This window comes from Schistocerca nitens, unplaced genomic scaffold (assembly GCF_023898315.1).
Source record: "Schistocerca nitens isolate TAMUIC-IGC-003100 unplaced genomic scaffold, iqSchNite1.1 HiC_scaffold_468, whole genome shotgun sequence".
Classification (NCBI taxonomy): domain Eukaryota; kingdom Metazoa; phylum Arthropoda; class Insecta; order Orthoptera; family Acrididae; genus Schistocerca; species Schistocerca nitens.
This window is the reverse complement of record NW_026046001.1, coordinates 2,050,686-2,194,864: the sequence shown is the minus strand read 5'-3', so window position 1 is coordinate 2,194,864 and position 144,179 is coordinate 2,050,686.

Here is a 144,179-nt window from a genome sequence, read left to right as displayed (position 1 = left end):
GTACACATATCCTTCCTCTCAGCAGGTAGATTCCGTTTCATGAGGGCTATGTTTGTTCTACCATCGAGTGTGATTTTGTTGGATGCGAAGCACCACTCCTATCATTCTGACTATTTGACTTATTAGGAAAAGGTTCTTTCTTTTGCTCGGTGCTTCTTTTGATTGACACCCTTATGCTTATATTCATCAATTTAACAGTGGAGTAATTTATTTGAATTGCGAAATGTGGTTAAGTATTTGTTGTGTACAGCAGGGTCATCTGGTTGAATGGCCACAAAGCAGATTCTCCATTCGATGGGTTTTTGGCGCAGATGGGATACCACATGCACTTTAATAAATAACGGTTGTTCGGAATTTGATAAATCTTCTTGTTTAGGTATCTCTTTCATTGGGTTTATATTTTTAAAACGCTTATTCCAATGGTCACTAAAAATAATCAATGTGCTCCACTAATTGTAGTACACATATCCTTCCTGTCAGCAGGTAGATTCCGTTTCATGAGGGCTATGTTTGTTCTACCATCGAGTGTGATTTTGTTGGATGCGAAGCACCACTCCTATCATTCTGACTATTTGACTTATTAGGAAACTGTTCTTTCTTTTGCTCGGTGCTTCTTTTGATTGACACCCTTATGCTTATATTCATCAATTTAACAGTGGAGTAATTTATTTGAATTGTGAAATGTGGTTAAGTATTTGTTGTGTACAGCAGGGTCGTCTGGTTGAATGGCCACAAAGCAGATTCTCCATTCGATGGGTTTTTGGCGCAGATGGGATACCTCATGCACTTTACTAAATAACGGTTGTTTGGAATTTGATAAATCTTCTTGTTTAGGTATCTCTTTCATTGGGTTTATATTTTTAAAACGCTTATTCCAATGGTCACTAAAAATAATCAATGTGCTCCACTAATTGTAGTACACATATCCTTCCTCTCAGCAGGTAGATTCCGTTTCATGAGGGCTATGTTTGTTCTACCATCGAGTGTGATTTTGTTGGATGCGAAGCACCACTCCTATCATTCTGACTATTTGACTTATTAGGAAACTGTTCTTTCTTTTGCTCGGTGCTTCTTTTGATTGACACCCTTATGCTTATATTCATCAATTTAACAGTGGAGTAATTTATTTGAATTGTGAAATGTGGTTAAGTATTTGTTGTGTACAGCAGGGTCGTCTGGTTGAATGGCCACAAAGCAGATTCTCCATTCGCTGGGTTTTTGGCGCAGATGGGATTCCACATGCACTTTAGTAAATAACGGTTGTTCGGAATTTGATAAATCTTCTTGTTTAGGTATCTCTTTCATTGGGTTTATATTTTTAAAACGCTTATTCCAATGGTCACTAAAAATAATCAATGTGCTCCACTAATTGTAGTACACATATCCTTCCTCTCAGCAGGTAGATTCCGTTTCATGAGGGCTATGTTTGTTCTACCATCGAATGTGATTTTGTTGGATGCGAAGAACCACTCCTATCATTCTGACTATTTGACTTATTAGGAAACTGTTCTTTGTTTTGCTCGGTGCTTCTTTTGATTGACACCCTTATGCTTATATTCATCAATTTAACAGTGGAGTAATTTATTTGAATTGCGAAATGTGGTTAAGTATTTGTTGTGTACAGCAGGGTCATCTGGTTGAATGGCCACAAAGCAGATTCTCCAGTCGATGGGTTTTTGGGCCAGATGGGATACCACATGCACTTTAGTAAATAACGGTTGTTCGGAATTTGATAAATCTTCTTGTTTAGGTATCTCTTTCATTGGGTTTATATTTTTAAAACGCATATTCCAATGGTCACTAAAAATAACCAATGTGCTCCACTAATTGTAGTACACATATCCTTCCTCTCAGCAGGTAGATTCCGTTTCATGAGGGCTATGTTTGTTCTACCATCGAGTGTGATTTTGTTGGATGCGAAGCACCACTCCTATCATTCTGACTATTTGACTTATTAGGAAAAGGTTCTTTCTTTTGCTCGGTGCTTCTTTTGATTGACACCCTTATGCTTATATTCATCAATTTAACAGTGGAGTAATTTATTTGAATTGCGAAATGTGGTTAAGTATTTGTTGTGTACAGCAGGGTCATCTGGTTGAATGGCCACAAAGCAGATTCTCCATTCGATGGGTTTTTGGCGCAGATGGGATACCACATGCACTTTAATAAATAACGGTTGTTCGGAATTTGATAAATCTTCTTGTTTAGGTATCTCTTTCATTGGGTTTATATTTTTAAAACGCTTATTCCAATGGTCACTAAAAATAATCAATGTGCTCCACTAATTGTAGTACACATATCCTTCCTCTCAGCAGGTAGATTCCGTTTCATGAGGGCTATGTTTGTTCTACCATCGAGTGTGATTTTGTTGGATGCGAAGCACCACTCCTATCATTCTGACTATTTGACTTATTAGGAAAGTGTTCTTTCTTTTGCTCGGTGCTTCTTTTGATTGACACCCTTATGCTTATATTCATCAATTTAACAGTGGAGTAATTTATTTGAATTGCGAAATGTGGTTAAGTATTTGTTGTGTACAGCAGGGTCATCTGGTTGAATGGCCACAAAGCAGATTCTCCATTCGATGGGTTTTTGGCGCAGATGGGATACCACATGCACTTTACTAAATAACAGTCGTTTGGAATTTGATAAATCTTCTTGTTTAGGTATCTCTTTCATTGGGTTTATATTTTTAAAACGCTTATTCCAATGGTCACTAAAAATAATCAATGTGCTCCACTAATTGTAGCACACATATCCTTCCTCTCAGCAGGTAGATTCCGTTTCATGAGGGCTATGTTTGTTCTACCATCGAGTGTGATTTTGTTGGATGCGAAGCACCACTCCTATCATTCTGACTATTTGACTTAACAGTGGAGTAATTTATTTGAATTGCGAAATGTGGTTAAGTATTTGTTGTGTACAGCAGGGTCATCTGGTTGAATGGCCACAAAGCAGATTCTCCATTCGATGGGTTTTTGGCGCAGATGGGATACCACATGCACTTTAGTAAATAACGGTTGTTCGGAATTTGATAAATCTTCTTGTTTAGGTATCTCTTTCATTGGGTTTATATTTTTAAAACGCTTATTCCAATGGTCACTAAAAATAATCAATGTGCTCCACTAATTGTAGTACACATATCCTTCCTCTCAGCAGGTAGATTCCGTTTCATGAGGGCTATGTTTGTTCTACCATCGAGTGTGATTTAGTTGGATGCGAAGCACCACTCCTATCATTCTGACTATTTGACTTATTAGGAAAGTGTTCTTTCTTTTGCTCGGTGCTTCTTTTGATTGACACCCTTATGCTTATATTCATCAATTTAACAGTGGAGTAATTTATTTGAATTGTGAAATGTGGTTAAGTATTTGTTGTGTACAGCAGGGTCGTCTGGTTGAATGGCCACAAAGCAGATTCTCCATTCGATGGGTTTTTGGCGCAGATGGGATACCACATGCACTTTAGTAAATAACGGTTGTTTGGAATTTGATAAACCTTCTTGTTTAGGTATCTCTTTCATTGGGTTTATATTTTTAAAACGCTTATTCCAATGGTCACTAAAAATAATCAATGTGCTCCACTAATTGTAGTACACATATCCTTCCTCTCAGCAGGTAGATTCCGTTTCATGAGGGCTATGTTTGTTCTACCATCGAGTGTGATTTTGTTGGATGCGAAGCACCACTCCTATCATTCTGACTATTTGACTTATTAGGAAAGTGTTCTTTCTTTTGCTCGGTGCTTCTTTTGATTGACACCCTTATGCTTATATTCATCAATTTAACAGTGGAGCTATTTATTTGAATTGCGAAATGTGGTTAAGTATTTGTTGTGTACAGCAGGGTCATCTGGTTGAATGGCCACAAAGCAGATTCTCCATTCGATGGGTTTTTGGCGCAGATGGGATACCACATGCACTTTACTAAATAAAGGTTGTTTGGAATTTGATAAATCTTCTTGTTTAGGTATCTCTTTCATTGGGTTTATATTTTTACAACGCTTATTCCAATGGTCACTAAAAATAATCAATGTGCTCCACTAATTGTAGTACACATATCCTTCCTCTCAGCAGGTAGATTCCGTTTCATGAGGGCTATGTTTGTTCTACCATCGAGTGTGATTTTGTTGGATGCGAAGCACCACTCCTATCATTCTGACTATTTGACTTATTAGGAAACTGTTCTTTCTTTTGCTCGGTGCTTCTTTTGATTGACACCGTTATGCTTATGTTCATCAATTTAACAGTGGAGTAATTTATTTGAATTGTGAAATGTGGTTAAGTATTTGTTGTGTACAGCAGGGTCGTCTGGTTGAATGGCCACAAAGCAGATTCTCCATTCGATGGGTATTTGGCGCAGATGGGATACCACATGCACTTTAGTAAATAACGGTTGTTCGGAATTTGATAAATCTTCTTGTTTAGGTATCTCTTTCATTGGGTTTATATTTTTAAAACGCTTATTCCAATGATCACTAAAAATAATCAATGTGCTCCACTAATTGTAGTACACATATCCTTCCTCTCAGCAGGTAGATTCCGTTTCATGAGGGCTATGTTTGTTCTACCATCGAGTGTGATTTTGTTGGATGCGAAGCACCACTCCTATCATTCTGACTATTTGACTTATTAGGAAACTGTTCTTTCTTTTGCTCGGTGCTTCTTTTGATTGACACCCTTATGCTTATATTCATCAATTTAACAGTGGAGTAATTTATTTGAATTTTGAAATGTGGTTAAGTATTTGTTGTGTACAGCAGGGTCGTCTGGTTGAATGGCCACAAAGCAGATTCTCCATTCGATGGGTTTTTGGCGCAGATGGGATACCACATGCACTTTAGTAAATAACGGTTGTTCGGAATTTGATAAATCTTCTTGTTTAGGTATCTCTTTCATTGGGTTTATATTTTTAAAACGCTTATTCCAATGGTCACTAAAAATAATCAATGTGCTCCACTAATTGTAGTACACATATCCTTCCTCTCAGCAGGTAGATTCCGTTTCATGAGGGCTATGTTTGTTCTACCATCGAGTGTGATTTTGTTGGATGCGAAGCACCACTCCTATCATTCTGACTATTTGACTTATTAGGAAAGTGTTCTTTCTTTTGCTCCATGCTTCTTTTGATTGACACCCTTATGCTTATATTCATCAATTTAACAGTGGAGTAATTTATTTGAATTCCGAAATGTGGTTAAGTATTTGTTGTGTACAGCAGGGTCATCTGGTTGAATGGCCACAAAGCAGATTCTCCATTCAATGGGTTTTTGGTGCAGATGGGATACCACATGCACTTTAGTAAATAACGGTTGTTCGGAATTTGATAAATCTTCTTGTTTAGGTATCTCTTTCATTGGGTTTATATTTTTAAAACGCTTATTCCAATGGTCACTAAAAATAATCAATGTGCTCCACTAATTGTAGCACACATATCCTTCCTCTCAGCAGGTAGATTCCGTTTCATGAGGGCTATGTTTGTTCTACCATCGAGTGTGATTTTGTTGGATGCGAAGCACCACTCCTATCATTCTGACTATTTGACTTATTAGGAAACTGTTCTTTCTTTTGCTCGGTGCTTCTTTTGATTGACACCCTTATGCTTATATTTATCAATTTAACAGTGGAGTAATTTATTTGAATTGCGAAATGTGGTTAAGTATTTGTTGTGTACAGCAGGGTCATCTGGTTGAATGGCCACAAAGCAGATTCTCCATTCGATGGGTTTTTGGCGCAGATGGGATACCACATGCACTTTAGTAAATAACGGTTGTTCGGAATTTGATAAATCTTCTTGTTTAGGTATCTCTTTCATTGGGTTTATATTTCTAAAACGCTTATTCCAATGGTCACTAAAAATAATCAATGTGCTCCACTAATTGTAGCACACATATCCTTCCTCTCAGCAGGTAGATTCCGTTTCATGAGGGCGATGTTTGTTCTACCATCGAGTGTGATTTTGTTGGATGCGAAGCACCACTCCTATCATTCTGACTATTTGACTTATTAGGAAACTGTTCTTTCTTTTGCTCGGTGCTTCTTGTGATTGACACCCTTATGCTTATATTCATCAATTTAACAGTGGAGTAATTTATTTGAATTGCGAAATGTGGTTAAGTATTTGTTGTGTACAGCAGGGTCATCTGGTTGAATGGCCACAAAGCAGATTCTCTATTCGATGGGTTTTTGGCGCAGATGGGATACCACATGCACTTTAGTAAATAACGGTTGTTCGGAATTTGATAAATCTTCTTGTTTAGGTATCTCTTTCATTGGGTTTATATTTTTAAAACGCTTATTCCAATGGTCACTAAAAATAATCAATGTGCTCCACTAATTGTAGTACACATATCCTTCCTCTCAGCAGGTAGATTCCGTTTCATGAGGGCTATGTTTGTTCTACCATCGAGTGTGATTTTGTTGGATGCGAAGCACCACTCCTATCATTCTGACTATTTGACTTATTAGGAAAGTGTTCTTTCTTTTGCTCGGTGCTTCTTTTGATTGACACCCTTATGCTTATATTCATCAATTTAACAGTGGAGTAATTTATTTGAATTGCGAAATGTGGTTAAGTATTTGTTGTGTACAGCAGGGTCATCTGGTTGAATGGCCACAAAGCAGATTCTCCATTCGATGGGTTTTTGGCGCAGATGGGATACCACATGCACTTTACTAAATAACGGTTGTTCGGAATTTGATAAATCTTCTTGTTTAGGTATCTCTTTCATTGGGTTTATATTTTTAAAACGCTTATTCCAATGGTCACTAAAAATAATCAATGTGCTCCACTAATTGTAGTACACATATCCTTCCTCTCAGCAGGTAGATTCCGTTTCATGAGGGCTATGTTTGTTCTACCATCGAGTGTGATTTTGTTGGATGCGAAGCACCACTCCTATCATTCTGACGATTTGACTTATTAGGAAACTGTTCTTTCTTTTGCTCGGTGCTTCTTGTGATTGACACCCTTATGCTTATATTCATCAATTTAACAGTGGAGTAATTTATTTGAATTGCGAAATGTGGTTAAGTATTTGTTGTGTACAGCAGGGTCATCTGGTTGAATGGCCACAAAGCAGATTCTCTATTCGATGGGTTTTTGGCGCAGATGGGATACCACATGCACTTTAGTAAATAACGGTTGTTCGGAATTTGATAAATCTTCTTGTTTAGGTATCTCTTTCATTGGGTTTATATTTTTAAAACGCTTATTCCAATGGTCACTAAAAATAATCAATGTGCTCCACTAATTGTAGTACACATATCCTTCCTCTCAGCAGGTAGATTCCGTTTCATGAGGGCTATGTTTGTTCTACCATCGAGTGTGATTTTGTTGGATGCGAAGCACCACTCCTATTATTCTGACTATTTGACTTATTAGGAAACTGTTCTTTCTTTTGCTCGGTGCTTCTTTTGATTGACACCCTTATGCTTATATTCATCAATTTAACAGTGGAATAATTTATTTGAATTGTGAAATGTGGTTAAGTATTTGTTGTGTACAGCAGGGTCGTCTGGTTGAATGGCCACAAAGCAGATTCTCCATTCGATGGGTTTTTGGCGCAGATGGGATACCTCATGCACTTTACTAAATAACGGTTGTTTGGAATTTGATAAATCTTCTTGTTTAGGTATCTCTTTCATTGGGTTTATATTTTTAAAACGCTTATTCCAATGGTCACTAAAAATAATCAATGGGCTCCACTAATTGTAGTACGCATATCCTTCCTCTCAGCAGGTAGATTCCGTTTCATGAGGGCTATGTTTGTTCTACCATCGAGTGTGATTTTGTTGGATGCGAAGCACCACTCCTATCATTCTGACTATTTGACTTATTAGGAAACTGTTCTTTCTTTTGCTCGGTGCTTCTTTTGATTGACACCCTTATGCTTATATTCATCAATTTAACAGTGGAGTAATTTATTTGAATTGTGAAATGTGGTTAAGTATTTGTTGTGTACAGCAGGGTCATCTGGTTGAATGGCCACAAAGCAGATTCTCTATTCGATGGGTTTTTGGCGCAGATGGGATACCACATGCACTTTAGTAAATAACGGTTGTTCGGAATTTGATAAATCTTCTTGTTTAGGTATCTCTTTCATTGGGTTTATATTTTTAAAACGCTTATTCCAATGGTCACTAAAAATAATCAATGTGCTCCACTAATTGTAGTACACATATCCTTCCTCTCAGCAGGTAGATTCCGTTTCATGAGGGCTATGTTTGTTCTACCATCGAGTGTGATTTTGTTGGATGCGAAGCACCACTCCTATCATTCTGACTATTTGACTTATTAGGAAACTGTTCTTTCTTTTGCTCGGTGCTTCTTTTGATTGACACCCTTATGCTTATATTCATCAATTTAACAGTGGAGTAATTTATTTGAATTGCGAAATGTGGTTAAGTATTTGTTGTGTACAGCAGGGTCATCTGGTTGAATGGCCACAAAGCAGATTCTCCATTCGATGGGTTTTTGGCGCAGATGGGATACCACATGCACTTTACTAAATAACGGTTGTTTGGAATTTGATAAATCTTCTTGTTTAGGTATCTCTTTCATTGGGTTTATATTTTTAAAACGCTTATTCCAATGGTCACTAAAAATAATCAATGTGCTCCACTAATTGTAGTACACATATCCTTCCTCTCAGCAGGTAGATTCCGTTTCATGTGGGCTATGTTTGTTCTACCATCGAGTGTGATTTTGTTGGATGCGAAGCACCACTCCTATCATTCTGACTATTTGACGTTTTAAGAAACTGTTCTTTCTTTTGCTCAGTGCTTCTTTTGATTGACACCCTTATGCTTATATTCATCAATTTAACAGTGGAGTAATTTATTTGAATTGCGAAATGTGGTTAAGTATTTGTTGTGTACAGCAGGGTCATCTGGTTGAATGGCCACAAAGCAGATTCTCCATTCGATGGGTTTTTGGCGCAGATGGGATACCACATGCACTTTAGTAAATAACGGTTGTTCGGAATTTGATAAATCTTCTTGTTTAGGTATCTCTTTCATTGGGTTTATATTTTTAAAACGCTTATTCCAATGGTCACTAAAAATAATCAATGTGCTCCACTAATTGTAGTACACATATCCTTCCTCTCAGCAGGTAGATTCTGTTTCATGAGGGCTATGTTCTTTCTACCATCGAGTGTGATTTTGTTGGATGCGAAGCACCACTCCTATCATTCTGACTATTTGACGTATTAGGAAGCTGTTCTTTCTTTTGCTCGGTTCGTCTTTTGATTGACACCCTTATGCTTATATTCATCAATTTAACAGTGGAGTAATTTATTTGAATTGTGAAATGTGGTTAAGTATTTGTTGTGTACAGCAGGTCGTCTGGTTGAATGGCCACAAAGCAGATTCTCCATTCGATGGGTTTTTGGCGCAGATGGGATACCACATGCACTTTAATAAATAACGGTTGTTCGGAATTTGATAAATCTTCTTGTTTAGGTATGTCTTTCATTGGGTTTATATTTTTAAAACGCTTATTCCAATGGTCACTAAAAATAATCAATGTGCTCCACTAATTGTAGTACACATATCCTTCCTCTCAGCAGGTAGATTCCGTTTCATGAGGGCTATGTTTGTTCTACCATTGAGTGTGATTTTGTTGGATGCAAAGCACCACTCCTATCATTCTGACTATTTGACTTATTAGGAAACTGTTCTTTCTTTTGCTCGGTGCTTCTTTTGATTGACACCCTTATGCTTATATTCATCAGTTTAACAGTGGAGTAATTTATTTGAATTGCGAAATGTGGTTAAGTATTTGTTGTGTACAGCAGGGTCATCTTGTTGAATGGCCACAAAGCAGATTCTCTATTCGATGGGTTTTTGGCGCAGATGGGATACCACATGCACTTTAGTAAATAACGGTTGTTCGGAATTTGATAAATCTTCTTGTTTAGGTATCTCTTTCATTGGGTTTATATTTTTAAAACGCTTCTTCCAATGGTCACTAAAAATAATCAATGTGCTCCACTAATTGTAGCATACATATCCTTCCTCTCAGCAGGTAGATTCTGTTTCATGAGGGCTATGTTTGTTCTACCAATGAGTGTGATTTTGTTGGATGCGAAGCACCACTCCTATCATTCTGACTATTTGACTTATTAGGAAAGTGTTCTTTCTTTTGCTCGGTGCTTCTTTTGATTGACACCCTTATGCTTATATTCATCAATTTAACAGTGGAGTAATTTATTTGAATTGCGAAATGTGGTTAAGTATTTGTTGTGTACAGCAGGGTCATCTGGTTGAATGGCCACAAAGCAGATTCTCCATTCGATGGGTTTTTGGCGCAGATGGGATACCACATGCACTTTACTAAATAACAGTCGTTTGGAATTTGATAAATCTTCTTGTTTAGGTATCTCTTTCATTGGGTTTATATTTTTAAAACGCTTATTCCAATGGTCACTAAAAATAATCAATGTGCTCCACTAATTGTAGCACACATATCGTTCCTCTCAGCAGGTAGATTCCGTTTCATGAGGGCTATGTTTGTTCTACCATCGAGTGTGATTTTGTTGGATGCGAAGCACCACTCCTATCATTCTGACTATTTGACTTAACAGTGGAGTAATTTATTTGAATTGCGAAATGTGGTTAAGTATTTGTTGTGTACAGCAGGGTCATCTGGTTGAATGGCCACAAAGCAGATTCTCCATTCGATGGGTTTTTGGCGCAGATGGGATACCACATGCACTTTAGTAAATAACGGTTGTTCGGAATTTGATAAATCTTCTTGTTTAGGTATCTCTTTCATTGGGTTTATATTTTTAAAACGCTTATTCCAATGGTCACTAAAAATAATCAATGTGCTCCACTAATTGTAGTACACATATCCTTCCTCTCAGCAGGTAGATTCCGTTTCATGAGGGCTATGTTTGTTCTACCATCGAGTGTGATTTAGTTGGATGCGAAGCACCACTCCTATCATTCTGACTATTTGACTTATTAGGAAAGTGTTCTTTCTTTTGCTCGGTGCTTCTTTTGATTGACACCCTTATGCTTATATTCATCAATTTAACAGTGGAGTAATTTATTTGAATTGTGAAATGTGGTTAAGTATTTGTTGTGTACAGCAGGGTCGTCTGGTTGAATGGCCACAAAGCAGATTCTCCATTCGATGGGTTTTTGGCGCAGATGGGATACCACATGCACTTTAGTAAATAACGGTTGTTTGGAATTTGATAAACCTTCTTGTTTAGGTATCTCTTTCATTGGGTTTATATTTTTAAAACGCTTATTCCAATGGTCACTAAAAATAATCAATGTGCTCCACTAATTGTAGTACACATATCCTTCCTCTCAGCAGGTAGATTCCGTTTCATGAGGGCTATGTTTGTTCTACCATCGAGTGTGATTTTGTTGGATGCGAAGCACCACTCCTATCATTCTGACTATTTGACTTATTAGGAAAGTGTTCTTTCTTTTGCTCGGTGCTTCTTTTGATTGACACCCTTATGCTTATATTCATCAATTTAACAGTGGAGCTATTTATTTGAATTGCGAAATGTGGTTAAGTATTTGTTGTGTACAGCAGGGTCATCTGGTTGAATGGCCACAAAGCAGATTCTCCATTCGATGGGTTTTTGGCGCAGATGGGATACCTCATGCACTTTACTAAATAACGGTTGTTTGGAATTTGATAAATCTTCTTGTTTAGGTATCTCTTTCATTGGGTTTATATTTTTAAAACGCTTATTCCAATGGTCACTAAAAATAATCAATGGGCTCCACTAATTGTAGTACGCATATCCTTCCTCTCAGCAGGTAGATTCCGTTTCATGAGGGCTATGTTTGTTCTACCATCGAGTGTGATTTTGTTGGATGCGAAGCACCACTCCTATCATTCTGACTATTTGACTTATTAGGAAACTGTTCTTTCTTTTGCTCGGTGCTTCTTTTGATTGACACCCTTATGCTTATATTCATCAATTTAACAGTGGAGTAATTTATTTGAATTGTGAAATGTGGTTAAGTATTTGTTGTGTACAGCAGGGTCATCTGGTTGAATGGCCACAAAGCAGATTCTCTATTCGATGGGTTTTTGGCGCAGATGGGATACCACATGCACTTTAGTAAATAACGGTTGTTCGGAATTTGATAAATCTTCTTGTTTAGGTATCTCTTTCATTGGGTTTATATTTTTAAAACGCTTATTCCAATGGTCACTAAAAATAATCAATGTGCTCCACTAATTGTAGTACACATATCCTTCCTCTCAGCAGGTAGATTCCGTTTCATGAGGGCTATGTTTGTTCTACCATCGAGTGTGATTTTGTTGGATGCGAAGCACCACTCCTATCATTCTGACTATTTGACTTATTAGGAAACTGTTCTTTCTTTTGCTCGGTGCTTCTTTTGATTGACACCCTTATGCTTATATTCATCAATTTAACAGTGGAGTAATTTATTTGAATTGCGAAATGTGGTTAAGTATTTGTTGTGTACAGCAGGGTCATCTGGTTGAATGGCCACAAAGCAGATTCTCCATTCGATGGGTTTTTGGCGCAGATGGGATACCACATGCACTTTACTAAATAACGGTTGTTTGGAATTTGATAAATCTTCTTGTTTAGGTATCTCTTTCATTGGGTTTATATTTTTAAAACGCTTATTCCAATGGTCACTAAAAATAATCAATGTGCTCCACTAATTGTAGTACACATATCCTTCCTCTCAGCAGGTAGATTCCGTTTCATGTGGGCTATGTTTGTTCTACCATCGAGTGTGATTTTGTTGGATGCGAAGCACCACTCCTATCATTCTGACTATTTGACGTTTTAAGAAACTGTTCTTTCTTTTGCTCAGTGCTTCTTTTGATTGACACCCTTATGCTTATATTCATCAATTTAACAGTGGAGTAATTTATTTGAATTGCGAAATGTGGTTAAGTATTTGTTGTGTACAGCAGGGTCATCTGGTTGAATGGCCACAAAGCAGATTCTCCATTCGATGGGTTTTTGGCGCAGATGGGATACCACATGCACTTTAGTAAATAACGGTTGTTCGGAATTTGATAAATCTTCTTGTTTAGGTATCTCTTTCATTGGGTTTATATTTTTAAAACGCTTATTCCAATGGTCACTAAAAATAATCAATGTGCTCCACTAATTGTAGTACACATATCCTTCCTCTCAGCAGGTAGATTCTGTTTCATGAGGGCTATGTTCTTTCTACCATCGAGTGTGATTTTGTTGGATGCGAAGCACCACTCCTATCATTCTGACTATTTGACGTATTAGGAAGCTGTTCTTTCTTTTGCTCGGTTCGTCTTTTGATTGACACCCTTATGCTTATATTCATCAATTTAACAGTGGAGTAATTTATTTGAATTGTGAAATGTGGTTAAGTATTTGTTGTGTACAGCAGGTCGTCTGGTTGAATGGCCACAAAGCAGATTCTCCATTCGATGGGTTTTTGGCGCAGATGGGATACCACATGCACTTTAATAAATAACGGTTGTTCGGAATTTGATAAATCTTCTTGTTTAGGTATGTCTTTCATTGGGTTTATATTTTTAAAACGCTTATTCCAATGGTCACTAAAAATAATCAATGTGCTCCACTAATTGTAGTACACATATCCTTCCTCTCAGCAGGTAGATTCCGTTTCATGAGGGCTATGTTTGTTCTACCATTGAGTGTGATTTTGTTGGATGCAAAGCACCACTCCTATCATTCTGACTATTTGACTTATTAGGAAACTGTTCTTTCTTTTGCTCGGTGCTTCTTTTGATTGACACCCTTATGCTTATATTCATCAGTTTAACAGTGGAGTAATTTATTTGAATTGCGAAATGTGGTTAAGTATTTGTTGTGTACAGCAGGGTCATCTTGTTGAATGGCCACAAAGCAGATTCTCTATTCGATGGGTTTTTGGCGCAGATGGGATACCACATGCACTTTAGTAAATAACGGTTGTTCGGAATTTGATAAATCTTCTTGTTTAGGTATCTCTTTCATTGGGTTTATATTTTTAAAACGCTTCTTCCAATGGTCACTAAAAATAATCAATGTGCTCCACTAATTGTAGCATACATATCCTTCCTCTCAGCAGGTAGATTCTGTTTCATGAGGGCTATGTTTGTTCTACCAATGAGTGTGATTTTGTTGGATGCGAAGCACCACTCCTATCATTCTGACTATTTGACTTATTAGGAAAGTGTTCTTTCTTTTGCTCGGTGCTTCTTTTGATTGACACCCTTATGCTTATATTCATCAATTTAACAGTGGAGTAATTTATTTGAATTGCGAAATGTGGTTAAGTATTTGTTGTGTACAGCAGGGTCATCTGGTTGAATGGCCACAAAGCAGATTCTCCATTCGATGGGTTTTTGGCGCAGATGGGATACCACATGCACTTTACTAAATAACAGTCGTTTGGAATTTGATAAATCTTCTTGTTTAGGTATCTCTTTCATTGGGTTTATATTTTTAAAACGCTTATTCCAATGGTCACTAAAAATAATCAATGTGCTCCACTAATTGTAGCACACATATCGTTCCTCTCAGCAGGTAGATTCCGTTTCATGAGGGCTATGTTTGTTCTACCATCGAGTGTGATTTTGTTGGATGCGAAGCACCACTCCTATCATTCTGACTATTTGACTTAACAGTGGAGTAATTTATTTGAATTGCGAAATGTGGTTAAGTATTTGTTGTGTACAGCAGGGTCATCTGGTTGAATGGCCACAAAGCAGATTCTCCATTCGATGGGTTTTTGGCGCAGATGGGATACCACATGCACTTTAGTAAATAACGGTTGTTCGGAATTTGATAAATCTTCTTGTTTAGGTATCTCTTTCATTGGGTTTATATTTTTAAAACGCTTATTCCAATGGTCACTAAAAATAATCAATGTGCTCCACTAATTGTAGTACACATATCCTTCCTCTCAGCAGGTAGATTCCGTTTCATGAGGGCTATGTTTGTTCTACCATCGAGTGTGATTTAGTTGGATGCGAAGCACCACTCCTATCATTCTGACTATTTGACTTATTAGGAAAGTGTTCTTTCTTTTGCTCGGTGCTTCTTTTGATTGACACCCTTATGCTTATATTCATCAATTTAACAGTGGAGTAATTTATTTGAATTGTGAAATGTGGTTAAGTATTTGTTGTGTACAGCAGGGTCGTCTGGTTGAATGGCCACAAAGCAGATTCTCCATTCGATGGGTTTTTGGCGCAGATGGGATACCACATGCACTTTAGTAAATAACGGTTGTTTGGAATTTGATAAACCTTCTTGTTTAGGTATCTCTTTCATTGGGTTTATATTTTTAAAACGCTTATTCCAATGGTCACTAAAAATAATCAATGTGCTCCACTAATTGTAGTACACATATCCTTCCTCTCAGCAGGTAGATTCCGTTTCATGAGGGCTATGTTTGTTCTACCATCGAGTGTGATTTTGTTGGATGCGAAGCACCACTCCTATCATTCTGACTATTTGACTTATTAGGAAAGTGTTCTTTCTTTTGCTCGGTGCTTCTTTTGATTGACACCCTTATGCTTATATTCATCAATTTAACAGTGGAGCTATTTATTTGAATTGCGAAATGTGGTTAAGTATTTGTTGTGTACAGCAGGGTCATCTGGTTGAATGGCCACAAAGCAGATTCTCCATTCGATGGGTTTTTGGCGCAGATGGGATACCACATGCACTTTAGTAAATAACGGTTGTTCGGAATTTGATAAATCTTCTTGTTTAGGTATCTCTTTCATTGGGTTTATATTTTTAAAACGCTTATTCCAATGATCACTAAAAATAATCAATGTGCTCCACTAATTGTAGTACACATATCCTTCCTCTCAGCAGGTAGATTCCGTTTCATGAGGGCTATGTTTGTTCTACCATCGAGTGTGATTTTGTTGGATGCGAAGCACCACTCCTATCATTCTGACTATTTGACTTATTAGGAAACTGTTCTTTCTTTTGCTCGGTGCTTCTTTTGATTGACACCCTTATGCTTATATTCATCAATTTAACAGTGGAGTAATTTATTTGAATTTTGAAATGTGGTTAAGTATTTGTTGTGTACAGCAGGGTCGTCTGGTTGAATGGCCACAAAGCAGATTCTCCATTCGATGGGTTTTTGGCGCAGATGGGATACCACATGCACTTTAGTAAATAACGGTTGTTCGGAATTTGATAAATCTTCTTGTTTAGGTATCTCTTTCATTGGGTTTATATTTTTAAAACGCTTATTCCAATGGTCACTAAAAATAATCAATGTGCTCCACTAATTGTAGTACACATATCCTTCCTCTCAGCAGGTAGATTCCGTTTCATGAGGGCTATGTTTGTTCTACCATCGAGTGTGATTTTGTTGGATGCGAAGCACCACTCCTATCATTCTGACTATTTGACTTATTAGGAAAGTGTTCTTTCTTTTGCTCCATGCTTCTTTTGATTGACACCCTTATGCTTATATTCATCAATTTAACAGTGGAGTAATTTATTTGAATTCCGAAATGTGGTTAAGTATTTGTTGTGTACAGCAGGGTCATCTGGTTGAATGGCCACAAAGCAGATTCTCCATTCAATGGGTTTTTGGTGCAGATGGGATACCACATGCACTTTAGTAAATAACGGTTGTTCGGAATTTGATAAATCTTCTTGTTTAGGTATCTCTTTCATTGGGTTTATATTTTTAAAACGCTTATTCCAATGGTCACTAAAAATAATCAATGTGCTCCACTAATTGTAGCACACATATCCTTCCTCTCAGCAGGTAGATTCCGTTTCATGAGGGCTATGTTTGTTCTACCATCGAGTGTGATTTTGTTGGATGCGAAGCACCACTCCTATCATTCTGACTATTTGACTTATTAGGAAACTGTTCTTTCTTTTGCTCGGTGCTTCTTTTGATTGACACCCTTATGCTTATATTTATCAATTTAACAGTGGAGTAATTTATTTGAATTGCGAAATGTGGTTAAGTATTTGTTGTGTACAGCAGGGTCATCTGGTTGAATGGCCACAAAGCAGATTCTCCATTCGATGGGTTTTTGGCGCAGATGGGATACCACATGCACTTTAGTAAATAACGGTTGTTCGGAATTTGATAAATCTTCTTGTTTAGGTATCTCTTTCATTGGGTTTATATTTCTAAAACGCTTATTCCAATGGTCACTAAAAATAATCAATGTGCTCCACTAATTGTAGCACACATATCCTTCCTCTCAGCAGGTAGATTCCGTTTCATGAGGGCGATGTTTGTTCTACCATCGAGTGTGATTTTGTTGGATGCGAAGCACCACTCCTATCATTCTGACTATTTGACTTATTAGGAAACTGTTCTTTCTTTTGCTCGGTGCTTCTTGTGATTGACACCCTTATGCTTATATTCATCAATTTAACAGTGGAGTAATTTATTTGAATTGCGAAATGTGGTTAAGTATTTGTTGTGTACAGCAGGGTCATCTGGTTGAATGGCCACAAAGCAGATTCTCTATTCGATGGGTTTTTGGCGCAGATGGGATACCACATGCACTTTAGTAAATAACGGTTGTTCGGAATTTGATAAATCTTCTTGTTTAGGTATCTCTTTCATTGGGTTTATATTTTTAAAACGCTTATTCCAATGGTCACTAAAAATAATCAATGTGCTCCACTAATTGTAGTACACATATCCTTCCTCTCAGCAGGTAGATTCCGTTTCATGAGGGCTATGTTTGTTCTACCATCGAGTGTGATTTTGTTGGATGCGAAGCACCACTCCTATCATTCTGACTATTTGACTTATTAGGAAAGTGTTCTTTCTTTTGCTCGGTGCTTCTTTTGATTGACACCCTTATGCTTATATTCATCAATTTAACAGTGGAGTAATTTATTTGAATTGCGAAATGTGGTTAAGTATTTGTTGTGTACAGCAGGGTCATCTGGTTGAATGGCCACAAAGCAGATTCTCCATTCGATGGGTTTTTGGCGCAGATGGGATACCACATGCACTTTACTAAATAACGGTTGTTCGGAATTTGATAAATCTTCTTGTTTAGGTATCTCTTTCATTGGGTTTATATTTTTAAAACGCTTATTCCAATGGTCACTAAAAATAATCAATGTGCTCCACTAATTGTAGTACACATATCCTTCCTCTCAGCAGGTAGATTCCGTTTCATGAGGGCTATGTTTGTTCTACCATCGAGTGTGATTTTGTTGGATGCGAAGCACCACTCCTATCATTCTGACGATTTGACTTATTAGGAAACTGTTCTTTCTTTTGCTCGGTGCTTCTTGTGATTGACACCCTTATGCTTATATTCATCAATTTAACAGTGGAGTAATTTATTTGAATTGCGAAATGTGGTTAAGTATTTGTTGTGTACAGCAGGGTCATCTGGTTGAATGGCCACAAAGCAGATTCTCTATTCGATGGGTTTTTGGCGCAGATGGGATACCACATGCACTTTAGTAAATAACGGTTGTTCGGAATTTGATAAATCTTCTTGTTTAGGTATCTCTTTCATTGGGTTTATATTTTTAAAACGCTTATTCCAATGGTCACTAAAAATAATCAATGTGCTCCACTAATTGTAGTACACATATCCTTCCTCTCAGCAGGTAGATTCCGTTTCATGAGGGCTATGTTTGTTCTACCATCGAGTGTGATTTTGTTGGATGCGAAGCACCACTCCTATTATTCTGACTATTTGACTTATTAGGAAACTGTTCTTTCTTTTGCTCGGTGCTTCTTTTGATTGACACCCTTATGCTTATATTCATCAATTTAACAGTGGAATAATTTATTTGAATTGTGAAATGTGGTTAAGTATTTGTTGTGTACAGCAGGGTCGTCTGGTTGAATGGCCACAAAGCAGATTCTCCATTCGATGGGTTTTTGGCGCAGATGGGATACCTCATGCACTTTACTAAATAACGGTTGTTTGGAATTTGATAAATCTTCTTGTTTAGGTATCTCTTTCATTGGGTTTATATTTTTAAAACGCTTATTCCAATGGTCACTAAAAATAATCAATGGGCTCCACTAATTGTAGTACGCATATCCTTCCTCTCAGCAGGTAGATTCCGTTTCATGAGGGCTATGTTTGTTCTACCATCGAGTGTGATTTTGTTGGATGCGAAGCACCACTCCTATCATTCTGACTATTTGACTTATTAGGAAACTGTTCTTTCTTTTGCTCGGTGCTTCTTTTGATTGACACCCTTATGCTTATATTCATCAATTTAACAGTGGAGTAATTTATTTGAATTGCGAAATGTGGTTAAGTATTTGTTGTGTACAGCAGGGTCATCTGGTTGAATGGCCACAAAGCAGATTCTCTATTCGATGGGTTTTTGGCGCAGATGGGATACCACATGCACTTTAGTAAATAACGGTTGTTCGGAATTTGATAAATCTTCTTGTTTAGGTATCTCTTTCATTGGGTTTATATTTTTAAAACGCTTATTCCAATGGTCACTAAAAATAATCAATGTGCTCCACTAATTGTAGTACACATATCCTTCCTCTCAGCAGGTAGATTCCGTTTCATGAGGGCTATGTTTGTTCTACCATCGAGTGTGATTTTGTTGGATGCGAAGCACCACTCCTATCATTCTGACTATTTGACTTATTAGGAAACTGTTCTTTCTTTTGCTCGGTGCTTCTTTTGATTGACACCCTTATGCTTATATTCATCAATTTAACAGTGGAGTAATTTATTTGAATTGCGAAATGTGGTTAAGTATTTGTTGTGTACAGCAGGGTCATCTGGTTGAATGGCCACAAAGCAGATTCTCCATTCGATGGGTTTTTGGCGCAGATGGGATACCACATGCACTTTACTAAATAACGGTTGTTTGGAATTTGATAAATCTTCTTGTTTAGGTATCTCTTTCATTGGGTTTATATTTTTAAAACGCTTATTCCAATGGTCACTAAAAATAATCAATGTGCTCCACTAATTGTAGTACACATATCCTTCCTCTCAGCAGGTAGATTCCGTTTCATGTGGGCTATGTTTGTTCTACCATCGAGTGTGATTTTGTTGGATGCGAAGCACCACTCCTATCATTCTGACTATTTGACGTTTTAAGAAACTGTTCTTTCTTTTGCTCAGTGCTTCTTTTGATTGACACCCTTATGCTTATATTCATCAATTTAACAGTGGAGTAATTTATTTGAATTGCGAAATGTGGTTAAGTATTTGTTGTGTACAGCAGGGTCATCTGGTTGAATGGCCACAAAGCAGATTCTCCATTCGATGGGTTTTTGGCGCAGATGGGATACCACATGCACTTTAGTAAATAACGGTTGTTCGGAATTTGATAAATCTTCTTGTTTAGGTATCTCTTTCATTGGGTTTATATTTTTAAAACGCTTATTCCAATGGTCACTAAAAATAATCAATGTGCTCCACTAATTGTAGTACACATATCCTTCCTCTCAGCAGGTAGATTCCGTTTCATGAGGGCTATGTTCTTTCTACCATCGAGTGTGATTTTGTTGGATGCGAAGCACCACTCCTATCATTCTGACTATTTGACGTATTAGGAAGCTGTTCTTTCTTTTGCTCGGTTCGTCTTTTGATTGACACCCTTATGCTTATATTCATCAATTTAACAGTGGAGTAATTTATTTGAATTGTGAAATGTGGTTAAGTATTTGTTGTGTACAGCAGGTCGTCTGGTTGAATGGCCACAAAGCAGATTCTCCATTCGATGGGTTTTTGGCGCAGATGGGATACCACATGCACTTTAATAAATAACGGTTGTTCGGAATTTGATAAATCTTCTTGTTTAGGTATGTCTTTCATTGGGTTTATATTTTTAAAACGCTTATTCCAATGGTCACTAAAAATAATCAATGTGCTCCACTAATTGTAGTACACATATCCTTCCTCTCAGCAGGTAGATTCCGTTTCATGAGGGCTATGTTTGTTCTACCATTGAGTGTGATTTTGTTGGATGCAAAGCACCACTCCTATCATTCTGACTATTTGACTTATTAGGAAACTGTTCTTTCTTTTGCTCGGTGCTTCTTTTGATTGACACCCTTATGCTTATATTCATCAGTTTAACAGTGGAGTAATTTATTTGAATTGCGAAATGTGGTTAAGTATTTGTTGTGTACAGCAGGGTCATCTTGTTGAATGGCCACAAAGCAGATTCTCTATTCGATGGGTTTTTGGCGCAGATGGGATACCACATGCACTTTAGTAAATAACGGTTGTTCGGAATTTGATAAATCTTCTTGTTTAGGTATCTCTTTCATTGGGTTTATATTTTTAAAACGCTTCTTCCAATGGTCACTAAAAATAATCAATGTGCTCCACTAATTGTAGCATACATATCCTTCCTCTCAGCAGGTAGATTCTGTTTCATGAGGGCTATGTTTGTTCTACCAATGAGTGTGATTTTGTTGGATGCGAAGCACCACTCCTATCATTCTGACTATTTGACTTATTAGGAAACTGTTCTTCCTTTTGCTCGGTGCTTCTTTTGATTGACACCCTTATGCTTATATTCATCAATTTAACAGTGGAGTAATTTATTTGAATTGCGAAATGTGGTTAAGTATTTGTTGTGTACAGCAGGGTCATCTGGTTGAATGGCCACAAAGCAGATTCTCCATTCGATGGGTTTTTGGCGCAGATGGGATACCACATGCACTTTAGTAAATAACGGTTGTTCGGAATTTGATAAATCTTCTTGTTTAGGTATCTCTTTCATTGGGTTTATATTTTTAAAACGCTTATTCCAATGGTCACTAAAAATAATCAATGTGCTCCACTAATTGTAGTACACATATCCTTCCTCTCAGCAGGTAGATTCCGTTTCATGAGGGCTATGTTTGTTCTACCATCGAGTGTGATTTTGTTGGATGCGAAGCACCACTCCTATCATTCTGACTATTTGACTTATTAGGAAAGTGTTCTTTCTTTTGCTCGGTGCTTCTTTTGATTGACACCCTTATGCTTATATTCATCAATTTAACAGTGGAGTAATTTATTTGAATTGTGAAATGTGGTTAAGTATTTGTTGTGTACAGCAGGGTCATCTGGTTGAATGGCCACAAAGCAGATTCTCCATTCGATGGGTTTTTGGCGCAGATGGGATACCACATGCACTTTAGTAAATAACGGTTGTTCGGAATTTGATAAATCTTCTTGTTTAGGTATCTCTTTCATTGGGTTTATATTTTTAAAACGCTTATTCCAATGGTCACTAAAAATAATCAAAGTGCTCCACTAATTGTAGTACACATATCCTTCCTCTCAGCAGGTAGATTCCGTTTCATGAGGGCTATGTTTGTTCTACCATCGAGTGTGATTTTGTTGGATGCGAAGCACCACTCCTATCATTCTGACTATTTGACTTATTAGGAAACTGTTCTATCTTTTGCTCGGTGCTTCTTTTGATTGACACCCTTATGCTTATATTCATCAATTTAACAGTGGAGTAATTTATTTGAATTGTGAAATGTGGTTAAGTATTTGTTGTGTACAGCAGGGTCGTCTGGTTGAATGGCCACAAAGCAGATTCTCCATTCGATGGGTTTTTGGCACAGATGGGATACCACATGCACTTTAGTAAATAACGGTTGTTCGGAATTTGATAAATCTTCTTGTTTAGGTATCTCTTTCATTGGGTTTATATTTTTAAAACGCTTATTCCAATGGTCACTAAAAATAATCAAAGTGCTCCACTAATTGTAGTACACATATCCTTCCTCTCAGCAGGTAGATTCCGTTTCATGAGGGCTATGTTTGTTCTACCATCGAGTGTGATTTTGTTGGATGCGAAGCACCACTCCTATCATTCTGACTATTTGACTTATTAGGAAACTGTTCTTTCTTTTGCTCGGTGCTTCTTTTGATTGACACCCTTATGCTTATATTCATCAATTTAACAGTGGAGTAATTTATTTTAATTGCGAAATGTGGTTAAGTATTTGTTGTGTACAGCAGGGTCATCCGGTTGAATGGCCACAAAGCAGATTCTCCATTCGATGGGTTTTTGGCGCAGATGGGATACCACATGCACTTTAGTAAATAACGGTTGTTCGGAATTTGATAAATCTTCTTGTTTAGGTATCTCTTTCATTGGGTTTATATTTTTAAAACGCTTATTCCAATGGTCACTAAAAATAATCAATGTGCTCCACTAATTGTAGTACACATATCCTTCCTCTCAGCAGGTAGATTCCGTTTCATGAGGGCTATGTTTGTTCTACCATCGAGTGTGATTTTGTTGGATGCGAAGCACCACTCCTATCATTCTGACTATTTGACTTATTAGGAAACTGTTCTTTCTTTTGCTCGGTGCTTCTTTTGATTGACACCCTTATGCTTATATTCATCAATTTAACAGTGGAGTAATTTATTTGAATTGCGAAATGTGGTTAAGTATTTGTTGTGTACAGCAGGGTCATCTGGTTGAATGGCCACAAAGCAGATTCTCTATTCGATGGGTTTTTGGCGCAGATGGGATACCACATGCACTTTAGTAAATAACGGTTGTTCGGAATTTGATAAATCTTCTTGTTTAGGTATCTCTTTCATTGGGTTTATATTTTTAAAACGCTTATTCCAATGGTCACTAAAAATAATCAATGTGCTCCACTAATTGTAGTACACATATCCTTCCTCTCAGCAGGTAGATTCCGTTTCATGAGGGCTATGTTTGTTCTACCATCGAGTGTGATTTTGTTGGATGCGAAGCACCACTCCTATCATTCTGACTATTTGACTTATTAGGAAAGTGTTCTTTCTTTTGCTCGGTGCTTCTTTTGATTGACACCCTTATGCTTATATTCATCAATTTAACAGTGGAGTAATTTATTTGAATTGCGAAATGTGGTTAAGTATTTGTTGTGTACAGCAGGGTCATCTGGTTGAATGGCCACAAAGCAGATTCTCCATTCGATGGGTTTTTGGCGCAGATGGGATACCACATGCACTTTACTAAATAACGGTTGTTTGGAATTTGATAAATCTTCTTGTTTAGGTATCTCTTTCATTGGGTTTATATTTTTAAAACGCTTATTCCAATGGTCACTAAAAATAATCAATGTGCTCCACTAATTGTAGTACACATATCCTTCCTCTCAGCAGGTAGATTCCGTTTCATGTGGGCTATGTTTGTTCTACCATCGAGTGTGATTTTGTTGGATGCGAAGCACCACTCCTATCATTCTGACTATTTGACGTTTTAAGAAACTGTTCTTTCTTTTGCTCAGTGCTTCTTTTGATTGACACCCTTATGCTTATATTCATCAATTTAACAGTGGAGTAATTTATTTGAATTGCGAAATGTGGTTAAGTATTTGTTGTGTACAGCAGGGTCATCTGGTTGAATGGCCACAAAGCAGATTCTCCATTCGATGGGTTTTTGGCGCAGATGGGATACCACATGCACTTTAGTAAATAACGGTTGTTCGGAATTTGATAAATCTTCTTGTTTAGGTATCTCTTTCATTGGGTTTATATTTTTAAAACGCTTATTCCAATGGTCACTAAAAATAATCAATGTGCTCCACTAATTGTAGTACACATATCCTTCCTCTCAGCAGGTAGATTCCGTTTCATGAGGGCTATGTTTGTTCTACCATCGAGTGTGATTTTGTTGGATGCGAAGCACCACTCCTATCATTCTGACTATTTGACGTATTAGGAAGCTGTTCTTTCTTTTGCTCGGTTCGTCTTTTGATTGACACCCTTATGCTTATATTCATCAATTTAACAGTGGAGTAATTTATTTGAATTGCGAAATGTGGTTAAGTATTTGTTGTGTACAGCAGGTCGTGTGGTTGAATGGCCACAAAGCAGATTCTCCATTCGATGGGTTTTTGGCGCAGATGGGATACCACATGCACTTTAGTAAATAACGGTTGTTCGGAATTTGATAAATCTTCTTGTTTAGGTATGTCTTTCATTGGGTTTATATTTTTAAAACGCTTATTCCAATGGTCACTAAAAATAATCAATGTGCTCCACTAATTGTAGTACACATATCCTTCCTCTCAGCAGGTAGATTCCGTTTCATGTGGGCTATGTTTGTTCTACCATCGAGTGTGATTTTGTTGGATGCGAAGCACCACTCCTATCATTCTGACTATTTGACGTTTTAAGAAACTGTTCTTTCTTTTGCTCAGTGCTTCTTTTGATTGACACCCTTATGCTTATATTCATCAATTTAACAGTGGAGTAATTTATTTGAATTGCGAAATGTGGTTAAGTATTTGTTGTGTACAGCAGGGTCATCTGGTTGAATGGCCACAAAGCAGATTCTCCATTCGATGGGTTTTTGGCGCAGATGGGATACCACATGCACTTTAGTAAATAACGGTTGTTCGGAATTTGATAAATCTTCTTGTTTAGGTATCTCTTTCATTGGGTTTATATTTTTAAAACGCTTATTCCAATGGTCACAAAAAATAATCAATGTGCTCCACTAATTGTAGTACACATATCCTTCCTCTCAGCAGGTAGATTCCGTTTCATGAGGGCTATGTTCTTTCTACCATCGAGTGTAATTTTGTTGGATGCGAAGCACCACTCCTATCATTCTGACTATTTGACGTATTAGGAAGCTGTTCTTTCTTTTGCTCGGTTCGTCTTTTGATTGACACCCTTATGCTTATATTCATCAATTTAACAGTGGAGTAATTTATTTGAATTGTGAAATGTGGTTAAGTATTTGTTGTGTACAGCAGGTCGTCTGGTTGAATGGCCACAAAGCAGATTCTCCATTCGATGGGTTTTTGGCGCAGATGGGATACCACATGCACTTTAGTAAATAACGGTTGTTCGGAATTTGATAAATCTTCTTGTTTAGGTATGTCTTTCATTGGGTTTATATTTTTAAAACGCTTATTCCAATGGTCACTAAAAATAATCAATGGGCTCCACTAATTGTAGCATACATATCCTTCCTCTCAGCAGGTAGATTCCGTTTCATGAGGGCTATGTTTGTTCTACCAATGAGTGTGATTTTGTTGGAATGCGAAGCACCACTCCTATCATTCTGACTATTTGACTTATTAGGAAACTGTTCTTCCTTTTGCTCGGTGCTTCTTTTGATTGACACCCTTATGCTTATATTCATCAATTTAACAGTGGAGTAATTTATTTGAATTGCGAAATGTGGTTAAGTATTTGTTGTGTACAGCAGGGTCGTCTGGTTGAATGGCCACAAAGCAGATTCTCCATTCGATGGGTTTTTGGCGCAGATGGGATACCACATGCACTTTAGTAAATAACGGTTGTTCGGAATTTGATAAATCTTCTTGTTTAGGTATCTCTTTCATTGGGTTTATATTTTTAAAACGCTTATTCCAATGGTCACTAAAAATAATCAAAGTGCTCCACTAATTGTAGTACACATATCCTTCCTCTCAGCAGGTAGATTCCGTTTCATGAGGGCTATGTTTGTTCTACCATCGAGTGTGATTTTGTTGGATGCGAAGCACCACTCCTATCATTCTGACTATTTGACTTATTAGGAAACTGTTCTTTCTTTTGCTCGGTGCTTCTTTTGATTGACACCCTTATGCTTATATTCATCAATTTAACAGTGGAGTAATTTATTTGAATTGTGAAATGTGGTTAAGTATTTGTTGTGTACAGCAGGGTCGTCTGGTTGAATGGCCACAAAGCAGATTCTCCATTCGATGGGTTTTTGGCACAGATGGGATACCACATGCACTTTAGTAAATAACGGTTGTTCGGAATTTGATAAATCTTCTTGTTTAGGTATCTCTTTCATTGGGTTTATATTTTTAAAACGCTTATTCCAATGGTCACTAAAAATAATCAAAGTGCTCCACTAATTGTAGTACACATATCCTTCCTCTCAGCAGGTAGATTCCGTTTCATGAGGGCTATGTTTGTTCTACCATCGAGTGTGATTTTGTTGGATGCGAAGCACCACTCCTATCATTCTGACTATTTGACTTATTAGGAAACTGTTCTTTCTTTTGCTCAGTGCTTCTTTTGATTGACACCCTTATGCTTATATTCATCAATTTAACAGTGGAGTAATTTATTTGAATTGCGAAATGTGGTTAAGTATTTGTTGTGTACAGCAGGGTCATCTGGTTGAATGGCCACAAAGCAGATTCTCCATTCGATGGGTTTTTGGCGCAGATGGGATACCACATGCACTTTAGTAAATAACGGTTGTTCGGAATTTGATAAACCTTCTTGTTTAGGTATCTCTTTCATTGGGTTTATATTTTTAAAACGCTAATTCCAATGGTCACTAAAAATAATCAATGTGCTCCACTAATTGTAGTACACATATCCTTCCTCTCAGCAGGTAGATTCCGTTTCATGAAGGCTATGTTTGTTCTACCATCGAGTGTGATTTTGTTGGATGCGAAGCACCACTCCTATCATTCTGACTATTTGACTTATTAGGAAACTGTTCTTTCTTTTGCTCGGTGCTTCTTTTGATTGACACCCTTATGCTTATATTCATCAATTTAACAGTGGAGTAATTTATTTGAATTGCGAAATGTGGTTAAGTATTTGTTGTGTACAGCAGGGTCATCTGGTTGAATGGCCACAAAGCAGATTCTCTATTCGATGGGTTTTTGGCGCAGATGGGATACCACATGCACTTTAGTAAATAACGGTTGTTCGGAATTTGATAAATCTTCTTGTTTAGGTATCTCTTTCATTGGGTTTATATTTTTAAAACGCTTATTCCAATGGTCACTAAAAATAATCAATGTGCTCCACTAATTGTAGTACACATATCCTTCCTCTCAGCAGGTAGATTCCGTTTCATGAGGGCTATGTTTGTTCTACCATCGAGTGTGATTTTGTTGGATGCGAAGCACCACTCCTATCATTCTGACTATTTGACTTATTAGGAAAGTGTTCTTTCTTTTGCTCCATGCTTCTTTTGATTGACACCCTTATGCTTATATTCATCAATTTAACAGTGGAGTAATTTATTTGAATTCCGAAATGTGGTTAAGTATTTGTTGTGTACAGCAGGGTCATCTGGTTGAATGGCCACAAAGCAGATTCTCCATTCAATGGGTTTTTGGCGCAGATGGGATACCACATGCACTTTAGTAAATAACGGTTGTTTGGAATTTGATAAATCTTCTTGTTTAGGTATCTCTTTCATTGGGTTTATATTTTTAAAACGCTTATTCCAATGGTCACTAAAAATAATCAATGTTGTCCACTAATTGTAGTACACATATCCTTCCTCTCAGCAGGTAGATTCCGTTTCATGTGGGCTATGTTTGTTCTACCATCGAGTGTGATTTTGTTGGATGCGAAGCACCACTCCTATCATTCTGACTATTTGACTTATTAGGAAACTGTTCTTTCTTTTGCTCGGTGCTTCTTTTGATTGACACCCTTATGCTTATGTTCATCAATTTAACAGTGGAGTAATTTTTTTGAATTGCGAAATGTGGTTAAGTATTTGTTGTGTACAGCAGGGTCATCTGGTTGAATGGCCACAAAGCAGATTCTCCATTCGATGGGTTTTTGGCGCAGATGGGATACCACATGCACTTTAGTAAATAACGGTTGTTCGGAATTTGATAAATCTTCTTGTTTAGGTATCTCTTTCATTGGGTTTATATTTTTAAAACGCTTATTCCAATGGTCACTAAAAATAATCAATGTGCTCCACTAATTGTAGTACACATATCCTTCCTCTCAGCAGGTAGATTCCGTTTCATGAGGGCGAGGTTTGTTCTACCATCGAGTGTGATTTTGTTGGATGCGAAGCACCACTCCTATCATTCTGACTATTTGACTTATTAGGAAACTGTTCTTTCTTTTGCTCGGTGCTTCTTTTGATTGACACCCTTATGCTTATATTCATCAATTTAACAGTGGAATAATTTATTTGAATTGTGAAATGTGGTTAAGTATTTGTTGTGTACAGCAGGGTCGTCTGGTTGAATGGCCACAAAGCAGATTCTCCATTCGATGGGTTTTTGGCGCAGATGGGATACCTCATGCACTTTACTAAATAACGGTTGTTTGGAATTTGATAAATCTTCTTGTTTAGGTATCTCTTTCATTGGGTTTATATTTTTAAAACGCTTATTCCAATGGTCACTAAAAATAATCAATGGGCTCCACTAATTGTAGTACGCATATCCTTCCCCTCAGCAGGTAGATTCCGTTTCATGAGGGCTATGTTTGTTCTACCAATGAGTGTGATTTTGTTGGATGCGAAGCACCACTCCTATCATTCTGACTATTTGACTTATTAGGAAACTGTTCTTTCTTTTGCTCGGTGCTTCTTTTGATTGACACCCTTATGCTTATATTCATCAATTTAACAGTGGAGTAATTTATTTGAATTGTGAAATGTGGTTAAGTATTTGTTGTGTACAGCAGGGTCGTCTGGTTGAATGGCCACAAAGCAGATTCTCCATTCGCTGGGTTTTTGGCGCAGATGGGATTCCACATGCACTTTAGTAAATAACGGTTGTTCGGAATTTGATAAATCTTCTTGTTTAGGTATCTCTTTCATTGGGTTTATATTTTTAAAACGCTTATTCCAATGGTCACTAAAAATAATCAATGTGCTCCACTAATTGTAGTACACATATCCTTCCTCTCAGCAGGTAGATTCCGTTTCATGAGGGCTATGTTTGTTCTACCATCGAGTGTGATTTTGTTGGATGCGAAGAACCACTCCTATCATTCTGACTATTTGACTTATTAGGAAACTGTTCTTTGTTTTGCTCGGTGCTTCTTTTGATTGACACCCTTATGCTTATATTCATCAATTTAACAGTGGAGTAATTTATTTGAATTGCGAAATGTGGTTAAGTATTTGTTGTGTACAGCAGGGTCATCTGGTTGAATGGCCACAAAGCAGATTCTCCATTCGATGGGTTTTTGGCGCAGATGGGACACCACATGCACTTTAGTAAATAACGGTTGTTCGGAATTTGATAAATCTTCTTGTTTAGGTATCTCTTTCATTGGGTTTATATTTTTAAAACGCTAATTCCAATGGTCACTAAAAATAATCAATGTGCTCCACTAATTGTAGTACACATATCCTTCCTCTCAGCAGGTAGATTCCGTTTCATGAGGGCTATGTTTGTTCTACCATCGAGTGTGATTTTGTTGGATGCGAAGCACCACTCCTATCATTCTGACTATTTGACTTATTAGGAAAGTGTTCTTTCTTTTGCTCGGTGCTTCTTTTGATTGACACCCTTATGCTTATATTCATCAATTTAACAGTGGAGTAATTTATTTGAATTGCGAAATGTGGTTAAGTATTTGTTGTGTACAGCAGGGTCATCTGGTTGAATGGCCACAAAGCAGATTCTCCATTCGATGGGTTTTTGGCGCAGATGGGATACCACATGCACTTTACTAAATAACGGTTGTTTGGAATTTGATAAATCTTGTTTAGGTATCTCTTTCATTGGGTTTATATTTTTAAAACGCTTATTCCAATGGTCACTAAAAATAATCAATGTGCTCCACTAATTGTAGTACACATATCCTTCCTCTCAGCAGGTAGATTCCGTTTCATGAGGGCTATGTTTGTTCTACCATCGAGTGTGATTTTGTTGGATGCGAAGCACCACTCCTATCATTCTGACTATTTGACTTATTGGGAAACTGTTCTTTCTTTTGCTCGGTGCTTCTTTTGATTGACACCCTTATGCTTATATTCATCAATTTAACAGTGGAGTAATTTATTTGTATTGCGAAATGTGGTTAAGTATTTGTTGTGTACAGCAGGGTCATCTGGTTGAATGGCCACAAAGCAGATTCTCCATTCGATGGGTTTTTGGCGCAGATGGGATACCACATGCGCTTTAGTAAATAACGGTTGTTCGGAATTTGATAAATCTTCTTGTTTAGGTATCTCTTTCATTGGGTTTATATTTTTAAAACGCTTATTCCAATGGTCACTAAAAATAATCAATGTGCTCCACTAATTGTAGCACACATATCCTTCCTCTCAGCAGGTAGATTCCGTTTCATGAGGGCTATGTTTGTTCTACCATCGAGTGTGATTTTGTTGGATGCGAAGCACCACTCCTATCATTCTGACTATTTGACTTATTAGGAAACTGTTCTTTCTTTTGCTCGGTGCTTCTTTTGATTGACACCCTTATGCTTATATTCATCAATTTAACAGTGGAGTAATTTATTTGAATTGTGAAATGTGGTTAAGTATTTGTTGTGTACAGCAGGGTCGTCTGGTTGAATGGCCACAAAGCAGATTCTCCATTCGATGGGTTTTTGGCGCAGATGGGATACCTCATGCACTTTACTAAATAACGGTTGTTTGGAATTTGATAAATCTTCTTGTTTAGGTATCTCTTTCATTGGGTTTATATTTTTAAAACGCTTATTCCAATGGTCACTAAAAATAATCAATGTGCTCCACTAATTGTAGTACACATATCCTTCCTCTCAGCAGGTAGATTCCGCTTCATGAGGGCTATGTTTGTTCTACCATCGAGTGTGATTTTGTTGGATGCGAAGCACCACTCCTATCATTCTGACTATTTGACTTATTAGGAAACTGTTCTTTCTTTTGCTCGGTGCTTCTTTTGATTGACACCCTTATGCTTATATTCATCAATTTAACAGTGGAGTAATTTATTTGAATTGTGAAATGTGGTTAAGTATTTGTTGTGTACAGCAGGGTCGTCTGGTTGAATGGCCACAAAGCAGATTCTCCATTCGCTGGGTTTTTGGCGCAGATGGGATTCCACATGCACTTTAGTAAATAACGGTTGTTCGGAATTTGATAAATCTTCTTGTTTAGGTATCTCTTTCATTGGGTTTATATTTTTAAAACGCTTATTCCAATGGTCACTAAAAATAATCAATGTGCTCCACTAATTGTAGTACACATATCCTTCCTCTCAGCAGGTAGATTCCGTTTCATGAGGGCTATGTTTGTTCTACCATCGAGTGTGATTTTGTTGGATGCGAAGAACCACTCCTATCATTCTGACTATTTGACTTATTAGGAAACTGTTCTTTGTTTTGCTCGGTGCTTCTTTTGATTGACACCCTTATGCTTATATTCATCAATTTAACAGTGGAGTAATTTATTTGAATTGCGAAATGTGGTTAAGTATTTGTTGTGTACAGCAGGGTCATCTGGTTGAATGGCCACAAAGCAGATTCTCCAGTCGATGGGTTTTTGGGCCAGATGGGATACCACATGCACTTTAGTAAATAACGGTTGTTCGGAATTTGATAAATCTTCTTGTTTAGGTATCTCTTTCATTGGGTTTATATTTTTAAAACGCATATTCCAATGGTCACTAAAAATAACCAATGTGCTCCACTAATTGTAGTACACATATCCTTCCTCTCAGCAGGTAGATTCCGTTTCATGAGGGCTATGTTTGTTCTACCATCGAGTGTGATTTTGTTGGATGCGAAGCACCACTCCTATCATTCTGACTATTTGACTTATTAGGAAAAGGTTCTTTCTTTTGCTCGGTGCTTCTTTTGATTGACACCCTTATGCTTATATTCATCAATTTAACAGTGGAGTAATTTATTTGAATTGCGAAATGTGGTTAAGTATTTGTTGTGTACAGCAGGGTCATCTGGTTGAATGGCCACAAAGCAGATTCTCCATTCGATGGGTTTTTGGCGCAGATGGGATACCACATGCACTTTAATAAATAACGGTTGTTCGGAATTTGATAAATCTTCTTGTTTAGGTATCTCTTTCATTGGGTTTATATTTTTAAAACGCTTATTCCAATGGTCACTAAAAATAATCAATGTGCTCCACTAATTGTAGTACACATATCCTTCCTGTCAGCAGGTAGATTCCGTTTCATGAGGGCTATGTTTGTTCTACCATCGAGTGTGATTTTGTTGGATGCGAAGCACCACTCCTATCATTCTGACTATTTGACTTATTAGGAAACTGTTCTTTCTTTTGCTCGGTGCTTCTTTTGATTGACACCCTTATGCTTATATTCATCAATTTAACAGTGGAGTAATTTATTTGAATTGTGAAATGTGGTTAAGTATTTGTTGTGTACAGCAGGGTCGTCTGGTTGAATGGCCACAAAGCAGATTCTCCATTCGATGGGTTTTTGGCGCAGATGGGATACCTCATGCACTTTACTAAATAACGGTTGTTTGGAATTTGATAAATCTTCTTGTTTAGGTATCTCTTTCATTGGGTTTATATTTTTAAAACGCTTATTCCAATGGTCACTAAAAATAATCAATGTGCTCCACTAATTGTAGTACACATATCCTTCCTCTCAGCAGGTAGATTCCGTTTCATGAGGGCTATGTTTGTTCTACCATCGAGTGTGATTTTGTTGGATGCGAAGCACCACTCCTATCATTCTGACTATTTGACTTATTAGGAAACTGTTCTTTCTTTTGCTCGGTGCTTCTTTTGATTGACACCCTTATGCTTATATTCATCAATTTAACAGTGGAGTAATTTATTTGAATTGTGAAATGTGGTTAAGTATTTGTTGTGTACAGCAGGGTCGTCTGGTTGAATGGCCACAAAGCAGATTCTCCATTCGCTGGGTTTTTGGCGCAGATGGGATTCCACATGCACTTTAGTAAATAACGGTTGTTCGGAATTTGATAAATCTTCTTGTTTAGGTATCTCTTTCATTGGGTTTATATTTTTAAAACGCTTATTCCAATGGTCACTAAAAATAATCAATGTGCTCCACTAATTGTAGTACACATATCCTTCCTCTCAGCAGGTAGATTCCGTTTCATGAGGGCTATGTTTGTTCTACCATCGAATGTGATTTTGTTGGATGCGAAGAACCACTCCTATCATTCTGACTATTTGACTTATTAGGAAACTGTTCTTTGTTTTGCTCGGTGCTTCTTTTGATTGACACCCTTATGCTTATATTCATCAATTTAACAGTGGAGTAATTTATTTGAATTGCGAAATGTGGTTAAGTATTTGTTGTGTACAGCAGGGTCATCTGGTTGAATGGCCACAAAGCAGATTCTCCAGTCGATGGGTTTTTGGGCCAGATGGGATACCACATGCACTTTAGTAAATAACGGTTGTTCGGAATTTGATAAATCTTCTTGTTTAGGTATCTCTTTCATTGGGTTTATATTTTTAAAACGCATATTCCAATGGTCACTAAAAATAACCAATGTGCTCCACTAATTGTAGTACACATATCCTTCCTCTCAGCAGGTAGATTCCGTTTCATGAGGGCTATGTTTGTTCTACCATCGAGTGTGATTTTGTTGGATGCGAAGCACCACTCCTATCATTCTGACTATTTGACTTATTAGGAAAAGGTTCTTTCTTTTGCTCGGTGCTTCTTTTGATTGACACCCTTATGCTTATATTCATCAATTTAACAGTGGAGTAATTTATTTGAATTGCGAAATGTGGTTAAGTATTTGTTGTGTACAGCAGGGTCATCTGGTTGAATGGCCACAAAGCAGATTCTCCATTCGATGGGTTTTTGGCGCAGATGGGATACCACATGCACTTTAATAAATAACGGTTGTTCGGAATTTGATAAATCTTCTTGTTTAGGTATCTCTTTCATTGGGTTTATATTTTTAAAACGCTTATTCCAATGGTCACTAAAAATAATCAATGTGCTCCACTAATTGTAGTACACATATCCTTCCTCTCAGCAGGTAGATTCCGTTTCATGAGGGCTATGTTTGTTCTACCATCGAGTGTGATTTTGTTGGATGCGAAGCACCACTCCTATCATTCTGACTATTTGACTTATTAGGAAAGTGTTCTTTCTTTTGCTCGGTGCTTCTTTTGATTGACACCCTTATGCTTATATTCATCAATTTAACAGTGGAGTAATTTATTTGAATTGCGAAATGTGGTTAAGTATTTGTTGTGTACAGCAGGGTCATCTGGTTGAATGGCCACAAAGCAGATTCTCCATTCGATGGGTTTTTGGCGCAGATGGGATACCACATGCACTTTACTAAATAACGGTCGTTTGGAATTTGATAAATCTTCTTGTTTAGGTATCTCTTTCATTGGGTTTATATTTTTAAAACGCTTATTCCAATGGTCACTAAAAATAATCAATGTGCTCCACTAATTGTAGCACACATATCCTTCCTCTCAGCAGGTAGATTCCGTTTCATGAGGGCTATGTTTGTTCTACCATCGAGTGTGATTTTGTTGGATGCGAAGCACCACTCCTATCATTCTGACTATTTGACTTAACAGTGGAGTAATTTATTTGAATTGCGAAATGTGGTTAAGTATTTGTTGTGTACAGCAGGGTCATCTGGTTGAATGGCCACAAAGCAGATTCTCCATTCGATGGGTTTTTGGCGCAGATGGGATACCACATGCACTTTAGTAAATAACGGTTGTTCGGAATTTGATAAATCTTCTTGTTTAGGTATCTCTTTCATTGGGTTTATATTTTTAAAACGCTTATTCCAATGGTCACTAAAAATAATCAATGTGCTCCACTAATTGTAGTACACATATCCTTCCTCTCAGCAGGTAGATTCCGTTTCATGAGGGCTATGTTTGTTCTACCATCGAGTGTGATTTAGTTGGATGCGAAGCACCACTCCTATCATTCTGACTATTTGACTTATTAGGAAAGTGTTCTTTCTTTTGCTCGGTGCTTCTTTTGATTGACACCCTTATGCTTATATTCATCAATTTAACAGTGGAGTAATTTATTTGAATTGTGAAATGTGGTTAAGTATTTGTTGTGTACAGCAGGGTCGTCTGGTTGAATGGCCACAAAGCAGATTCTCCATTCGATGGGTTTTTGGCGCAGATGGGATACCACATGCACTTTAGTAAATAACGGTTGTTTGGAATTTGATAAACCTTCTTGTTTAGGTATCTCTTTCATTGGGTTTATATTTTTAAAACGCTTATTCCAATGGTCACTAAAAATAATCAATGTGCTCCACTAATTGTAGTACACATATCCTTCCTCTCAGCAGGTAGATTCCGTTTCATGAGGGCTATGTTTGTTCTACCATCGAGTGTGATTTTGTTGGATGCGAAGCACCACTCCTATCATTCTGACTAATGGACTTATTAGGAAAGTGTTCTTTCTTTTGCTCGGTGCTTCTTTTGATTGACACCCTTATGCTTATATTCATCAATTTAACAGTGGAGCTATTTATTTGAATTGCGAAATGTGGTTAAGTATTTGTTGTGTACAGCAGGGTCATCTGGTTGAATGGCCACAAAGCAGATTCTCCATTCGATGGGTTTTTGGCGCAGATGGGATACCACATGCACTTTACTAAATAAAGGTTGTTTGGAATTTGATAAATCTTCTTGTTTAGGTATCTCTTTCATTGGGTTTATATTTTTACAACGCTTATTCCAATGGTCACTAAAAATAATCAATGTGCTCCACTAATTGTAGTACACATATCCTTCCTCTCAGCAGGTAGATTCCGTTTCATGAGGGCTATGTTTGTTCTACCATCGAGTGTGATTTTGTTGGATGCGAAGCACCACTCCTATCATTCTGACTATTTGACTTATTAGGAAACTGTTCTTTCTTTTGCTCGGTGCTTCTTTTGATTGACACCGTTATGCTTATGTTCATCAATTTAACAGTGGAGTAATTTATTTGAATTGTGAAATGTGGTTAAGTATTTGTTGTGTACAGCAGGGTCGTCTGGTTGAATGGCCACAAAGCAGATTCTCCATTCGATGGGTTTTTGGCGCAGATGGGATACCACATGCACTTTAGTAAATAACGGTTGTTCGGAATTTGATAAATCTTCTTGTTTAGGTATCTCTTTCATTGGGTTTATATTTTTAAAACGCTTATTCCAATGATCACTAAAAATAATCAATGTGCTCCACTAATTGTAGTACACATATCCTTCCTCTCAGCAGGTAGATTCCGTTTCATGAGGGCTATGTTTGTTCTACCATCGAGTGTGATTTTGTTGGATGCGAAGCACCACTCCTATCATTCTGACTATTTGACTTATTAGGAAACTGTTCTTTCTTTTGCTCGGTGCTTCTTTTGATTGACACCCTTATGCTTATATTCATCAATTTAACAGTGGAGTAATTTATTTGAATTTTGAAATGTGGTTAAGTATTTGTTGTGTACAGCAGGGTCGTCTGGTTGAATGGCCACAAAGCAGATTCTCCATTCGATGGGTTTTTGGCGCAGATGGGATACCACATGCACTTTAGTAAATAACGGTTGTTCGGAATTTGATAAATCTTCTTGTTTAGGTATCTCTTTCATTGGGTTTATATTTTTAAAACGCTTATTCCAATGGTCACTAAAAATAATCAATGTGCTCCACTAATTGTAGTACACATATCCTTCCTCTCAGCAGGTAGATTCCGTTTCATGAGGGCTATGTTTGTTCTACCATCGAGTGTGATTTTGTTGGATGCGAAGCACCACTCCTATCATTCTGACTATTTGACTTATTAGGAAAGTGTTCTTTCTTTTGCTCCATGCTTCTTTTGATTGACACCCTTATGCTTATATTCATCAATTTAACAGTGGAGTAATTTATTTGAATTCCGAAATGTGGTTAAGTATTTGTTGTGTACAGCAGGGTCATCTGGTTGAATGGCCACAAAGCAGATTCTCCATTCAATGGGTTTTTGGCGCAGATGGGATACCACATGCACTTTAGTAAATAACGGTTGTTCGGAATTTGATAAATCTTCTTGTTTAGGTATCTCTTTCATTGGGTTTATATTTTTAAAACGCTTATTCCAATGGTCACTAAAAATAATCAATGTGCTCCACTAATTGTAGCACACATATCCTTCCTCTCAGCAGGTAGATTCCGTTTCATGAGGGCTATGTTTGTTCTACCATCGAGTGTGATTTTGTTGGATGCGAAGCACCACTCCTATCATTCTGACTATTTGACTTATTAGGAAACTGTTCTTTCTTTTGCTCGGTGCTTCTTTTGATTGACACCCTTATGCTTATATTTATCAATTTAACAGTGGAGTAATTTATTTGAATTGCGAAATGTGGTTAAGTATTTGTTGTGTACAGCAGGGTCATCTGGTTGAATGGCCACAAAGCAGATTCTCCATTCGATGGGTTTTTGGCGCAGATGGGATACCACATGCACTTTAGTAAATAACGGTTGTTCGGAATTTGATAAATCTTCTTGTTTAGGTATCTCTTTCATTGGGTTTATATTTCTAAAACGCTTATTCCAATGGTCACTAAAAATAATCAATGTGCTCCACTAATTGTAGCACACATATCCTTCCTCTCAGCAGGTAGATTCCGTTTCATGAGGGCTATGTTTGTTCTACCATCGAGTGTGATTTAGTTGGATGCGAAGCACCACTCCTATCATTCTGACTATTTGACTTATTAGGAAAAGGTTCTTTCTTTTGCTCGGTGCTTCTTTTGATTGACACCCTTATGCTTATATTCATCAATTTAACAGTGGAGTAATTTATTTGAATTGCGAAATGTGGTTAAGTATTTGTTGTGTACAGCAGGGTCATCTGGTTGAATGGCCACAAAGCAGATTCTCCATTCGATGGGTTTTTGGCGCAGATGGGATACCACATGCACTTTAATAAATAACGGTTGTTCGGAATTTGATAAATCTTCTTGTTTAGGTATCTCTTTCATTGGGTTTATATTTTTAAAACGCTTATTCCAATGGTCACTAAAAATAATCAATGTGCTCCACTAATTGTAGTACACATATCCTTCCTCTCAGCAGGTAGATTCCGTTTCATGAGGGCTATGTTTGTTCTACCATCGAGTGTGATTTTGTTGGATGCGAAGCACCACTCCTATCATTCTGACTATTTGACTTATTAGGAAAGTGTTCTTTCTTTTGCTCGGTGCTTCTTTTGATTGACACCCTTATGCTTATATTCATCAATTTAACAGTGGAGTAATTTATTTGAATTGCGAAATGTGGTTAAGTATTTGTTGTGTACAGCAGGGTCATCTGGTTGAATGGCCACAAAGCAGATTCTCCATTCGATGGGTTTTTGGCGCAGATGGGATACCACATGCACTTTACTAAATAACGGTCGTTTGGAATTTGATAAATCTTCTTGTTTAGGTATCTCTTTCATTGGGTTTATATTTTTAAAACGCTTATTCCAATGGTCACTAAAAATAATCAATGTGCTCCACTAATTGTAGTACACATATCCTTCCTCTCAGCAGGTAGATTCCGTTTCATGAGGGCTATGTTTGTTCTACCATCGAGTGTGATTTTGTTGGATGCGAAGCACCACTCCTATCATTCTGACTATTTGACTTAACAGTGGAGTAATTTATTTGAATTGCGAAATGTGGTTAAGTATTTGTTGTGTACAGCAGGGTCATCTGGTTGAATGGCCACAAAGCAGATTCTCCATTCGATGGGTTTTTGGCGCAGATGGGATACCACATGCACTTTAGTAAATAACGGTTGTTCGGAATTTGATAAATCTTCTTGTTTAGGTATCTCTTTCATTGGGTTTATATTTTTAAAACGCTAATTCCAATGGTCACTAAAAATAATCAATGTGCTCCACTATTTGTAGTACACATATCCGTCCTCTCAGCAGGTAGATTCCGTTTCATGAGGGCTATGTTTGTTCTACCATCGAGTGTGATTTTGTTGGATGCGAAGCACCACTCCTATCATTCTGACTATTTGACTTATTGGGAAACTGTTCTTTCTTTTGCTCGCTGCTTCTTTTGATTGACACCCTTATGCTTATATTCATCAATTTAACAGTGGAGTAATTTATTTGTATTGCGAAATGTGGTTAAGTATTTGTTGTGTACAGCAGGGTCATCTGGTTGAATGGCCACAAAGCAGATTCTCCATTCGATGGGTTTTTGGCGCAGATGGGATACCACATGCACTTTAGTAAATAACGGTTGTTCGGAATTTGATAAATCTTCTTGTTTAGGTATCTCTTTCATTGGGTTTATATTTTTAAAACGCTTATTCCAATGGTCACTAAAAATAATCAATGTGCTCCACTAATTGTAGCACACATATCCTTCCTCTCAGCAGGTAGATTCCGTTTCATGAGGGCTATGTTTGTTCTACCATCGAGTGTGATTTTGTTGGATGCGAAGCACCACTCCTATCATTCTGACTATTTGACTTATTAGGAAACTGTTCTTTCTTTTGCTCGGTGCTTCTTTTGATTGACACCCTTATGCTTATATTCATCAATTTAACAGTGGAGTAATTTATTTGAATTGCGAAATGTGGTTAAGTATTTGTTGTGTACAGCAGGGTCATCTGGTTGAATGGCCACAAAGCAGATTCTCCATTCGATGGGTTTTTGGCGCAGATGGGATACCACATGCACTTTAGTAAATAACGGTTGTTTGGAATTTGATAAATCTTCTTGTTTAGGTATCTCTTTCATTGGGTTTATATTTTTAAAACGCTTATTCCAATGGTCACTAAAAATAATCAATGTGCTCCACTAATTGTAGCACACATATCCTTCCTCTCAGCAGGTAGATTCCGTTTCATGAGGGCTATGTTTGTTCTACCATCGAATGTGATTTTGTTGGATGCGAAGAACCACTCCTATCATTCTGACTATTTGACTTATTAGGAAACTGTTCTTTGTTTTGCTCGGTGCTTCTTTTGATTGACACCCTTATGCTTATATTCATCAATTTAACAGTGGAGTAATTTATTTGAATTGCGAAATGTGGTTAAGTATTTGTTGTGTACAGCAGGGTCATCTGGTTGAATGGCCACAAAGCAGATTCTCCAGTCGATGGGTTTTTGGGCCAGATGGGATACCACATGCACTTTAGTAAATAACGGTTGTTCGGAATTTGATAAATCTTCTTGTTTAGGTATCTCTTTCATTGGGTTTATATTTTTAAAACGCATATTCCAATGGTCACTAAAAATAACCAATGTGCTCCACTAATTGTAGTACACATATCCTTCCTCTCAGCAGGTAGATTCCGTTTCATGAGGGCTATGTTTGTTCTACCATCGAGTGTGATTTTGTTGGATGCGAAGCACCACTCCTATCATTCTGACTATTTGACTTATTAGGAAAAGGTTCTTTCTTTTGCTCGGTGCTTCTTTTGATTGACACCCTTATGCTTATATTCATCAATTTAACAGTGGAGTAATTTATTTGAATTGCGAAATGTGGTTAAGTATTTGTTGTGTACAGCAGGGTCATCTGGTTGAATGGCCACAAAGCAGATTCTCCATTCGATGGGTTTTTGGCGCAGATGGGATACCACATGCACTTTAATAAATAACGGTTGTTCGGAATTTGATAAATCTTCTTGTTTAGGTATCTCTTTCATTGGGTTTATATTTTTAAAACGCTTATTCCAATGGTCACTAAAAATAATCAATGTGCTCCACTAATTGTAGTACACATATCCTTCCTCTCAGCAGGTAGATTCCGTTTCATGAGGGCTATGTTTGTTCTACCATCGAGTGTGATTTTGTTGGATGCGAAGCACCACTCCTATCATTCTGACTATTTGACTTATTAGGAAAGTGTTCTTTCTTTTGCTCGGTGCTTCTTTTGATTGACACCCTTATGCTTATATTCATCAATTTAACAGTGGAGTAATTTATTTGAATTGCGAAATGTGGTTAAGTATTTGTTGTGTACAGCAGGGTCATCTGGTTGAATGGCCACAAAGCAGATTCTCCATTCGATGGGTTTTTGGCGCAGATGGGATACCACATGCACTTTACTAAATAACGGTCGTTTGGAATTTGATAAATCTTCTTGTTTAGGTATCTCTTTCATTGGGTTTATATTTTTAAAACGCTTATTCCAATGGTCACTAAAAATAATCAATGTGCTCCACTAATTGTAGCACACATATCCTTCCTCTCAGCAGGTAGATTCCGTTTCATGAGGGCTATGTTTGTTCTACCATCGAGTGTGATTTTGTTGGATGCGAAGCACCACTCCTATCATTCTGACTATTTGACTTAACAGTGGAGTAATTTATTTGAATTGCGAAATGTGGTTAAGTATTTGTTGTGTACAGCAGGGTCATCTGGTTGAATGGCCACAAAGCAGATTCTCCATTCGATGGGTTTTTGGCGCAGATGGGATACCACATGCACTTTAGTAAATAACGGTTGTTCGGAATTTGATAAATCTTCTTGTTTAGGTATCTCTTTCATTGGGTTTATATTTTTAAAACGCTTATTCCAATGGTCACTAAAAATAATCAATGTGCTCCACTAATTGTAGTACACATATCCTTCCTCTCAGCAGGTAGATTCCGTTTCATGAGGGCTATGTTTGTTCTACCATCGAGTGTGATTTAGTTGGATGCGAAGCACCACTCCTATCATTCTGACTATTTGACTTATTAGGAAAGTGTTCTTTCTTTTGCTCGGTGCTTCTTTTGATTGACACCCTTATGCTTATATTCATCAATTTAACAGTGGAGTAATTTATTTGAATTGTGAAATGTGGTTAAGTATTTGTTGTGTACAGCAGGGTCGTCTGGTTGAATGGCCACAAAGCAGATTCTCCATTCGATGGGTTTTTGGCGCAGATGGGATACCACATGCACTTTAGTAAATAACGGTTGTTTGGAATTTGATAAACCTTCTTGTTTAGGTATCTCTTTCATTGGGTTTATATTTTTAAAACGCTTATTCCAATGGTCACTAAAAATAATCAATGTGCTCCACTAATTGTAGTACACATATCCTTCCTCTCAGCAGGTAGATTCCGTTTCATGAGGGCTATGTTTGTTCTACCATCGAGTGTGATTTTGTTGGATGCGAAGCACCACTCCTATCATTCTGACTAATGGACTTATTAGGAAAGTGTTCTTTCTTTTGCTCGGTGCTTCTTTTGATTGACACCCTTATGCTTATATTCATCAATTTAACAGTGGAGCTATTTATTTGAATTGCGAAATGTGGTTAAGTATTTGTTGTGTACAGCAGGGTCATCTGGTTGAATGGCCACAAAGCAGATTCTCCATTCGATGGGTTTTTGGCGCAGATGGGATACCACATGCACTTTACTAAATAAAGGTTGTTTGGAATTTGATAAATCTTCTTGTTTAGGTATCTCTTTCATTGGGTTTATATTTTTACAACGCTTATTCCAATGGTCACTAAAAATAATCAATGTGCTCCACTAATTGTAGTACACATATCCTTCCTCTCAGCAGGTAGATTCCGTTTCATGAGGGCTATGTTTGTTCTACCATCGAGTGTGATTTTGTTGGATGCGAAGCACCACTCCTATCATTCTGACTATTTGACTTATTAGGAAACTGTTCTTTCTTTTGCTCGGTGCTTCTTTTGATTGACACCGTTATGCTTATGTTCATCAATTTAACAGTGGAGTAATTTATTTGAATTGTGAAATGTGGTTAAGTATTTGTTGTGTACAGCAGGGTCGTCTGGTTGAATGGCCACAAAGCAGATTCTCCATTCGATGGGTTTTTGGCGCAGATGGGATACCACATGCACTTTAGTAAATAACGGTTGTTCGGAATTTGATAAATCTTCTTGTTTAGGTATCTCTTTCATTGGGTTTATATTTTTAAAACGCTTATTCCAATGATCACTAAAAATAATCAATGTGCTCCACTAATTGTAGTACACATATCCTTCCTCTCAGCAGGTAGATTCCGTTTCATGAGGGCTATGTTTGTTCTACCATCGAGTGTGATTTTGTTGGATGCGAAGCACCACTCCTATCATTCTGACTATTTGACTTATTAGGAAACTGTTCTTTCTTTTGCTCGGTGCTTCTTTTGATTGACACCCTTATGCTTATATTCATCAATTTAACAGTGGAGTAATTTATTTGAATTTTGAAATGTGGTTAAGTATTTGTTGTGTACAGCAGGGTCGTCTGGTTGAATGGCCACAAAGCAGATTCTCCATTCGATGGGTTTTTGGCGCAGATGGGATACCACATGCACTTTAGTAAATAACGGTTGTTCGGAATTTGATAAATCTTCTTGTTTAGGTATCTCTTTCATTGGGTTTATATTTTTAAAACGCTTATTCCAATGGTCACTAAAAATAATCAATGTGCTCCACTAATTGTAGTACACATATCCTTCCTCTCAGCAGGTAGATTCCGTTTCATGAGGGCTATGTTTGTTCTACCATCGAGTGTGATTTTGTTGGATGCGAAGCACCACTCCTATCATTCTGACTATTTGACTTATTAGGAAAGTGTTCTTTCTTTTGCTCCATGCTTCTTTTGATTGACACCCTTATGCTTATATTCATCAATTTAACAGTGGAGTAATTTATTTGAATTCCGAAATGTGGTTAAGTATTTGTTGTGTACAGCAGGGTCATCTGGTTGAATGGCCACAAAGCAGATTCTCCATTCAATGGGTTTTTGGCGCAGATGGGATACCACATGCACTTTAGTAAATAACGGTTGTTCGGAATTTGATAAATCTTCTTGTTTAGGTATCTCTTTCATTGGGTTTATATTTTTAAAACGCTTATTCCAATGGTCACTAAAAATAATCAATGTGCTCCACTAATTGTAGCACACATATCCTTCCTCTCAGCAGGTAGATTCCGTTTCATGAGGGCTATGTTTGTTCTACCATCGAGTGTGATTTTGTTGGATGCGAAGCACCACTCCTATCATTCTGACTATTTGACTTATTAGGAAACTGTTCTTTCTTTTGCTCGGTGCTTCTTTTGATTGACACCCTTATGCTTATATTTATCAATTTAACAGTGGAGTAATTTATTTGAATTGCGAAATGTGGTTAAGTATTTGTTGTGTACAGCAGGGTCATCTGGTTGAATGGCCACAAAGCAGATTCTCCATTCGATGGGTTTTTGGCGCAGATGGGATACCACATGCACTTTAGTAAATAACGGTTGTTCGGAATTTGATAAATCTTCTTGTTTAGGTATCTCTTTCATTGGGTTTATATTTCTAAAACGCTTATTCCAATGGTCACTAAAAATAATCAATGTGCTCCACTAATTGTAGCACACATATCCTTCCTCTCAGCAGGTAGATTCCGTTTCATGAGGGCTATGTTTGTTCTACCATCGAGTGTGATTTAGTTGGATGCGAAGCACCACTCCTATCATTCTGACTATTTGACTTATTAGGAAAAGGTTCTTTCTTTTGCTCGGTGCTTCTTTTGATTGACACCCTTATGCTTATATTCATCAATTTAACAGTGGAGTAATTTATTTGAATTGCGAAATGTGGTTAAGTATTTGTTGTGTACAGCAGGGTCATCTGGTTGAATGGCCACAAAGCAGATTCTCCATTCGATGGGTTTTTGGCGCAGATGGGATACCACATGCACTTTAATAAATAACGGTTGTTCGGAATTTGATAAATCTTCTTGTTTAGGTATCTCTTTCATTGGGTTTATATTTTTAAAACGCTTATTCCAATGGTCACTAAAAATAATCAATGTGCTCCACTAATTGTAGTACACATATCCTTCCTCTCAGCAGGTAGATTCCGTTTCATGAGGGCTATGTTTGTTCTACCATCGAGTGTGATTTTGTTGGATGCGAAGCACCACTCCTATCATTCTGACTATTTGACTTATTAGGAAAGTGTTCTTTCTTTTGCTCGGTGCTTCTTTTGATTGACACCCTTATGCTTATATTCATCAATTTAACAGTGGAGTAATTTATTTGAATTGCGAAATGTGGTTAAGTATTTGTTGTGTACAGCAGGGTCATCTGGTTGAATGGCCACAAAGCAGATTCTCCATTCGATGGGTTTTTGGCGCAGATGGGATACCACATGCACTTTACTAAATAACGGTCGTTTGGAATTTGATAAATCTTCTTGTTTAGGTATCTCTTTCATTGGGTTTATATTTTTAAAACGCTTATTCCAATGGTCACTAAAAATAATCAATGTGCTCCACTAATTGTAGTACACATATCCTTCCTCTCAGCAGGTAGATTCCGTTTCATGAGGGCTATGTTTGTTCTACCATCGAGTGTGATTTTGTTGGATGCGAAGCACCACTCCTATCATTCTGACTATTTGACTTAACAGTGGAGTAATTTATTTGAATTGCGAAATGTGGTTAAGTATTTGTTGTGTACAGCAGGGTCATCTGGTTGAATGGCCACAAAGCAGATTCTCCATTCGATGGGTTTTTGGCGCAGATGGGATACCACATGCACTTTAGTAAATAACGGTTGTTCGGAATTTGATAAATCTTCTTGTTTAGGTATCTCTTTCATTGGGTTTATATTTTTAAAACGCTAATTCCAATGGTCACTAAAAATAATCAATGTGCTCCACTATTTGTAGTACACATATCCGTCCTCTCAGCAGGTAGATTCCGTTTCATGAGGGCTATGTTTGTTCTACCATCGAGTGTGATTTTGTTGGATGCGAAGCACCACTCCTATCATTCTGACTATTTGACTTATTGGGAAACTGTTCTTTCTTTTGCTCGCTGCTTCTTTTGATTGACACCCTTATGCTTATATTCATCAATTTAACAGTGGAGTAATTTATTTGTATTGCGAAATGTGGTTAAGTATTTGTTGTGTACAGCAGGGTCATCTGGTTGAATGGCCACAAAGCAGATTCTCCATTCGATGGGTTTTTGGCGCAGATGGGATACCACATGCACTTTAGTAAATAACGGTTGTTCGGAATTTGATAAATCTTCTTGTTTAGGTATCTCTTTCATTGGGTTTATATTTTTAAAACGCTTATTCCAATGGTCACTAAAAATAATCAATGTGCTCCACTAATTGTAGCACACATATCCTTCCTCTCAGCAGGTAGATTCCGTTTCATGAGGGCTATGTTTGTTCTACCATCGAGTGTGATTTTGTTGGATGCGAAGCACCACTCCTATCATTCTGACTATTTGACTTATTAGGAAACTGTTCTTTCTTTTGCTCGGTGCTTCTTTTGATTGACACCCTTATGCTTATATTCATCAATTTAACAGTGGAGTAATTTATTTGAATTGCGAAATGTGGTTAAGTATTTGTTGTGTACAGCAGGGTCATCTGGTTGAATGGCCACAAAGCAGATTCTCCATTCGATGGGTTTTTGGCGCAGATGGGATACCACATGCACTTTAGTAAATAACGGTTGTTTGGAATTTGATAAATCTTCTTGTTTAGGTATCTCTTTCATTGGGTTTATATTTTTAAAACGCTTATTCCAATGGTCACTAAAAATAATCAATGTGCTCCACTAATTGTAGCACACATATCCTTCCTCTCAGCAGGTAGATTCCGTTTCATGAGGGCTATGTTTGTTCTACCATCAAGTGTGATTTTGTTGGATGCGAAGCACCACTCCTATCATTCTGACTATTTGACTTAACAGTGGAGTAATTTATTTGAATTGCGAAATGTGGTTAAGTATTTGTTGTGTACAGCAGGGTCATCTGGTTGAATGGCCACAAAGCAGATTCTCCATTCGATGGGTTTTTGGCGCAGATGGGATACCACATGCACTTTAGTAAATAACGGTTGTTAGGAATTTGATAAATCTTCTTGTTTAGGTATCTCTTTCATTGGGTTTATATTTTTAAAACGCTTATTCCAATGGTCACTAAAAATAATCAATGTGCTCCACTAATTGTAGTACACATATCCTTCCTCTCAGCAGGTAGATTCCGTTTCATGAGGGCTATGTTTGTTCTACCATCGAGTGTGATTTAGTTGGATGCGAAGCACCACTCCTATCATTCTGACTATTTGACTTATTAGGAAAGTGTTCTTTCTTTTGCTCGGTGCTTCTTTTGATTGACACCCTTATGCTTATATTCATCAATTTAACAGTGGAGTAATTTATTTGAATTCCGAAATGTGGTTAAGTATTTGTTGTCTACAGCAGGGTCATCTGGTTGAATGGCCACAAAGCAGATTCTCCATTCAATGGGTTTTTGGCGCAGATGGGATACCACATGCACTTTAGTAAATAACGGTTGTTCGGAATTTGATAAATCTTCTTGTTTAGGTATCTCTTTCATTGGGTTTATATTTTTAAAACGCTTATTCCAATGGTCACTAAAAATAATCAATGTGCTCCACTAATTGTAGCACACATATCCTTCCTCTCAGCAGGTAGATTCCGTTTCATGAGGGCTATGTTTGTTCTACCATCGAGTGTGATTTTGTTGGATGCGAAGCACCACTCCTATCATTCTGACTATTTGACTTATTAGGAAACTGTTCTTTCTTTTGCTCGGTGCTTCTTTTGATTGACACCCTTATGCTTATATTCATCAATTTAACAGTGGAGTAATTTATTTGAATTGCGAAATGTGGTTAAGTATTTGTTGTGTACAGCAGGGTCATCTGGTTGAATGGCCACAAAGCAGATTCTCCATTCGATGGGTTTTTGGCGCAGATGGGATACCACATGCACTTTAGTAAATAACGGTTGTTCGGAATTTGATAAATCTTCTTGTTTAGGTATCTCTTTCATTGGGTTTATATTTCTAAAACGCTTATTCCAATGGTCACTAAAACTAATCAATGTGCTCCACTAATTGTAGCACACATATCCTTCCTCTCAGCAGGTAGATTCCGTTTCATGAGGGCTATGTTTGTTCTACCATCGAGTGTGATTTTGTTGGATGCGAAGCACCACTCCTATCATTCTGACTATTTGACTTATTAGGAAACTGTTCTTTCTTTTGCTCGGTGCTTCTTTTGATTGACACCCTTATGCTTATATTCATCAATTTAACAGTGGAGTGATTTATTTGAATTGCGAAATGTGGTTAAGTATTTGTTGTGTACAGCAGGGTCATCTGGTTGAATGGCCACAAAGCAGATTCTCTATTCGATGGGTTTTTGGCGCAGATGGGATACCACATGCACTTTAGTAAATAACGGTTGTTTGGAATTTGATAAATCTTCTTGTTTAGGTATCTCTTTCATTGGGTTTATATTTTTAAAACGCTTATTCCAATGGTCACTAAAAATAATCAATGTTGTCCACTAATTGTAGTACACATATCCTTCCTCTCAGCAGGTAGATTCCGTTTCATGTGGGCTATGTTTGTTCTACCATCGAGTGTGATTTTGTTGGATGCGAAGCACCACTCCTATCATTCTGACTATTTGACTTGTTAGGAAAAGGTTCTTTCTTTTGCTCGGTGCTTCTTTTGATTGACACCCTTATGCTTATATTCATCAATTTAACAGTGGAGTAATTTATTTGAATTGCGAAATGTGGTTAAGTATTTGTTGTGTACAGCAGGGTCATCTGGTTGAATGGCCACAAAGCAGATTCTCCATTCGATGGGTTTTTGGCGCAGATGGGATACCACATGCACTTTAATAAATAACGGTTGTTCGGAATTTGATAAATCTTCTTGTTTAGGTATCTCTTTCATTGGGTTTATATTTTTAAAACGCTTATTCCAATGGTCACTAAAAATAATCAATGTGCTCCACTAATTGTAGTACACATATCCTTCCTCTCAGCAGGTAGATTCCGTTTCATGAGGGCTATGTTTGTTCTACCATCGAGTGTGATTTTGTTGGATGCGAAGCACCACTCCTATCATTCTGACTATTTGACTTATTAGGAAAGTGTTCTTTCTTTTGCTCGGTGCTTCTTTTGATTGACACCCTTATGCTTATATTCATCAATTTAACAGTGGAGTAATTTATTTGAATTGCGAAATGTGGTTAAGTATTTGTTGTGTACAGCAGGGTCATCTGGTTGAATGGCCACAAAGCAGATTCTCCATTCGATGGGTTTTTGGCGCAGATGGGATACCACATGCACTTTACTAAATAACGGTCGTTTGGAATTTGATAAATCTTCTTGTTTAGGTATCTCTTTCATTGGGTTTATATTTTTAAAACGCTTATTCCAATGGTCACTAAAAATAATCAATGTGCTCCACTAATTGTAGTACACATATCCTTCCTCTCAGCAGGTAGATTCCGTTTCATGAGGGCTATGTTTGTTCTACCATCGAGTGTGATTTTGTTGGATGCGAAGCACCACTCCTATCATTCTGACTATTTGACTTAACAGCGGAGTAATTTATTTGAATTGCGAAATGTGGTTAAGTATTTGTTGTGTACAGCAGGGTCATCTGGTTGAATGGCCACAAAGCAGATTCTCCATTCGATGGGTTTTTGGCGCAGATGGGATACCACATGCACTTTAGTAAATAACGGTTGTTCGGAATTTGATAAATCTTCTTGTTTAGGTATCTCTTTCATTGGGTTTATATTTTTAAAACGCTAATTCCAATGGTCACTAAAAATAATCAATGTGCTCCACTAATTGTAGTACACATATCCGTCCTCTCAGCAGGTAGATTCCGTTTCATGAGGGCTATGTTTGTTCTACCATCGAGTGTGATTTTGTTGGATGCGAAGCACCACTCCTATCATTCTGACTATTTGACTTATTGGGAAACTGTTCTTTCTTTTGCTCGCTGCTTCTTTTGATTGACACCCTTATGCTTATATTCATCAATTTAACAGTGGAGTAATTTATTTGTATTGCGAAATGTGGTTAAGTATTTGTTGTGTACAGCAGGGTCATCTGGTTGAATGGCCACAAAGCAGATTCTCCATTCGATGGGTTTTTGGCGCAGATGGGATACCACATGCACTTTAGTAAATAACGGTTGTTCGGAATTTGATAAATCTTCTTGTTTAGGTATCTCTTTCATTGGGTTTATATTTTTAAAACGCCTATTCCAATGGTCACTAAAAATAATCAATGTGCTCCACTAATTGTAGTACACATATCCTTCCGCTCAGCAGGTAGATTCCGTTTCATGAGGGCTATGTTTGTTCTACCATCGAGTGTGATTTTGTTGGATGCGAAGCACCACTCCTATCATTCTGACTATTTGACTTATTAGGAAAGTGTTCTTTCTTTTGCTCGGTGCTTCTTTTGATTGACACCCTTATGCTTATATTCATCAATTTAACAGTGGAGTAATTTATTTGAATTGCGAAATGTGGTTAAGTATTTGTTGTGTACAGCAGGGTCATCTGGTTGAATGGCCACAAAGCAGATTCTCCATTCGATGGGTTTTTGGCGCAGATGGGATACCACATGCACTTTAGTAAATAACGGTTGTTTGGAATTTGATAAATCTTCTTGTTTAGGTATCTCTTTCATTGGGTTTATATTTTTAAAACGCTTATTCCAATGGTCACTAAAAATAATCAATGTGCTCCACTAATTGTAGCACACATATCCTTCCTCTCAGCAGGTAGATTCCGTTTCATGAGGGCTATGTTTGTTCTACCATCGAGTGTGATTTTGTTGGATGCGAAGCACCACTCCTATCATTCTGACTATTTGACTTAACAGTGGAGTAATTTATTTGAATTGCGAAATCTGGTTAAGTATTTGTTGTGTACAGCAGGGTCATCTGGTTGAATGGCCACAAAGCAGATTCTCCATTCGATGGGTTTTTGGCGCAGATGGGATACCACATGCACTTTAGTAAATAACGGTTGTTCGGAATTTGATAAATCTTCTTGTTTAGGTATCTCTTTCATTGGGTTTATATTTTTAAAACGCTTATTCCAATGGTCACTAAAAATAATCAATGTGCTCCACTAATTGTAGTACACATATCCTTCCTCTCAGCAGGTAGATTCCGTTTCATGAGGGCTATGTTTGTTCTACCATCGAGTGTGATTTAGTTGGATGCGAAGCACCACTCCTATCATTCTGACTATTTGACTTATTAGGAAAGTGTTCTTTCTTTTGCTCGGTGCTTCTTTTGATTGACACCCTTATGCTTATATTCATCAATTTAACAGTGGAGTAATTTATTTGAATTGTGAAATGTGGTTAAGTATTTGTTGTGTACAGCAGGGTCGTCTGGTTGAATGGCCACAAAGCAGATTCTCCATTCGATGGGTTTTTGGCGCAGATGGGATACCACATGCACTTTAGTAAATAACGGTTGTTTGGAATTTGATAAACCTTCTTGTTTAGGTATCTCTTTCATTGGGTTTATATTTTTAAAACGCTTATTCCAATGGTCACTAAAAATAATCAATGTGCTCCACTAATTGTAGTACACATATCCTTCCTCTCAGCAGGTAGATTCCGTTTCATGAGGGCTATGTTTGTTCTACCATCGAGTGTGATTTTGTTGGATGCGAAGCACCACTCCTATCATTCTGACTATTTGACTTATTAGGAAAGTGTTCTTTCTTTTGCTCGGTGCTTCTTTTGATTGACACCCTTATGCTTATATTCATCAATTTAACAGTGGAGCTATTTATTTGAATTGCGAAATGTGGTTAAGTATTTGTTGTGTACAGCAGGGTCATCTGGTTGAATGGCCACAAAGCAGATTCTCCATTCGATGGGTTTTTGGCGCAGATGGGATACCACATGCACTTTACTAAATAAAGGTTGTTTGGAATTTGATAAATCTTCTTGTTTAGGTATCTCTTTCATTGGGTTTATATTTTTACAACGCTTATTCCAATGGTCACTAAAAATAATCAATGTGCTCCACTAATTGTAGTACACATATCCTTCCTCTCAGCAGGTAGATTCCGTTTCATGAGGGCTATGTTTGTTCTACCATCGAGTGTGATTTTGTTGGATGCGAAGCACCACTCCTATCATTCTGACTATTTGACTTATTAGGAAACTGTTCTTTCTTTTGCTCGGTGCTTCTTTTGATTGACACCGTTATGCTTATGTTCATCAATTTAACAGTGGAGTAATTTATTTGAATTGTGAAATGTGGTTAAGTATTTGTTGTGTACAGCAGGGTCGTCTGGTTGAATGGCCACAAAGCAGATTCTCCATTCGATGGGTTTTTGGCGCAGATGGGATACCACATGCACTTTAGTAAATAACGGTTGTTCGGAATTTGATAAATCTTCTTGTTTAGGTATCTCTTTCATTGGGTTTATATTTTTAAAACGCTTATTCCAATGATCACTAAAAATAATCAATGTGCTCCACTAATTGTAGTACACATATCCTTCCTCTCAGAAGGTAGATTCCGTTTCATGAGGGCTATGTTTGTTCTACCATCGAGTGTGATTTTGTTGGATGCGAAGCACCACTCCTATCATTCTGACTATTTGACTTATTAGGAAACTGTTCTTTCTTTTGCTCGGTGCTTCTTTTGATTGACACCCTTATGCTTATATTCATCAATTTAACAGTGGAGTAATTTATTTGAATTGTGAAATGTGGTTAAGTATTTGTTGTGTACAGCAGGGTCGTCTGGTTGAATGGCCACAAAGCAGATTCTCCATTCGATGGGTTTTTGGCGCAGATGGGATACCACATGCACTTTAGTAAATAACGGTTGTTCGGAATTTGATAAATCTTCTTGTTTAGGTATCTCTTTCATTGGGTTTATATTTTTAAAACGCTTATTCCAATGGTCACTAAAAATAATCAATGTGCTCCACTAATTGTAGTACACATATCCTTCCTCTCAGCAGGTAGATTCCGTTTCATGAGGGCTATGTTTGTTCTACCATCGAGTGTGATTTTGTTGGATGCGAAGCACCACTCCTATCATTCTGACTATTTGACTTATTAGGAAAGTGTTCTTTCTTTTGCTCCATGCTTCTTTTGATTGACACCCTTATGCTTATATTCATCAATTTAACAGTGGAGTAATTTATTTGAATTCCGAAATGTGGTTAAGTATTTGTTGTGTACAGCAGGGTCATCTGGTTGAATGGCCACAAAGCAGATTCTCCATTCAATGGGTTTTTGGCGCAGATGGGATACCACATGCACTTTAGTAAATAACGGTTGTTCGGAATTTGATAAATCTTCTTGTTTAGGTATCTCTTTCATTGGGTTTATATTTTTAAAACGCTTATTCCAATGGTCACTAAAAATAATCAATGTGCTCCACTAATTGTAGCACACATATCCTTCCTCTCAGCAGGTAGATTCCGTTTCATGAGGGCTATGTTTGTTCTACCATCGAGTGTGATTTTGTTGGATGCGAAGCACCACTCCTATCATTCTGACTATTTGACTTATTAGGAAACTGTTCTTTCTTTTGCTCGGTGCTTCTTTTGATTGACACCCTTATGCTTATATTCATCAATTTAACAGTGGAGTAATTTATTTGAATTGCGAAATGTGGTTAAGTATTTGTTGTGTACAGCAGGGTCATCTGGTTGAATGGCCACAAAGCAGATTCTCTATTCGATGGGTTTTTGGCGCAGATGGGATACCACATGCACTTTAGTAAATAACGGTTGTTTGGAATTTGATAAATCTTCTTGTTTAGGTATCTCTTTCATTGGGTTTATATTTTTAAAACGCTTATTCCAATGGTCACTAAAAATAATCAATGTTGTCCACTAATTGTAGTACACATATCCTTCCTCTCAGCAGGTAGATTCCGTTTCATGTGGGCTATGTTTGTTCTACCATCGAGTGTGATTTTGTTGGATGCGAAGCACCACTCCTATCATTCTGACTATTTGACTTATTAGGAAACTGTTCTTTCTTTTGCTCGGTGCTTCTTTTGATTGACACCCTTATGCTTATGTTCATCAATTTAACAGTGGAGTAATTTTTTTGAATTGCGAAATGTGGTTAAGTATTTGTTGTGTACAGCAGGGTCATCTGGTTGAATGGCCACAAAGCAGATTCTCCATTCGATGGGTTTTTGGCGCAGATGGGATACCACATGCACTTTAGTAAATAACGGTTGTTCGGAATTTGATAAATCTTCTTGTTTAGGTATCTCTTTCATTGGGTTTATATTTTTAAAACGCTTATTCCAATGGTCACTAAAAATAATCAATGTGCTCCACTAATTGTAGTACACATATCCTTCCTCTCAGCAGGTAGATTCCGTTTCATGAGGGCTATGTTCTTTCTACCAGCGAGTGTGATTTTGTTGGATGCGAAGCACCACTCCTATCATTCTGACTATTTGACTTATTAGGAAGCTGTTCATTCTTTTGCTCGGTTCTTCTTTTGATTGACACCCTTATGCTTATATTCATCAATTTAACAGTGGAGTAATTTATGTGAATTGTGAAATGTGGTTAAGTATTTGTTGTGTACAGCAGGGTCGTCTGGTTGAATGGCCACAAAGCAGATTCTCCATTCGATGGGTTTTTGGCGCAGATGGGATACCACATGCACTTTACTAAATAACGGTTGTTTGGAATTTGATAAACCTTCTTGTTTAGGTATCTCTTTCATTGGGTTTATATTTTTAAAACGCTTATTCCAATGGTCACTAAAAATAATCAATGTGCTCCACTAATTGTAGTACACATATCCTTCCTCTCAGCAGGTAGATTCCGTTTCATGAGGGCTATGTTTGTTCTACCATCGAGTGTGATTTTGTTGGATGCGAAGCACCACTCCTATCATTCTGACTATTTGACTTATTAGGAAAGTGTTCTTTCTTTTGCTCGGTGCTTCTTTTGATTGACACCCTTATGCTTATATTCATCAATTTAACAGTGGAGCTATTTATTTGAATTGCGAAATGTGGTTAAGTATTTGTTGTGTACAGCAGGGTCATCTGGTTGAATGGCCACAAAGCAGATTCTCCATTCGATGGGTTTTTGGCGCAGATGGGATACCACATGCACTTTACTAAATAAAGGTTGTTTGGAATTTGATAAATCTTCTTGTTTAGGTATCTCTTTCATTGGGTTTATATTTTTACAACGCTTATTCCAATGGTCACTAAAAATAATCAATGTGCTCCACTAATTGTAGTACACATATCCTTCCTCTCAGCAGGTAGATTCCGTTTCATGAGGGCTATGTTTGTTCTACCATCGAGTGTGATTTTGTTGGATGCGAAGCACCACTCCTATCATTCTGACTATTTGACTTATTAGGAAACTGTTCTTTCTTTTGCTCGGTGCTTCTTTTGATTGACACCGTTATGCTTATGTTCATCAATTTAACAGTGGAGTAATTTATTTGAATTGTGAAATGTGGTTAAGTATTTGTTGTGTACAGCAGGGTCGTCTGGTTGAATGGCCACAAAGCAGATTCTCCATTCGATGGGTTTTTGGCGCAGATGGGATACCACATGCACTTTAGTAAATAACGGTTGTTCGGAATTTGATAAATCTTCTTGTTTAGGTATCTCTTTCATTGGGTTTATATTTTTAAAACGCTTATTCCAATGATCACTAAAAATAATCAATGTGCTCCACTAATTGTAGTACACATATCCTTCCTCTCAGAAGGTAGATTCCGTTTCATGAGGGCTATGTTTGTTCTACCATCGAGTGTGATTTTGTTGGATGCGAAGCACCACTCCTATCATTCTGACTATTTGACTTATTAGGAAACTGTTCTTTCTTTTGCTCGGTGCTTCTTTTGATTGACACCCTTATGCTTATATTCATCAATTTAACAGTGGAGTAATTTATTTGAATTGTGAAATGTGGTTAAGTATTTGTTGTGTACAGCAGGGTCGTCTGGTTGAATGGCCACAAAGCAGATTCTCCATTCGATGGGTTTTTGGCGCAGATGGGATACCACATGCACTTTAGTAAATAACGGTTGTTCGGAATTTGATAAATCTTCTTGTTTAGGTATCTCTTTCATTGGGTTTATATTTTTAAAACGCTTATTCCAATGGTCACTAAAAATAATCAATGTGCTCCACTAATTGTAGTACACATATCCTTCCTCTCAGCAGGTAGATTCCGTTTCATGAGGGCTATGTTTGTTCTACCATCGAGTGTGATTTTGTTGGATGCGAAGCACCACTCCTATCATTCTGACTATTTGACTTATTAGGAAAGTGTTCTTTCTTTTGCTCCATGCTTCTTTTGATTGACACCCTTATGCTTATATTCATCAATTTAACAGTGGAGTAATTTATTTGAATTCCGAAATGTGGTTAAGTATTTGTTGTGTACAGCAGGGTCATCTGGTTGAATGGCCACAAAGCAGATTCTCCATTCAATGGGTTTTTGGCGCAGATGGGATACCACATGCACTTTAGTAAATAACGGTTGTTTGGAATTTGATAAATCTTCTTGTTTAGGTATCTCTTTCATTGGGTTTATATTTTTAAAACGCTTATTCCAATGGTCACTAAAAATAATCAATGTTGTCCACTAATTGTAGTACACATATCCTTCCTCTCAGCAGGTAGATTCCGTTTCATGTGGGCTATGTTTGTTCTACCATCGAGTGTGATTTTGTTGGATGCGAAGCACCACTCCTATCATTCTGACTATTTGACTTATTAGGAAACTGTTCTTTCTTTTGCTCGGTGCTTCTTTTGATTGACACCCTTATGCTTATGTTCATCAATTTAACAGTGGAGTAATTTTTTTGAATTGCGAAATGTGGTTAAGTATTTGTTGTGTACAGCAGGGTCATCTGGTTGAATGGCCACAAAGCAGATTCTCCATTCGATGGGTTTTTGGCGCAGATGGGATACCACATGCACTTTAGTAAATAACGGTTGTTCGGAATTTGATAAATCTTCTTGTTTAGGTATCTCTTTCATTGGGTTTATATTTTTAAAACGCTTATTCCAATGGTCACTAAAAATAATCAATGTGCTCCACTAATTGTAGTACACATATCCTTCCTCTCAGCAGGTAGATTCCGTTTCATGAGGGCTATGTTCTTTCTACCATCGAGTGTGATTTTGTTGGATGCGAAGCACCACTCCTATCATTCTGACTATTTGACTTATTAGGAAGCTGTTCATTCTTTTGCTCGGTTCTTCTTTTGATTGACACCCTTATGCTTATATTCATCAATTTAACAGTGGAGTAATTTATGTGAATTGTGAAATGTGGTTAAGTATTTGTTGTGTACAGCAGGGTCGTCTGGTTGAATGGCCACAAAGCAGATTCTCCATTCGATGGGTTTTTGGCGCAGATGGGATACCACATGCACTTTACTAAATAACGGTTGTTTGGAATTTGATAAATCTTCTTGTTTAGGTATCTCTTTCATTGGGTTTATATTTTTAAAACGCATATTCCAATGGTCACTAAAAATAATCAATGTGCTCCACTAATTGTAGTACACATATCCTTCCTCTCAGCAGGTAGATTCCGTTTCATGAGGGCTATGTTTGTTCTACCATCGAGTGTGATTTTGTTGGATGCGAAGCACCACTCCTATCATTCTGACTATTTGACTTATTAGGAAACTGTTCTTCCTTTTGCTCGGTGCTTCTTTTGATTGACACCCTTATGCTTATATTCATCAATTTAACAGTGGAGTAATTTATTTGAATTGCGAAATGTGGTTAAGTATTTGTTGTGTACAGCAGGGTCATCTGGTTGAATGGCCACAAAGCAGATTCTCCATTCGATGGGTTTTTGGCGCAGATGGGATACCACATGCACTTTAGTAAATAACGGTTGTTCGGAATTCGATAAATCTTCTTGTATAGGTATCTCTTTCATTGGGTTTATATTTTTAAAACGCTTATTCCAATGGTCACTAAAAATAATCAATGTGCTCCACTAATTGTAGCACACATATCCTTCCTCTCAGCCGGTAGATTCCGTTTCATGAGGGCTATGTTTGTTCTACCATCGAGTGTGATTTTGTTGGATGCGAAGCACCACTCCTATCATTCTGACTATTTGACTTATTAGGAAACTGTTCTTTCTTTTGCTCGGTGCTTCTTTTGATTGACACCCTTATGCTTATATTCATCAATTTAACAGTGGAGTAATTTATTTGAATTGCGAAATGTGGTTAAGTATTTGTTGTGTACAGCAGGGTCATCTGGTTGAATGGCCACAAAGCAGATTCTCCATTCGATGGGTTTTTGGCGCAGATGGGATACCACATGCACTTTACTAAATAACGGTTGTTTGGAGTTTGATAAATCTTCTTGTTTAGGTATCTCTTTCATTGGGTTTATATTTTTAAAACGCTTATTCCAATGGTCACTAAAAATAATCAAGGTGCTCCACTAATTGTAGTACACATATCCTTCCTCTCAGCAGGTAGGTTCCGTTTCATGAGGGCTATGTTTGTTCTACCATCGAGTGTGATTTTGTTGGATGCGAAGCACCACTCCTATCATTCTGACTATTTGACTTATTAGGAAACTGTTCTTTCTTTTGCTCGGTGCTTCTTTTGATTGACACCCTTATGCTTATATTCATCAATTTAACAGTGGAGTAATTTATTTGAATTGTGAAATGTGGTTAAGTATTTGTTGTGTACAGCAGGGTCGTCTGGTTGAATGGCCACAAAGCAGATTCTCCATTCGATGGGTTTTTGGCGCAGATGGGATACCACATGCACTTTACTAAATAACGGTTGTTTGGAATTTGATAAATCTTCTTGTTTAGGTATCTCTTTCATTGGGTTTATATTTTTAAAACGCTTATTCCAATGGTCACTAAAAATAACCAATGTGCTCCACTAATTGTAGTACACATATCCTTCCTCTCAGCAGGTAGATTCCGTTTCATGAGGGCTATGTTTGTTCTACCATCGAGTGTGATTTTGTTGGATGCGAAGCACCACTCCTATCATTCTGACTATTTGACTTATTAGGAAACTGTTCTTTCTTTTGCTCGGTGCTTCTTTTGATTGACACCCTTATGCTTATATTCATCAATTTAACAGTGGAGTAATTTATTTGAATTGCGAAATGTGGTTAAGTATTTGTTGTGTACAGCAGGGTCATCTGGTTGAATGGCCACAAAGCAGATTCTCCATTCGATGGGTTTTTGGCGCAGATGGGATACCACATGCACTTTACTAAATAACAGTTGTTCGGAATTTGATAAATCTTCTTGTTTAGGTATCTCTTTCATTGGGTTTATATTTTTAAAACGCTTATTCCAATGGTCACTAAAAATAATCAATGTGCTCCACTAATTGTAGCATACATATCCTTCCTCTCAGCAGGTAGATTCCGTTTCATGAGGGCTATGTTTGTTCTACCAATGAGTGTGATTTTGTTGGATGCGAAGCACCACTCCTATCATTCTGACTATTTGACTTATTAGGAAACTTTTCTTCCTTTTGCTCGGTGCTTCTTTTGATTGACACCCTTATGCTTATATTCATCAATTTAACAGTGGAGTAATTTATTTGAATTGCGAAATGTGGTTAAGTATTTGTTGTGTACAGCAGGGTCATCTGGTTGAATGGCCACAAAGCAGATTCTCCATTCGATGGGTTTTTGGCGCAGATGGGATACCACATGCACTTTAGTAAATAACGGTTGTTCGGAATTTGATAAATCTTCTTGTTTAGGTATCTCTTTCATTGGGTTTATATTTTTAAAACGCTTATTCCAATGGTCACTAAAAATAATCAATGTGCTCCACTAATTGTAGCACACATATCCTTCCTCTCAGCAGGTAGATTCCGTTTCATGAGGGCTATGTTTGTTCTACCATCGAGTGTGATTTTGTTGGATGCGAAGCACCACTCCTATCATTCTGACTATTTGACTTATTAGGAAACTGTTCTTTCTTTTGCTCGGTGCTTCTTTTGATTGACACCCTTATGCTTATATTCATCAATTTAACAGTGGAGTAATTTATTTGAATTGCGAAATGTGGTTAAGTATTTGTTGTGTACAGCAGGGTCATCTGGTTGAATGGCCACAAAGCAGATTCTCCATTCGATGGGTTTTTGGCGCAGATGGGATACCACATGCACTTTAGTAAATAACGGTTGTTCGGAATTTGATAAATCTTCTTGTTTAGGTATCTCTTTCATTGGGTTTATATTTTTAAAACGCTTATTCCAATGGTCACTAAAAATAATCAATGTGCTCCACTAATTGTAGCACACATATCCTTCCTCTCAGCAGGTAGATTCCGTTTCATGAGGGCTATGTTTGTTCTACCATCGAGTGTGATTTTGTTGGATGCGAAGCACCACTCCTATCATTCTGACTATTTGACTTATTAGGAAACTGTTCTTTCTTTTGCTCGGTGCTTCTTTTGATTGACACCCTTATGCTTATATTCATCAATTTAACAGTGGAGTAATTTATTTGAATTGTGAAATGTGGTTAAGTATTTGTTGTGTACAGCAGGGTCATCTGGTTGAATGGCCACAAAGCAGATTCTCTATTCGATGGCTTTTTGGCGCAGATGGGATACCACATGCACTTTAGTAAATAACGGTTGTTCGGAATTTGATAAATCTTCTTGTTTAGGTATCTCTTTCATTGGGTTTATATTTTTAAAACGCTTATTCCAATGGTCACTAAAAATAATCAATGTGCTCCACTAATTGTAGTACACATATCCTTCCTCTCAGCAGGTAGATTCCGTTTCATGAGGGCTATGTTTGTTCTACCATCGAGTGTGATTTTGTTGGATGCGAAGCACCACTCCTATCATTCTGACTATTTGACTTATTAGGAAACTGTTCTTTCTTTTGCTCGGTGCTTCTTTTGATTGACACCCTTATGCTTATATTCATCAATTTAACAGTGGAGTAATTTATTTGAATTGCGAAATGATGTTAAGTATTTGTTGTGTACAGCAGGGTCATCTGGTTGAATGGCCACAAAGCAGATTCTCCATTCGATGGGTTTTTGGCGCAGATGGGATACCACATGCACTTTACTAAGTAACGGTTGTTTGGAGTTTGATAAATCTTCTTGTTTAGGTATCTCTTTCATTGGGTTTATATTTTTAAAACGCTTATTCCAATGGTCACTAAAAATAATCAAGGTGCTCCACTAATTGTAGTACACATATCCTTCCTCTCAGCAGGTAGGTTCCGTTTCATGAGGGCTATGTTTGTTCTACCATCGAGTGTGATTTTGTTGGATGCGAAGCACCACTCCTATCATTCTGACTATTTGACTTATTAGGAAACTGTTCTTTCTTTTGCTCGGTGCTTCTTTTGATTGACACCCTTATGCTTATATTCATCAATTTAACAGTGGAGTAATTTATTTGAATTGTGAAATGTGGTTAAGTATTTGTTGTGTACAGCAGGGTCGTCTGGTTGAATGGCCACAAAGCAGATTCTCCATTCGATGGGTTTTTGGCGCAGATGGGATACCACATGCACTTTACTAAATAACGGTTGTTTGGAATTTGATAAATCTTCTTGTTTAGGTATCTCTTTCATTGGGTTTATATTTTTAAAACGCTTATTCCAATGGTCACTAAAAATAACCAATGTGCTCCACTAATTGTAGTACACATATCCTTCCTCTCAGCAGGTAGATTCCGTTTCATGAGGGCTATGTTTGTTCTACCATCGAGTGTGATTTTGTTGGATGCGAAGCACCACTCCTATCATTCTGACTATTTGACTTATTAGGAAACTGTTCTTTCTTTTGCTCGGTGCTTCTTTTGATTGACACCCTTATGCTTATATTCATCAATTTAACAGTGGAGTAATTTATTTGAATTGCGAAATGTGGTTAAGTATTTGTTGTGTACAGCAGGGTCATCTGGTTGAATGGCCACAAAGCAGATTCTCCATTCGATGGGTTTTTGGCGCAGATGGGATACCACATGCACTTTACTAAATAACAGTTGTTCGGAATTTGATAAATCTTCTTGTTTAGGTATCTCTTTCATTGGGTTTATATTTTTAAAACGCTTATTCCAATGGTCACTAAAAATAATCAATGTGCTCCACTAATTGTAGCATACATATCCTTCCTCTCAGCAGGTAGATTCCGTTTCATGAGGGCTATGTTTGTTCTACCAATGAGTGTGATTTTGTTGGATGCGAAGCACCACTCCTATCATTCTGACTATTTGACTTATTAGGAAACTTTTCTTCCTTTTGCTCGGTGCTTCTTTTGATTGACACCCTTATGCTTATATTCATCAATTTAACAGTGGAGTAATTTATTTGAATTGCGAAATGTGGTTAAGTATTTGTTGTGTACAGCAGGGTCATCTGGTTGAATGGCCACAAAGCAGATTCTCCATTCGATGGGTTTTTGGCGCAGATGGGATACCACATGCACTTTAGTAAATAACGGTTGTTCGGAATTTGATAAATCTTCTTGTTTAGGTATCTCTTTCATTGGGTTTATATTTTTAAAACGCTTATTCCAATGGTCACTAAAAATAATCAATGTGCTCCACTAATTGTAGCACACATATCCTTCCTCTCAGCAGGTAGATTCCGTTTCATGAGGGCTATGTTTGTTCTACCATCGAGTGTGATTTTGTTGGATGCGAAGCACCACTCCTATCATTCTGACTATTTGACTTATTAGGAAACTGTTCTTTCTTTTGCTCGGTGCTTCTTTTGATTGACACCCTTATGCTTATATTCATCAATTTAACAGTGGAGTAATTTATTTGAATTGCGAAATGTGGTTAAGTATTTGTTGTGTACAGCAGGGTCATCTGGTTGAATGGCCACAAAGCAGATTCTCCATTCGATGGGTTTTTGGCGCAGATGGGATACCACATGCACTTTAGTAAATAACGGTTGTTCGGAATTTGATAAATCTTCTTGTTTAGGTATCTCTTTCATTGGGTTTATATTTTTAAAACGCTTATTCCAATGGTCACTAAAAATAATCAATGTGCTCCACTAATTGTAGCACACATATCCTTCCTCTCAGCAGGTAGATTCCGTTTCATGAGGGCTATGTTTGTTCTACCATCGAGTGTGATTTTGTTGGATGCGAAGCACCACTCCTATCATTCTGACTATTTGACTTATTAGGAAACTGTTCTTTCTTTTGCTCGGTGCTTCTTTTGATTGACACCCTTATGCTTATATTCATCAATTTAACAGTGGAGTAATTTATTTGAATTGTGAAATGTGGTTAAGTATTTGTTGTGTACAGCAGGGTCATCTGGTTGAATGGCCACAAAGCAGATTCTCTATTCGATGGCTTTTTGGCGCAGATGGGATACCACATGCACTTTAGTAAATAACGGTTGTTCGGAATTTGATAAATCTTCTTGTTTAGGTATCTCTTTCATTGGGTTTATATTTTTAAAACGCTTATTCCAATGGTCACTAAAAATAATCAATGTGCTCCACTAATTGTAGTACACATATCCTTCCTCTCAGCAGGTAGATTCCGTTTCATGAGGGCTATGTTTGTTCTACCATCGAGTGTGATTTTGTTGGATGCGAAGCACCACTCCTATCATTCTGACTATTTGACTTATTAGGAAACTGTTCTTTCTTTTGCTCGGTGCTTCTTTTGATTGACACCCTTATGCTTATATTCATCAATTTAACAGTGGAGTAATTTATTTGAATTGCGAAATGATGTTAAGTATTTGTTGTGTACAGCAGGGTCATCTGGTTGAATGGCCACAAAGCAGATTCTCCATTCGATGGGTTTTTGGCGCAGATGGGATACCACATGCACTTTACTAAGTAACGGTTGTTTGGAGTTTGATAAATCTTCTTGTTTAGGTATCTCTTTCATTGGGTTTATATTTTTAAAACGCTTATTCCAATGGTCACTAAAAATAATCAAGGTGCTCCACTAATTGTAGTACACATATCCTTCCTCTCAGCAGGTAGGTTCCGTTTCATGAGGGCTATGTTTGTTCTACCATCGAGTGTGATTTTGTTGGATGCGAAGCACCACTCCTATCATTCTGACTATTTGACTTATTAGGAAACTGTTCTTTCTTTTGCTCGGTGCTTCTTTTGATTGACACCCTTATGCTTATATTCATCAATTTAACAGTGGAGTAATTTATTTGAATTGTGAAATGTGGTTAAGTATTTGTTGTGTACAGCAGGGTCGTCTGGTTGAATGGCCACAAAGCAGATTCTCCATTCGATGGGTTTTTGGCGCAGATGGGATACCACATGCACTTTACTAAATAACGGTTGTTTGGAATTTGATAAATCTTCTTGTTTAGGTATCTCTTTCATTGGGTTTATATTTTTAAAACGCTTATTCCAATGGTCACTAAAAATAACCAATGTGCTCCACTAATTGTAGTACACATATCCTTCCTCTCAGCAGGTAGATTCCGTTTCATGAGGGCTATGTTTGTTCTACCATCGAGTGTGATTTTGTTGGATGCGAAGCACCACTCCTATCATTCTGACTATTTGACTTATTAGGAAACTGTTCTTTCTTTTGCTCGGTGCTTCTTTTGATTGACACCCTTATGCTTATATTCATCAATTTAACAGTGGAGTAATTTATTTGAATTGCGAAATGTGGTTAAGTATTTGTTGTGTACAGCAGGGTCATCTGGTTGAATGGCCACAAAGCAGATTCTCCATTCGATGGGTTTTTGGCGCAGATGGGATACCACATGCACTTTACTAAATAACAGTTGTTCGGAATTTGATAAATCTTCTTGTTTAGGTATCTCTTTCATTGGGTTTATATTTTTAAAACGCTTATTCCAATGGTCACTAAAAATAATCAATGTGCTCCACTAATTGTGGCATACATATCCTTCCTCTCAGCAGGTAGATTCCGTTTCATGAGGGCTATGTTTGTTCTACCAATGAGTGTGATTTTGTTGGATGCGAAGCACCACTCCTATCATTCTGACTATTTGACTTATTAGGAAACTGTTCTTCCTTTTGCTCGGTGCTTCTTTTGATTGACACCCTTATGCTTATATTCATCAATTTAACAGTGGAGTAATTTATTTGAATTGCGAAATGTGGTTAAGTATTTGTTGTGTACAGCAGGGTCATCTGGTTGAATGGCCACAAAGCAGATTCTCCATTCGATGGGTTTTTGGCGCAGATGGGATACCACATGCACTTTAGTAAATAACGGTTGTTCGGAATTTGATAAATCTTCTTGTTTAGGTATCTCTTTCATTGGGTTTATATTTTTAAAACGCTTATTCCAATGGTCACTAAAAATAATCAATGTGCTCCACTAATTGTAGCACACATATCCTTCCTCTCAGCAGGTAGATTCCGTTTCATGAGGGCTATGTTTGTTCTACCATCGAGTGTGATTTTGTTGGATGCGAAGCACCACTCCTATCATTCTGACTATTTGACTTATTAGGAAACTGTTCTTTCTTTTGCTCGGTGCTTCTTTTGATTGACACCCTTATGCTTATATTCATCAATTTAACAGTGGAGTAATTTATTTGAATTGTGAAATGTGGTTAAGTATTTGTTGTGTACAGCAGGGTCATCTGGTTGAATGGCCACAAAGCAGATTCTCCATTCGATGGGTTTTTGGCGCAGATGGGATACCACATCCACTTTAGTAAATAACGGTTGTTCGGAATTTGATAAATCTTCTTGTTTAGGTATCTCTTTCATTGGGTTTATATTTCCAAAACGCTTATTCCAATGGTCACTAAAAATAATCAATGTGCTCCACTAATTGTAGCACACATATCCTTCCTCTCAGCAGGTAGATTCCGTTTCATGAGGGCTATGTTTGTTCTACCATCGAGTGTGATTTTGTTGGATGCGAAGCACCACTCGTATCATTCTGACTATTTGACTTATTAGGAAACTGTTCTTTCTTTTGCTCGGTGCTTCTTTTGATTGACACCCTTATGCTTATATTCATCAATTTAACAGTGGAGTAATTTATTTGAATTGCGAAATGTGGTTAAGTATTTGTTGTGTACAGCAGGGTCATCTGGTTGAATGGCCACAAAGCAGATTCTCTATTCGATGGGTTTTTGGCGCAGATGGGATACCACATGCACTTTAGTAAATAACGGTTGTTTGGAATTTGATAAATCTTCTTGTTTAGGTATCTCTTTCATTGGGTTTATATTTTTAAAACGCTTATTCCAATGGTCACTAAAAATAATCAATGTGCTCCACTAATTGTAGTACACATATCCTTCCTCTCAGCAGGTAGATTCCGTTTCATGTGGGCTATGTTTGTTCTACCATCGAGTGTGATTTTGTTGGATGCGAAGCACCACTCCTATCATTCTGACTATTTGACTTATTAGGAAACTGTTCTTTCTTTTGCTCGGTGCTTCTTTTGATTGACACCCTTATGCTTATGTTCATCAATTTAACAGTGGAGTAATTTTTTTGAATTGCGAAATGTGGTTAATTATTTGTTGTGTACAGCAGGGTCGTCTGGTTGAATGGCCACAAAGCAGATTCTCCATTCGATGGGTTTTTGGCGCAGATGGGATACCACATGCACTTTACTAAATAACGGTTGTTTGGAATTTGATAAATCTTCTTGTTTAGGTATCTCTTTCATTGGGTTTATATTTTTAAAACGCATATTCCAATGGTCACTAAAAATAATCAATGTGCTCCACTAATTGTAGTACACATATCCTTCCTCTCAGCAGGTAGATTCCGTTTCATGAGGGCTATGTTTGTTCTACCATCGAGTGTGATTTTGTTGGATGCGAAGCACCACTCCTATCATTCTGACTATTTGACTTATTAGGAAACTGTTCTTTCTTTTGCTCGGTGCTTCTTTTGATTGACACCCTTATGCTTATATTCATCAATTTAACAGTGGAGTAATTTATTTGAATTGTGAAATGTGGTTAAGTATTTGTTGTGTACAGCAGGGTCGTCTGGTTGAATGGCCACAAAGCAGATTCTCCATTCGATGGGTTTTTGGCGCAGATGGGATACCACATGCACTTTAGTAAATAACGGTTGTTCGGAATTTGATAAATCTTCTTGTTTAGGTATCTCTTTCATTGGGTTTATATTTTTAAAACGCTTATTCCAATGGTCACTAAAAATAATCAATGTGCTCCACTAATTGTAGTACACATATCCTTCCTCTCAGCAGGTAGATTCCGTTTCATGAGGGCTATGTTCTTTCTACCATCGAGTGTGATTTTGTTGGATGCGAAGCACCACTCCTATCATTCTGACTATTTGACTTATTAGGAAGCTGTTCATTCTTTTGCTCGGTTCTTCTTTTGATTGACACCCTTATGCTTATATTCATCAATTTAACAGTGGAGTAATTTATGTGAATTGTGAAATGTGGTTAAGTATTTGTTGTGTACAGCAGGGTCGTCTGGTTGAATGGCCACAAAGCAGATTCTCCATTCGATGGGTTTTTGGCGCAGATGGGATACCACATGCACTTTACTAAATAACGGTTGTTTGGAATTTGATAAATCTTCTTGTTTAGGTATCTCTTTCATTGGGTTTATATTTTTAAAACGCATATTCCAATGGTCACTAAAAATAATGTGCTCCACTAATTGTAGTACACATATCCTTCCTCTCAGCAGGTAGATTCCGTTTCATGAGGGCTATGTTTGTTCTACCATCGAGTGTGATTTTGTTGGATGCGAAGCACCACTCCTATCATTCTGACTATTTGACTTATTAGGAAACTGTTCTTTCTTTTGCTCGGTGCTTCTTTTGATTGACACCCTTATGCTTATATTCATCAATTTAACAGTGGAGTAATTTATTTGAATTGTGAAATGTGGTTAAGTATTAGTTGTGTACAGCAGGGTCGTCTGGTTGAATGGCCACAAAGCAGATTCTCCATTCGATGGGTTTTTGGCGCAGATGGGATACCACATGCACTTTACTAAATAACGGTTGTTCGGAATTTGATAAATCTTCTTGTTTAGGTATCTCTTTCATTGGGTTTATATTTTTAAAACGCTTATTCCAATGGTCACTAAAAATAACCAATGTGCTCCACTAATTGTAGTACACATATCCTTCCTCTCAGCAGGTAGATTCTGTTTCATGAGGGCTATGTTTGTTCTACCATCGAGTGTGATTTTGTTGGATGCGAAGCACCACTCCTATCATTCTGACTATTTGACTTATTAGGAAACTGTTCTTTCTTTTGCTCGGTGCTTCTTTTGATTGACACCCTTATGCTTATATTCATCAATTTAACAGTGGAGTAATTTATTTGAATTGCGAAATGTGGTTAAGTATTTGTTGTGTACAGCAGGGTCATCTGGTTGAATGGCCACAAAGCAGATTCTCCATTCGATGGGTTTTTGGGCCAGATGGGATACCACATGCACTTTAGTAAATAACAGTTGTTCGGAATTTGATAAATCTTCTTGTTTAGGTATCTCTTTCATTGGGTTTATATTTTTAAAACGCTTATTCCAATGGTCACTAAAAATAATCAATGTGCTCCACTAATTGTAGCACACATATCCTTCCTCTCAACAGGTAGATTCCGTTTCATGAGGGCTATGTTTGTTCTACCATCGAGTGTGATTTTGTTGGATGCGAAGCACCACTCCTATCATTCTGACTACTTGACTTATTAGGAAACTGTTCTTCCTTTTGCTCGGTGCTTCTTTTGATTGACACCCTTATGCTTATATTCATCAATTTAACAGTGGAGTAATTTATTTGAATTGCGAAATGTGGTTAAGTATTTGTTGTGTACAGCAGGGTCATCTGGTTGAATGGCCACAAAGCAGATTCTCCATTCGATGGGTTTTTGGCGCAGATGGGATACCACATGCACTTTAGTAAATAACGGTTGTTCGGAATTCGATAAATCTTCTTGTATAGGTATCTCTTTCATTGGGTTTATATTTTTAAAACGCTTATTCCAATGGTCACTAAAAATAATCAATGTGCTCCACTAATTGTAGCACACATATCCTTCCTCTCAGCCGGTAGATTCCGTTTCATGAGGGCTATGTTTGTTCTACCATCGAGTGTGATTTTGTTGGATGCGAAGCACCACTCCTATCATTCTGACTATTTGACTTATTAGGAAACTGTTCTTTCTTTTGCTCGGTGCTTCTTTTGATTGACACCCTTATGCTTATATTCATCAATTTAACAGTGGAGTGATTTATTTGAATTGTGAAATGTGGTTAAGTATTTGTTGTGTACAGCAGGGTCGTCTGGTTGAATGGCCACAAAGCAGATTCTCCATTCGATGGGTTTTTGGCGCAGATGGGATACCACATGTACTTTAGTAAATAACGGTTGTTCGGAATTTGATAAATCTTCTTGTTTAGGTATCTCTTTCATTGGGTTTATATTTTTAAAACGCTTATTCCAATGGTCACTAAAAATAACCAATGTGCTCCACTAATTGTAGTACACATATCCTTCCTCTCAGCAGGTAGATTCCGTTTCATGAGGGCTATGTTTGTTCTACCATCGAGTGTGATTTTGTTGGATGCGAAGCACCACTCCTATCATTCTGACTATTTGACTTATTAGGAAACTGTTCTTCCTTTTGCTCGGTGCTTCTTTTGATTGACACCCTTATGCTTATATTCATCAATTTAACAGTGGAGTAATTTATTTGAATTGCGAAATGTGGTTAAGTATTTGTTGTGTACAGCAGGGTCATCTGGTTGAATGGCCACAAAGCAGATTCTCCATTCGATGGGTTTTTGGCGCAGATGGGATACCACATGCACTTTAGTAAATAACGGTTGTTCGGAATTCGATAAATCTTCTTGTATAGGTATCTCTTTCATTGGGTTTATATTTTTAAAACGCTTATTCCAATGGTCACTAAAAATAATCAATGTGCTCCACTAATTGTAGCACACATATCCTTCCTCTCAGCCGGTAGATTCCGTTTCATGAGGGCTATGTTTGTTCTACCATCGAGTGTGATTTTGTTGGATGCGAAGCACCACTCCTATCATTCTGACTATTTGACTTATTAGGAAACTGTTCTTTCTTTTGCTCGGTGCTTCTTTTGATTGACACCCTTATGCTTATATTCATCAATTTAACAGTGGAGTAATTTATTTGAATTGTGAAATGTGGTTAAGTATTTGTTGTGTACAGCAGGGTCATCTGGTTGAATGGCCACAAAGCAGATTCTCTATTCGATGGCTTTTTGGCGCAGATGGGATACCACATGCACTTTAGTAAATAACGGTTGTTTGGAATTTGATAAATCTTCTTGTTTAGGTATCTCTTTCATTGGGTTTATATTTTTAAAACGCTTATTCCAATGGTCACTAAAAATAATCAATGTGCTCCACTAATTGTAGCACACATATCCTTCCTCTCAGCCGGTAGATTCCGTTTCATGAGGGCTATGTTTGTTCTACCATCGAGTGTGATTTTGTTGGATGCGAAGCACCACTCCTATCATTCTGACTATTTGACTTATTAGGAAACTGTTCTTTCTTTTGCTCGGTGCTTCTTTTGATTGACACCCTTATGCTTATATTCATCAATTTAACAGTGGAGTAATTTATTTGAATTGTGAAATGTGGTTAAGTATTTGTTGTGTACAGCAGGGTCATCTTGTTGAATGGCCACGTAGCAGATTCTCTATTCGATGGGTTTTTGGCGCAGATGGGATACCACATGCACTTTAGTAAATAACGGTTGTTCGGAATTTGATAAATCTTCTTGTTTAGGTATCTCTTTCATTGGGTTTATATTTTTAAAACGCTTATTCCAATGGTCACTAAAAATAATCAATGTGCTCCACTAATTGTAGCACACATATCCTTCCTCTCAGCCGGTAGATTCCGTTTCATGAGGGCTATGTTTGTTCTACCATCGAGTGTGATTTTGTTGGATGCGAAGCACCACTCCTATCATTCTGACTATTTGACTTATTAGGAAACTGTTCTTTCTTTTGCTCGGTGCTTCTTTTGATTGACACCCTTATGCTTATATTCATCAATTTAACAGTGGAGTAATTTATTTGAATTGCGAAATGTGGTTAAGTATTTGTTGTGTACAGCAGGGTCATCTGGTTGAATGGCCACAAAGCAGATTCTCCATTCGATGGGTTTTTGGCGCAGATGGGATACCACATGCACTTTAGTAAATAACGGTTGTTCGGAATTCGATAAATCTTCTTGTATAGGTATCTCTTTCATTGGGTTTATATTTTTAAAACGCTTATTCCAATGGTCACTAAAAATAATCAATGTGCTCCACTAATTGTAGCACACATATCCTTCCTCTCAGCCGATAGATTCCGTTTCATGAGGGCTATGTTTGTTCTACCATCGAGTGTGATTTTGTTGGATGCGAAGCACCACTCCTATCATTCTGACTATTTGACTTATTAGGAAACTGTTCTTTCTTTTGCTCGGTGCTTCTTTTGATTGACACCCTTATGCTTATATTCATCAATTTAACAGTGGAGTAATTTATTTGAATTGTGAAATGTGGTTAAGTATTTGTTGTGTACAGCAGGGTCATCTTGTTGAATGGCCACGTAGCAGATTCTCTATTCGATGGCTTTTTGGCGCAGATGGGATACCACATGCACTTTAGTAAATAACGGTTGTTCGGAATTTGATAAATCTTCTTGTTTAGGTATCTCTTTCATTGGGTTTATATTTTTAAAACGCTTATTCCAATGGTCACTAAAAATAATCAATGTGCTCCACTAATTGTAGTACACATATCCTTCCTCTCAGCAGGTAGATTCCGTTTCATGAGGGCTATGTTTGTTCTACCATCGAGTGTGATTTTGTTGGATGCGAAGCACCACTCCTATCATTCTGACTATTTGACTTATTAGGAAACTGTTCTTTCTTTTGCTCGGTGCTTCTTTTGATTGACACCCTTATGCTTATATTCATCAATTTAACAGTGGAGTAATTTATTTGAATTGCGAAATGTGGTTAAGTATTTGTTGTGTACAGCAGGGTCATCTGGTTGAATGGCCACAAAGCAGATTCTCCATTCGATGGGTTTTTGGCGCAGATGGGATACCACATGCACTTTAGTAAATAACGGTTGTTCGGAATTCGATAAATCTTCTTGTATAGGTATCTCTTTCATTGGGTTTATATTTTTAAAACGCTTATTCCAATGGTCACTAAAAATAATCAATGTGCTCCACTAATTGTAGCACACATATCCTTCCTCTCAGCCGGTAGATTCCGTTTCATGAGGGCTATGTTTGTTCTACCATCGAGTGTGATTTTGTTGGATGCGAAGCACCACTCCTATCATTCTGACTATTTGACTTATTAGGAAACTGTTCTTTCTTTTGCTCGGTGCTTCTTTTGATTGACACCCTTATGCTTATATTCATCAATTTAACAGTGGAGTAATTTATTTGAATTGCGAAATGTGGTTAAGTATTTGTTGTGTACAGCAGGGTCATCTGGTTGAATGGCCACAAAGCAGATTCTCCATTCGATGGGTTTTTGGCGCAGATGGGATACCACATGCACTTTAGTAAATAACGGTTGTTCGGAATTCGATAAATCTTCTTGTATAGGTATCTCTTTCATTGGGTTTATATTTTTAAAACGCTTATTCCAATGGTCACTAAAAATAATCAATGTGCTCCACTAATTGTAGCACACATATCCTTCCTCTCAGCCGGTAGATTCCGTTTCATGAGGGCTATGTTTGTTCTACCATCGAGTGTGATTTTGTTGGATGCGAAGCACCACTCCTATCATTCTGACTATTTGACTTATTAGGAAACTGTTCTTTCTTTTGCTCGGTGCTTCTTTTGATTGACACCCTTATGCTTATATTCATCAATTTAACAGTGGAGTAATTTATTTGAATTGTGAAATGTGGTTAAGTATTTGTTGTGTACAGCAGGGTCATCTTGTTGAATGGCCACGTAGCAGATTCTCTATTCGATGGCTTTTTGGCGCAGATGGGATACCACATGCACTTTAGTAAATAACGGTTGTTCGGAATTTGATAAATCTTCTTGTTTAGGTATCTCTTTCATTGGGTTTATATTTTTAAAACGCTTATTCCAATGGTCACTAAAAATAATCAATGTGCTCCACTAATTGTAGTACACATATCCTTCCTCTCAGCAGGTAGATTCCGTTTCATGAGGGCTATGTTTGTTCTACCATCGAGTGTGATTTTGTTGGATGCGAAGCACCACTCCTATCATTCTGACTATTTGACTTATTAGGAAACTGTTCTTCCTTTTGCTCGGTGCTTCTTTTGATTGACACCCTTATGCTTATATTCATCAATTTAACAGTGGAGTAATTTATTTGAATTGCGAAATGTGGTTAAGTATTTGTTGTGTACAGCAGGGTCATCTGGTTGAATGGCCACAAAGCAGATTCTCCATTCGATGGGTTTTTGGCGCAGATGGGATACCACATGCACTTTAGTAAATAACGGTTGTTCGGAATTCGATAAATCTTCTTGTATAGGTATCTCTTTCATTGGGTTTATATTTTTAAAACGCTTATTCCAATGGTCACTAAAAATAATCAATGTGCTCCACTAATTGTAGCACACATATCCTTCCTCTCAGCCGGTAGATTCCGTTTCATGAGGGCTATGTTTGTTCTACCATCGAGTGTGATTTTGTTGGATGCGAAGCACCACTCCTATCATTCTGACTATTTGACTTATTAGGAAACTGTTCTTTCTTTTGCTCGGTGCTTCTTTTGATTGACACCCTTATGCTTATATTCATCAATTTAACAGTGGAGTAATTTATTTGAATTGTGAAATGTGGTTAAGTATTTGTTGTGTACAGCAGGGTCATCTGGTTGAATGGCCACAAAGCAGATTCTCTATTCGATGGCTTTTTGGCGCAGATGGGATACCACATGCACTTTAGTAAATAACGGTTGTTTGGAATTTGATAAATCTTCTTGTTTAGGTATCTCTTTCATTGGGTTTATATTTTTAAAACGCTTATTCCAATGGTCACTAAAAATAATCAATGTGCTCCACTAATTGTAGCACACATATCCTTCCTCTCAGCCGGTAGATTCCGTTTCATGAGGGCTATGTTTGTTCTACCATCGAGTGTGATTTTGTTGGATGCGAAGCACCACTCCTATCATTCTGACTATTTGACTTATTAGGAAACTGTTCTTTCTTTTGCTCGGTGCTTCTTTTGATTGACACCCTTATGCTTATATTCATCAATTTAACAGTGGAGTAATTTATTTGAATTGTGAAATGTGGTTAAGTATTTGTTGTGTACAGCAGGGTCATCTTGTTGAATGGCCACGTAGCAGATTCTCTATTCGATGGGTTTTTGGCGCAGATGGGATACCACATGCACTTTAGTAAATAACGGTTGTTCGGAATTTGATAAATCTTCTTGTTTAGGTATCTCTTTCATTGGGTTTATATTTTTAAAACGCTTATTCCAATGGTCACTAAAAATAATCAATGTGCTCCACTAATTGTAGCACACATATCCTTCCTCTCAGCCGGTAGATTCCGTTTCATGAGGGCTATGTTTGTTCTACCATCGAGTGTGATTTTGTTGGATGCGAAGCACCACTCCTATCATTCTGACTATTTGACTTATTAGGAAACTGTTCTTTCTTTTGCTCGGTGCTTCTTTTGATTGACACCCTTATGCTTATATTCATCAATTTAACAGTGGAGTAATTTATTTGAATTGCGAAATGTGGTTAAGTATTTGTTGTGTACAGCAGGGTCATCTGGTTGAATGGCCACAAAGCAGATTCTCCATTCGATGGGTTTTTGGCGCAGATGGGATACCACATGCACTTTAGTAAATAACGGTTGTTCGGAATTCGATAAATCTTCTTGTATAGGTATCTCTTTCATTGGGTTTATATTTTTAAAACGCTTATTCCAATGGTCACTAAAAATAATCAATGTGCTCCACTAATTGTAGCACACATATCCTTCCTCTCAGCCGATAGATTCCGTTTCATGAGGGCTATGTTTGTTCTACCATCGAGTGTGATTTTGTTGGATGCGAAGCACCACTCCTATCATTCTGACTATTTGACTTATTAGGAAACTGTTCTTTCTTTTGCTCGGTGCTTCTTTTGATTGACACCCTTATGCTTATATTCATCAATTTAACAGTGGAGTAATTTATTTGAATTGTGAAATGTGGTTAAGTATTTGTTGTGTACAGCAGGGTCATCTTGTTGAATGGCCACGTAGCAGATTCTCTATTCGATGGCTTTTTGGCGCAGATGGGATACCACATGCACTTTAGTAAATAACGGTTGTTCGGAATTTGATAAATCTTCTTGTTTAGGTATCTCTTTCATTGGGTTTATATTTTTAAAACGCTTATTCCAATGGTCACTAAAAATAATCAATGTGCTCCACTAATTGTAGTACACATATCCTTCCTCTCAGCAGGTAGATTCCGTTTCATGAGGGCTATGTTTGTTCTACCATCGAGTGTGATTTTGTTGGATGCGAAGCACCACTCCTATCATTCTGACTATTTGACTTATTAGGAAACTGTTCTTTCTTTTGCTCGGTGCTTCTTTTGATTGACACCCTTATGCTTATATTCATCAATTTAACAGTGGAGTAATTTATTTGAATTGCGAAATGTGGTTAAGTATTTGTTGTGTACAGCAGGGTCATCTGGTTGAATGGCCACAAAGCAGATTCTCCATTCGATGGGTTTTTGGCGCAGATGGGATACCACATGCACTTTAGTAAATAACGGTTGTTCGGAATTCGATAAATCTTCTTGTATAGGTATCTCTTTCATTGGGTTTATATTTTTAAAACGCTTATTCCAATGGTCACTAAAAATAATCAATGTGCTCCACTAATTGTAGCACACATATCCTTCCTCTCAGCCGGTAGATTCCGTTTCATGAGGGCTATGTTTGTTCTACCATCGAGTGTGATTTTGTTGGATGCGAAGCACCACTCCTATCATTCTGACTATTTGACTTATTAGGAAACTGTTCTTTCTTTTGCTCGGTGCTTCTTTTGATTGACACCCTTATGCTTATATTCATCAATTTAACAGTGGAGTAATTTATTTGAATTGCGAAATGTGGTTAAGTATTTGTTGTGTACAGCAGGGTCATCTGGTTGAATGGCCACAAAGCAGATTCTCCATTCGATGGGTTTTTGGCGCAGATGGGATACCACATGCACTTTAGTAAATAACGGTTGTTCGGAATTCGATAAATCTTCTTGTATAGGTATCTCTTTCATTGGGTTTATATTTTTAAAACGCTTATTCCAATGGTCACTAAAAATAATCAATGTGCTCCACTAATTGTAGCACACATATCCTTCCTCTCAGCCGGTAGATTCCGTTTCATGAGGGCTATGTTTGTTCTACCATCGAGTGTGATTTTGTTGGATGCGAAGCACCACTCCTATCATTCTGACTATTTGACTTATTAGGAAACTGTTCTTTCTTTTGCTCGGTGCTTCTTTTGATTGACACCCTTATGCTTATATTCATCAATTTAACAGTGGAGTAATTTATTTGAATTGCGAAATGTGGTTAAGTATTTGTTGTGTACAGCAGGGTCATCTTGTTGAATGGCCACGTAGCAGATTCTCTATTCGATGGCTTTTTGGCGCAGATGGGATACCACATGCACTTTAGTAAATAACGGTTGTTCGGAATTTGATAAATCTTCTTGTTTAGGTATCTCTTTCATTGGGTTTATATTTTTAAAACGCTTATTCCAATGGTCACTAAAAATAATCAATGTGCTCCACTAATTGTAGTACACATATCCTTCCTCTCAGCAAGTAGATTCCGTTTCATGAGGGCTATGTTTGTTCTACCATCGAGTGTGATTTTGTTGGATGCGAAGCACCACTCCTATCATTCTGACTATTTGACTTATTAGGAAACTGATCTTTCTTTTGCTCGGTGCTTCTTTTGATTGACACCCTTATGCTTATATTCATCAATTTAACAGTGGAGTAATTTATTTGAATTGTGAAATGTGGTTAAGTATTTGTTGTGTACAGCAGGGTCATCTGGTTGAATGGCCACAAAGCAGATTCTCCATTCGATGGGTTTTTGGCGCAGATGGGATACCACATGCACTTTACTAAATAACGGTTGTTTGGAGTTTGATAAATCTTCTTGTTTAGGTATCTCTTTCATTGGGTTTATATTTTTAAAACGCTTATTCCAATGGTCACTAAAAATAATCAAGGTGCTCCACTAATTGTAGTACACATATCCTTCCTCTCAGCAGGTAGATTCCGTTTCATGAGGGCTATGTTTGTTCTACCATCGAGTGTGATTTTGTTGGATGCGAAGCACCACTCCTATCATTCTGACTATTTGACTTATTAGGAAACTGTTCTTTCTTTTGCTCGGTGCTTCTTTTGATTGACACCCTTATGCTTATATTCATCAATTTAACAGTGGAGTAATTTATTTGAATTGTGAAATGTGGTTAAGTATTTGTTGTGTACAGCAGGGTCGTCTGGTTGAATGGCCACAAAGCAGATTCTCCATTCGATGGGTTTTTGGCGCAGATGGGATACCACATGCACTTTACTAAATAACGGTTGTTTGGAATTTGATAAATCTTCTTGTTTAGGTATCTCTTTCATTGGGTTTATATTTTTAAAACGCTTATTCCAATGGTCACTAAAAATAACCAATGTGCTCCACTAATTGTAGTACACATATCCTTCCTCTCAGCAGGTAGATTCCGTTTCATGAGGGCTATGTTTGTTCTACCATCGAGTGTGATTTTGTTGGATGCGAAGCACCTCTCCTATCATTCTGACTATTTGACTTATTAGGAAACTGTTCTTTCTTTTGCTCGGTGCTTCTTTTGATTGACACCCTTATGCTTATATTCATCAATTTAACAGTGGAGTAATTTATTTGAATTGCGAAATGTGGTTAAGTATTTGTTGTGTACAGCAGGGTCATCTGGTTGAATGGCCACAAAGCAGATTCTCCATTCGATGGGTTTTTGGCGCAGATGGGATACCACATGCACTTTACTAAATAACAGTTGTTCGGAATTTGATAAATCTTCTTGTTTAGGTATCTCTTTCATTGGGTTTATATTTTTAAAACGCTTATTCCAATGGTCACTAAAAATAATCAATGTGCTCCACTAATTGTAGCATACATATCCTTCCTCTCAGCAGGTAGATTCCGTTTCATGAGGGCTATGTTTGTTCTACCAATGAGTGTGATTTTGTTGGATGCGAAGCACCACTCCTATCATTCTGACTATTTGACTTATTAGGAAACTGTTCTTCCTTTTGCTCGGTGCTTCTTTTGATTGACACCCTTATGCTTATATTCATCAATTTAACAGTGGAGTAATTTATTTGAATTGCGAAATGTGGTTAAGTATTTGTTGTGTACAGCAGGGTCATCTGGTTGAATGGCCACAAAGCAGATTCTCCATTCGATGGGTTTCTGGCGCAGATGGGATACCACATGCACTTTAGTAAATAACGGTTATTCGGAATTTGATAAATCTTCTTGTTTAGGTATCTCTTTCATTGGGTTTATATTTTTAAAACGCTTATTCCAATGGTCACTAAAAATAATCAATGTGCTCCACTAATTGTAGTACACATATCCTTCCTCTCAGCAGGTAGATTCCGTTTCATGAGGGCTATGTTTGTTCTACCATCGAGTGTGATTTTGTTGGATGCGAAGCACCACTCCTATCATTCTGACTATTTGACTTATTAGGAAACTGTTCTTTCTTTTGCTCGGTGCTTCTTTTGATTGACACCCTTATGCTTATATTCATCAATTTAACAGTGGAGTAATTTATTTGAATTGTGAAATGTGGTTAAGTATTTGTTGTGTACAGCAGGGTCGTCTGGTTGAATGGCCACAAAGCAGATTCTCCATTCGATGGGTTTTTGGCGCAGATGGGATACCACATGCACTTTAGTAAATAACGGTTGTTCGGAATTTGATAAATCTTCTTGTTTAGGTATCTCTTTCATTGGGTTTATATTTTTAAAACGCTTATTCCAATGGTCACTAAAAATAATCAATGTGCTCCACTAATTGTAGTACACATATCCTTCCTCTCAGCAGGTAGATTCCGTTTCATGAGGGCTATGTTTGTTCTACCATCGAGTGTGATTTTGTTGGATGCGAAGCACCACTCCTATCATTCTGACTATTTGACTTATTAGGAAACTGATCTTTCTTTTGCTCGGTGCTTCTTTTGATTGACACCCTTATGCTTATATTCATCAATTTAACAGTGGAGTAATTTATTTGAATTGTGAAATGTGGTTAAGTATTTGTTGTGTACAGCAGGGTCATTTGGTTGAATGGCCACAAAGCAGATTCTCTATTCGATGGCTTTTTGGCGCAGATGGGATACCACATGCACTTTAGTAAATAACGGTTGTTCGGAATTTGATAAATCTTCTTGTTTAGGTATCTCTTTCATTGGGTTTATATTTTTAAAACGCTTATTCCAATGGTCACTAAAAATAATCAATGTGCTCCACTAATTGTAGTACACATATCCTTCCTCTCAGCAGGTAGATTCCGTTTCATGAGGGCTATGTTTGTTCTACCATCGAGTGTGATTTTGTTGGATGCGAAGCACCACTCCTATCATTCTGACTATTTGACTTATTAGGAAACTGTTCTTTCTTTTGCTCGGTGCTTCTTTTGATTGACACCCTTATGCTTATATTCATCAATTTAACAGTGGAGTAATTTATTTGAATTGCGAAATGTGGTTAAGTATTTGTTGTGTACAGCAGGGTCATCTTGTTGAATGGCCACGTAGCAGATTCTCTATTCGATGGCTTTTTGGCGCAGATGGGATACCACATGCACTTTAGTAAATAACGGTTGTTCGGAATTTGATAAATCTTCTTGTTTAGGTATCTCTTTCATTGGGTTTATATTTTTAAAACGCTTATTCCAATGGTCACTAAAAATAATCAATGTGCTCCACTAATTGTAGTACACATATCCTTCCTCTCAGCAGGTAGATTCCGTTTCATGAGGGCTATGTTTGTTCTACCAATGAGTGTGATTTTGTTGGATGCGAAGCACCACTCCTATCATTCTGACTATTTGACTTATTAGGAAACTGTTCTTTCTTTTGCTCGGTGCTTCTTTTGATTGACACCCTTATGCTTATATTCATCAATTTAACAGTGGAGTAATTTATTTGAATTGCGAAATGTGGTTAAGTATTTGTTGTGTACAGCAGGGTCATCTGGTTGAATGGCCACAAAGCAGATTCTCTATTCGATGGGTTTTTGGCGCAGATGGGATACCACATGCACTTTAGTAAATAACGGTTGTTCGGAATTTGATAAATCTTCTTGTTTAGGTATCTCTTTCATTGGGTTTATATTTTTAAAACGCTTATTCCAATGGTCACTAAAAATAATCAATGTGCTCCACTAATTGTAGTACACATATCCTTCCTCTCAGCAGGTAGATTCCGTTTCATGAGGGCTATGTTTGTTCTACCATCGAGTGTGATTTTGTTGGATGCGAAGCACCACTCCTATCATTCTGACTATTTGACTTATTAGGAAACTGTTCTTTCTTTTGCTCGGTGCTTCTTTTGATTGACACCCTTATGCTTATATTCATCAATTTAACAGTGGAGTAATTTATTTGAATTGCGAAATGTGGTTAAGTATTTTTTGTGTACAGCAGGGTCATCTGGTTGAATGGCCACAAAGCAGATTCTCCATTCGATGGGTTTTTGGCGCAGATGGGATACCACATGCACTTTAGTAAATAACGGTTGTTCGGAATTTGATAAATCTTCTTGTTTAGGTATCTCTTTCATTGGGTTTATATTTTTAAAACGCTTATTCCAATGGTCACTAAAAATAATCAATGTGCTCCACTAATTGTAGTACACATATCCTTCCTCTCAGCAGGTAGATTCCGTTTCATGAGGGCTATGTTCTTTCTACTATCGAGTGTGATTTTGTTGGATGCGAAGCACCACTCCTATCATTCTGACTATTTGACTTATTAGGAAACTGTTCATTCTTTTGCTCGGTTCTTCTTTTGATTGACACCCTTATGCTTATATTCATCAATTTAACAGTGGAGTAATTTATTTGAATTGTGAAATGTGGTTAAGTATTTGTTGTGTACAGCAGGGTCATCTGGTTGAATGGCCACAAAGCAGATTCTCCATTCGATGGGTTTTTGGCGCAGATGGGATACCACATGCACTTTAGTAAATAACGGTTGTTCGGAATTTGATAAATCTTCTTGTTTAGGTATCTCTTTCATTGGGTTTATATTTTTAAAACGCTTATTCCAATGGTCACTAAAAATAATCAATGTGCTCCACTAATTGTAGCACACATATCCTTCCTCTCAGCAGGTAGATTCCGTTTCATGAGGGCTATGTTTGTTCTACCATCGAGTGTGATTTTGTTGGATGCGAAGCACCACTCCTATCATTCTGACTATTTGACTTATTAGGAAACTGTTCTTTCTTTTGCTCGGTGCTTCTTTTGATTGACACCCTTATGCTTATATTCATCAATTTAACAGTGGAGTAATTTATTTGAATTGCGAAATGTGGTTAAGTATTTGTTGTGTACAGCAGGGTCATCTGGTTGAATGGCCACAAAGCAGATTCTCCATTCGATGGGTTTTTGGCGCAGATGGGATACCACATGCACTTTAGTAAATAACGGTTGTTCGGAATTTGATAAATCTTCTTGTTTAGGTATCTCTTTCATTGGGTTTATATTTCTAAAACGCTTATTCCAATGGTCACTAAAAATAATCAATGTGCTCCACTAATTGTAGCACGCATATCCTTCCTCTCAGCAGGTAGATTCCGTTTCATGAGGGCTATGTTTGTTCTACCATCGAGTGTGATTTTGTTGGATGCGAAGCACCACTCCTATCATTCTGACTATTTGACTTATTAGGAAACTGTTCTTTCTTTTGCTCGGTGCTTCTTTTGATTGACACCCTTATGCTTATATTCATCAATTTAACAGTGGAGTAATTTATTTGAATTGCGAAATGTGGTTAAGTATTTGTTGTGTACAGCAGGGTCATCTGGTTGAATGGCCACAAAGCAGATTCTCTATTCGATGGGTTTTTGGCGCAGATGGGATACCACATGCACTTTAGTAAATAACGGTTGTTTGGAATTTGATAAATCTTCTTGTTTAGGTATCTCTTTCATTGGGTTTATATTTTTAAAACTCTTATTCCAATGGTCACTAAAAATAATCAATGTGCTCCACTAATTGTAGTACACATATCCTTCCTCTCAGCAGGTAGATTCCGTTTCATGTGGGCTATGTTTGTTCTACCATCGAGTGTGATTTTGTTGGATGCGAAGCACCACTCCTATCATTCTGACTATTTGACTTATTAGGAAACTGTTCTTTCTTTTGCTCGGTGCTTCTTTTGATTTACACCCTTATGCTTATGTTCATCAATTTAACAGTGGAGTAATTTATGTGAATTGTGAAATGTGGTTAAGTATTTGTTGTGTACAGCAGGGTCGTCTGGTTGAATGGCCACAAAGCAGATTCTCCATTCGATGGGTTTTTGGCGCAGATGGGATACCACATGCACTTTACTAAATAACGGTTGTTTGGAATTTGATAAATCTTCTTGTTTAGGTATCTCTTTCATTGGGTTTATATTTTTAAAACGCATATTCCAATGGTCACTAAAAATAATCAATGTGCTCCACTAATTGTAGTACACATATCCTTCCTCTCAGCAGGTAGATTCCGTTTCATGAGGGCTATGTTTGTTCTACCATCGAGTGTGATTTTGTTGGATGCGAAGCACCACTCCTATCATTCTGACTATTTGACTTATTAGGAAACTGTTCTTTCTTTTGCTCGGTGCTTCTTTTGATTGACACCCTTATGCTTATATTCATCAATTTAACAGTGGAGTAATTTATTTGAATTGTGAAATGTGGTTAAGTATTAGTTGTGTACAGCAGGGTCGTCTGGTTGAATGGCCACAAAGCAGATTCTCCATTCGATGGGTTTTTGGCGCAGATGGGATACCACATGCACTTTAGTAAATAACGGTTGTTCGGAATTTGATAAATCTTCTTGTTTAGGTATCTCTTTCATTGGGTTTATATTTTTAAAACGCTTATTCCAATGGTCACTAAAAATAACCAATGTGCTCCACTAATTGTAGTACACATATCCTTCCTCTCAGCAGGTAGATTCTGTTTCATGAGGGCTATGTTTGTTCTACCATCGAGTGTGATTTTGTTGGATGCGAAGCACCACTCCTATCATTCTGACTACTTGACTTATTAGGAAACTGTTCTTCCTTTTGCTCGGTGCTTCTTTTGATTGACACCCTTATGCTTATATTCATCAATTTAACAGTGGAGTAATTTATTTGAATTGCGAAATGTGGTTAAGTATTTGTTGTGTACAGCAGGGTCATCTGGTTGAATGGCCACAAAGCAGATTCTCCATTCGATGGGTTTTTGGCGCAGATGGGATACCACATGCACTTTACTAAATAACGGTTGTTTGGAGTTTGATAAATCTTCTTGTTTAGGTATCTCTTTCATTGGGTTTATATTTTTAAAACGCTTATTCCAATGGTCACTAAAAATAATCAAGGTGCTCCACTAATTGTAGTACACATATCCTTCCTCTCAGCAGGTAGATTCCGTTTCATGAGGGCTATGTTTGTTCTACCATCGAGTGTGATTTTGTTGGATGCGAAGCACCACTCCTATCATTCTGACTATTTGACTTATTAGGAAACTGTTCTTTCTTTTGCTCGGTGCTTCTTTTGATTGACACCCTTATGCTTATATTCATCAATTTAACAGTGGAGTAATTTATTTGAATTCCGAAATGTGGTTAAGTATTTGTTGTGTACAGCAGGGTCGTCTGGTTGAATGGCCACAAAGCAGATTCTCCATTCGATGGGTTTTTGGCGCAGATGGGATACCACATGCACTTTACTAAATAACGGTTGTTCGGAATTTGATAAATCTTCTTGTTTAGGTATCTCTTTCATTGGGTTTATATTTTTAAAACGCTTATTCCAATGGTCACTAAAAATAATCAATGTGCTCCACTAATTGTAGTACACATATCCTTCCTCTCAGCAGGTAGATTCCGTTTCATGAGGGCTATGTTTGTTCTACCATCGAGTGTGATTTTGTTGGATGCGAAGCACCACTCCTATCATTCTGACTATTTGACTTATTAGGAAACTGTTCTTTCTTTTGCTCGGTGCTTCTTTTGATTGACACCCTTATGCTTATATTCATCAATTTAACAGTGGAGTAATTTATTTGAATTGCGAAATGTGGTTAAGTATTTGTTGTGTACAGCAGGGTCATCTGGTTGAATGGCCACAAAGCAGATTCTCCATTCGATGGGTTTTTGGCGCAGATGGGATACCACATGCACTTTAGTAAATAACGGTTGTTCGGAATTTGATAAATCTTCTTGTTTAGGTATCTCTTTCATTGGGTTTATATTTCTAAAACGCTTATTCCAATGGTCACTAAAAATAATCAATGTGCTCCACTAATTGTAGTACACATATCCTTCCTCTCAGCAGGTAGATTCCGTTTCATGAGGGCTATGTTTGTTCTACCATCGAGTGTGATTTTGTTGGATGCGAAGCACCACTCCTATCATTCTGACTATTTGACTTATTAGGAAACTGTTCTTTCTTTTGCTCGGTGCTTCTTTTGATTGACACCCTTATGCTTATATTCATCAATTTAACAGTGGAGTAATTTATTTGAATTGCGAAATGTGGTTAAGTATTTGTTGTGTACAGCAGGGTCATCTGGTTGAATGGCCACAAAGCAGATTCTCCATTCGATGGGTTTTTGGCGCAGATGGGATACCACATGCACTTTACTAAATAACGGTTGTTTGGAGTTTGATAAATCTTCTTGTTTAGGTATCTCTTTCATTGGGTTTATATTTTTAAAAAGCTTATTCCAATGGTCACTAAAAATAATCAAGGTGCTCCACTAATTGTAGTACACATATCCTTCCTCTCAGCAGGTAGATTCCGTTTCATGAGGGCTATGTTTGTTCTACCATCGAGTGTGATTTTGTTGGATGCGAAGCACCACTCCTATCATTCTGACTATTTGACTTATTAGGAAACTGTTCTTTCTTTTGCTCGGTGCTTCTTTTGATTGACACCCTTATGCTTATATTCATCAATTTAACAGTGGAGTAATTTATTTGAATTGTGAAATGTGGTTAAGTATTAGTTGTGTACAGCAGGGTCGTCTGGTTGAATGGCCACAAAGCAGATTCTCCATTCGATGGGTTTTTGGCGCAGATGGGATACCACATGCACTTTACTAAATAACGGTTGTTTGGAATTTGATAAATCTTCTTGTTTAGGTATCTCTTTCATTGGGTTTATATTTTTAAAACGCTTATTCCAATGGTCACTAAAAATAACCAATGTGCTCCACTAATTGTAGTACACATATCCTTCCTCTCAGCAGGTAGATTCCGTTTCATGAGGGCTATGTTTGTTCTACCATCGAGTGTGATTTTGTTGGATGCGAAGCACCACTCCTATCATTCTGACTATTTGACTTATTAGGAAACTGTTCTTTCTTTTGCTCGGTGCTTCTTTTGATTGACACCCTTATGCTTATATTCATCAATTTAACTGTGGAGTAATTTATTTGAATTGCGAAATGTGGTTAAGTATTTGTTGTGTACAGCAGGGTCATCTGGTTGAATGGCCACAAAGCAGATTCTCCATTCGATGGGTTTTTGGCGCAGATGGGATACCACATGCACTTTACTAAATAACAGTTGTTCGGAATTTGATAAATCTTCTTGTTTAGGTATCTCTTTCATTGGGTTTATATTTTTAAAACGCTTATTCCAATGGTCACTAAAAATAATCAATGTGCTCCACTAATTGTAGCATACATATCCTTCCTCTCAGCAGGTAGATTCCGTTTCATGAGGGCTATGTTTTATCTACCAATGAGTGTGATTTTGTTGGATGCGAAGCACCACTCCTATCATTCTGACTATTTGACTTATTAGGAAACTGTTCTTCCTTTTGCTCGGTGCTTCTTTTGATTGACACCCTTATGCTTATATTCATCAATTTAACAGTGGAGTAATTTATTTGAATTGCGAAATGTGGTTAAGTATTTGTTGTGTACAGCAGGGTCATCTGGTTGAATGGCCACAAAGCAGATTCTCCATTCGATGGGTTTTTGGCGCAGATGGGATACCACATGCACTTTAGTAAATAACGGTTGTTCGGAATTTGATAAATCTTCTTGTTTAGGTATCTCTTTCATTGGGTTTATATTTTTAAAACGCTTATTCCAATGGTCACTAAAAATAACCAATGTGCTCCACTAATTGTAGTACACATATCCTTCCTCTCAGCAGGTAGATTCTGTTTCATGAGGGCTATGTTTGTTCTACCATCGAGTGTGATTTTGTTGGATGCGAAGCACCACTCCTATCATTCTGACTACTTGACTTATTAGGAAACTGTTCTTCCTTTTGCTCGGTGCTTCTTTTGATTGACACCCTTATGCTTATATTCATCAATTTAACAGTGGAGTAATTTATTTGAATTGCGAAATGTGGTTAAGTATTTGTTGTGTACAGCAGGGTCATCTGGTTGAATGGCCACAAAGCAGATTCTCCATTCGATGGGTTTTTGGCGCAGATGGGATACCACATGCACTTTACTAAATAACGGTTGTTTGGAGTTTGATAAATCTTCTTGTTTAGGTATCTCTTTCATTGGGTTTATATTTTTAAAACGCTTATTCCAATGGTCACTAAAAATAATCAAGGTGCTCCACTAATTGTAGTACACATATCCTTCCTCTCAGCAGGTAGATTCCGTTTCATGAGGGCTATGTTTGTTCTACCATCGAGTGTGATTTTGTTGGATGCGAAGCACCACTCCTATCATTCTGACTATTTGACTTATTAGGAAACTGTTCTTTCTTTTGCTCGGTGCTTCTTTTGATTGACACCCTTATGCTTATATTCATCAATTTAACAGTGGAGTAATTTATTTGAATTCCGAAATGTGGTTAAGTATTTGTTGTGTACAGCAGGGTCGTCTGGTTGAATGGCCACAAAGCAGATTCTCCATTCGATGGGTTTTTGGCGCAGATGGGATACCACATGCACTTTACTAAATAACGGTTGTTCGGAATTTGATAAATCTTCTTGTTTAGGTATCTCTTTCATTGGGTTTATATTTTTAAAACGCTTATTCCAATGGTCACTAAAAATAATCAATGTGCTCCACTAATTGTAGTACACATATCCTTCCTCTCAGCAGGTAGATTCCGTTTCATGAGGGCTATGTTTGTTCTACCATCGAGTGTGATTTTGTTGGATGCGAAGCACCACTCCTATCATTCTGACTATTTGACTTATTAGGAAACTGTTCTTTCTTTTGCTCGGTGCTTCTTTTGATTGACACCCTTATGCTTATATTCATCAATTTAACAGTGGAGTAATTTATTTGAATTGCGAAATGTGGTTAAGTATTTGTTGTGTACAGCAGGGTCATCTGGTTGAATGGCCACAAAGCAGATTCTCCATTCGATGGGTTTTTGGCGCAGATGGGATACCACATGCACTTTAGTAAATAACGGTTGTTCGGAATTTGATAAATCTTCTTGTTTAGGTATCTCTTTCATTGGGTTTATATTTCTAAAACGCTTATTCCAATGGTCACTAAAAATAATCAATGTGCTCCACTAATTGTAGTACACATATCCTTCCTCTCAGCAGGTAGATTCCGTTTCATGAGGGCTATGTTTGTTCTACCATCGAGTGTGATTTTGTTGGATGCGAAGCACCACTCCTATCATTCTGACTATTTGACTTATTAGGAAACTGTTCTTTCTTTTGCTCGGTGCTTCTTTTGATTGACACCCTTATGCTTATATTCATCAATTTAACAGTGGAGTAATTTATTTGAATTGCGAAATGTGGTTAAGTATTTGTTGTGTACAGCAGGGTCATCTGGTTGAATGGCCACAAAGCAGATTCTCCATTCGATGGGTTTTTGGCGCAGATGGGATACCACATGCACTTTACTAAATAACGGTTGTTTGGAGTTTGATAAATCTTCTTGTTTAGGTATCTCTTTCATTGGGTTTATATTTTTAAAAAGCTTATTCCAATGGTCACTAAAAATAATCAAGGTGCTCCACTAATTGTAGTACACATATCCTTCCTCTCAGCAGGTAGATTCCGTTTCATGAGGGCTATGTTTGTTCTACCATCGAGTGTGATTTTGTTGGATGCGAAGCACCACTCCTATCATTCTGACTATTTGACTTATTAGGAAACTGTTCTTTCTTTTGCTCGGTGCTTCTTTTGATTGACACCCTTATGCTTATATTCATCAATTTAACAGTGGAGTAATTTATTTGAATTGTGAAATGTGGTTAAGTATTAGTTGTGTACAGCAGGGTCGTCTGGTTGAATGGCCACAAAGCAGATTCTCCATTCGATGGGTTTTTGGCGCAGATGGGATACCACATGCACTTTACTAAATAACGGTTGTTTGGAATTTGATAAATCTTCTTGTTTAGGTATCTCTTTCATTGGGTTTATATTTTTAAAACGCTTATTCCAATGGTCACTAAAAATAACCAATGTGCTCCACTAATTGTAGTACACATATCCTTCCTCTCAGCAGGTAGATTCCGTTTCATGAGGGCTATGTTTGTTCTACCATCGAGTGTGATTTTGTTGGATGCGAAGCACCACTCCTATCATTCTGACTATTTGACTTATTAGGAAACTGTTCTTTCTTTTGCTCGGTGCTTCTTTTGATTGACACCCTTATGCTTATATTCATCAATTTAACTGTGGAGTAATTTATTTGAATTGCGAAATGTGGTTAAGTATTTGTTGTGTACAGCAGGGTCATCTGGTTGAATGGCCACAAAGCAGATTCTCCATTCGATGGGTTTTTGGCGCAGATGGGATACCACATGCACTTTACTAAATAACAGTTGTTCGGAATTTGATAAATCTTCTTGTTTAGGTATCTCTTTCATTGGGTTTATATTTTTAAAACGCTTATTCCAATGGTCACTAAAAATAATCAATGTGCTCCACTAATTGTAGCATACATATCCTTCCTCTCAGCAGGTAGATTCCGTTTCATGAGGGCTATGTTTTATCTACCAATGAGTGTGATTTTGTTGGATGCGAAGCACCACTCCTATCATTCTGACTATTTGACTTATTAGGAAACTGTTCTTCCTTTTGCTCGGTGCTTCTTTTGATTGACACCCTTATGCTTATATTCATCAATTTAACAGTGGAGTAATTTATTTGAATTGCGAAATGTGGTTAAGTATTTGTTGTGTACAGCAGGGTCATCTGGTTGAATGGCCACAAAGCAGATTCTCCATTCGATGGGTTTTTGGCGCAGATGGGATACCACATGCACTTTAGTAAATAACGGTTGTTCGGAATTTGATAAATCTTCTTGTTTAGGTATCTCTTTCATTGGGTTTATATTTTTAAAACGCTTATTCCAATGGTCACTAAAAATAATCAATGTGCTCCACTAATTGTAGTACACATATCCTTCCTCTCAGCAGGTAGATTCCGTTTCATGAGGGCTATGTTTGTTCTACCATCGAGTGTGATTTTGTTGGATGCGAAGCACCACTCCTATCATTCTGACTATTTGACTTATTAGGAAACTGTTCTTTCTTTTGCTCGGTGCTTCTTTTGATTGACACCCTTATGCTTATATTCATCAATTTAACAGTGGAGTAATTTATTTGAATTGCGAAATGTGGTTAAGTATTTGTTGTGTACAGCAGGGTCATCTGGTTGAATGGCCACAAAGCAGATTCTCCATTCGATGGGTTTTTGGCGCAGATGGGATACCACATGCACTTTACTAAATAACGGTTGTTTGGAGTTTGATAAATCTTCTTGTTTAGGTATCTCTTTCATTGGGATTATATTTTTAAAACGCTTATTCCAATGGTCACTAAAAATAATCAAGGTGCTCCACTAATTGTAGTACACATATCCTTCCTCTCAGCAGGTAGATTCCGTTTCATGAGGGCTATGTTTGTTCTACCATCGAGTGTGATTTTGTTGGATGCGAAGCACCACTCCTATCATTCTGACTATTTGACTTATTAGAAAACTGTTCTTTCTTTTGCTCGGTGCTTCTTTTGATTGACACCCTTATGCTTATATTCATCAATTTAACAGTGGAGTAATTTATTTGAATTGTGAAATGTGGTTAAGTATTTGTTGTGTACAGCAGGGTCGTCTGGTTGAATGGCCACAAAGCAGATTCTCCATTCGATGGGTTTTTGGCGCAGATGGGATACCACATGCACTTTAGTAAATAACGGTTGTTCGGAATTTGATAAATCTTCTTGTTTAGGTATCTCTTTCATTGGGTTTATATTTTTAAAACGCTTATTCCAATGGTCACTAAAAATAATCAATGTGCTCCACTAATTGTAGTACACATATCCTTCCTCTCAGCAGGTAGATTCCGTTTCATGAGGGCTATGTTTGTTCTACCATCGAGTGTGATTTTGTTGGATGCGAAGCACCACTCCTATCATTCTGACTATTTGACTTATTAGGAAACTGATCTTTCTTTTGCTCGGTGCTTCTTTTGATTGACACCCTTATGCTTATATTCATCAATTTAACAGTGGAGTAATTTATTTGAATTGTGAAATGTGGTTAAGTATTTGTTGTGTACAGCAGGGTCATCTGGTTGAATGGCCACAAAGCAGATTCTCTATTCGATGGGTTTTTGGCGCAGATGGGATACCACATGCACTTTAGTAAATAACGGTTGTTCGGAATTTGATAAATCTTCTTGTTTAGGTATCTCTTTCATTGGGTTTATATTTTTAAAACGCTTATTCCAATGGTCACTAAAAATAATCAATGTGCTCCACTAATTGTAGTACACATATCCTTCCTCTCAGCAGGTAGATTCCGTTTCATGAGGGCTATGTTTGTTCTACCATCGAGTGTGATTTTGTTGGATGCGAAGCACCACTCCTATCATTCTGACTATTTGACTTATTAGGAAACTGTTCTTTCTTTTGCTCGGTGCTTCTTTTGATTGACACCCTTATGCTTATATTCATCAATTTAACAGTGGAGTAATTTATTTGAATTGCGAAATGTGGTTAAGTATTTGTTGTGTACAGCAGGGTCATCTGGTTGAATGGCCACAAAGCAGATTCTCCATTCGATGGGTTTTTGGCGCAGATGGGATACCACATGCACTTTACTAAATAACGGTTGTTTGGAATTTGATAAATCTTCTTGTTTAGGTATCTCTTTCATTGGGTTTATATTTTTAAAACGCTTATTCCAATGGTCACTAAAAATAATCAATGTGCTCCACTAATTGTAGCACACATATCCTTCCTCTCAGCAGGTAGATTCCGTTTCATGAGGGCTATGTTTGTTCTACCAATGAGTGTGATTTTGTTGGATGCGAAGCACCACTCCTATCATTCTGACTATTTGACTTATTAGGAAACTGTTCTTCCTTTTGCTCGGTGCTTCTTTTGATTGACACCCTTATGCTTATATTCATCAATTTAACAGTGGAGTAATTTATTTGAATTGCGAAATGTGGTTAAGTATTTGTTGTGTACAGCAGGGTCATCTGGTTGAATGGCCACAAAGCAGATTCTCCATTCGATGGGTTTTTGGCGCAGATGGGATACCACATGCACTTTAGTAAATAACGGTTGTTCGGAATTTGATAAATCTTCTTGTTTAGGTATCTCTTTCATTGGGTTTATATTTTTAAAACGCTTATTCCAATGGTCACTAAAAACAATCAATGTGCTCCACTAATTGTAGTACACATATCCTTCCTCTCAGCAGGTAGATTCCGTTTCATGAGGGCTATGTTTGTTCTACCATCAAGTGTGATTTTGTTGGATGCGAAGCACCACTCCTATCATTCTGACTATTTGACTTATTAGGAAACTGTTCTTTCTTTTGCTCGGTGCTTCTTTTGATTGACACCCTTATGCTTATATTCATCAATTTAACAGTGGAGTAATTTATTTGAATTGCGAAATGTGGTTAAGTATTTGTTGTGTACAGCAGGGTCATCTGGTTGAATGGCCACAAAGCAGATTCTCTATTCGATGGGTTTTTGGCGCAGATGGGATACCACATGCACTTTAGTAAATAACGGTTGTTCGGAATTTGATAAATCTTCTTGTTTAGGTATCTCTTTCATTGGGTTTATATTTTTAAAACGCTTATTCCAATGGTCACTAAAAATAATCAATGTGCTCCACTAATTGTAGTACACATATCCTTCCTCTCAGCAGGTAGATTCCGTTTCATGAGGGCTATGTTCTTTCTACCATCGAGTGTGATTTTGTTGGATGCGAAGCACCACTCCTATCATTCTGACTATTTGACTTATTAGGAAGCTGTTCATTCTTTTGCTCGGTTCTTCTTTTGATTGACACCCTTATGCTTATATTCATCAATTTAACAGTGGAGTAATTTATTTGAATTCCGAAATGTGGTTAAGTATTTGTTGTGTACAGCAGGGTCATCTGGTTGAATGGCCACAAAGCAGATTCTCCATTCGATGGGTTTTTGGCGCAGATGGGATACCACATGCACTTTAGTAAATAACGGTTGTTCGGAATTTGATAAATCTTCTTGTTTAGGTATCTCTTTCATTGGGTTTATATTTTTAAAACGCTTATTCCAATGGTCACTAAAAATAATCAATGTGCTCCACTAATTGTAGCACACATATCCTTCCTCTCAGCAGGTAGATTCCGTTTCATGAGGGCTATGTTTGTTCTACCATCGAGTGTGATTTTGTTGGATGCGAAGCACCACTCCTATCTTTCTGACTATTTGACTTATTAGGAAACTGTTCTTTCTTTTGCTCGGTGCTTCTTTTGATTGACACCCTTATGCTTATATTCATCAATTTAACAGTGGAGTAATTTATTTGAATTGCGAAATGTGGTTAAGTATTTGTTGTGTACAGCAGGGTCATCTGGTTGAATGGCCACAAAGCAGATTCTCCATTCGATGGGTTTTTGGCGCAGATGGGATACCACATGCACTTTAGTAAATAACGGTTGTTCGGAATTTGATAAATCTTCTTGTTTAGGTATCTCTTTCATTGGGTTTATATTTCTAAAACGCTTATTCCAATGGTCACTAAAAATAATCAATGTGCTCCACTAATTGTAGCACACATATCCTTCCTCTCAGCAGGTAGATTCCGTTTCATGAGGGCTATGTTTGTTCTACCATCGAGTGTGATTTTGTTGGATGCGAAGCACCACTCCTATCATTCTGACTATTTGACTTATTAGGAAACTGTTCTTTCTTTTGCTCGGTGCTTCTTTTGATTGACACCCTTATGCTTATATTCATCAATTTAACAGTGGAGTAATTTATTTGAATTGCGAAATGTGGTTAAGTATTTGTTGTGTACAGCAGGGTCATCTGGTTGAATGGCCACAAAGCAGATTCTCTATTCGATGGGTTTTTGGCGCAGATGGGATACCACATGCACTTTAGAAAATAACGGTTGTTTGGAATTTGATAAATCTTCTTGTTTAGGTATCTCTTTCATTGGGTTTATATTTTTAAAACGCTTATTCCAATGGTCACTAAAAATAATCAATGTGCTCCACTAATTGTAGTACACATATCCTTCCTCTCAGCAGGTAGATTCCGTTTCATGTGGGCTATGTTTGTTCTACCATCGAGTGTGATTTTGTTGGATGCGAAGCACCACTCCTATCATTCTGACTATTTGACTTATTAGGAAACTGTTCTTTCTTTTGCTCGGTGCTTCTTTTGATTGACACCCTTATGCTTATGTTCATCAATTTAACAGTGGAGTAATTTTTTTTAATTGCGAAATGTGGTTAAGTATTTGTTGTGTACAGCAGGGTCATCTGGTTGAATGGCCACAAAGCAGATTCTCCATTCGATGGGTTTTTGGCGCAGATGGGATACCACATGCACTTTAGTAAATAACGGTTGTTCGGAATTTGATAAATCTTCTTGTTTAGGTATCTCTTTCATTGGGTTTATATTTTTAAAACGCTTATTCCAATGGTCACTAAAAATAATCAAGGTGCTCCACTAATTGTAGTACACATATCCTTCCTCTCAGCAGGTAGATTCCGTTTCATGAGGGCTATGTTCTTTCTACCATCGAGTGTGATTTTGTTGGATGCGAAGCACCACTCCTATCATTCTGACTATTTGACTTATTAGGAAGCTGTTCATTCTTTTGCTCGGTTCTTCTTTTGATTGACACCCTTATGCTTATATTCATCAATTTAACAGTGGAGTAATTTATGTGAATTGTGAAATGTGGTTAAGTATTTGTTGTGTACAGCAGGGTCGTCTGGTTGAATGGCCACAAAGCAGATTCTCCATTCGATGGGTTTTTGGCGCAGATAGGATACCACATGCACTTTACTAAATAACGGTTGTTTGGAATTTGATAAATCTTCTTGTTTAGGTATCTCTTTCATTGGGTTTATATTTTTAAAACGCATATTCCAATGGTCACTAAAAATAATCAATGTGCTCCACTAATTGTAGTACACATATCCTTCCTCTCAGCAGGTAGATTCCGTTTCATGAGGGCTATGTTTGTTCTACCATCGAGTGTGATTTTGTTGGATGCGAAGCACCACTCCTATCATTCTGACTATTTGACTTATTAGGAAACTGTTCTTTCTTTTGCTCGGTGCTTCTTTTGATTGACACCCTTATGCTTATATTCATCAATTTAACAGTGGAGTAATTTATTTGAATTGTGAAATGTGGTTAAGTATTAGTTGTGTACAGCAGGGTCGTCTGGTTGAATGGCCACAAAGCAGATTCTCCATTCGATGGGTTTTTGGCGCAGATGGGATACCACATGCACTTTACTAAATAACGGTTGTTTGGAATTTGATAAATCTTCTTGTTTAGGTATCTCTTTCATTGGGTTTATATTTTTAAAACGCATATTCCAATGGTCACTAAAAATAATCAATGTGCTCCACTAATTGTAGTACACATATCCTTCCTCTCAGCAGGTAGATTCCGTTTCATGAGGGCTATGTTTGTTCTACCATCGAGTGTGATTTTGTTGGATGCGAAGCACCACTCCTATCATTCTGACTATTTGACTTATTAGGAAACTGTTCTTTCTTTTGCTCGGTGCTTCTTTTGATTGACACCCTTATGCTTATATTCATCAATTTAACAGTGGAGTAATTTATTTGAATTGTGAAATGTGGTTAAGTATTAGTTGTGTACAGCAGGGTCGTCTGGTTGAATGGCCACAAAGCAGATTCTCCATTCGATGGGTTTTTGGCGCAGATGGGATACCACATGCACTTTACTAAATAACGGTTGTTTGGAATTTGATAAATCTTCTTGTTTAGGTATCTCTTTCATTGGGTTTATATTTTTAAAACGCATATTCCAATGGTCACTAAAAATAATCAATGTGCTCCACTAATTGTAGTACACATATCCTTCCTCTCAGCAGGTAGATTCCGTTTCATGAGGGCTATGTTTGTTCTACCATCGAGTGTGATTTTGTTGGATGCGAAGCACCACTCCTATCATTCTGACTATTTGACTTATTAGGAAACTGTTCTTTCTTTTGCTCGGTGCTTCTTTTGATTGACACCCTTATGCTTATATTCATCAATTTAACAGTGGAGTAATTTATTTGAATTGCGAAATGTGGTTAAGTATTTGTTGTGTGCAGCAGGGTCATCTGGTTGAATGGCCACAAAGCAGATTCTCCATTCGATGGGTTTTTGGGCCAGATGGGATACCACATGCACTTTAGTAAATAACAGTTGTTCGGAATTTGATAAATCTTCTTGTTTAGGTATCTCTTTCATTGGGTTTATATTTTTAAAACGCTTATTCCAATGGTCACTAAAAATAATCAATGTGCTCCACTAATTGTAGCACACATATCCTTCCTCTCAGCAGGTAGATTCCGTTTCATGAGGGCTATGTTTGTTCTACCATCGAGTGTGATTTTGTTGGATGCGAAGCACCACTCCTATCATTCTGACTACTTGACTTATTAGGAAACTGTTCTTCCTTTTGCTCGGTGCTTCTTTTGATTGACACCCTTATGCTTATATTCATCAATTTAACAGTGGAGTAATTTATTTGAATTCCGAAATGTGGTTAAGTATTTGTTGTGTACAGCAGGGTCGTCTGGTTGAATGGCCACAAAGCAGATTCTCCATTCGATGGGTTTTTGGCGCAGATGGGATACCACATGCACTTTAGTAAATAACGGTTGTTCGGAATTTGATAAATCTTCTTGTTTAGGTATCTCTTTCATTGGGTTTATATTTTTAAAACGCTTATTCCAATGGTCACTAAAAATAATCAATGTGCTCCACTAATTGTAGTACACATATCCTTCCTCTCAGCAGGTAGATTCCGTTTCATGAGGGCTATGTTTGTTCTACCATCGAGTGTGATTTTGTTGGATGCGAAGCACCACTCCTATCATTCTGACTATTTGACTTATTAGGAAATTGTTCTTTCTTTTGCTCGGTGCTTCTTTTGATTGACACCCTTATGCTTATATTCATCAATTTAACAGTGGAGTAATTTATTTGAATTGCGAAATGTGGTTAAGTATTTGTTGTGTACAGCAGGGTCATCTGGTTGAATGGCCACAAAGCAGATTCTCCATTCGATGGGTTTTTGGCGCAGATGGGATACCACATGCACTTTAGTAAATAACGGTTGTTCGGAATTTGATAAATCTTCTTGTTTAGGTATCTCTTTCATTGGGTTTATATTTCTAAAACGCTTATTCCAATGGTCACTAAAAATAATCAATGTGCTCCACTAATTGTAGCACACATATCCTTCCTCTCAGCAGGTAGATTCCGTTTCATGAGGGCTATGTTTGTTCTACCATCGAGTGTGATTTTGTTGGATGCGAAGCACCACTCCTATCATTCTGACTATTTGACTTATTAGGAAACTGTTCTTTCTTTTGCTCGGTGCTTCTTTTGATTGACACCCTTATGCTTATATTCATCAATTTAACAGTGGAGTAATTTATTTGAATTGCGAAATGTGGTTAAGTATTTGTTGTGTACAGCAGGGTCATCTGGTTGAATGGCCACAAAGCAGATTCTCCATTCGATGGGTTTTTGGCGCAGATGGGATACCACATGCACTTTACTAAATAACGGTTGTTTGGAGTTTGATAAATCTTCTTGTTTAGGTATCTCTTTCATTGGGTTTATATTTTTAAAACGCTTATTCCAATGGTCACTAAAAATAATCAAGGTGCTCCACTAATTGTAGTACACATATCCTTCCTCTCAGCAGGTAGATTCCGTTTCATGAGGGCTATGTTTGTTCTACCATCGAGTGTGATTTTGTTGGATGCGAAGCACCACTCCTATCATTCTGACTATTTGACTTATTAGGAAACTATTCTTTCTTTTGCTCGGTGCTTCTTTTGATTGACACCCTTATGCTTATATTCATCAATTTAACAGTGGAGTAATTTATTTGAATTCCGAAATGTGGTTAAGTATTTGTTGTGTACAGCAGGGTCGTCTGGTTGAATGGCCACAAAGCAGATTCTCCATTCGATGGGTTTTTGGCGCAGATGGGATACCACATGCACTTTAGTAAATAACGGTTGTTCGGAATTTGATAAATCTTCTTGTTTAGGTATCTCTTTCATTGGGTTTATATTTTTAAAACGCTTATTCCAATGGTCACTAAAAATAATCAATGTGCTCCACTAATTGTAGTACACATATCCTTCCTCTCAGCAGGTAGATTTCGTTTCATGAGGGCTATGTTTGTTCTACCATCGAGTGTGATTTTGTTGGATGCGAAGCACCACTCCTATCATTCTGACTATTTGACTTATTAGGAAACTGTTCTTTCTTTTGCTCGGTGCTTCTTTTGATTGACACCCTTATGCTTATATTCATCAATTTAACAGTGGAGTAATTTATTTGAATTGCGAAATGTGGTTAAGTATTTGTTGTGTACAGCAGGGTCATCTGGTTGAATGGCCACAAAGCAGATTCTCCATTCGATGGGTTTTTGGCGCAGATGGGATACCACATGCACTTTAGTAAATAACGGTTGTTCGGAATTTGATAAATCTTCTTGTTTAGGTATCTCTTTCATTGGGTTTATATTTCTAAAACGCTTATTCCAATGGTCACTAAAAATAATCAATGTGCTCCACTAATTGTAGCACACATATCCTTCCTCTCAGCAGGTAGATTCCATTTCATGAGGGCTATGTTTGTTCTACCATCGAGTGTGATTTTGTTGGATGCGAAGCACCACTCCTATCATTTTGACTATTTGACTTATTAGGAAACTGTTCTTTCTTTTGCTCGGTGCTTCTTTTGATTGACACCCTTATGCTTATATTCATCAATTTAACAGTGGAGTAATTTATTTGAATTGCGAAATGTGGTTAAGTATTTGTTGTGTACAGCAGGGTCGTCTGGTTGAATGGCCACAAAGCAGATTCTCTATTCGATGGGTTTTTGGCGCAGATGGGATACCACATGCACTTTAGTAAATAACGGTTGTTTGGAATTTGATAAATCTTCTTGTTTAGGTATCTCTTTCATTGGGTTTATATTTTTAAAACGCTTATTCCAATGGTCACTAAAAATAATCAATGTGCTCCACTAATTGTAGTACACATATCCTTCCTCTCAGCAGGTATATTCCGTTTCATGTGGGCTATGTTTGTTCTACCATCGAGTGTGATTTTGTTGGATGCGAAGCACCACTCCTATCATTCTGACTATTTGACTTATTAGGAAACTGTTCTTTCTTTTGCTCGGTGCTTCTTTTGATTGACACCCTTATGCTTATGTTCATCAATTTAACAGTGGAGTAATTTTTTTGAATTGCGAAATGTGGTTAAGTATTTGTTGTGTACAGCAGGGTCATCTGGTTGAATGGCCACAAAGCAGATTCTCCATTCGATGGGTTTTTGGCGCAGATGGGATACCACATGCACTTTAGTAAATAACGGTTGTTCGGAATTTGATAAATCTTCTTGTTTAGGTATCTCTTTCATTGGGTTTATATTTTTAAAACGCTTATTCCAATGGTCACTAAAAATAATCAAGGTGCTCCACTAATTGTAGTACACATATCCTTCCTCTCAGCAGGTAGATTCCGTTTCATGAGGGCTATGTGCTTTCTACCATCGAGTGTGATTTTGTTGGATGCGAAGCACCACTCCTATCATTCTGACTATTTGACTTATTAGGAAGCTGTTCATTCTTTTGCTCGGTTCTTCTTTTGATTGACACCCTTATGCTTATATTCATCAATTTAACAGTGGAGTAATTTATGTGAATTGTGAAATGTGGTTAAGTATTTGTTGTGTACAGCAGGGTCGTCTGGTTGAATGGCCACAAAGCAGATTCTCCATTCGATGGGTTTTTGGCGCAGATGGGATACCACATGCACTTTACTAAATAACGGTTGTTTGGAATTTGATAAATCTTCTTGTTTAGGTATCTCTTTCATTGGGTTTATATTTTTAAAACGCATATTCCAATGGTCACTAAAAATAATCAATGTGCTCCACTAATTGTAGTACACATATCCTTCCTCTCAGCAGGTAGATTCCGTTTCATGAGGGCTATGTTTGTTCTACCATCGAGTGTGATTTTGTTGGATGCGAAGCACCACTCCTATCATTCTGACTATTTGACTTATTAGGAAACTGTTCTTTCTTTTGCTCGGTGCTTCTTTTGATTGACACCCTTATGCTTATATTCATCAATTTAACAGTGGAGTAATTTATTTGAATTGTGAAATGTGGTTAAGTATTAGTTGTGTACAGCAGGGTCGTCTGGTTGAATGGCCACAAAGCAGATTCTCCATTCGATGGGTTTTTGGCGCAGATGGGATACCACATGCACTTTACTAAATAACGGTTGTTCGGAATTTGATAAATCTTCTTGTTTAGGTATCTCTTTCATTGGGTTTATATTTTTAAAACGCTTATTCCAATGGTCACTAAAAATAACCAATGTGCTCCACTAATTGTAGTACACATATCCTTCCTCTCAGCAGGTAGATTCTGTTTCATGAGGGCTATGTTTGTTCTACCATCGAGTGTGATTTTGTTGGATGCGAAGCACCACTCCTATCATTCTGACTATTTGACTTATTAGGAAACTGTTCTTTCTTTTGCTCGGTGCTTCTTTTGATTGACACCCTTATGCTTATATTCATCAATTTAACAGTGGAGTAATTTATTTGAATTGCGAAATGTGGTTAAGTATTTGTTGTGTACAGCAGGGTCATCTGGTTGAATGGCCACAAAGCAGATTCTCTATTCGATGGGTTTTTGGCGCAGATGGGATACCACATGCACTTTAGTAAATAACGGTTGTTCGGAATTTGATAAATCTTCTTGTTTAGGTATCTCTTTCATTGGGTTTATATTTTTAAAACGCTTATTCCAATGGTCACTAAAAATAATCAATGTGCTCCACTAATATTAGTACACATATCCTTCCTCTCAGCAGGTAGATTCCGTTTCATGAGGGCTATGTTTGTTCTACCATCGAGTGTGATTTTGTTGGATGCGAAGCACCACTCCTATCATTCTGACTATTTGACTTATTAGGAAACTGTTCTTTCTTTTGCTCGGTGCTTCTTTTGATTGACACCCTTATGCTTATATTCATCAATTTAACAGTGGAGTAATTTATTTGAATTCCGAAATGTGGTTAAGTATTTGTTGTGTACAGCAGGGTCGTCTGGTTGAATGGCCACAAAGCAGATTCTCCATTCGATGGGTTTTTGGCGCAGATGGGATACCACATGCACTTTACTAAATAACGGTTGTTCGGAATTTGATAAATCTTCTTGTTTAGGTATCTCTTTCATTGGGTTTATATTTTTAAAACGCTTATTCCAATGGTCACTAAAAATAATCAATGTGCTCCACTAATTGTAGTACACATATCCTTCCTCTCAGCAGGTAGATTCCGTTTCATGAGGGCTATGTTTGTTCTACCATCGAGTGTGATTTTGTTGGATGCGAAGCACCACTCCTATCATTCTGACTATTTGACTTATTAGGAAACTGTTCTTTCTTTTGCTCGGTGCTTCTTTTGATTGACACCCTTATGCTTATATTCATCAATTTAACAGTGGAGTAATTTATTTGAATTGCGAAATGTGGTTAAGTATTTGTTGTGTACAGCAGGGTCATCTGGTTGAATGGCCACAAAGCAGATTCTCCATTCGATGGGTTTTTGGCGCAGATGGGATACCACATGCACTTTAGTAAATAACGGTTGTTCGGAATTTGATAAATCTTCTTGTTTAGGTATCTCTTTCATTGGGTTTATATTTCTAAAACGCTTATTCCAATGGTCACTAAAAATAATCAATGTGCTCCACTAATTGTAGTACACATATCCTTCCTCTCAGCAGGTAGATTCCGTTTCATGAGGGCTATGTTTGTTCTACCATCGAGTGTGATTTTGTTGGATGCGAAGCACCACTCCTATCATTCTGACTATTTGACTTATTAGGAAACTGTTCTTTCTTTTGCTCGGTGCTTCTTTTGATTGACACCCTTATGCTTATATTCATCAATTTAACAGTGGAGTAATTTATTTGAATTGCGAAATGTGGTTAAGTATTTGTTGTGTACAGCAGGGTCATCTGGTTGAATGGCCACAAAGCAGATTCTCCATTCGATGGGTTTTTGGCGCAGATGGGATACCACATGCACTTTACTAAATAACGGTTGTTTGGAGTTTGATAAATCTTCTTGTTTAGGTATCTCTTTCATTGGGTTTATATTTTTAAAAAGCTTATTCCAATGGTCACTAAAAATAATCAAGGTGCTCCACTAATTGTAGTACACATATCCTTCCTCTCAGCAGGTAGATTCCGTTTCATGAGGGCTATGTTTGTTCTACCATCGAGTGTGATTTTGTTGGATGCGAAGCACCACTCCTATCATTCTGACTATTTGACTTATTAGGAAACTGTTCTTTCTTTTGCTCGGTGCTTCTTTTGATTGACACCCTTATGCTTATATTCATCAATTTAACAGTGGAGTAATTTATTTGAATTGTGAAATGTGGTTAAGTATTAGTTGTGTACAGCAGGGTCGTCTGGTTGAATGGCCACAAAGCAGATTCTCCATTCGATGGGTTTTTGGCGCAGATGGGATACCACATGCACTTTACTAAATAACGGTTGTTTGGAATTTGATAAATCTTCTTGTTTAGGTATCTCTTTCATTGGGTTTATATTTTTAAAACGCTTATTCCAATGGTCACTAAAAATAACCAATGTGCTCCACTAATTGTAGTACACATATCCTTCCTCTCAGCAGGTAGATTCCGTTTCATGAGGGCTATGTTTGTTCTACCATCGAGTGTGATTTTGTTGGATGCGAAGCACCACTCCTATCATTCTGACTATTTGACTTATTAGGAAACTGTTCTTTCTTTTGCTCGGTGCTTCTTTTGATTGACACCCTTATGCTTATATTCATCAATTTAACAGTGGAGTAATTTATTTGAATTGCGAAATGTGGTTAAGTATTTGTTGTGTACAGCAGGGTCATCTGGTTGAATGGCCACAAAGCAGATTCTCCATTCGATGGGTTTTTGGCGCAGATGGGATACCACATGCACTTTACTAAATAACAGTTGTTCGGAATTTGATAAATCTTCTTGTTTAGGTATCTCTTTCATTGGGTTTATATTTTTAAAACGCTTATTCCAATGGTCACTAAAAATAATCAATGTGCTCCACTAATTGTAGCATACATATCCTTCCTCTCAGCAGGTAGATTCCGTTTCATGAGGGCTATGTTTTATCTACCAATGAGTGTGATTTTGTTGGATGCGAAGCACCACTCCTATCATTCTGACTATTTGACTTATTAGGAAACTGTTCTTCCTTTTGCTCGGTGCTTCTTTTGATTGACACCCTTATGCTTATATTCATCAATTTAACAGTGGAGTAATTTATTTGAATTGCGAAATGTGGTTAAGTATTTGTTGTGTACAGCAGGGTCATCTGGTTGAATGGCCACAAAGCAGATTCTCCATTCGATGGGTTTTTGGCGCAGATGGGATACCACATGCACTTTAGTAAATAACGGTTGTTCGGAATTTGATAAATCTTCTTGTTTAGGTATCTCTTTCATTGGGTTTATATTTTTAAAACGCTTATTCCAATGGTCACTAAAAATAATCAATGTGCTCCACTAATTGTAGTACACATATCCTTCCTCTCAGCAGGTAGATTCCGTTTCATGAGGGCTATGTTTGTTCTACCATCGAGTGTGATTTTGTTGGATGCGAAGCACCACTCCTATCATTCTGACTATTTGACTTATTAGGAAACTGTTCTTTCTTTTGCTCGGTGCTTCTTTTGATTGACACCCTTATGCTTATATTCATCAATTTAACAGTGGAGTAATTTATTTGAATTGCGAAATGTGGTTAAGTATTTGTTGTGTACAGCAGGGTCATCTGGTTGAATGGCCACAAAGCAGATTCTCCATTCGATGGGTTTTTGGCGCAGATGGGATACCACATGCACTTTACTAAATAACGGTTGTTTGGAGTTTGATAAATCTTCTTGTTTAGGTATCTCTTTCATTGGGATTATATTTTTAAAACGCTTATTCCAATGGTCACTAAAAATAATCAAGGTGCTCCACTAATTGTAGTACACATATCCTTCCTCTCAGCAGGTAGATTCCGTTTCATGAGGGCTATGTTTGTTCTACCATCGAGTGTGATTTTGTTGGATGCGAAGCACCACTCCTATCATTCTGACTATTTGACTTATTAGAAAACTGTTCTTTCTTTTGCTCGGTGCTTCTTTTGATTGACACCCTTATGCTTATATTCATCAATTTAACAGTGGAGTAATTTATTTGAATTGTGAAATGTGGTTAAGTATTTGTTGTGTACAGCAGGGTCGTCTGGTTGAATGGCCACAAAGCAGATTCTCCATTCGATGGGTTTTTGGCGCAGATGGGATACCACATGCACTTTAGTAAATAACGGTTGTTCGGAATTTGATAAATCTTCTTGTTTAGGTATCTCTTTCATTGGGTTTATATTTTTAAAACGCTTATTCCAATGGTCACTAAAAATAATCAATGTGCTCCACTAATTGTAGTACACATATCCTTCCTCTCAGCAGGTAGATTCCGTTTCATGAGGGCTATGTTTGTTCTACCATCGAGTGTGATTTTGTTGGATGCGAAGCACCACTCCTATCATTCTGACTATTTGACTTATTAGGAAACTGATCTTTCTTTTGCTCGGTGCTTCTTTTGATTGACACCCTTATGCTTATATTCATCAATTTAACAGTGGAGTAATTTATTTGAATTGTGAAATGTGGTTAAGTATTTGTTGTGTACAGCAGGGTCATCTGGTTGAATGGCCACAAAGCAGATTCTCTATTCGATGGGTTTTTGGCGCAGATGGGATACCACATGCACTTTAGTAAATAACGGTTGTTCGGAATTTGATAAATCTTCTTGTTTAGGTATCTCTTTCATTGGGTTTATATTTTTAAAACGCTTATTCCAATGGTCACTAAAAATAATCAATGTGCTCCACTAATTGTAGTACACATATCCTTCCTCTCAGCAGGTAGATTCCGTTTCATGAGGGCTATGTTTGTTCTACCATCGAGTGTGATTTTGTTGGATGCGAAGCACCACTCCTATCATTCTGACTATTTGACTTATTAGGAAACTGTTCTTTCTTTTGCTCGGTGCTTCTTTTGATTGACACCCTTATGCTTATATTCATCAATTTAACAGTGGAGTAATTTATTTGAATTGCGAAATGTGGTTAAGTATTTGTTGTGTACAGCAGGGTCATCTGGTTGAATGGCCACAAAGCAGATTCTCCATTCGATGGGTTTTTGGCGCAGATGGGATACCACATGCACTTTACTAAATAACGGTTGTTTGGAATTTGATAAATCTTCTTGTTTAGGTATCTCTTTCATTGGGTTTATATTTTTAAAACGCTTATTCCAATGGTCACTAAAAATAATCAATGTGCTCCACTAATTGTAGCACACATATCCTTCCTCTCAGCAGGTAGATTCCGTTTCATGAGGGCTATGTTTGTTCTACCAATGAGTGTGATTTTGTTGGATGCGAAGCACCACTCCTATCATTCTGACTATTTGACTTATTAGGAAACTGTTCTTCCTTTTGCTCGGTGCTTCTTTTGATTGACACCCTTATGCTTATATTCATCAATTTAACAGTGGAGTAATTTATTTGAATTGCGAAATGTGGTTAAGTATTTGTTGTGTACAGCAGGGTCATCTGGTTGAATGGCCACAAAGCAGATTCTCCATTCGATGGGTTTTTGGCGCAGATGGGATACCACATGCACTTTAGTAAATAACGGTTGTTCGGAATTTGATAAATCTTCTTGTTTAGGTATCTCTTTCATTGGGTTTATATTTTTAAAACGCTTATTCCAATGGTCACTAAAAACAATCAATGTGCTCCACTAATTGTAGTACACATATCCTTCCTCTCAGCAGGTAGATTCCGTTTCATGAGGGCTATGTTTGTTCTACCATCAAGTGTGATTTTGTTGGATGTGAAGCACCACTCCTATCATTCTGACTATTTGACTTATTAGGAAACTGTTCTTTCTTTTGCTCGGTGCTTCTTTTGATTGACACCCTTATGCTTATATTCATCAATTTAACAGTGGAGTAATTTATTTGAATTGCGAAATGTGGTTAAGTATTTGTTGTGTACAGCAGGGTCATCTGGTTGAATGGCCACAAAGCAGATTCTCTATTCGATGGGTTTTTGGCGCAGATGGGATACCACATGCACTTTAGTAAATAACGGTTGTTCGGAATTTGATAAATCTTCTTGTTTAGGTATCTCTTTCATTGGGTTTATATTTTTAAAACGCTTATTCCAATGGTCACTAAAAATAATCAATGTGCTCCACTAATTGTAGTACACATATCCTTCCTCTCAGCAGGTAGATTCCGTTTCATGAGGGCTATGTTCTTTCTACCATCGAGTGTGATTTTGTTGGATGCGAAGCACCACTCCTATCATTCTGACTATTTGACTTATTAGGAAGCTGTTCATTCTTTTGCTCGGTTCTTCTTTTGATTGACACCCTTATGCTTATATTCATCAATTTAACAGTGGAGTAATTTATTTGAATTCCGAAATGTGGTTAAGTATTTGTTGTGTACAGCAGGGTCATCTGGTTGAATGGCCACAAAGCAGATTCTCCATTCGATGGGTTTTTGGCGCAGATGGGATACCACATGCACTTTAGTAAATAACGGTTGTTCGGAATTTGATAAATCTTCTTGTTTAGGTATCTCTTTCATTGGGTTTATATTTTTAAAACGCTTATTCCAATGGTCACTAAAAATAATCAATGTGCTCCACTAATTGTAGCACACATATCCTTCCTCTCAGCAGGTAGATTCCGTTTCATGAGGGCTATGTTTGTTCTACCATCGAGTGTGATTTTGTTGGATGCGAAGCACCACTCCTATCTTTCTGACTATTTGACTTATTAGGAAACTGTTCTTTCTTTTGCTCGGTGCTTCTTTTGATTGACACCCTTATGCTTATATTCATCAATTTAACAGTGGAGTAATTTATTTGAATTGCGAAATGTGGTTAAGTATTTGTTGTGTACAGCAGGGTCATCTGGTTGAATGGCCACAAAGCAGATTCTCCATTCGATGGGTTTTTGGCGCAGATGGGATACCACATGCACTTTAGTAAATAACGGTTGTTCGGAATTTGATAAATCTTCTTGTTTAGGTATCTCTTTCATTGGGTTTATATTTCTAAAACGCTTATTCCAATGGTCACTAAAAATAATCAATGTGCTCCACTAATTGTAGCACACATATCCTTCCTCTCAGCAGGTAGATTCCGTTTCATGAGGGCTATGTTTGTTCTACCATCGAGTGTGATTTTGTTGGATGCGAAGCACCACTCCTATCATTCTGACTATTTGACTTATTAGGAAACTGTTCTTTCTTTTGCTCGGTGCTTCTTTTGATTGACACCCTTATGCTTATATTCATCAATTTAACAGTGGAGTAATTTATTTGAATTGCGAAATGTGGTTAAGTATTTGTTGTGTACAGCAGGGTCATCTGGTTGAATGGCCACAAAGCAGATTCTCTATTCGATGGGTTTTTGGCGCAGATGGGATACCACATGCACTTTAGTAAATAACGGTTGTTTGGAATTTGATAAATCTTCTTGTTTAGGTATCTCTTTCATTGGGTTTATATTTTTAAAACGCTTATTCCAATGGTCACTAAAAATAATCAATGTGCTCCACTAATTGTAGTACACATATCCTTCCTCTCAGCAGGTATATTCCGTTTCATGTGGGCTATGTTTGTTCTACCATCGAGTGTGATTTTGTTGGATGCGAAGCACCACTCCTATCATTCTGACTATTTGACTTATTAGGAAACTGTTCTTTCTTTTGCTCGGTGCTTCTTTTGATTGACACCCTTATGCTTATGTTCATCAATTTAACAGTGGAGTAATTTTTTTGAATTGCGAAATGTGGTTAAGTATTTGTTGTGTACAGCAGGGTCATCTGGTTGAATGGCCACAAAGCAGATTCTCCATTCGATGGGTTTTTGGCGCAGATGGGATACCACATGCACTTTAGTAAATAACGGTTGTTCGGAATTTGATAAATCTTCTTGTTTAGGTATCTCTTTCATTGGGTTTATATTTTTAAAACGCTTATTCCAATGGTCACTAAAAATAATCAAGGTGCTCCACTAATTGTAGTACACATATCCTTCCTCTCAGCAGGTAGATTCCGTTTCATGAGGGCTATGTTCTTTCTACCATCGAGTGTGATTTTGTTGGATGCGAAGCACCACTCCTATCATTCTGACTATTTGACTTATTAGGAAGCTGTTCATTCTTTTGCTCGGTTCTTCTTTTGATTGACACCCTTATGCTTATATTCATCAATTTAACAGTGGAGTAATTTATGTGAATTGTGAAATGTGGTTAAGTATTTGTTGTGTACAGCAGGGTCGTCTGGTTGAATGGCCACAAAGCAGATTCTCCATTCGATGGGTTTTTGGCGCAGATAGGATACCACATGCACTTTACTAAATAACGGTTGTTTGGAATTTGATAAATCTTCTTGTTTAGGTATCTCTTTCATTGGGTTTATATTTTTAAAACGCATATTCCAATGGTCACTAAAAATAATCAATGTGCTCCACTAATTGTAGTACACATATCCTTCCTCTCAGCAGGTAGATTCCGTTTCATGAGGGCTATGTTTGTTCTACCATCGAGTGTGATTTTGTTGGATGCGAAGCACCACTCCTATCATTCTGACTATTTGACTTATTAGGAAACTGTTCTTTCTTTTGCTCGGTGCTTCTTTTGATTGACACCCTTATGCTTATATTCATCAATTTAACAGTGGAGTAATTTATTTGAATTGTGAAATGTGGTTAAGTATTAGTTGTGTACAGCAGGGTCGTCTGGTTGAATGGCCACAAAGCAGATTCTCCATTCGATGGGTTTTTGGCGCAGATGGGATACCACATGCACTTTACTAAATAACGGTTGTTTGGAATTTGATAAATCTTCTTGTTTAGGTATCTCTTTCATTGGGTTTATATTTTTAAAACGCATATTCCAATGGTCACTAAAAATAATCAATGTGCTCCACTAATTGTAGTACACATATCCTTCCTCTCAGCAGGTAGATTCCGTTTCATGAGGGCTATGTTTGTTCTACCATCGAGTGTGATTTTGTTGGATGCGAAGCACCACTCCTATCATTCTGACTATTTGACTTATTAGGAAACTGTTCTTTCTTTTGCTCGGTGCTTCTTTTGATTGACACCCTTATGCTTATATTCATCAATTTAACAGTGGAGTAATTTATTTGAATTGTGAAATGTGGTTAAGTATTAGTTGTGTACAGCAGGGTCGTCTGGTTGAATGGCCACAAAGCAGATTCTCCATTCGATGGGTTTTTGGCGCAGATGGGATACCACATGCACTTTACTAAATAACGGTTGTTTGGAATTTGATAAATCTTCTTGTTTAGGTATCTCTTTCATTGGGTTTATATTTTTAAAACGCTTATTCCAATGGTCACTAAAAATAATCAATGTGCTCCACTAATTGTAGTACACATATCCTTCCTCTCAGCAGGTAGATTCCGTTTCATGAGGGCTATGTTTGTTCTACCATCGAGTGTGATTTTGTTGGATGCGAAGCACCACTCCTATCATTCTGACTATTTGACTTATTAGGAAACTGTTCTTTCTTTTGCTCGGTGCTTCTTTTGATTGACACCCTTATGCTTATATTCATCAATTTAACAGTGGAGTAATTTATTTGAATTGCGAAATGTGGTTAAGTATTTGTTGTGTGCAGCAGGGTCATCTGGTTGAATGGCCACAAAGCAGATTCTCCATTCGATGGGTTTTTGGGCCAGATGGGATACCACATGCACTTTAGTAAATAACAGTTGTTCGGAATTTGATAAATCTTCTTGTTTAGGTATCTCTTTCATTGGGTTTATATTTTTAAAACGCTTATTCCAATGGTCACTAAAAATAATCAATGTGCTCCACTAATTGTAGCACACATATCCTTCCTCTCAGCAGGTAGATTCCGTTTCATGAGGGCTATGTTTGTTCTACCATCGAGTGTGATTTTGTTGGATGCGAAGCACCACTCCTATCATTCTGACTACTTGACTTATTAGGAAACTGTTCTTCCTTTTGCTCGGTGCTTCTTTTGATTGACACCCTTATGCTTATATTCATCAATTTAACAGTGGAGTAATTTATTTGAATTGCGAAATGTGGTTAAGTATTTGTTGTGTACAGCAGGGTCATCTGGTTGAATGGCCACAAAGCAGATTCTCCATTCGATGGGTTTTTGGCGCAGATGGGATACCACATGCACTTTACTAAATAACGGTTGTTTGGAGTTTGATAAATCTTCTTGTTTAGGTATCTCTTTCATTGGGTTTATATTTTTAAAACGCTTATTCCAATGGTCACTAAAAATAATCAAGGTGCTCCACTAATTGTAGTACACATATCCTTCCTCTCAGCAGGTAGATTCCGTTTCATGAGGGCTATGTTTGTTCTACCATCGAGTGTGATTTTGTTGGATGCGAAGCACCACTCCTATCATTCTGACTATTTGACTTATTAGGAAACTGTTCTTTCTTTTGCTCGGTGCTTCTTTTGATTGACACCCTTATGCTTATATTCATCAATTTAACAGTGGAGTAATTTATTTGAATTCCGAAATGTGGTTAAGTATTTGTTGTGTACAGCAGGGTCGTCTGGTTGAATGGCCACAAAGCAGATTCTCCATTCGATGGGTTTTTGGCGCAGATGGGATACCACATGCACTTTAGTAAATAACGGTTGTTCGGAATTTGATAAATCTTCTTGTTTAGGTATCTCTTTCATTGGGTTTATATTTTTAAAACGCTTATTCCAATGGTCACTAAAAATAATCAATGTGCTCCACTAATTGTAGTACACATATCCTTCCTCTCAGCAGGTAGATTCCGTTTCATGAGGGCTATGTTTGTTCTACCATCGAGTGTGATTTTGTTGGATGCGAAGCACCACTCCTATCATTCTGACTATTTGACTTATTAGGAAATTGTTCTTTCTTTTGCTCGGTGCTTCTTTTGATTGACACCCTTATGCTTATATTCATCAATTTAACAGTGGAGTAATTTATTTGAATTGCGAAATGTGGTTAAGTATTTGTTGTGTACAGCAGGGTCATCTGGTTGAATGGCCACAAAGCAGATTCTCCATTCGATGGGTTTTTGGCGCAGATGGGATACCACATGCACTTTAGTAAATAACGGTTGTTCGGAATTTGATAAATCTTCTTGTTTAGGTATCTCTTTCATTGGGTTTATATTTCTAAAACGCTTATTCCAATGGTCACTAAAAATAATCAATGTGCTCCACTAATTGTAGCACACATATCCTTCCTCTCAGCAGGTAGATTCCGTTTCATGAGGGCTATGTTTGTTCTACCATCGAGTGTGATTTTGTTGGATGCGAAGCACCACTCCTATCATTCTGACTATTTGACTTATTAGGAAACTGTTCTTTCTTTTGCTCGGTGCTTCTTTTGATTGACACCCTTATGCTTATATTCATCAATTTAACAGTGGAGTAATTTATTTGAATTGCGAAATGTGGTTAAGTATTTGTTGTGTACAGCAGGGTCATCTGGTTGAATGGCCACAAAGCAGATTCTCCATTCGATGGGTTTTTGGCGCAGATGGGATACCACATGCACTTTACTAAATAACGGTTGTTTGGAGTTTGATAAATCTTCTTGTTTAGGTATCTCTTTCATTGGGTTTATATTTTTAAAACGCTTATTCCAATGGTCACTAAAAATAATCAAGGTGCTCCACTAATTGTAGTACACATATCCTTCCTCTCAGCAGGTAGATTCCGTTTCATGAGGGCTATGTTTGTTCTACCATCGAGTGTGATTTTGTTGGATGCGAAGCACCACTCCTATCATTCTGACTATTTGACTTATTAGGAAACTATTCTTTCTTTTGCTCGGTGCTTCTTTTGATTGACACCCTTATGCTTATATTCATCAATTTAACAGTGGAGTAATTTATTTGAATTCCGAAATGTGGTTAAGTATTTGTTGTGTACAGCAGGGTCGTCTGGTTGAATGGCCACAAAGCAGATTCTCCATTCGATGGGTTTTTGGCGCAGATGGGATACCACATGCACTTTAGTAAATAACGGTTGTTCGGAATTTGATAAATCTTCTTGTTTAGGTATCTCTTTCATTGGGTTTATATTTTTAAAACGCTTATTCCAATGGTCACTAAAAATAATCAATGTGCTCCACTAATTGTAGTACACATATCCTTCCTCTCAGCAGGTAGATTCCGTTTCATGAGGGCTATGTTTGTTCTACCATCGAGTGTGATTTTGTTGGATGCGAAGCACCACTCCTATCATTCTGACTATTTGACTTATTAGGAAACTGTTCTTTCTTTTGCTCGGTGCTTCTTTTGATTGACACCCTTATGCTTATATTCATCAATTTAACAGTGGAGTAATTTATTTGAATTGCGAAATGTGGTTAAGTATTTGTTGTGTACAGCAGGGTCATCTGGTTGAATGGCCACAAAGCAGATTCTCCATTCGATGGGTTTTTGGCGCAGATGGGATACCACATGCACTTTAGTAAATAACGGTTGTTCGGAATTTGATAAATCTTCTTGTTTAGGTATCTCTTTCATTGGGTTTATATTTCTAAAACGCTTATTCCAATGGTCACTAAAAATAATCAATGTGCTCCACTAATTGTAGCACACATATCCTTCCTCTCAGCAGGTAGATTCCGTTTCATGAGGGCTATGTTTGTTCTACCATCGAGTGTGATTTTGTTGGATGCGAAGCACCACTCCTATCATTTTGACTATTTGACTTATTAGGAAACTGTTCTTTCTTTTGCTCGGTGCTTCTTTTGATTGACACCCTTATGCTTATATTCATCAATTTAACAGTGGAGTAATTTATTTGAATTGCGAAATGTGGTTAAGTATTTGTTGTGTACAGCAGGGTCGTCTGGTTGAATGGCCACAAAGCAGATTCTCTATTCGATGGGTTTTTGGCGCAGATGGGATACCACATGCACTTTAGTAAATAACGGTTGTTTGGAATTTGATAAATCTTCTTGTTTAGGTATCTCTTTCATTGGGTTTATATTTTTAAAACGCTTATTCCAATGGTCACTAAAAATAATCAATGTGCTCCACTAATTGTAGTACACATATCCTTCCTCTCAGCAGGTATATTCCGTTTCATGTGGGCTATGTTTGTTCTACCATCGAGTGTGATTTTGTTGGATGCGAAGCACCACTCCTATCATTCTGACTATTTGACTTATTAGGAAACTGTTCTTTCTTTTGCTCGGTGCTTCTTTTGATTGACACCCTTATGCTTATGTTCATCAATTTAACAGTGGAGTAATTTTTTTGAATTGCGAAATGTGGTTAAGTATTTGTTGTGTACAGCAGGGTCATCTGGTTGAATGGCCACAAAGCAGATTCTCCATTCGATGGGTTTTTGGCGCAGATGGGATACCACATGCACTTTAGTAAATAACGGTTGTTCGGAATTTGATAAATCTTCTTGTTTAGGTATCTCTTTCATTGGGTTTATATTTTTAAAACGCTTATTCCAATGGTCACTAAAAATAATCAAGGTGCTCCACTAATTGTAGTACACATATCCTTCCTCTCAGCAGGTAGATTCCGTTTCATGAGGGCTATGTGCTTTCTACCATCGAGTGTGATTTTGTTGGATGCGAAGCACCACTCCTATCATTCTGACTATTTGACTTATTAGGAAGCTGTTCATTCTTTTGCTCGGTTCTTCTTTTGATTGACACCCTTATGCTTATATTCATCAATTTAACAGTGGAGTAATTTATGTGAATTGTGAAATGTGGTTAAGTATTTGTTGTGTACAGCAGGGTCGTCTGGTTGAATGGCCACAAAGCAGATTCTCCATTCGATGGGTTTTTGGCGCAGATGGGATACCACATGCACTTTACTAAATAACGGTTGTTTGGAATTTGATAAATCTTCTTGTTTAGGTATCTCTTTCATTGGGTTTATATTTTTAAAACGCATATTCCAATGGTCACTAAAAATAATCAATGTGCTCCACTAATTGTAGTACACATATCCTTCCTCTCAGCAGGTAGATTCCGTTTCATGAGGGCTATGTTTGTTCTACCATCGAGTGTGATTTTGTTGGATGCGAAGCACCACTCCTATCATTCTGACTATTTGACTTATTAGGAAACTGTTCTTTCTTTTGCTCGGTGCTTCTTTTGATTGACACCCTTATGCTTATATTCATCAATTTAACAGTGGAGTAATTTATTTGAATTGTGAAATGTGGTTAAGTATTAGTTGTGTACAGCAGGGTCGTCTGGTTGAATGGCCACAAAGCAGATTCTCCATTCGATGGGTTTTTGGCGCAGATGGGATACCACATGCACTTTACTAAATAACGGTTGTTCGGAATTTGATAAATCTTCTTGTTTAGGTATCTCTTTCATTGGGTTTATATTTTTAAAACGCTTATTCCAATGGTCACTAAAAATAACCAATGTGCTCCACTAATTGTAGTACACATATCCTTCCTCTCAGCAGGTAGATTCTGTTTCATGAGGGCTATGTTTGTTCTACCATCGAGTGTGATTTTGTTGGATGCGAAGCACCACTCCTATCATTCTGACTATTTGACTTATTAGGAAACTGTTCTTTCTTTTGCTCGGTGCTTCTTTTGATTGACACCCTTATGCTTATATTCATCAATTTAACAGTGGAGTAATTTATTTGAATTGCGAAATGTGGTTAAGTATTTGTTGTGTACAGCAGGGTCATCTGGTTGAATGGCCACAAAGCAGATTCTCTATTCGATGGGTTTTTGGCGCAGATGGGATACCACATGCACTTTAGTAAATAACGGTTGTTCGGAATTTGATAAATCTTCTTGTTTAGGTATCTCTTTCATTGGGTTTATATTTTTAAAACGCTTATTCCAATGGTCACTAAAAATAATCAATGTGCTCCACTAATATTAGTACACATATCCTTCCTCTCAGCAGGTAGATTCCGTTTCATGAGGGCTATGTTTGTTCTACCATCGAGTGTGATTTTGTTGGATGCGAAGCACCACTCCTATCATTCTGACTATTTGACTTATTAGGAAACTGTTCTTTCTTTTGCTCGGTGCTTCTTTTGATTGACACCCTTATGCTTATATTCATCAATTTAACAGTGGAGTAATTTATTTGAATTGTGAAATGTGGTTAAGTATTTGTTGTGTACAGCAGGGTCATCTGGTTGAATGGCCACAAAGCAGATTCTCCATTCGATGGGTTTTTGGCGCAGATGGGATACCACATGCACTTTAGTAAATAACGGTTGTTTGGAATTTGATAAATCTTCTTGTTTAGGTATCTCTTTCATTGGGTTTATATTTTTAAAACGCTTATTCCAATGGTCACTAAAAATAATCAATGTGCTCCACTAATTGTAGTACACATATCCTTCCTCTCAGCAGGTAGATTCCGTTTCATGAGGGCTATGTTTGTTCTACCATCGAGTGTGATTTTGTTGGATGCGAAGCACCACTCCTATCATTCTGACTATTTGACTTATTAGGAAACTGTTCTTTCTTTTGCTCGGTGCTTCTTTTGATTGACACCCTTATGCTTATATTCATCAATTTAACAGTGGAGTAATTTATTTGAATTGTGAAATGTGGTTAAGTATTTGTTGTGTACAGCAGGGTCGTCTGGTTGAATGGCCACAAAGCAGATTCTCCATTCGATGGGTTTTTGGCGCAGATGGGATACCACATGCACTTTAGTAAATAACGGTTGTTCGGAATTTGATAAATCTTCTTGTTTAGGTATCTCTTTCATTGGGTTTATATTTTTAAAACGCATATTCCAATGGTCACTAAAAATAATCAATGTGCTCCACTAATTGTAGTACACATATCCTTCCTCTCAGCAGGTAGATTCCGTTTCATGAGGGCTATGTTTGTTCTACCATCGAGTGTGATTTTGTTGGATGCGAAGCACCACTCCTATCATTCTGACTATTTGACTTATTAGGAAACTGTTCTTTCTTTTGCTCGGTGCTTCTTTTGATTGACACCCTTATGCTTATATTCATCAATTTAACAGTGGAGTAATTTATTTGAATTGTGAAATGTGGTTAAGTATTTGTTGTGTACAGCAGGGTCGTCTGGTTGAATGGCCACAAAGCAGATTCTCCATTCGATGGGTTTTTGGCGCAGATGGGATACCACATGCACTTTAGTAAATAACGGTTGTTCGGAATTTGATAAATCTTCTTGTTTAGGTATCTCTTTCATTGGGTTTATATTTTTAAAACGCATATTCCAATGGTCACTAAAAATAATCAATGTGCTCCACTAATTGTAGTACACATATCCTTCCTCTCAGCAGGTAGATTCCGTTTCATGAGGGCTATGTTTGTTCTACCATCGAGTGTGATTTTGTTGGATGCGAAGCACCACTCCTATCATTCTGACTATTTGACTTATTAGGAAACTGTTCTTTCTTTTGCTCGGTGCTTCTTTTGATTGACACCCTTATGCTTATATTCATCAATTTAACAGTGGAGTAATTTATTTGAATTGTGAAATGTGGTTAAGTATTTGTTGTGTACAGCAGGGTCGTCTGGTTGAATGGCCACAAAGCAGATTCTCCATTCGATGGGTTTTTGGCGCAGATGGGATACCACAGGCACTTTACTAAACAACGGTTGTTCGGAATTTGATAAATCTTCTTGTTTAGGTATCTCTTTCATTGGGTTTATAATTTTAAAACGCTTATTCCAATGGTCACTAAAAATAACCAATGTGCTCCACTAATTGTAGTACACATATCCTTCCTCTCAGCAGGTAGATTCCGTTTCATGAGGGCTATATTTGTTCTACCATCGAGTGTGATTTTGTTGGATGCGAAGCACCACTCCTATCATTCTGACTATTTGACTTATTAGGAAACTGTTCTTTCTTTTGCTCGGTGCTTCTTTTGATTGACACCCTTATTCTTATATTCATCAATTTAACAGTGGAGTAATTTATTTGAATTGCGAAATGTGGTTAAGTATTTGTTGTGTACAGCAGGGTCATCTGGTTGAATGGCCACAAAGCAGATTCTCCATTCGATGGGTTTTTGGCGCAGATGGGATACCACATGCACTTTAGTAAATAACGGTTGTTCGGAATTTGATAAATCTTCTTGTTTAGGTATCTCTTTCATTGGGTTTATATTTTTAAAACGCTTATTCCAATGGTCACTAAAAATAATCAATGTGCTCCACTAATTGTAGTACACATATCCTTCCTCTCAGCAGGTAGATTCCGTTTCATGAGGGCTATGTTTGTTCTACCATCGAGTGTGATTTTGTTGGATGCGAAGCACCACTCCTATCATTCTGACTATTTGACTTATTAGGAAACTGTTCTTTCTTTTGCTCGGTGCTTCTTTTGATTGACACCCTTATGCTTATATTCATCAATTTAACAGTGGAGTAATTTATTTGAATTGTGAAATGTGGTTAAGTATTTGTTGTGTACAGCAGGGTCGTCTGGTTGAATGGCCACAAAGCAGATTCTCCATTCGATGGGTTTTTGGCGCAGATGGGATACCACAGGCACTTTACTAAACAACGGTTGTTCGGAATTTGATAAATCTTCTTGTTTAGGTATCTCTTTCATTGGGTTTATATTTTTAAAACGCTTATTCCAATGGTCACTAAAAATAACCAATGTGCTCCACTAATTGTAGTACACATATCCTTCCTCTCAGCAGGTAGATTCCGTTTCATGAGGGCTATGTTTGTTCTACCATCGAGTGTGATTTTGTTGGATGCGAAGCACCACTCCTATCATTCTGACTATTTGACTTATTAGGAAACTGTTCTTTCTTTTGCTCTGTGCTTCTTTTCATTGACACCCTTATGCTTATATTCATCAATTTAACAGTGGAGTAATTTATTTGAATTGCGAAATGTGGTTAAGTATTTGTTGTGTACAGCAGGGTCATCTGGTTGAATGGCCACAAAGCAGATTCTCCATTCGATGGGTTTTTGGCGCAGATGGGATACCACATGCACTTTAGTAAATAACGGTTGTTTGGAATTTGATAAATCTTCTTGTTTAGGTATCTCTTTCATTGGGTTTATATTTTTAAAACGCTTATTCCAATGGTCACTAAAAATAATCAATGTGCTCCACTAATTGTAGTACACATATCCTTCCTCTCAGCAGGTAGATTCCGTTTCATGAGGGCTATGTTCTTTCTACCATCGAGTGTGATTTTGTTGGATGCGAAGCACCACTCCTATCATTCTGACTATTTGACTTATTAGGAAGCTGTTCTTTCTTTTGCTCGGTTCTTCTTTTGATTGACACCCTTATGCTTATATTCATCAATTTAACAGTGGAGTAATTTATTTGAATTGTGAAATGTGGTTAAGTATTTGTTGTGTACAGCAGGGTCGTCTGGTTGAATGGCCACAAAGCAGATTCTCCATTCGATGGGTTTTTGGCGCAGATGGGATACCACATGCACTTTAGTAAATAACGGTTGTTCGGAATTTGATAAATCTTCTTGTTTAGGTATCTCTTTCATTGGGTTTATATTTTTAAAACGCTTATTCCAATGGTCACTAAAAATAATCAATGTGCTCCACTAATTGTAGTACACATATCCTTCCTCTCAGCAGGTAGATTCCGTTTCATGAGGGCTATATTTGTTCTACCATCGAGTGTGATTTTGTTGGATGCGAAGCACCACTCCTATCATTCTGACTATTTGACTTATTAGGAAACTGCTCTTTCTTCTGCTCGGTGCTTCTTTTGATTGACACCCTTATGCTTATATTCATCAATTTAACAGTGGAGTAATTTATTTGAATTGCGAAATGTGGTTAAGTATTTGTTGTGTACAGCAGGGTCGTCTGGTTCAATGGCCACAAAGCAGATTCTCCATTCGATGGGTTTTTGGCGCAGATGGGATACCACATGCACTTTAGTAAATAACGGTTGTTCGGAATTTGATAAATCTTCTTGTTTAGGTATCTCTTTCATTGGGTTTATATTTTTAAAACGCTTATTCCAATGGTCACTAAAAATAATCAATGTGCTCCACTAATTGTAGTACACATATCCTTCCTCTCAGCAGGTAGATTCCGTTTCATGAGGGCTATGTGCTTTCTACCATCGAGTGTGATTTTGTTGGATGCGAAGCACCACTCCTATCATTCTGAATATTTGACTTATTAGGAAACTGTTCTTTCTTTTGCTCGGTGCTTCTTTTGATTGACACCCTTATGCTTATATTCATCAATTTAACAGTGGAGTAATTTATTTGAATTGCGAAATGTGGTTAAGTATTTGTTGTGTACAGCAGGGTCATCTGGTTGAATGGCCACAAAGCAGATTCTCCATTCGATGGGTTTTTGGCGCAGATGGGATACCACATGCACTTTAGTAAATAACGGTTGTTCGGAATTTGATAAATCTTCTTGTTTAGGTATCTCTTTCATTGGGTTTATATTTTTAAAACGCTTATTCCAATGGTCACTAAAAATAATCAATGTGCTCCACTAATTGTAGTACACATATCCTTCCTCTCAGCAGGTAGATTCCGTTTCATGAGGGCTATGTTTGTTCTACCATCGAGTGTGATTTTGTTGGATGCGAAGCACCACTCCTATCATTCTGACTATTTGACTTATTAGGAAACTGATCTTTCTTTTGCTCGGTGCTTCTTTTGATTGACACCCTTATGCTTATATTCATCAATTTAACAGTGGAGTAATTTATTTGAATTGCGAAATGTGGTTAAGTATTTGTTGTGTACATCAGGGTCATCTGGTTGAATGGCCACAAAGCAGATTCTCCATTCGATGGGTTTTTGGCGCAGATGGGATACCACATGCACTTTAGTAAATAACGGTTGTTCGGAATTTGATAAATCTTCTTGTTTAGGTATCTCTTTCATTGGGTTTATATTTTTAAAACGCTTATTCCAATGGTCACTAAAAATAATCAATGTGCTCCACTAATTGTAGTACACATATCCTTCCTCTCAGCAGGTAGATTCCGTTTCATGAGGGCTATGTTAGTTCTACCATCGAGTGTGATTTTGTTGGATGCGAAGCACCACTCCTATCATTCTGACTATTTGACTTATTAGGAAACTGTTCTTTCTTTTGCTCGGTGCTTCTTTTGATTGACACCCTTATGCTTATATTCATCAATTTAACAGTGGAGTAATTTATTTGAATTGCGAAATGTGGTTAAGTATTTGTTGTCTACAGCAGGGTAATCTGGTTGAATGGCTACAAAGCAGATTCTCCATTCGATGGGTTTTTGGCGCAGATGGGATACCACATGCACTTTAGTAAATAACGGTTGTTCGGAATTTGATAAATCTTCTTGTTTAGGTATCTCTTTCATTGGGTTTATATTTTTAAAACACTTATTCCAATGGTCACTAAAAATAATCAATGTGCTCCACTAATTGTAGTACACATATCCTTCCTCTCAGCAGGTAGATTCCGTTTCATGAGGGCTATGTTTGTTCTACCATCGAGTGTGATTTTGTTGGATGCGAAGCACCACTCCTATCATTCTGACTATTTGACTTATTAGGAAGCTGTTCTTTCTTTTGCTCGGTTCTTCTTTTGATTGACACCCTTATGCTTATATTCATCAATTTAACAGAGGAGTAATTTATTTGAATTGTGAAATGTGGTTAAGTATTTGTTGTGTACAGCAGGGTCGTCTGGTTGAATGGCCACAAAGCAGATTCTCCATTCGATGGGTTTTTGGCGCAGATGGGATACCACATGCACTTTACTAAATAACGGTTGTTCGGAATTTGATAAATCTTCTTGTTTAGGTATCTCTTTCATTGGGTTTATATTTTTAAAACGCTTATTCCAATGGTCACTAAAAATAATCAATGTGCTCCACTAATTGTAGTACACATATCCTTCCTCTCAGCAGGTAGATTCCGTTTCATGAGGGCTATGTTTGTTCTAACATCGAGTGTGATTTTGTTGGATGCGAAGCACCACTCCTATCATTCTGACTATTTGACTTATTAGGAAACTGTTCTTTCTTTTGCTCGGTGCTTCTTTTGATTGACACCCTTATGCTTATATTCATCAATTTAACAGTGGAGTAATTTATTTGAATTGCGAAATGTGGTTAAGTATTTGTTGTGTACAGCAGGGTCATCTGGTTGAATGGCCACAAAGCAGATTCTCCATTCGATGGGTTTTTGGCGCAGATGGGATACCACATGCACTTTAGTAAATAACGGTTGTTCGGAATTTGATAAATCTTCTTGTTTAGGTATCTCTTTCATTGGGTTTATATTTTTAAAACGCTTATTCCAATGGTCACTAAAAATAATCAATGTGCTCCACTAATTGTAGTACACATATCCTTCCTCTCAGCAGGTAGATTCCGTTTCATGAGGGCTATGTTTGTTCTACCATCGAGTGTGATTTTGTTGGATGCGAAGCACCACTCCTATCATTCTGACTATTTGACTTATTAGGAAACTGATCTTTCTTTTGCTCGGTGCTTCTTTTGATTGACACCCTTATGCTTATATTCATCAATTTAACAGTGGAGTAATTTATTTGAATTGCGAAATGTGGTTAAGTATTTGTTGTGTACATCAGGGTCATCTGGTTGAATGGCCACAAAGCAGATTCTCCATTCGATGGGTTTTTGGCGCAGATGGGATACCACATGCACTTTAGTAAATAACGGTTGTTCGGAATTTGATAAATCTTCTTGTTTAGGTATCTCTTTCATTGGGTTTATATTTTTAAAACGCTTATTCCAATGGTCACTAAAAATAATCAATGTGCTCCACTAATTGTAGTACACATATCCTTCCTCTCAGCAGGTAGATTCCGTTTCATGAGGGCTATGTTAGTTCTACCATCGAGTGTGATTTTGTTGGATGCGAAGCACCACTCCTATCATTCTGACTATTTGACTTATTAGGAAACTGTTCTTTCTTTTGCTCGGTGCTTCTTTTGATTGACACCCTTATGCTTATATTCATCAATTTAACAGTGGAGTAATTTATTTGAATTGCGAAATGTGGTTAAGTATTTGTTGTCTACAGCAGGGTAATCTGGTTGAATGGCTACAAAGCAGATTCTCCATTCGATGGGTTTTTGGCGCAGATGGGATACCACATGCACTTTAGTAAATAACGGTTGTTCGGAATTTGATAAATCTTCTTGTTTAGGTATCTCTTTCATTGGGTTTATATTTTTAAAACACTTATTCCAATGGTCACTAAAAATAATCAATGTGCTCCACTAATTGTAGTACACATATCCTTCCTCTCAGCAGGTAGATTCCGTTTCATGAGGGCTATGTTTGTTCTACCATCGAGTGTGATTTTGTTGGATGCGAAGCACCACTCCTATCATTCTGACTATTTGACTTATTAGGAAGCTGTTCTTTCTTTTGCTCGGTTCTTCTTTTGATTGACACCCTTATGCTTATATTCATCAATTTAACAGAGGAGTAATTTATTTGAATTGTGAAATGTGGTTAAGTATTTGTTGTGTACAGCAGGGTCGTCTGGTTGAATGGCCACAAAGCAGATTCTCCATTCGATGGGTTTTTGGCGCAGATGGGATACCACATGCACTTTACTAAATAACGGTTGTTCGGAATTTGATAAATCTTCTTGTTTAGGTATCTCTTTCATTGGGTTTATATTTTTAAAACGCTTATTCCAATGGTCACTAAAAATAATCAATGTGCTCCACTAATTGTAGTACACATATCCTTCCTCTCAGCAGGTAGATTCCGTTTCATGAGGGCTATGTTTGTTCTAACATCGAGTGTGATTTTGTTGGATGCGAAGCACCACTCCTATCATTCTGACTATTTGACTTATTAGGAAACTGTTCTTTCTTTTGCTCGGTGCTTCTTTTGATTGACACCCTTATGCTTATATTCATCAATTTAACAGTGGAGTAATTTATTTGAATTGCGAAATGTGGTTAAGTATTTGTTGTGTACAGCAGGGTCATCTGGTTGAATGGCCACAAAACAGATTCTCCATTCGATGGGTTTTTGGCGCAGATGGGATACCACATGCACTTTAGTAAATAACGGTTGTTCGGAATTTGATAAATCTTCTTGTTTAGGTATCTCTTTCATTGGGTTTATATTTTTAAAACGCTTATTCCAATGGTCACTAAAAATAATCAATGTGCTCCACTAATTGTAGTACACATATCCTTCCTCTCAGCAGGTAGATTCCGTTTCATGAGGGCTATGTTCTTTCTACCATCGAGTGTGATTTTGTTGGATGCGAAGCACCACTCCTATCATTCTGACTATTTGACTTATTAGGAAGCTGTTCTTTCTTTTGCTCGGTTCTTCTTTTGATTGACACCCTTATGCTTATATTCATCAATTTAACAGTGGAGTAATTTATTTGAATTGTGAAATGTGGTTAAGTATTTGTTGTGTACAGCAGGGTCGTCTGGTTGAATGGCCACAAAGCAGATTCTCCATTCGATGGGTTTTTGGCGCAGATGGGATACCACATGCACTTTACTAAATAACGGTTGTTCGGAATTTGATAAATCTTCTTGTTTAGGTATCTCTTTCATTGGGTTTATATTTTTAAAACGCTTATTCCAATGGTCACTAAAAATAATCAATGTGCTCCACTAATTGTAGTACACATATCCTTCCTCTCAGCAGGTAGATTCCGTTTCATGAGGGCTATGTTTGTTCTAACATCGAGTGTGATTTTGTTGGATGCGAAGCACCACTCCTATCATTCTGACTATTTGACTTATTAGGAAACTGTTCTTTCTTTTGCTCGGTGCTTCTTTTGATTGACACCCTTATGCTTATATTCATCAATTTAACAGTGGAGTAATTTATTTGAATTGCGAAATGTGGTTAAGTATTTGTTGTGTACAGCAGGGTCATCTGGTTGAATGGCCACAAAGCAGATTCTCCATTCGATGGGTTTTTGGCGCAGATGGGATACCACATGCACTTTAGTAAATAACGGTTGTTCGGAATTTGATAAATCTTCTTGTTTAGGTATCTCTTTCATTGGGTTTATATTTTTAAAACGCTTATTCCAATGGTCACTAAAAATAATCAATGTGCTCCACTAATTGTAGTACACATATCCTTCCTCTCAGCAGGTAGATTCCGTTTCATGAGGGCTATGTTCTTTCTACCATCGAGTGTGATTTTGTTGGATGCGAAGCACCACTCCTATCATTCTGACTATTTGACTTATTAGGAAGCTGTTCTTTCTTTTGCTCGGTTCTTCTTTTGATTGACACCCTTATGCTTATATTCATCAATTTAACAGTGGAGTAATTTATTTGAATTGTGAAATGTGGTTAAGTATTTGTTGTGTACAGCAGGGTCGTCTGGTTGAATGGCCACAAAGCAGATTCTCCATTCGATGGGTTTTTGGCGCAGATGGGATACCACATGCACTTTAGTAAATAACGGTTGTTCGGAATTTGATAAATCTTCTTGTTTAGGTATCTCTTTCATTGGGTTTATATTTTTAAAACGCTTATTCCAATGGTCACTAAAAATAATCAATGTGCTCCACTAATTGTAGTACACATATCCTTCCTCTCAGCAGGTAGATTCCGTTTCATGAGGGCTATGTTCTTTCTACCATCGAGTGTGATTTTGTTGGATGCGAAGCACCACTCCTATCATTCTGACTATTTGACTTATTAGGAAGCTGTTCTTTCTTTTGCTCGGTTCTTCTTTTGATTGACACCCTTATGCTTATATTCATCAATTTAACAGTGGAGTAATTTATTTGAATTGTAAAATGTGGTTAAGTATTTGTTGTGTACAGCAGGGTCATCTGGTTGAATGGCCACAAAGCAGATTCTCCATTCGATGGGTTTTTGGCGCAGATGGGATACCACATGCACTTTAGTAAATAACGGTTGTTCGGAATTTGATAAATCTTCTTGTTTAGGTATCTCTTTCATTGGGTTTATATTTTTAAAACACATATTCCAATGGTCACTAAAAATAACCAATGTGCTCCACTAATTGTAGTACACATATCCTTCCTCTCATCAGGTAGATTCCGTTTCATGAGGGCTATGTTTGTTCTACCATCGAGTGTGATTTTGTTGGATGCGAAGCACCACTCCTATTATTCTGACTATTTGACTTATTAGGAAACTGTTCTTTCTTTTGCTCGGTGCTTCTTTTGATTGACACCCTTATGCTTATATTCATCAATTTAACAGTGGAGTAATTTATTTGAATTGCGAAATGTGGTTAAGTATTTGTTGTGTACAGCAGGGTCATCTGGTTGAATGGCCACAAAGCAGATTCTCCATTCGATGGGTTTTTGGCGCAGATGGGATACCACATGCACTTTAGTAAATAACGGTTGTTCGGAATTTGATAAATCTTCTTGTTTAGGTATCTCTTTCATTGGGTTTATATTTTTAAAACGCTTATTCCAATGGTCACTAAAAATAATCAATGTGCTCCACTAATTGTGGTACACATATCCTTCCTCTCAGCAGGTAGATTCCGTTTCATGAGGGCTATGTTTGTTCTACCATCGAGTGTGATTTTGTTGGATGCGAAGCACCACTCCTATCATTCTGACTATTTGACTTATTAGGAAACTGTTCTTTCTTTTGCTCGGTGCTTCTTTTGATTGACACCCTTATGCTTATATTCATCAATTTAACAGTGGAGTAATTTATTTGAATTGTGAAATGTGGTTAAGCATTTGTTGTGTACAGCAGGGTCGTCTGGTTGAATGGCCACAAAGCAGATTCTCCATTCGATGGGTTTTTGGCGCAGATGGGATACCACATGCACTTTAGTAAATAACGGTTGTTCGGAATTTGATAAATCTTCTTGTTTAGGTATCTCTTTCATTGGGTTTATATTTTTAAAACGCATATTCCAATGGTCACTAAAAATAACCAATGTGCTCCACTAATTGTAGTACACATATCCTTCCTCTCAGCAGGTAGATTCCGTTTCATGAGGGCTATGTTTGTTCTACCATCGAGTGTGATTTTGTTGGATGCGAAGCACCACTCCTATCATTCTGACTATTTGACTTATTAGGAAACTGTTCTTTCTTTTGCTCGGTGCTTCTTTTGATTGACACCCTTATGCTTATATTCATCAATTTAACAGTGGAGTAATTTATTTGAATTGCGAAATGTGGTTAAGTATTTGTTGTGTACAGCAGGGTTATCTGGTTGAATGGCCACAAAGCAGATTCTCCATTCGATGGGTTTTTGGCGCAGATGGGATACCACATGCACTTTAGTAAATAACGGTTGTTCGGAATTTGATAAATCTTCTTGTTTAGGTATCTCTTTCATTGGGTTTATATTTTTAAAACGCTTATTCCAATGGTCACTAAAAATAATCAATGTGCTCCACTAATTGTAGTACACATATCCTTCCTCTCAGCAGGTAGATTCCGTTTCATGAGGGCTATGTTCTTTCTACCATCGAGTGTGATTTTGTTGGATGCGAAGAACCACTCCTATCATTCTGACTATTTGACTTATTAGGAAGCTGTTCTTTCTTTTGCTCGGTTCTTCTTTTGATTGACACCCTTATGCTTATATTCATCAATTTAACAGTGGAGTAATTTATTTGAATTGTGAAATGTGGTTAAGTATTTGTTGTGTACAGCAGGGTCGTCTGGTTGAACGGCCACAAAGCAGATTCTCCATTCGATGGGTTTTTGGCGCAGATGTGATACCACATGCACTTTAGTAAATAACGGTTGTTCGGAATTTGAAAAATCTTCTTGTTTAGGTATCTCTTTCATTGGGTTTATATTTTTAAAACGCATATTCCAATGGTCACTAAAAATAACCAATGTGCTCCACTAATTGCAGTACACATATCCTTCCTCTCAGCAGGTAGATTCCGTTTCATGAGGGCTATGTTTGTTCTACCATCGAGTGTGATTTTGTTGGATGCGAAGCACCACTCCTATTATTCTGACTATTTGACTTATTAGGAAACTGTTCTTTCTTTTGCTCGGTGCTTCTTTTGATTGACACCCTTATGCTTATATTCATCAATTTAACAGTGGAGTAATTTATTTGAATTGCGAAATGTGGTTAAGTATTTGTTGTGTACAGCAGGGTCATCTGGTTGAATGGCCACAAAGCAGATTCTCCATTCGATGGGTTTTTGGCGCAGATGGGATACCACATGCACTTTAGTAAATAACGGTTGTTTGGAATTTGATAAATCTTCTTGTTTAGGTATCTCTTTCATTGGGTTTATAATTTTAAAACGCTTATTCCAATGGTCACTAAAAGTAATCAATGTGCTCCACTAATTGTAGTACACATATCCTTCCTCTCAGCAGGTAGATTCCGTTTCATGAGGGCTATGTTTGTTCTACCATCGAGTGTGATTTTGTTGGATGCGAAGCACCACTCCTATCATTCTGACTATTTGACTTATTAGGAAACTGTTCTTTCTTTTGCTCAGTGCTTCTTTTGATTGACACCCTTATGCTTATATTCATCAATTTAACAGTGGAGTAATTTATTTGAATTGTGAAATGTGGTTAAGTATTTGTTGTGTACAGCAGGGTCGCCTGGTTGAATGGCCACAAAGCAGATTCTCCATTCGATGGGTTTTTGGCGCAGATGGGATACCACATGCACTTTAGTAAATAACGGTTGTTCGGAATTTGATAAATCTTCTTGTTTAGGTATCTCTTTCATTGGGTTTATATTTTTAAAACGCATATTCCAATGGTCACTAAAAATAATCAATGTGCTCCACTAATTGTAGTACACATATCCTTCCTCTCAGCAGGTAGATTCCGTTTCATGAGGGCTATGTTTGTTCTACCATCGAGTGTGATTTTGTTGGATGCGAAGCACCACTCCTATCATTCTGACTATTTGACTTATTAGGAAATTGTTCTTTCTTTTGCTCGGTGCTTCTTTTGATTGACACCCTTATGCTTATATTCATCAATTTAACAGTGGAGTAATTTATTTGAATTGCGAAATGTGGTTAAGTATTTGTTGTGTACAGCAGGGTCATCTGGTTGAATGGCCACAAAGCAGATTCTCCATTCGATGGGTTTTTGGCGCAGATGGGATACCACATGCACTTTAGTAAATAACGGTTGTTTGGAATTTGATAAATCTTCTTGTTTAGGTATCTCTTTCATTGGGTTTATAATTTTAAAACGCTTATTCCAATGGTCACTAAAAGTAATCAATGTGCTCCACTAATTGTAGTACACATATCCTTCCTCTCAGCAGGTAGATTCCGTTTCATGAGGGCTATGTTTGTTCTACCATCGAGTGTGATTTTGTTGGATGCGAAGCACCACTCCTATCATTCTGACTATTTGACTTATTAGGAAACTGTTCTTTCTTCTGCTCGGTGCTTCTTTTGATTGACACCCTTATGCTTATATTCATCAATTTAACAGTGGAGTAATTTATTTGAATTGTGAAATGTGGTTAAGTATTTGTTGTGTACAGCAGGGTCGCCTTGTTGAATGGCCACAAAGCAGATTCTCCATTCGATGGGTTTTTGGCGCAGATGGGATACCACATGCACTTTAGTAAATAACGGTTGTTCGGAATTTGATAAATCTTCTTGTTTAGGTATCTCTTTCATTGGGTTTATATTTTTAAAACGCATATTCCAATGGTCACTAAAAATAATCAATGTGCTCCACTAATTGTAGTACACATATCCTTCCTCTCAGCAGGTAGATTACGTTTCATGAGGGCTATGTTCTTTCTACCATCGAGTGTGATTTTGTTGGATGCGAAGCACCACTCCTATCATTGTGAGTATTTGACTTATTAGGAAGCTGTTCTTTCTTTTGCTCGGTTCTTCTTTTGATTGACACCCTTATGCTTATATTCATTAATTTAACAGTGGAGTAATTTATTTGAATTGCGAAATGTGGTTAAGTATTTGTTGTGTACAGCAGGGTCGTCTGGTTCAATGGCCACAAAGCAGATTCTCCATTCGATGGGTTTTTGGCGCAGATGGGATACCACATGCACTTTACTAAATAACGGTTGTTCGGAATTTGATAAATCTTCTTGTTTAGGTATCTCTTTCATTGGGTTTATATTTTTAAAACGCTTATTCCAATGGTCACTAAAAATAATCAATGTGCTCCACTAATTGTAGTACACATATCCTTCCTCTCAGCAGGTAGATTCCGTTTCATGAGGGCTATGTTTGTTCTAACATCGAGTGTGATTTTGTTGGATGCGAAGCACCACTCCTATCATTCTGACTATTTGACTTATTAGGAAACTGTTCTTTCTTTTGCTCGGTGCTTCTTTTGATTGACACCCTTATGCTTATATTCATCAATTTAACAGTGGAGTAATTTATTTGAATTGCGAAATGTGGTTAAGTATTTGTTGTGTACAGCAGGGTCATCTGGTTGAATGGCCACAAAGCAGATTCTCCATTCGATGGGTTTTTGGCGCAGATGGGATACCACATGCACTTTAGTAAATAACGGTTGTTCGGAATTTGATAAATCTTCTTGTTTAGGTATCTCTTTCATTGGGTTTATATTTTTAAAACGCTTATTCCAATGGTCACTAAAAATAATCAATGTGCTCCACTAATTGTAGTACACATATCCTTCCTCTCAGCAGGTAGATTCCGTTTCATGAGGGCTATGTTCTTTCTACCATCGAGTGTGATTTTGTTGGATGCGAAGCACCACTCCTATCATTCTGACTATTTGACTTATTAGGAAGCTGTTCTTTCTTTTGCTCGGTTCTTCTTTTGATTGACACCCTTATGCTTATATTCATCAATTTAACAGTGGAGTAATTTATTTGAATTGTAAAATGTGGTTAAGTATTTGTTGTGTACAGCAGGGTCATCTGGTTGAATGGCCACAAAGCAGATTCTCCATTCGATGGGTTTTTGGCGCAGATGGGATACCACATGCACTTTAGTAAATAACGGTTGTTCGGAATTTGATAAATCTTCTTGTTTAGGTATCTCTTTCATTGGGTTTATATTTTTAAAACACATATTCCAATGGTCACTAAAAATAACCAATGTGCTCCACTAATTGTAGTACACATATCCTTCCTCTCATCAGGTAGATTCCGTTTCATGAGGGCTATGTTTGTTCTACCATCGAGTGTGATTTTGTTGGATGCGAAGCACCACTCCTATTATTCTGACTATTTGACTTATTAGGAAGCTGTTCTTTCTTTTGCTCGGTGCTTCTTTTGATTGACACCCTTATGCTTATATTCATCAATTTAACAGTGGAGTAATTTATTTGAATTGCGAAATGTGGTTAAGTATTTGTTGTGTACAGCAGGGTTATCTGGTTGAATGGCCACAAAGCAGATTCTCCATTCGATGGGTTTTTGGCGCAGATGGGATACCACATGCACTTTAGTAAATAACGGTTGTTCGGAATTTGATAAATCTTCTTGTTTAGGTATCTCTTTCATTGGGTTTATATTTTTAAAACGCTTATTCCAATGGTCACTAAAAATAATCAATGTGCTCCACTAATTGTAGTACACATATCCTTCCTCTCAGCAGGTAGATTCCGTTTCATGAGGGCTATGTTCTTTCTACCATCGAGTGTGATTTTGTTGGATGCGAAGCACCACTCCTATCATTCTGACTATTTGACTTATTAGGAAGCTGTTCTTTCTTTTGCTCGGTTCTTCTTTTGATTGACACCCTTATGCTTATATTCATCAATTTAACAGTGGAGTAATTTATTTGAATTGTGAAATGTGGTTAAGTATTTGTTGTGTACAGCAGGGTCGTCTGGTTGAACGGCCACAAAGCAGATTCTCCATTCGATGGGTTTTTGGCGCAGATGTGATACCACATGCACTTTAGTAAATAACGGTTGTTCGGAATTTGAAAAATCTTCTTGTTTAGGTATCTCTTTCATTGGGTTTATATTTTTAAAACGCATATTCCAATGGTCACTAAAAATAACCAATGTGCTCCACTAATTGTAGTACACATATCCTTCCTCTCAGCAGGTAGATTCCGTTTCATGAGGGCTATGTTTGTTCTACCATCGAGTGTGATTTTGTTGGATGCGAAGCACCACTCCTATTATTCTGACTATTTGACTTATTAGGAAACTGTTCTTTCTTTTGCTCGGTGCTTCTTTTGATTGACACCCTTATGCTTATATTCATCAATTTAACAGTGGAGTAATTTATTTGAATTGCGAAATGTGGTTAAGTATTTGTTGTGTACAGCAGGGTCATCTGGTTGAATGGCCACAAAGCAGATTCTCCATTCGATGGGTTTTTGGCGCAGATGAGTTACCACATGCACTTTAGTAAATAACGGTTGTTCGGAATTTGATAAATCTTCTTGTTTAGGTATCTCTTTCATTGGGTTTATATTTTTAAAACGCTTATTCCAATGGTCACAAAAAATAATCAATGTGCTCCACTAATTGTAGTACACATATCCTTCCTCTCAGCAGGTAGATTCCGTTTCATGAGGGCTATGTTTGTTCTACCATCGAGTGTGATTTTGTTGGATGCGAAGCACCACTCCTATCATTCTGACTATTTGACTTATTAGGAAACTGTTCTTTCTTTTGCTCGGTGCTTCTTTTGATTGACACCCTTATGCTTATATTCATCAATTTAACAGTGGAGTAATTTATTTGAATTGTGAAATGTGGTTAAGTATTTGTTGTGTACAGCAGGGTCGCCTGGTTGAATGGCCACAAAGCAGATTCTCCATTCGATGGGTTTTTGGCGCAGATGGGATACCACATGCACTTTAGTAAATAACGGTTGTTCTGAATTTGATAAATCTTCTTGTTTAGGTATCCCTTTCATTGGGTTTATATTTTTAAAACGCATATTCCAATGGTCACTAAAAATAACCAATGTGCTCCACTAATTGTAGTACACATATCCTTCCTCTCAGCAGGTAGATTCCATTTCATGAGGGCTATGTTTGTTCTACCATCGAGTGTGATTTTGTTGGATGCGAAGCACCACTCCTATCATTCTGACTATTTGACTTATTAGGAAACTGTTCTTTCTTCTGCTCGGTGCTTCTTTTGATTGACACCCATATGCTTATATTCATTAATTTAACAGTGGAGTAATTTATTTGAATTGCGAAATGTGGTTAAGTATTTGTTGTGTACAGCAGGGTCATCTGGTTGAATGGCCACAAAGCAGATTCTCCATTCGATGGGTTTTTGGCGCAGATGGGATACCACATGCACTTTAGTAAATAACGGTTGTTCGGAATTTGATAAATCTTCTTGTTTAGGTATCTCTTTCATTGGGTTTATATTTTTAAAACGCTTATTCCAATGGTCACTAAAAATAATCAATGTGCTCCACTAATTGTAGTACACATATCCTTCCTCTCAGCAGTTAGATTCCGTTTCATGAGGGCTATGTTCTTTCTACCATCGAGTGTGATTTTGTTGGATGCGAAGCACCACTCCTATCATTCTGACTATTTGACTTATTAGGAAGCTGTTCTTTCTTTTGCTCGGTTCTTCTTTTGATTGACACCCTTATGCTTATATTCATCAATTTAACAGTGGAGTAATTTATTTGAATTGTGAAATGTGGTTAAGTATTTGTTGTGTACAGCAGGGTCGTCTGGTTGAATGGCCAGAAAGCAGATTCTCCATTCGATGGGTTTTTGGCGCAGATGGGATACCACATGCACTTTACTAAATAACGGTTGTTTGGAATTTGATAAATCTTCTTGTTTAGGTATCTCTTTCATTGGGTTTATATTTTTAAAACGCTTATTCCAATGGTCACTAAAAATAATCAATGTGCTCCACTAATTGTAGTACACATATCCTTCCTCTCAGCAGGTAGATTCCGTTTCATTAGGGCTATGTTTGTTCTACCATCGAGTGTGATTTTGTTGGATGCGAAGCACCACTCCTATCATTCTGACTATTTGACTTATTAGGAAACTGTTCTTTCTTCTGCTCGGTGCTTCTTTTGATTGACACCCATATGCTTATATTCATTAATTTAACAGTGGAGTAATTTATTTGAATTGCGAAATGTGGTTAAGTATTTGTTGTGTACAGCAGGGTCGTCTGGTTGAATGGCCACAAAGCAGATTCTCCATTCGATGGGTTTTTGGCGCAGATGGGATACCACATGCACTTTAGTAAATAACGGTTGTTCGGAATTTGATAAATCTTCTTGTTTAGGTATCTCTTTCATTGGGTTTATATTTTTAAAACGCATATTCCAATGGTCACTAAAAATAATCAATGTGCTCCACTAATTGTAGTACACATATCCTTCCTCTCAGCAGGTAGATTCCGTTTCATGAGGGCTATGTTTGTTCTACCATCGAGTGTGATTTTGTTGGATGCGAAGCACCACTCCTATCATTCTGACTGTTTGACTTATTAGGAAATTGTTCTTTCTTTTGCTCGGTGCTTCTTTTGATTGACACCCTTATGCTTATATTCATCAATTTAACAGTGGAGTAATTTATTTGAATTGCGAAATGTGGTTAAGTATTTGTTGTGTACAGCAGGGTCATCTGGTTGAATGGCCACAAAGCAGATTCTCCATTCGATGGGTTTTTGGCGCAGATGGGATACCACATGCACTTTAGTAAATAACGGTTGTTTGGAATTTGATAAATCTTCTTGTTTAGGTATCTCTTTCATTGGGTTTATAATTTTAAAACGCTTATTCCAATGGTCACTAAAAGTAATCAATGTGCTCCACTAATTGTAGTACACATATCCTTCCTCTCAGCAGGTAGATTCCGTTTCATGAGGGCTATGTTTGTTCTACCATCGAGTGTGATTTTGTTGGATGCGAAGCACCACTCCTATCATTCTGACTATTTGACTTATTAGGAAACTGTTCTTTCTTTTGCTCAGTGCTTCTTTTGATTGACACCCTTATGCTTATATTCATCAATTTAACAGTGGAGTAATTTATTTGAATTGTGAAATGTGGTTAAGTATTTGTTGTGTACAGCAGGGTCGCCTGGTTGAATGGCCACAAAGCAGATTCTCCATTCGATGGGTTTTTGGCGCAGATGGGATACCACATGCACTTTAGTAAATAACGGTTGTTCGGAATTTGATAAATCTTCTTGTTTAGGTATCTCTTTCATTGGGTTTATATTTTTAAAACGCATATTCCAATGGTCACTAAAAATAATCAATGTGCTCCACTAATTGTAGTACACATATCCTTCCTCTCAGCAGGTAGATTCCGTTTCATGAGGGCTATGTTTGTTCTACCATCGAGTGTGATTTTGTTGGATGCGAAGCACCACTCCTATCATTCTGACTATTTGACTTATTAGGAAATTGTTCTTTCTTTTGCTCGGTGCTTCTTTTGATTGACACCCTTATGCTTATATTCATCAATTTAACAGTGGAGTAATTTATTTGAATTGCGAAATGTGGTTAAGTATTTGTTGTGTACAGCAGGGTCGTCTGGTTCAATGGCCACAAAGCAGATTCTCCATTCGATGGGTTTTTGGCGCAGATGGGATACCACATGCACTTTACTAAATAACGGTTGTTCGGAATTTGATAAATCTTCTTGTTTAGGTATCTCTTTCATTGGGTTTATATTTTTAAAACGCATATTCCAATGGTCACTAAAAATAATCAATGTGCTCCACTAATTGTAGTACACATATCCTTCCAATCCGCAGGTAGATTCCGTTTCATGAGGGCTATGTTTGTTCTACCATCGAGTGTGATTTTGTTGGATGCGAAGCACCACTCCTATCATTCTGACTATTTGACTTATTAGGAAACTGTTCTTTCTTTTGCTCGGTGCTTCTTTTGATTGACACCCTTATGCTTATTTTCATCAATTTAACAGTGGAGTAATTTATTTGAATTGTGAAATGTGGTTAAGTATTTGTTGTGTACAGCAGGGTCGTCTGGTTGAATGGCCACAAAGCAGATTCTCCATTCGATGGGTTTTTGGCGCAGATGGGATACCACATGCACACTACTAAATAACGGTTGTTCGGAATTTGATAAATCTTCTTGTTTAGGTATCTCTTTCATTGAGTTTATATTTTTAAAACGCTTATTCCAATGCTCACTAAAAATAACTAATGTGCTCCACTAATTGTAGTACACATATCCTTCCTCTCAGCAGGTAGATTCCGTTTCATGAGGGCTATGTTTGTTCTACCATCGAGTGTGATTTTGTTGGATGCGAAGCACCACTCCTATCATTCTGACTATTTGACTTATTAGGAAATTGTTCTTTCTTTTGCTCGGTGCTTCTTTTGATTGACACCCTTATGCTTATATTCATCAATTTAACAGTGGAGTATTTTATTTGAATTGCGAAATGTGGTTAAGTATTTGTTGTGTACAGCAGGGTCATCTGGTTGAATGGCCACAAAGCAGATTCTCCATTCGATGGGTTTTTGGCGCAGATGGGATACCACATGCACTTTAGTAAATAACGGTTGTTTGGAATTTGATAAATCTTCTTGTTTAGGTATCTCTTTCATTGGGTTTATAATTTTAAAACGCTTATTCCAATGGTCACTAAAAGTAATCAATGTGCTCCACTAATTGTAGTACACATATCCTTCCTCTCAGCAGGTAGATTCCGTTTCATGAGGGCTATGTTTGTTCTACCATCGAGTGTGATTTTGTTGGATGCGAAGCACCACTCCTATTATTCTGACTATTTGACTTATTAGGAAACTGTTCTTTCTTTTGCTCGGTGCTTCTTTTGATTGACACCCTTATGCTTATATTCATCAATTTAACAGTGGAGTAATTTATTTGAATTGTGAAATGTGGTTAAGTATTTGTTGTGTACAGCAGGGTCGTCTGGTTGAATGGCCACAAAACAGATTCTCCATTCGATGGGTTTTTGGCGCAGATGGGATACCACATGCACTTTACTAAATAACGGTTGTTTGGAATTTGATAAATCTTCTTGTTTAGGTATCTCTTTCATTGGGTTTATATTTTTAAAACGCTTATTCCAATGGTCACTAAAAATAATCAATGTGCTCCACTAATTGTAGTACACATATCCTTCCTCTCAGCAGGTAGATTCCGTTTCATGAGGGCTATGTTTGTTCTACCATCGAGTGTGATTTTGTTGGATGCGAAGCACCACTCCTATCATTCTGACTATTTGACTTATTAGGAAACTGTTCTTTCTTCTGCTCGGTGCTTCTTTTGATTGACACCCTTATGCTTATATTCATTAATTTAACAGTGGAGTAATTTATTTGAATTGCGAAATGTGGTTAAGTATTTGTTGTGTACAGCAGGGTCATCTGGTTGAATGGCCACAAAGCAGATTCTCCATTCGATGGGTTTTTGGTGCAGATGGGTTACCACATGCACTTTAGTAAATAACGGTTGTTCGGAATTTGATAAATCTTCTTGTTTAGGTATCTCTTTCATTGGGTTTATATTTTTAAAACGCTTATTCCAATGGTCACTAAAAATAATCAATGTGCTCCACTAATTGTGGTACACATATCCTTCCTCTCAGCAGGTAGATTCCGTTTCATGAGGGCTATGTTTGTTCTACCATCGAGTGTGATTTTGTTGGATGCGAAGCACCACTCCTATCATTCTGACTATTTGACTTATTAGGAAACTGTTCTTTCTTTTGCTCGGTGCTTCTTTTGATTGACACCCTTATGCTTATATTCATCAATTTAACAGTGGAGTAATTTATTTGAATTGTGAAATATGGTTAAGCATTTGTTGTGTACAGCAGGGTCGTCTGGTTGAATGGCCACAAAGCAGATTCTCCATTCGATGGGTTTTTGGCGCAGATGGGATACCACATGCACTTTAGTAAATAACGGTTGTTCGGAATTTGATAAATCTTCTTGTTTAGGTATCTCTTTCATTGGGTTTGTATTTTTAAAACGCATATTCCAATGGTCACTAAAAATAACCAATGTGCTCCACTAATTGTAGTACACATATCCTTCCTCTCAGCAGGTAGATTCCGTTTCATGAGGGCTATGTTTGTTCTACCATCGAGTGTGATTTTGTTGGATGCGAAGCACCACTCCTATCATTCTGACTATTTGACTTATTAGGAAACTGTTCTTTCTTTTGCTCGGTGCTTCTTTTGATTGACACCCTTATGCTTATATTCATCAATTTAACAGTGGAGTAATTTATTTGAATTGCGAAATGTGGTTAAGTATTTGTTGTGTACAGCAGGGTCATCTGGTTGAATGGCCACAAAGCAGATTCTCCATTCGATGGGTTTTTGGCGCAGATGAGTTACCACATGCACTTTAGTAAATAACGGTTGTTCGGAATTTGATAAATCTTCTTGTTTAGGTATCTCTTTCATTGGGTTTATATTTTTAAAACGCTTATTCCAATGGTCACAAAAAATAATCAATGTGCTCCACTAATTGTAGTACACATATCCTTCCTCTCAGCAGGTAGATTCCGTTTCATGAGGGCTATGTTTGTTCTACCATCGAGTGTGATTTTGTTGGATGCGAAGCACCACTCCTATCATTCTGACTATTTGACTTATTAGGAAACTGTTCTTTCTTTTGCTCGGTGCTTCTTTTGATTGACACCCTTATGCTTATATTCATCAATTTAACAGTGGAGTAATTTATTTGAATTGTGAAATGTGGTTAAGTATTTGTTGTGTACAGCAGGGTCGCCTGGTTGAATGGCCACAAAGCAGATTCTCCATTCGATGGGTTTTTGGCGCAGATGGGATACCACATGCACTTTAGTAAATAACGGTTGTTCGGAATTTGATAAATCTTCTTGTTTAGGTATCCCTTTCATTGGGTTTATATTTTTAAAACGCATATTCCAATGGTCACTAAAAATAACCAATGTGCTCCACTAATTGTAGTACACATATCCTACCTCTCAGCAGGTAGATTCCATTTCATGAGGGCTATGTTTGTTCTACCATCGAGTGTGATTTTGTTGGATGCGAAGCACCACTCCTATCATTCTGACTATTTGACTTATTAGGAAACTGTTCTTTCTTCTGCTCGGTGCTTCTTTTGATTGACACCCATATGCTTATATTCATTAATTTAACAGTGGAGTAATTTATTTGAATTGCGAAATGTGGTTAAGTATTTGTTGTGTACAGCAGGGTCATCTGGTTGAATGGCCACAAAGCAGATTCTCCATTCGATGGGTTTTTGGCGCAGATGGGATACCACATGCACTTTAGTAAATAACGGTTGTTCGGAATTTGATAAATCTTCTTGTTTAGGTATCTCTTTCATTGGGTTTATATTTTTAAAACGCATATTCCAATGGTCACTAAAAATAATCAATGTGCTCCACTAATTGTAGTACACATATCCTTCCTCTCAGCAGTTAGATTCCGTTTCATGAGGGCTATGTTCTTTCTACCATCGAGTGTGATTTTGTTGGATGCGAAGCACCACTCCTATCATTCTGACTATTTGACTTATTAGGAAGCTGTTCTTTCTTTTGCTCGGTTCTTCTTTTGATTGACACCCTTATGCTTATATTCATCAATTTTACAGTGGAGTAATTTATTTGAATTGTGAAATGTGGTTAAGTATTTGTTGTGTACAGCAGGGTCGTCTGGTTGAATGGCCAGAAAGCAGATTCTCCATTCGATGGGTTTTTGGCGCAGATGGGATACCACATGCACTTTACTAAATAACGGTTGTTTGGAATTTGATAAATCTTCTTGTTTAGGTATCTCTTTCATTGGGTTTATATTTTTAAAACGCTTATTCCAATGGTCACTAAAAATAATCAATGTGCTCCACTAATTGTAGTACACATATCCTTCCTCTCAGCAGGTAGATTCCGTTTCATTAGGGCTATGTTTGTTCTACCATCGAGTGTGATTTTGTTGGATGCGAAGCACCACTCCTATCATTCTGACTATTTGACTTATTAGGAAACTGTTCTTTCTTCTGCTCGGTGCTTCTTTTGATTGACACCCATATGCTTATATTCATTAATTTAACAGTGGAGTAATTTATTTGAATTGCGAAATGTGGTTAAGTATTTGTTGTGTACAGCAGGGTCGTCTGGTTGAATGGCCACAAAGCAGATTCTCCATTCGATGGGTTTTTGGCGCAGATGGGATACCACATGCACTTTAGTAAATAACGGTTGTTCGGAATTTGATAAATCTTCTTGTTTAGGTATCTCTTTCATTGGGTTTATATTTTTAAAACGCATATTCCAATGGTCACTAAAAATAATCAATGTGCTCCACTAATTGTAGTACACATATCCTTCCTCTCAGCAGGTAGATTCCGTTTCATGAGGGCTATGTTTGTTCTACCATCGAGTGTGATTTTGTTGGATGCGAAGCACCACTCCTATCATTCTGACTATTTGACTTATTAGGAAATTGTTCTTTCTTTTGCTCGGTGCTTCTTTTGATTGACACCCTTATGCTTATATTCATCAATTTAACAGTGGAGTAATTTATTTGAATTGCGAAATGTGGTTAAGTATTTGTTGTGTACAGCAGGGTCATCTGGTTGAATGGCCACAAAGCAGATTCTCCATTCGATGGGTTTTTGGCGCAGATGGGATACCACATGCACTTTAGTAAATAACGGTTGTTTGGAATTTGATAAATCTTCTTGTTTAGGTATCTCTTTCATTGGGTTTATAATTTTAAAACGCTTATTCCAATGGTCACTAAAAGTAATCAATGTGCTCCACTAATTGTAGTACACATATCCTTCCTCTCAGCAGGTAGATTCCGTTTCATGAGGGCTATGTTTGTTCTACCATCGAGTGTGATTTTGTTGGATGCGAAGCACCACTCCTATCATTCTGACTATTTGACTTATTAGGAAACTGTTCTTTCTTTTGCTCAGTGCTTCTTTTGATTGACACCCTTATGCTTATATTCATCAATTTAACAGTGGAGTAATTTATTTGAATTGTGAAATGTGGTTAAGTATTTGTTGTGTACAGCAGGGTCGCCTGGTTGAATGGCCACAAAGCAGATTCTCCATTCGATGGGTTTTTGGCGCAGATGGGATACCACATGCACTTTAGTAAATAACGGTTGTTCGGAATTTGATAAATCTTCTTGTTTAGGTATCTCTTTCATTGGGTTTATATTTTTAAAACGCATATTCCAATGGTCACTAAAAATAATCAATGTGCTCCACTAATTGTAGTACACATATCCTTCCTCTCAGCAGGTAGATTCCGTTTCATGAGGGCTATGTTTGTTCTACCATCGAGTGTGATTTTGTTGGATGCGAAGCACCACTCCTATCATTCTGACTATTTGACTTATTAGGAAATTGTTCTTTCTTTTGCTCGGTGCTTCTTTTGATTGACACCCTTATGCTTATATTCATCAATTTAACAGTGGAGTAATTTATTTGAATTGCGAAATGTGGTTAAGTATTTGTTGTGTACAGCAGGGTCATCTGGTTGAATGGCCACAAAGCAGATTCTCCATTCGATGGGTTTTTGGCGCAGATGGGATACCACATGCACTTTAGTAAATAACGGTTGTTTGGAATTTGATAAATCTTCTTGTTTAGGTATCTCTTTCATTGGGTTTATAATTTTAAAACGCTTATTCCAATGGTCACTAAAAGTAATCAATGTGCTCCACTAATTGTAGTACACATATCCTTCCTCTCAGCAGGTAGATTCCGTTTCATGAGGGCTATGTTTGTTCTACCATCGAGTGTGATTTTGTTGGATGCGAAGCACCACTCCTATCATTCTGACTATTTGACTTATTAGGAAACTGTTCTTTCTTCTGCTCGGTGCTTCTTTTGATTGACACCCTTATGCTTATATTCATCAATTTAACAGTGGAGTAATTTATTTGAATTGTGAAATGTGGTTAAGTATTTGTTGTGTACAGCAGGGTCGCCTGGTTGAATGGCCACAAAGCAGATTCTCCATTCGATGGGTTTTTGGCGCAGATGGGATACCACATGCACTTTAGTAAATAACGGTTGTTCGGAATTTGATAAATCTTCTTGTTTAGGTATCTCTTTCATTGGGTTTATATTTTTAAAACGCATATTCCAATGGTCACTAAAAATAATCAATGTGCTCCACTAATTGTAGTACACATATCCTTCCTCTCAGCAGGTAGATTACGTTTCATGAGGGCTATGTTCTTTCTACCATCGAGTGTGATTTTGTTGGATGCGAAGCACCACTCCTATCATTCTGAGTATTTGACTTATTAGGAAGCTGTTCTTTCTTTTGCTCGGTTCTTCTTTTGATTGACACCCTTATGCTTATATTCATTAATTTAACAGTGGAGTAATTTATTTGAATTGCGAAATGTGGTTAAGTATTTGTTGTGTACAGCAGGGTCGTCTGGTTCAATGGCCACAAAGCAGATTCTCCATTCGATGGGTTTTTGGCGCAGATGGGATACCACATGCACTTTAGTAAATAACGGTTGTTCGGAATTTGATAAATCTTCTTGTTTAGGTATCTCTTTCATTGGGTTTATATTTTTAAAACGCATATTCCAATGGTCACTAAAAATAATCAATGTGCTCCACTAATTGTAGTACACATATCCTTCCAATCCGCAGGTAGATTCCGTTTCATGAGGGCTATGTTTGTTCTACCATCGAGTGTGATTTTGTTGGATGCGAAGCACCACTCCTATCATTCTGACTATTTGACTTATTAGGAAACTGTTCTTTCTTTTGCTCGGTGCTTCTTTTGATTGACACCCTTATGCTTATTTTCATCAATTTAACAGTGGAGTAATTTATTTGAATTGTGAAATGTGGTTAAGTATTTGTTGTGTACAGCAGGGTCGTCTGGTTGAATGGCCACAAAGCAGATTCTCCATTCGATGGGTTTTTGGCGCAGATGGGATACCACATGCACACTACTAAATAACGGTTGTTCGGAATTTGATAAATCTTCTTGTTTAGGTATCTCTTTCATTGAGTTTATATTTTTAAAACGCTTATTCCAATGGTCACTAAAAATAACTAATGTGCTCCACTAATTGTAGTACACATATCCTTCCTCTCAGCAGGTAGATTCCGTTTCATGAGGGCTATGTTTGTTCTACCATCGAGTGTGATTTTGTTGGATGCGAAGCACCACTCCTATCATTCTGACTATTTGACTTATTAGGAAATTGTTCTTTCTTTTGCTCGGTGCTTCTTTTGATTGACACCCTTATGCTTATATTCATCAATTTAACAGTGGAGTATTTTATTTGAATTGCGAAATGTGGTTAAGTATTTGTTGTGTACAGCAGGGTCATCTGGTTGAATGGCCACAAAGCAGATTCTCCATTCGATGGGTTTTTGGCGCAGATGGGATACCACATGCACTTTAGTAAATAACGGTTGTTTGGAATTTGATAAATCTTCTTGTTTAGGTATCTCTTTCATTGGGTTTATAATTTTAAAACGCTTATTCCAATGGTCACTAAATATAATCAATGTGCTCCACTAATTGTAGTACACATATCCTTCCTCTCAGCAGGTAGATTCCGTTTCATGAGGGCTATGTTTGTTCTACCATCGAGTGTGATTTTGTTGGATGCGAAGCACCACTCCTATCATTCTGACTATTTGACTTATTAGGAAACTGTTCTTTCTTCTGCTCGGTGCTTCTTTTGATTGACACCCTTATGCTTATATTCATTAATTTAACAGTGGAGTAATTTATTTGAATTGCGAAATGTGGTTAAGTATTTGTTGTGTACAGCAGGGTCATCTGGTTGAATGGCCACAAAGCAGATTCTCCATTCGATGGGTTTTTGGCGCAGATGGGTTACCACATGCACTTTAGTAAATAACGGTTGTTCGGAATTTGATAAATCTTCTTGTTTAGGTATCTCTTTCATTGGGTTTATATTTTTAAAACGCTTATTCCAATGGTCACTAAAAATAATCAATGTGCTCCACTAATTGTGGTACACATATCCTTCCTCTCAGCAGGTAGATTCCGTTTCATGAGGGCTATGTTTGTTCTACCATCGAGTGTGATTTTGTTGGATGCGAAGCACCACTCCTATCATTCTGACTATTTGACTTATTAGGAAACTGTTCTTTCTTTTGCTCGGTGCTTCTTTTGATTGACACCCTTATGCTTATATTCATCAATTTAACAGTGGAGTAATTTATTTGAATTGTGAAATGTGGTTAAGCATTTGTTGTGTACAGCAGGGTCGTCTGGTTGAATGGCCACAAAGCAGATTCTCCATTCGATGGGTTTTTGGCGCAGATGGGATACCACATGCACTTTAGTAAATAACGGTTGTTCGGAATTTGATAAATCTTCTTGTTTAGGTATCTCTTTCATTGGGTTTGTATTTTTAAAACGCATATTCCAATGGTCACTAAAAATAACCAATGTGCTCCACTAATTGTAGTACACATATCCTTCCTCTCAGCAGGTAGATTCCGTTTCATGAGGGCTATGTTTGTTCTACCATCGAGTGTGATTTTGTTGGATGCGAAGCACCACTCCTATCATTCTGACTATTTGACTTATTAGGAAACTGTTCTTTCTTTTGCTCGGTGCTTCTTTTGATTGACACCCTTATGCTTATATTCATCAATTTAACAGTGGAGTAATTTATTTGAATTGCGAAATGTGGTTAAGTATTTGTTGTGTACAGCAGGGTTATCTGGTTGAATGGCCACAAAGCAGATTCTCCATTCGATGGGTTTTTGGCGCAGATGGGATACCACATGCACTTTAGTAAATAACGGTTGTTCGGAATTTGATAAATCTTCTTGTTTAGGTATCTCTTTCATTGGGTTTGTATTTTTAAAACGCATATTCCAATGGTCACTAAAAATAACCAATGTGCTCCACTAATTGTAGTACACATATCCTTCCTCTCAGCAGGTAGATTCCGTTTCATGAGGGCTATGTTTGTTCTACCATCGAGTGTGATTTTGTTGGATGCGAAGCACCACTGCTATCATTCTGACTATTTGACTTATTAGGAAACTGTTCTTTCTTTTGCTCGGTGCTTCTTTTGATTGACACCCTTATGCTTATA